Below are 144179 nucleotides of genomic sequence, written 5' to 3' on the forward strand. Positions count from 1 at the left end.
AAAAAGAGATTTATTAAGCAAAATATATGAGCTAATTTATAGGGAAAAATACTACTTTGTTTTACAGAATCTAAAGATTCACATTTCCCTGATATTTATATTCTCTGAAATCATGATATGTCACACAAATTATGCACTCCTAGTACACCCATGAACTAGGTACAGCAGTGTGCTTGGGTGTGTGTGTCCTACCTTCAGCTGACATTGATGGTGAAATCAAGAGAGGTCAACTTCAGAGTATTTCAGACTCAAAGATACAGGTAAACAATAGTACCCGGCAGTACTCTGATGGGGTGAGGCAGATGTGGGATGTAAATACCTGATGTTTGGGAACTAGTTGTTGAGGGACCCACTCTTCTCATCTGTTGCTTTGCACTTCAGCAGGGGCCTTCTACAGATGCAGTGTCTTAATCCTTAACCCTTAAAGGGGTCCAGTGGTAAGAATTTTAAATCTATGAGCAGATGCTCCTTGGATGCCAGGGAATCCTGGGGTGCAGTCTCTTAGTCTTTCTTTATATTCCTTTAATGTTCATTGCATATCAACTCCGTGTCTGTCCCTGAGGCTTGCTTGGCCTTTTGTGACATATACATTATCCTTGTTTAGAAATTTCCAGGCACCACATAATCAGGCTGTAGGCTTATGAATGGTAAGAAAAAAGAGCTTTGAGATATTATGCTAAAGATCAATAGCCCAGAATATCAGATATCTGCTCTCAGACTTTCATCAGAGCCTCCATTATCCCATTTGATGCTCTCTGCATGGGTGCTTCCAAAAGACATCTTCAAGGCAGGAGGAAGGTGGGAGGAAAGGAAAGAAAGAAGGTGGGCAGGCAGGCTACTTTGGCCTTCAATGGAAGATTCCAGGTAGGGCCGTACTGTGAGTCCTGGGCAGCTAGGGGCCAGTAGCGGCCCACAATCCACTCCTTCAGCCTCCCCTGCACATTTGTATGGCATACCATTTGCATACTCTAACGAGATGAGCTATAATTGGCCTTCATTGATTTTGTTTTCATTGAGCTAAAATAGAGTCAGAGCTTCTTAGGCTAGAAGAACTGATTGATTTGTGGTGGAATTCAGGACTATTCAGTTGAAGAAATAATTAATTATGTTCTTATTTAGTAATCATCAAGGTTTGGTGGGTTTCTTTGTAGCAGTGTGCCCAGCAGAATCAAACTTTGCCAAAACAGGAATTCTTTAAAACAGACACCATCGGCCAGCAAATGGCTCTCTCTCCTAATTATTTTTATGAAGCTGACATTGTGCCCTTCAGAAGGAGGTAGATAATACTTATTATTTTTAAAGGTGGCATCGTGCAGAACAGAGGCCATCTGTAACATACTTGTAGAGATAACACTGGCACTGTGTCTTCCGGTTCTTCATTTCTTCCTCACATGAACCCATGGCCTGCTAGTCTTGCTCCCTCTGCCCTTCTACATCTTTGAATCCATTTACTCATCTTTCAACATTTTGTGAAATTCTTCCTGAGTTAATTCAGGGTGAGTGAATGATGCTTCTCAACATTGTCTTTCATTTTGTGGAGCAGGGAGTTGGTCCAGGTTGGCCCTAACCCTAGGGCTTGAGGAAGGGAAATCTGCCTGCTCTGATGATGCTTGAGCGTAAGGTGGTTTAGTAGGCCACCCTCTGTAGGGAAGACCGCTTGGAATTTTGAACTGGTTATAGTCAAAATGTTTTGAACTGGTTTAGTTTCTTGACAATCTTTTCCTTTTAAGATTTCCCTGGTAACAATTGCTGATTTTGGATCTAACTTGTCACTATTGGAATGAGTTCAATTCACTAAACCAAGACTTTCCTTTGGGGAAGAGATAAAGATATATATATATATATATATATATATATATATTATAGATATAAGCAAATAACCATGTTTCACTCTAAAGATTTATTCTTGGATCAATGTGTGAGGCACTATGGTAAGGTTTGCAAAGGGGATGAAACACTAGCTGCTTGGGAAATCTTTGTAAAGTGGGCAGAACTATTTGTCAAGAGTCCATTTGTGAGATTTGAAACTGTGTAGACAATATAACCTACAGTTGACTGATAAACCCTCAAAATTCTCAAGTACTGGATTGGATTATGTGAATTTGCTTCCTCTACTTCTGCTCTACGCAAGCAGGGACTTTGTAAATGCCCAACCTAACACACATGTAAACAGTGTGCTTCTCTAAGGTATACAACAGAGTCAGTGTGGATTGCCATCAACATGTGGGGAAGTAAATACTTCCACCCAAGATTTTGACTATTTAGATTTGATAGTATATGAAAATCATATTTTTAATAACATAACCATTTTCTGAGAAGTGCGAGGATCAAAAACAAAGCTGATATGCTTTCCTCAGTTACTAGGACAAGTTTTGGAAAGAGTTCATATGTTTATACTAACTATGCACTGGCATCCATGAATTTGAGTTCATCTAGATGGTATGTTTTCTAATATCAAAGAATTTAAAAATTTAAAGAATTAATCTAACTTCAAGCGAAACCTAGCCATTTTCCATATATGGAGAAATATCAACAAAAAATTATAAAGGATGTTAATTTTTGCCTGTATCATTTGTCAATTCAGCTCAATACATGTGTACTGATACTGAATGTTTTCTGTATTTCAGGTATTGTAGTTATCATACTTGAAAGTGAGTTTTGACTCTTTAAAATAGTTCTTTCGCTTTAAGATGCAATGGAAGACTGCATTATTTTATTCTGAGTATTTGACTTAAAAGGGAGGTTATATAGGTAAGGTGACCAGATGCCCTGTTTTGATAGGACCAAACTAGGTGAGGGGACTACTTGTTTGTGGGTGTGCCTTAGATCCTATAACCCTTACACCCTGCAAGGCCAAGTTTGTCCCAAGATTTCAACCACATTCTAATTTAGTGATTTTTGCTAACACTTTGATAAGTAGATATTAGACTCTTTATTAGTTTCTTTTCCCTTGTTGTGACTAGATACATGATAGACATTAAAGAAGGAAGGATTTGTTTCTGTTCAGTTTGAGGGTTCAATCTGTCATGATAGTAGGGCATGGTGGAGTAAAAGATATTTACAGTGTTTGGAGGAAGTGACTGTGACTCCTCATGTGTTTGTGGAGCAGGAAGCAGGGGACAGGGACTGGAAGCAAGTCTGGGGCACAGCTCTTAAGTCGTTCCCACAAGAATCTACTTCCTCTACCTAGATTTTACTTCTAAAGAATCTCCAACCTTCCAAAACAGTGCCACCAACAGGTGTTAAGTGCCCAACTGTGTGCACTGTGGCAGACATTTTACATCCAAACCATAGCCGTAAGAGCCACAGTTGTTCCGTTAGGGTCAGGCAAAGAGTCTGATCAAGAATGAAGGCTGGGCTCTTTAAGAGCAAGTTCAATTCATATTTCTTAGAGTCTGTCACAGACAGACTCTGAATTCTGCCTGGAGTACCCTCCAGAATCACCACACTAACCTGGCAAGGTAAGCACCATTGAACTCATTTTGCTGCTGGGGTGAGCGGTGAGTTCACATAGGTCTTTTGGCTTGAATTCTGGTTCTATCGCTTCTCAGCTGTGTGACAGTGAAGGACTCTGTGGCATCTTTATTTCCCAGATCCTCAACTGGACGGCATTGTGACATCATGGAGTATTGGGGAAGAGGAGGTGAGAGAAGTGTGTAAAATGCTAGGTGGTTTTGACCTACGAAAGCACTAAGTAAATATGAGCTATTTTTGTCTATGATCAGATTGCTGTTTGCATAAGGAGTTTGATAACTCCATGACCCTGGGAAAAGTTGTTAGGATCTCTGGGCTGCTGCATCAAACTTAGAAAGCCTAGAGTATTGTGGAAAGCCAAAATAGTGTACCCATTATGAAATGAAATAATGATGCACCATATTAATTAAGCATATTTAGTGTATTAGTATATTTAGCATTTTAGTATAAAATTGTTCATTATGCAACCCTGTTACTAACTCAGTTTCCAGTTTTTCTTGAAATTCTATCAAAGTATCCTAGCAAAGTAGATAGATACTCAAGGGATAATTCAATTATTTCTGTCTTAAATTGTCCCAGCTTTCTTCTGTGAAGGTTTCACGGGATCAGGATCCCAGTCTTAGCTACTGACTTCTAATACGTTACACATTTTGACTAGGTAGTAGTCTCTGTTTCCATATCCAGTATAAACCACAACACAAGTTTCTCTTTTAAAATCAATGGAAGTAATGGTACCTGGGTAAATGTACCCGTCTTCTGACCAAACGGCAGAGCATTTGTCACCAACTTTCCACTGTTTCAAGGGAGTTGTAGCATTCTTCTTTTGTTTTTTAATCTTTTTTCATTCATTTATTTAGCTCATAAATAAAGTCATGCACAATTATGATACACAATACAGTATGTTCACAATGGCATGGCTAAATTAAACCAATTAACATGTTATATTACACATATTCATCATTTTTGTTTTGAGGACACTTAAAGTATACTACCTCACAACTTTTAAAATATAGCATATTGTTATCAACCATACTTATCATGCTCTCAGTAGACCTCAAGACTTCACAGAGTCCATGCCTCTTGTCCAACTGCAGTTTTATATCCTTAAACCAATCATTTCCCAATTGTTAAAAGACTCACATTGAAGCCTAATAGCCACAATTCTGCTCTCTGTTCCCATAAGTTTATCATTTCAAGGTTACACATAAAATTGAAATTGTGTGACATTTGTCTTCCAGTGTGTCACTTTTTTTTTTTTTGGCAAGCAAATAACTTTACTACTTACTAAAGATGAAATCAAATTTGCATGCACAGGTGAGCACTCTCTGAAACACCTTGGATTCATCACATATTTGAGTTTCAATTAGCATATATATATATATATATATATATATATATATATATATAGAGAGAGAGAGAGAGAGAGAGAACAATAATGGCAATATGTTATGCATCAATAGCAGCAACAACTTTTCCAGGTTCTGCAGTCATTTGAACAAAATTGTAGAGACATCCAGCACACTCCATTAAAAAACAAAAAACAAAAATCCAAAAAAACCAAAAACAAATAAAACAACAACAACAACAACAAAAAAGTGAAAAACAAAATCCCAGAAAACAGTGCAGTTCTGTTACTCTTGTGGTACTTGACACCATTTTTTTTTAAATTAGCTTCTCAGTCATCATCTGGGAGGACACCATTTTGAGCAACATTATTAAAAACAGCTTTGATAAAGCATGGTCACTACTATGTATCATAAAGCAGGTCCACATATGATTGAGTACATATCATGTTTGTCTTTTTGTGATTGGGTTAACTCGCTCAGAATGGTTTCTTCGAGTTCCATTCATTTTCCTGAAAATTTCAAGATTCCATTGTTTTTTTTTTCTGCTGAGTAGTACTCCACTGTGTAAATGTACCACATTTCTGGATCCATTCTTCAGTTGAGGGGCATCTAGGCTGCTTCCAGTTTCTGGCTATTACAAATAATGCTGCTATGAACATGGTTGAACATATGTCCTTGTTATATGAATGTGCTTCTTTTGGGTATATGCCTAGGAGTGGAATTGCTGGATCTTGTGGTAGACTCATTCCCATTTTCTTGAGGAGTCGCCATACTGATTTCCATAGTGGCTGTACAAGTTGGCACTTCCACCAGCAGTGGAGGAGTGTTCCTCTTTCTCCGCATTCTCTCCAGCATAAACTGTCATTGGTATTTTTGGTTTCTATTTGTGTCTTTTGGCTTATCTGAAGTTTCACAAATGTCACCATTCTTTAGAGCATACTTAAAGGAAGCCTCGGCTTTATTGTAAGCTTTGATCAATGCTGTATCATTCCAGATGTCAGAATCATCACTCTGGCCTGTGCCATGCCGGAACAGCACTGAATCCTCCTGTTCCGAGACCGCACCGCCGCTGCGCAGCGCCATGGCGAGCTACCATGGACCGTCCAGACACTTATTTACAATGATATTTTAAGGCACAGGGGTATAGATTGTCATTCCCATTTTAGAGACAAGAAAACTGGAGTCTCACTTCTAAAGTAATGTCAGGAAATAATTGGGAAAATCGCTTTCCTAACTATGACAATCTATGACACCATGCATGTAATATCAGGCAAGGGTGTTGATTTGGGGGTTTTGAGTCAATAGTTATTTAAAGGAGATATATTATTTAAATAAATTCTTACTATTATTTTATGTTACATTTTACAGATGAGTAATTGTGCTCCAAACTTGGACACTGTAGTGAAGTTCTATGCTGACCAAGGAGAATTAATGCAAACCTCAAAGGTTAAAGATGCAGTGTCTACTGGATGATGGTAGCACACACCTTTAATCCCAACACTTGAGGCAGGTGGATCTTTCTGAGTTCGAGGCCAGCTTGGTCTACATTGGGAGTTCCATAGGCTACACGGAAAAAACCTGTCTTAAAAAACTGAGAAAAAGAAAAGAAAAGAGAAGGTGCAGTGTCTACCAGGAAGACTTTCACTTCAAGTCCTGGCCACAGATTTGAAGGTCCTTAGCCTAAATGTACTTCTGACCAGTGTACTACAAATTCAGGAGTTCCCACAGCTTGTCCAGGGCAACTGACTTATAGTGACAGTTTCATTACGAAAGACACATGTTGGTGGGGTCTAGACGGTTTGGAATACACAGGCTTCCACACACTTTACATGTGAAGTCAGGCTAGACCTCCCTCCCCCCCCCAGCTCCTCAATGGTTTCACAGACTGGGAAGCTCACCCAAGCCTCAGTGACCTGATTTTTCCTAACTCATCCACCTCCTGCTGCTGGAGCTTAAACTCCAGGCCTCACATCTGCTAAGAAATAATCTCCTAAAAGTATGGTTGTCACAGCCCTCATTGTTCTTCTGTGGATTCCGCTATGAGCTGTAGTTTCTCTTCCCTTGCTGGATATAGTATGGAATCCCCAGGCTTCAGCTTTCTGGTCACACAATTGGCCTTTCTGTCTTACAATCAAGCCTTATCCTAGCACAAAGTCAGACGTGATGTAGATAAGCACCAGAAACTGCATGGATGTTCCCAATGATAGGAGAATTGCTGAGGTGTGGGAACATCCTCCTGTAAACCTGGGGCAAGAACGTTTTCTTTATTGTAGAACAATGCTTTAAATAGGACGAGGATCAATCAATGTGTAAGTGAAAGCACAATGAAGAACTGTGGGAATATGTTGAAGTTGATGGACTTTCCATAGAGTTTGACCCGGGCCTCCTCATATCCTTTCTTGAGTAATGAATATGGGGATCTCTGATCATGTGACATATTCCGAATCTGTTGATCCAAATCCAAACACTTACACGGGGCCCACGTGTCTTGTGGGACTGTTTGGGTGTTATGGATGTTTCTCCTGCATAGAATACCTTGCAATGAGCCACACTCATGCCAGGGGTGGGGCATTCACTTATGTAATAAGTACTTACTGAATGTCTATCATAGACTAGAAACCGTCACAGGCGTGGAAGGTACAAATGGGAATAAAACAAACAAAAGCCCTGCCTGGCCTTTTTGTAGCTTTCCTTCGGGTTGGGAGAGACAGACAATGAGCAAATAATCACGTATGGGTATGCAAGTCAGGTGGTGGAATGCACTTTGGAGAAAAGCAAATTGAACGCCCAGAAGCTGTCGCTGCTCCTCTGCAGGCCAGGCAGGGGAGGCTTGAGCAAGCAACGGGCTCTGGGGCAAAGTTTGTAATTTGTTGTTGCTGCTGCATGCCCTCTGGCTTAGGAAAAAAAAAATCTGTCCCTGAATGTTTAGCGAGTCTGCTTGGCCTTTTGATTCTGCAGTGATTAAATGCCAGCCTATTGGGAATTAGTTTTATTTTAATTCAAGGTTAAATGTAGAAAAGACCTCCTACTTCTTCCATCTATCAAAATTCAACTATGGATCTTCTAAGAGTGTCAGCTCCCCTTCGAAGCCCCCTCTGACCTCCCGCACACTAATTGCATTTCGCTCTTCCTTTGCCTGCTTAGCTTACAGGTGTTGTATCACGTTCCATTGTATTGCAGAAGGAATTACATGTGCATGGGTTCTGTTCTGCCAATGAAATGTGTGAGTTCCTTGGAGCCATGGCTCTTTTTCATGTCATTCTGAGTGTACCCATATCCTCCATCCCAAGGAACTGTAGAATGCTTGGGAGCAGCACCTGGTCAATTAGCTATTGATTGGGAGAGAGACACCTGCCTGCATGCTGAGCAACAAGGATATTTGATTTGCATTATGTAAGTTTCTTATCTAATTTCCACTGACTTCCCAGATGAATGAACTCTTCACCAAGCTCTTTAGGGCATTAGTTGTGACTGTTTCTTAGGAGAACATTCCAAAGTCAAGACTTCTTGATGCGATAACAAGTGAAAATATACTTATTGCTGCTTTTCTTATCACAAAGGAATTGTAGGGAACTGCAAATATAAATGACTATAATAAAAATAAAACTCAATTTCACTCATTCCAAAGGTATCTATTGAGCTGTTGTCCTCCTCCCTGGGTAGAAAGGAAACACCAAGGACAACAACAAATAGTATAGGCCAAGTCTTTTTTTTTTTTCTTTTTTTTCTTAGAAAGAAAATTATTTTACATGTCAATCCCAGGTCCCTCTCCCTCCTCTCCTCCCCTGCCCTGCCCCAACTAACGCCCTACCTATCCCTTACCCTTTCTGCTCCCCAGGGAGGGTGAGGCCTTCGGGTTAAGTCTTACATAGTGATACCAAATGAGTACTTATGGTTTATATAATAAATGAGTTATTATTTCCATAATTATTGATATAGTGCTAACATTTTGATATAAAGATACCATCTATTTTTTAAAAGTTTTGTTTTTGTAATTTAAAATTGTGTGTGTGTGTGTGCATGTGAGAACAGTATCCTTAGAGGCCAGATGTATTAGAACTACTGGAGCTGGAACTAAGGTAGTTGTGAGCTGCTGAGGAGTACTGGGAACTGAGCTCCAGTACTATGCAAGACCAGTTTTCATTCTGAACCACGGGCCATCTCTCTAGTCCCTATACTTTAGTCTTAAAGGCAGTATGATCACACAAACTTCCAAATAAGATAACGCCACAATACCGCTTTCTAGCTTGGCTTAGAAAAAGTAGCATATTATGAATATTTCTTTGGGTCTGGTAGTATTCTATAATATCATTTTTATTAGCCTACAATGCCTGGTTCTAATAATGGTTCAAATTTTCCAGCTGGGATACATTGATTATTAACTGAGAGCAAACTGCTGGCAGTGGGATTTTACTTCCGAAGGGTTTGCAAAAGCCACTCTCTCATGGGTATGGCTACACTGCCATCACATGCCACCCAAAGATGACCGAAGGGTCACGCTGATCAGTGTGCGAGAAGTGTAGCATCAGCAGATTTATTTGGTTTTCGTTTGGAAAAGAATTAACCTGGTCCATGTGTTTTTGCTGGCGAGTGTGTGGTCATTTCTTATGCATTGATCTCTAATGAGACCTGCTGCAGAGTAGATAATGAATGAAATTTGTAATCAGTGTTAGGCCGGAGAAAGCATTTTGCCAAGGTAGATGTCAGGACGGTTGGATGGTTTCAGCGCTTAAAGCTTAAAGTGAGGGGATGACTAATAGGTCCTATTCTTTATATTTATGTTAATTGATTCTTCAGTTTGGCCGGTATCTTGTCCTGCCGTCAGATGGAGAAAGGGCATTCAAGAAAAATCCTGGCCTGAGAATGTCAGGAACACAAGGAGAGAGCTAGGGCGAATGGTCCCAGTGTCACTAATGAGATTGTAGAGGGGAAGTGGTCCCTGGGCCCTGGGGAGAGAGTGTAAAGAGCAGCAGTCAGTCAAAGGCAACATTGCGTGGGCAGGAGACCAAAGAGCTGGAGCGCATGTGCACTGCAGCCTGCCTAGCTTTTGCAAGCGGGCATGAGGGGCTGTGTGGGGTCCTGTGCCCTCTCTGATAGTGCCAGTGTGACATGAGACTTATAAAGTGCCACACCGTAACGACTGCTTGTTAATATTAGGGCCTTGGTTCTAAGGAATTTCTGCTTTTCTTCCTAATGAGATGCGCTGCTCAGACAATCAACAGGCCTGGGAGGTGGCTGTGGTGTGGAGGGGACTGCTTGAAGATCCGGTGGGAAATAGTGCTAGAATGCTACCTGGAGTCTATCCTGGATTCCACTGCCTCCTAACCTCTGCTGGTTTGAGGGGTTGGAAGGCAAGGGCGGGCTTGGATGGCTCCTTTGGCTTTAGGGAATCTCCGAAGCTCTTGCCACCTTAACCAAAGCTTGCACAAGCTCAGTGAAGGCATGCCGCATTCTTTCCACACAGATGTGGGGAATAACAATGACTTTAACAGATTTAGTCTGCCATCTCTCCTATGAGCGCTTTTCCTGACTTTCACTAGAAAGAGTGGGTCTGAGAGTTGTACCATAACAGTACCACTCGCAGGTGACAGATTCTTCAGTCACTTTATCTTTATAGTGCCCCCCCCCACCCCACCCCAGAGTCTGGTGCAGCCCAGGCTGGCTTTCAGTTTGTTATGTAGCTGGGGATGACCTTAAACTCCTGATCCTCTTGTCTCTACCTCCTGAGTGATAGAATTTTAGCAACCCCACTCCCTGTTTATACACGGTAAGGGTGGAGCCCAGGGCTTCATGCATCCTAGGCAAGCACTACTGAGCCTTTATTATTATAGTGACCATCAAGACATGGCTTCAAATTCATAAAACCTGTGAGAGGAATCCTTTCCAATCCGGTTACTTTCCTCTCTATTCTTCTATTAATTTTCTTAACTTTGTACTCTACTTCATAAAATCATGAGCACTTTGCAATTTACTGAAGGAGTTGCTCTATAAAAGGTCACACGCTCTGATGACTTGCAGTGGTGTTGTATCTTCACCAGCCCTAGGAAAAAGTGTGTGTGTGTGTGTGTGTGTGTGTGTGTGTGTGTGTGTGTGTGTACATCCACAGGGGGTAGGGTAGAGGAAGAGAAATGATGAGGTGGTCTAGCTTCAAAGAGAACATTTGCAGATTTTTATCTGAAACACATTTTATTAAAATTGCAACAAACTTTATAAAATCAGATGTATGGTTCATTAAGGGAACATTACCTTACAATTATGATTAATTAGATTAAACTTATGAAAGTGTGTTATTTGTTCAAATCAAAAGGGTGGGGGAAGATGATGGATGATGAAAGAGTGTGATAAATGAAGAAAGCAGCTGAACTAAATTGAATGTGTATTCATCCGTTCTCACTTCATAACTAATGATAAATTGAGCATGTCACATTTAACAATACTCGTCTGGGCTTAAGCACACGGCTTCGGCTCCTGTTCTCGAAACCTTGTGATGGTTGAGACAACAGAACTGAGATTTTTGCTTCCTGTACTTTGCCTGCCTCTTACCTTGGAAAACACAATGGCTACTTACTCAATTAAGAGAATGTATAGAGCTGTTAATTCATTGTAAAATTGCCCTTCCTCAGATCATGCTCCAGGTATTTGAAATAGATTTATCTTAACTTAAAATGAACATCCCCATTTGTAGGCCTAATTATATGGCAGGGGTGGAAAGCTCCCAGAAGTGGAGAAACAGCTTTCTTTCTGATGCCATGTTTTCTTTGGCATTAGATGGGAAGAAATACTCCCCCAAACTCATTAGAGAGTCTGGGAAACGTGAAGGTGAGAGACGGATGCCAAGCAGGTTGCGTCAGCTTCCTGAAACCCCAGGCTTTCGAGGATTTAACCACATCATCATTTTGCAAGGATTATGAAGCTGGTGTTAGGGTCAAGGAGGAAGGCGGTGGGAAATAGTTCATCCAAACCGAAATTAGACAAATTTGCCACACAGACTCAGGACTGGCTTTGGGAAAAAGTCATTTTTTTTCTATAAATGCTCAGGAGCTATGTATGATATGGGATGTGATACATAGGCAGTGCTCACTGCCTTGGAATCCCCTGACCTTGGTTTGAGATCATGTGAAGTGACAGTTTCTGAAAAGATTGTACACTTTATTTCTCTGTGCTCCGAGTTCCCTGGAAAAGGTTTCTGTAGATTCACTTTGTATTGTGGTGAAGGATTTCTAGTCAGTTTTGATTTTTATCTGAACCTCATCATCTTCAACCTCTTCCTCAAGCTTGATTGGACTATTTCTAGCTTGATCTTCTCAGCAGTGGTGGAGTGTTGAAGGGACCGAGTCAGATACTTTTCAGAATACTACACACATGGGCTACACAGGAGAACAGACTTGTGGGTAAGAACTCTGCCGCCCCTTGAGGGAGCCAACATCCTGAAAGGTAGGAGTCAGGAGGGACAGTGGTCATTTAGGAGCTTCAAATGATGGTGCTGATGCAAACAGTTATTCAGTGGTCATTGTGCAGCTAGAAACAAGTTGTTTCTCAACTGTGGGTCTTCCACTTTTGGTTGTGAGCCTAGCCTTTAATGGCTGAGCCATCTCTCCAGTTCAGCTGTGGTTTTTGATGGGGTTGGGGAGGGCTGTGCCCACTAGGAGACATTTGCCACTGGCCAGAGGCCTTTTGTCCATCATAGTTTTGGATGAGTATTGTTTCTTGCACTATGGGTGAGGCCAGGATGTTGCCAGACTCACCACAGTGTGTAGATGTGATGTCACAAAAAGAAATTATCTGAAGTCCCCTGTTTCAACATGCCACTAGAGGTAAGGCTGAGAGTGTTACTTGACAATAAGGCATGTATTTAAAGAATGGAAATTGGTGAAGTCACTCGGTGATCAAGTGACAATGAAATTTAAGGTGATTTGCAAGGCTGATATATGTCAATATTTGAATCACATTCTTTTAAGAAATTTATTTATTTATTTAATGTGTATGCCTGGGTGTGTGCATTACAGGTGGTTGTGAGCTACCATTGGGTGTTGACAGCCAAACTCTGGTCTTTCCAGCCTCCTAATTATGTTCTTAAAGCAGCACAAGAAACATTCAGGTCAATACTATGCCAAGTGAACTCTAAAATCAACAACTTGACTCTTACTAAAACCTGAAGAAGAGTGCTATGTACACTGGATCAGTTTTGGATCCCAACCAAAGTGATTTTTTTTTGTTTTGTTTTGTTTTTCGAGACAGGCTTTCTCTGTGTAGCTTTGGAGCCTATCCTGGCACTCACTCTGGAGACCACGCTGGCTTCGAACTCACAGAGATCCACCTGCCTCTGCCTCCCAAGTGCTGGGATTAAAGGCGTGCGCCACTAACGCCCAGCCCAACCAAAGTGATTTAATTCCTGAAGTACCCAAATACTGTTGCCCTGCTTACATCTTTAGGAATTCATATGCTAAATTCCAGTGAGGTTCTTGAGGGAGTATTGTATCATTCCTTATATATGGAGAGATGTTGGGAGGGGAAACCTTGGTCTTGTGATTCAATGAGAAGGAGAAGCAGGGTTCAGCTTTCTTGAGACCATTGCTTGTTTATCCAGTCAGGCCACTTTTCTCTTCCCAGGACAAGCATTGCTCCCACTTGTGAGGATGGTGTCTCTATCAGAAACAAATTGTCTTTGGAAGGGGGCATCCAGAGGGTGAGGGAATTGGAGGAAAGTCATGCTATGCTAGACTATTCAAGAGGAGCTTAGAGCAGGAAGCTTCCTCACTTGTCTCAGTTTTGACGTGCAAAAACATTTCAGAGCTGAGACACTTCTTCTATAGGGTTCCAAGAGGGAAGAATATTTACTCACCTGTGGGAAGAGGGGTTCTGGTGACCATCCAGGCTAATGAACAAACTTTTAACAATACTCTTCTGGCAGTACTATGAATCAAGTAGGTTATTCGAGTCAGAGCAGAAGGTGATAACAAATGTGGAGATTTCCTGAGGGGTACAGAACACCCAGAGACTCCTCCTGCCATCCCCAGAGACACAGATCCTTTGACTCTTCAGGGTTAATTAATTTAAAAAGAGTAAATGAGGTCAATCACATTAACCACTTAAAGTGTACAATTTAGTGGCAGTAAGTACATTTTCGATGTTACATAACCACCACACAATGTCTTTCAAACTTTAATTTTTTCACCTGAAACAGAAACTAGACATTTAGACATAATTCCCAATCCTTATTCCTGGCTGCAGGTAGTCAGGATTATGCAATTTTACTGTGGATCTGCTGCTCTGGGTGTCTCCTACAAGGGGAATCAGACCATGGTTGCTGGTCTGATTACAGTTAGTTCACTTTGCATTTTGAGTGCCAGTGATGTCATGTGTGGAGGGTATTTGCTAATTATGAAAGAAATGAAAGTCATAGCAGGGGAAGAGAAGTAGCATGTTATCCTCAGGACTTAACATGTTAATTTTTTCTTGAGGACCAGTGAGATGTCCCTCAAGATGATGACATGGGGTGGATGCTCAGAACCCTCATGGTGGTAAAAGCAGACCAACTCCTACATGTGGTTCCCAGACCTCTGTGTGTACACTATGGCATCCTTACATATGCTATGGTTTGTACACACCCCTCACAAAGTACAAAGATAAGTGAGAAATGTTTTCTTGTGCCATATGTTAGTGGATGCTTGTAATTCTGGGGCAATTAGGTCAGGGCCAGCCTAGGCTATATGGGAGTTAGGGCCATACTGTGCTATGTGAAACCCTGTGTCAAACATCAAAACCACACCACAACAAAACGCTTCTTCCCTTAACTTAGTAATAATAACATAAAGCCTGGTATTTGAATACTGTTTCATATTTCTTCATTCAAAGAACCACGACATTGCACCCTGTTTGATATTTATTATTTTGGACAAATATGTCAGTCTATGCCAATATTTTAATTTTTCTAGTTTAATTGTACTTAGGAACATTTTAAACTTCTTATTTGATGGGATTGACACCATGTGAAGAACTGATTGGGAGGAATGACATGCCTGCTTCCTAATCATTTATCGATAAGGACTCTGTCTCCAAGAAGGAATTGGAGACGTACATCTTTTCAAGGTCCCATGGGAAATTAACAGCAGAGTCAGAATTAGAATTCATAGCCTGTGAGTGTCTGAGGCTCCACTGAGCTGAGCTGCCTTACAGCCACAAAGTTTTCTTTCCCATGTGCCTATTCCCAGTGACCTCTACTGGTGCCCGCCAAGCGTGAAGAAAAAGTAACCTTCCATGAATTCCCCCATGGGTGCAAACAGTGCAAATTGTTTTCTTTTGGGGTCAGAGCTTTGCCACCTGCCATTTCAGACGCGGTGGAAGGCTGAAATACATCATTTGAGGGGTTATGCACCATGTCACCCGTTACTGACTGGTCCCGACTTTTCCATCGGAAAGCAGTTCTCTCTTCTGTCTGGCATTGTCTCTAGGATCCCATCTACCTGCTAAGCTCCAGGTGGCTCAAGGAGGTTGGATGGGACATTCTGTTCCCATTTAGATGTAGATGGAGGGCAAGGTTAGGCATCAATTACACTAATGCCTTCCTCGTTGCCAACTTTATTTGTCCCTACCTCTACAACCCCCTCCCCTTTTCTGTGCTTGTGGTTTAACACAGCTTTGTTGCACTTCCCCTCTGATATTGTCTCATAAAACTCTCTGGCACTAATAGAATTGTCTAACTAGCTTCCCAGGTTATGTGCCACCCCCTCCCTTCCCAAAGCACACGGGTAGAAAAGCAGTTAAACTTGACTCTGTGACTTCCCTAGCCAAGTTCCGTCCTTTTATCACAGAAAGGCTTTCAAGTGTGCACTGTGGTGCATTTACCTTTTTCTTAATAAAACTTCCATCCCTCCTTCCTTGTCTGCTTGCCAAAGGAGGAGCACAGATGGGTCTGCCTGGAAGAATCAAATGAGACGGAGGAAGGGAAAACAGGGCAGGAAGAGTCAGTGGCTAATTTACTGGGACAACACATTCATTTCAGCTCAGAATCTTAAAACCACCCATGCTCCGGGAAAATAACTTTTAATGGCATAGTGACATTTCAGTGACAGTATTTGAGTCTTCTGAGGAACAGTCTGACTGTAGAGGAGGAGGAGAGGGTGGAAGAGTGGCTGAGCAGTGTTAGGGGATGCCGATTTCTTTGTTTGAATCTGTACATGTGCATTTCAGTTTTGAGATGACTTCAACACACCACATAGGTGTCTTGCCTCTCCTGTGTTTTTCTGACTCCCAAGAGGCATGCTGTGTCCTGTCTTTCCCAGGGCACACATGACTATTCTACACCTGTAGAATACACTACATGCTGTAGTCTCTAAGTCTTGATGGTTCTAAGACGGGATCTCTTTTCATCTTAGTGGTTCCCAGATTAGGCTCATTTTCATCTCTCTCTCTCTCTCTCTCTCTCTCTCTCTCTCTCTCTCTCTCTCTCTCTCTCTCTCTCTCTCTCTCACACACACACACACACACAGCATACCCAGAAACACAGATCCTCTATATTTACCCTTGTTGATTTTGACTCACTTGGTTTTGAGTTTACTACAAAATTTATTTGTGAGACAGTATCTCAGTATGGAGCCTAGACCACCCTCAAATTCAGAACCCTCCTGCTCAGCCTCCTGAGTGTTGAGGTCACAGGTGTGTTCTGCTCTGCTTGGTGAGGAGTGATATTTTAACAACACTTCTCATGGTTGGTCAAGTGATCTATTGTATCAAGAAATGCCTTTCTTACAGCATTATAGTTATTTGCTAATTGTGCTTCCCAATAGCAGTGTGTCTTTAGCTTGGTCTCTCATTCTCATTCTCAGGGTTTTTCATCTTGAAGAGGTTAGAAGCACAACTCCAGACTTCAAGGGAGACTGAGATAGCATTAAAACCTACTTATTTCTCTCAGCTATAGGCTAAAATTCAGACTTCTTGGTTTAACATTTAGGTCTTCTTTAGTTTAATTTCTGTCTCCATTGCCAGCTTCCCTATTCTTCTGTTATGGATACTACCATCTCTCCCCATTGAACTCCCTGGATCCTGTATGTCTACACAGGTGTGTCTTTTGCCAGGACCATCCATCTCCCTCTGTCTTCACCTGGAGGGGTGGGCCTACATACAACCTGTTGGGCTGGGCAGACTCTTGTTAGTTGTTCTATGGCTCTGGGGTACCTATTTCATGACACTAAGGTGACGCTGATCAGATTGTGTAGTTTCTTGTCTTTACTAGATTGCAAACTACTGGGTGTCAAAGGTTATTTCATGCCTTTTATTGTTGTCAAACATAACACATTATCTGGAAAACAATAGGTAAAGGAATTGTGTATAGCGTGAGTGGATGAAATAATATCCCATTTACAGTGTGGTCGATAAGAGCCTAGACTCTGCTCCCAGGCCAGGAATGGCTTTTTGTTTTACTGCTTATTAGTTGGATGGTTTTGGCCCAATTACATACTATAATTTCCTCATGGAGTGTACTGCTACTTGTAATTACTACTATTATTAGTGTTGTTGTTATTATTGTCAGTCTGGGGAAGGATACAAGGAATATCAGCAAAGATTTTGGATGGAAACAAGATTCATCTCTTTTCTGTCTTAGGCAAGTGATGCAACCATTATGTACAATGACTAAAACCCACCTGTTCACAGGTGTGTAGTAACAATGAGAAATAACAATACTCACCATTTGTTGTGTGCTTCTTGTGTACCAGGTATTTTTTCTAGAATGCTTTGCATGTGCCAGTTCATTTAATGGTGCAATTGTACCCTATTTTGAGGTAAAGATGATTACCATGCAAACTCTATAAATGAGTAATTTATCTGTAACACAACCTTTTTCATGTTACACAGGTCTACATAGAAAATTCCAGGATAGCCAGGGCTACGCAGAGAGACCCTGTCTCAAAAGCTCCACCCCCAAAAGAACGCAATCATAGTATGTGCCATGTGAGGATTGGCATCCCCTTCCACTGGTATAACTCTCTAAAGATCCCTATAGGTTGTATATGTCACTAGTCTATTCCTTTCTGTAGTTGAGTGCTATGTTCTTTATTATTCATCTCTGGGAGGATGTGTGGTGGTTTCTTCTTTCCAACTATTACAGATAAAACCATGTGGATATGTTTGTATAAGATTTTCTTATCTATGGGACAAATGATGAGTTGCTGGGCCATATGGCAATTGTATGCATAGGTTTTAAAAAATATCATTATTTGTTCTTTGATTATTTATTCTTTGAGAAATTAATAGGTATATTTTTGATAACATCCACCTCCTACTCCTTCCCTCCAACTCCAGCCAGACCCCTCCCAACAGACTCTCCTCCCAGCTTCATGACACGCCTTTTCCCCTCCCTCCCCCAAGTCTGGTCAGTGTTGCCCACATGCTCATAGGTGTGAGGCCACCTACTTTGGCTACACTCCAAAGAAAATGTCCTCCCCATGTAGGCCTTCAATTGAAATGGACACTTGTTTTTTTATTTTTATTATTTATTTTATTACTAATTTTGTAATTGGTGAAAGACAGCTGCTGGGATAAAGAGGAGAAGAGGGACAGCGTTGTCTCAACTGTTGACATCTGCAGCCTCCTTCTGCCTTCCATTGCAAATTCAGCTTGAAAGTCACAAGACATGGTGATTTTTGTAGAGATTCAGATCAAGGGGACATTCATAATACTGAGACTATGCTAAACAACTTCAGATTCTATGACTCTCAGGCTTGGCTTCATCCCTGCCATGCACCCCAAAACTGTTCCTCTGATGTCATCGATGTGCTTTACAGAGAGAAAGGAAAGACTAGAGTATCTGGTGGGCCTTGTGTTGCCTCTACTGGGTAATCTCGTTCTTATTAGTGTGGCTGGATTGTGATTCCTGTCAGAGCTCCTCCTGATTCTGGCTACTTCCAAGGACTTACGCTCTTGAGGCCTGGGTCTTACAAGCATGAGAACTTTACTTCCAGTTTTAACTTTAGGATGAGAAATTGTTTAAAAGTTTGAAACAACGGGCTAAAGAGATGGCTCAGCTGTCAAGAGCGCTGAGTTCAATTCCTAGCACCCATGTCTTGTGGCTCACAGCTGCCTGTAATTCCAGCTCCTTTTCAAGCTTCTGCAGGCATTATACTCATGTGCACAAACTCACACATATACATAGCTAAAAATAAAAACAAATTATACCAGCTGTGGTGGAACATGACTTTAATCCCAGCATTATGGAGGCAGAAGCAGGCAGAGCTCTGTGAATTTCAGGCCAGGCCAGTATAATGAGACCCCAAACAAAGCAAAAACGAAGGCAAAACCCAACAAATAAACAAACACCCCTGCTGAAATAAAATAAATAAATAAACAATTGAAACAAGCAAATGAATGTCACCGTGGCATGTCCTTTCGATGTCTGTTTATGAGCATTCTTGGTGATTTTTTTTTTTTAATTCATGTAGGTTGTGTTTGGCAAGCATTTCCTTGAAGGACCACATAGAAAATATTTTATATTTTTATGACACAAAATTTCTGTCACAGTGATTCATTTCTCCTGCTATAGGTGAAGTTACCTAAATAACTATGGTTTTGTGCTCATAAAGCTTTATTTATAAGACAAAGTAACAAACTTACAGACCATAGCTTGCAACCCTTCTGGCCTCCAAATGGTATGGATCCTTTTGGACAGATTATTCACTATTATTAAAACTTCAGATAGTGACATCTGTATTAACTTTTGACTTTTGTTTTCTGGTAGGAATGTGAGTGTTATTTATCTTTAGGAAGTGTTTTGTTTACCACCCTGGGTACTATTTCTGTTTTTAATATAGAAATAGTGTTCTAACACTTCCACATGGCTGTAGATACTTAGGCCTTTGAGTGTTTTTCATCCTGCTAGCTCTCAATCTTAGGTTAAATAAGTCATGTGTTAATGAGAAGTTGAGAGAACTTGTTGAAAACAATATTCTGATATCCTAGCATACAGCTCACTGCATTTCAGTAGTGCCTTCTCAGACCTCAAGGAAAAGGAACCAACTCTCTTTGATTAACATTTTGTCAGCATTTAGGAGTAACTGTAGATGTGTTTGACACACAGTGTGTTACAAGGTTGGAGTCCCTGGCAGCACTCGGTTCTTTCCATCTTCCTCTTATTTCCTCTTACCATCTCCTCTCATTCCCTCCTTCCCAAGGCACTTCCCCGTCTCCCTATTCCCAGATGCAAATTCTCTCATGAGCTCTAATGTCATGTTTCCTCTTTATAAAACTGTGAAGTTATGCATTCCTTCCCTCCTCCTATACCAGGAAATGGCTTTTTGAAATGAGCCCTTGGTTATTTACTTATATTTTATTTCTCTGTAACAATGAATGAGCTTCACCACACAAGCATCTGGAGCAGAACAAGATTTACCTGTTTAATTAACACAGCAGAGCTAGAAGTGGCTTTCTTCTTAGTTATTTTTTTTTCTCTTGTAAAATTTATTATGTGGTTCCGGTGTCACTTATGCAGTGACTCACTCAACCTCTTTTTCTTTTCAGCCATCTCATCTATATGCTTTACATTAATTATGTTAATTTAGTGAGATGAAGGAGCCTTCTCAATTTCTGTAATTCTTTCCTATGCATGTGTGAGTAATAAAAAGCATTCAATTCTTAAGTGAGTATATCTTTTCACATACAATATCAGAGCCACCCTACTCCATGCCCTCAAGGACAATTATTTAAAAATGATATTCTAGGAACAAGCAACTTCTAAAATGGTATTTTTGTGTTCTAGCAAGTTTGGAAGGCTTTAGTTGTATCTGCTTGCACGAATACCAACTGTCTACCAAGAACAGTGACAGTGCACATTATGGAAAAGATATTAATAATATTCCATGAATTTATTTACTACAGCAACTGTTTTCTGGACTCCTACTATGTGTTAAGTGTAGCATTAGGAATGGAAATTAAAGTTGAACCAGAGATAATGTTGGTACAATTTTTTATCAAATGTTCTGAACATAGAATTGGTTCATGAGAGAAGCCAACATGAGAAAACCCAACATAAAAATAGCATTGTCATCTTCAGTTAAGCTTATGTTTCTTAGATACTCTTTCCATGGCTTTTGGTTGTATGAGGGACAAAGAGAAGGAGGTGGGAGAGAAGGTAGCGGAGAAGGAGCAGGAGGAGGAGAGAGAAGGAGGGGGTCATGTGAACCTGTCGTTAACTGAAGGCCCATGTGTATGAGATTCATATAATACACGAATCTCCCTATGCTCCATGAGAAATTGAGAACTTGCTTTGCTTTCAGCAGATTTCTGTGGACATTTTCACATTGACTTTTCATTCTTTTTTTGTTCTGTCCAAACTTTCAGTATCATAAACATTTTATCTTCTACAGCATTTTGAAAATTTTAGCCAATTACAGATATGAAACTTGAATGGCTACCATAGGCTCATATATTTGAATGCTTAGTCATGGGGCAGGGTTCGGGGGGTGGAACTGTTTGAGAAGGATTAGAAGTAGTAGGATGATGGGAAATGTACTTCTGTGTATGTTCATCTTATTGATTGTTGAATAAAGTACTGTTTGGCCAATGAGGCAGCAAGTTAGAAGGGACTAGGAGTCAAGGAGGATTCTGGGAAATGTAGTAAAGAAGTGGTGATCCAGGCAAGAAGTGACATAGCAGGGAGACTCATATTTAAGCAAGGGCAAGCAGGAAGTGGTCCCTTTCCCCTTCGCTCTTTCTCCTGCTCTCTGCTCTGAGCCACCATGTGATCCCGGGGATGAGGACGCCAGTGGAAGGCATCCGATAAGTCTTATAGATTTATGATAATTAAGACTGAGATAGCAGATGAGAAATCCTAGTCATTGGCCAACCAGCATTTGTACCTAATATAAGTCTCTATGTATTATTTTGTCCATCCACGTGGCAGGCAGAATGCAAGTTGGTGTCGGAAAGATTTATCGTAACAGTTGGCGGTATGGGCTTGTTGGAGGTATGCCCCTGGGAGTGGGTTTTGAGGTTTCAAAAAGCCCATACCAGGCCCATTGTTTCTCTGTCTGCTCCCGAAGGATTAGGTCTTAGCTACTGCTCTAGTGCCACATGTGCCTCCATATTCCCAGCACAGTGTCCACTGTGCTAATAATGGATTAAGTCCCTGAAACTGTAAGGAAACTCACAATTAATTGTTTTCTTTCATAAGAGTTGCCTTGGTCATGGTGTCTCCTTAGAGAAACAGAACAGAGACTAAGACAACAGACTTTCTTGAACTTGTTTGATGTTTCTTCATGTGTTGATACTTTGGGCAGTTGAGTCATGTTGCTTTCATTGTTTTTCCACATCCGTTTTCTCCTTTAACTGATTCTATTCATTCTAAAAAAATCTGATTATTCCCCAGGTCTCTTAATTTTTCTACAATATTTATCCCTTCATGCCCCAGTTTTCATTGTAATTTTCTTCTGACCTCCTTCCTAGTCCATCAATTCCATCGTTAGTGTAGTCTACCATGCTTTTTAAACCCATCTATTAAGATCTTATTTTTGATTATTATAATTTTTCAGTTTTAAGATTTTCATTAGTTTTTTGTAGAGTTCAGAGATTTTTTGCTTACATTTAATGTAGTTTTTCAGCTTTCATATTTTTATTTTCTCCAATATACTTTCTATAGCTAAATTATAGTTGTTGTGTGATTATTAATGAATTGGGATACTCCATGCTTTCTGTTGTAATTTTTCAGTTATTTTTCCTCTAGTCCACACAAGTATGTTTGCAAATGTGGTAGTTTGAATGAGACATTTTCCCCATAGACTTGGACATCAGAACACTTGGTTTCCAGTTGGTGGTACAATTTGGGGAGGTTTGTGTGGCTTGGCAGCTGGAACTACGCCACTGGGGATAGGATTTGAGCGATTGAAGTCTCTCATCACTTCTAGTTCTCTATCTTTCTCTCCCTCTCTCTCCCCCCTCCATGTTTGCATTTAAAGATGTGAACTCATACTTTGCTGGTCCTGTCACAGTGCCTGAGTGCCTGCTGTGCTGTAAGACCACCTTACAGGAAGAAATTCTTTCTTCTGTATATTGCTTCTGGTCATGGTATTTTATTACAGCAACAGAAAAGCAACTGACAATATCTTTTATCAGAGTGGCTATACATTTTCTTCAGTGATCATCTAAATTATTGGAATGTAGACTGTGGTCTTGCAAGCATCACATTATTCTTCTGCATTGCTGATTTTGCATAAAGGCAGCCCTTCATGTGTCCAATCCAAAGCAAAATGATTCTTTTTCTAGTCAGGGTTTCTCAGTGTAGCTTTAGAGCCTGTCCTGGAGCTCACTCTGTATATCAGGCTGGCCTCAAACTCACAGAGATCCACCTGCCTCTGCCTCCTGAGTGCTGGGATTAAAGGTATGTGCCACCACTGCCTGGTGCAGGTTTATTTGTTTGTTTGTTTATTAAGGTCCTCCCCCTCTCAACATATCCAGGACTCTGTAGTCTCTATATCTCAAAAGACCAGCTTGCTCAACTTTTAAGCCTTTTGAATTTATCTTCTAGAGTGGATAAACATCCTGAGGATAAATGGCAGGCCCCAACTGCCTAGGCCATGCCCTCCGCTCATAGTTTCTGAGACCAGACAAGATTGGACACATTAAGGGTGGTGTGATCATAGACTACCTGAATCTTTTCTTTGAATCTCTGACTTAATCCTCATTCAGCAATTTTTCCTCTTTCCTCTTTTAGTTCTTCATAGTCTTCATCATTTTCTAGGACCCAAAGTGAATATCCGCAGTGTCAGCTGTTTTACACACACACACACACACACACACACACACACACACTGCATAACAAATAAGGCAAATATCTACTATCCAGGAAAAGAAATAGAAGTTTGGCCAACCTGTCCTATACCAAGGTGAATGACCCTCTGCTCTTGCCCAACCCCTGTTGAAAGACCCATTCATCCTGATCTCTCTGGGCCTGTGCCTGCTTGGAGTAGACCCGCCCTGGCCAGGGAGGAGCTCCCTGAGTCTGGAAACACCTAACTCTTCCTCCCTGCTCCACTGACCTGTCCCATACCGAGGTCACAAGAGGAGATAGAGAGACCCCACCTGTACCACTGAAAGAAGATATGGGAAGAAGACAGAATAAGAACTCACTCAACAACAGAAAGACCACCAGACACCACCAGAATCTAGGGACTCCACACCAGCAAGATCTGAAAAGCTTGACACAAAAGATGAAGAAGAGATGGACCTCAAAATTATCTCAGGAAGATGATAGAGACCTTTAAGGAGGAAACAAGAAAATCCCTTAAAGAAATAGAAGAAAAAGCAAGCAAAAAATTACATGAAATGGAGGAAAAGACAAACCAAAAAATTCAAGAACTAAACAAATCTCTTAAAGAATCTAAAGAAACCCAAGAAAAAACAACCAAACAAGTGAAGGAAGCACTCGAAACAGTTCAAGGCATGAAAACTGAAATAGACACAATAAAGAAAACACAGAATGAGGCGATGCTGGAAATGGAAAGGCTGGATAAATAATCAGGAACTAAAGATGTGAGTATAACTAATAGAATTCAAGAGATGGAAGAGAGAATCTCAGTTATTGAAGACTCGCTAGAGGATATACATTCATCGACGAAAGAAAATCTCAAGTCCAACAAATCCCTAACACAAAATATCCAGGAAATATGGGACACCGTGAAAAGGCTGAATCTAAGAATAATAGGTATAGAAGAAGGTGAAGAAACAATGCTCAAAGGTACAGAAAACATATTCAACAAAATCATAGAAGAAAACTTACCCAACCTACAGAAGGATATGCCTATGAAAGTACAAGAAGCTTACAGAACACCAAACATACTGGACCACAAAAAGAAGACCCCCACCCTAAAACATAATAATCAAAACACCAAATCTACAGAATAAACAGAAAATATTAAGAGCAGCAAAGGAAAAAGGCCAAGTAACATATAAAGGCAGACCTATCAGAATCACACCCGACTTCTCAATGGAAACTCTGAAAGCCAGAAGGTCTTGAATAGAGATCCTACAAGCACTAAGGGAGCATGGATGTCAACCCAGACTATTGTACCCAGCAAAACTTTCAATCACTATAGATGGAGAAAACAAGATATTCCATGACAAAAACAGATTTAAACAATACATATCCATAAATCCAGCACTACAGAAGGTTCTGGAATGAAAACTCCAACCCAACAAACATTACTACACTCACAAAAACATAAGAAATAGATAATCCAATTTTACCAAACACGAAAAGAAACAGGGGCGAAATCCACACACAATGACACCACCAACAATAAATCCAAAACAAACAAGAACCAACAATCAAAGGTCATTAATATCCCTAAATGTCAATGGTCTTAACTTACCCATAAAAAGATATAGGCTAACAGAATGGATACCAAGACAGAATCCATCCTTCTGCTGTTTACAAGAAACACACCTCAACTTTAAAGACAGGTGTTACTTCAGAGTAAAAGGTTGGGAAAAGATTTTCCAATCAAATGGGCCCAAGAAACAAGCTGGTGTAGCAATCCTGATAACTAATAAATTAGACTTCAAACTAAAATCAATCAAAAGAGATGAAGAAGGGCATTTCATACTCATCAGAGGAAAAGTCCATCAAGAAGAAGTCTCAATCCTGAACATCTATGCCCCAAATACTAAGGCAGCCATGTTTGTAAAAGAAACATTGCTAAAGCACAAACCACACATAAAACCACACACACTTATAGTAAGAGACTTCAACAGCCCCCTTTCACCACTAGACAGGACCACCAGACAGAAATTTAACAAAGAAACAAAGGATCTGAAAGAAGTTATGACCCAACTGGGTTTAACAGATATCTATAGAACATTCCATCCAAACACAAAAGAATATACCTTCTTCTCAGCACCACATGGAACCTTCTCTAAAATTGACCACATAGTTGGCAGCAAAGCAAACATCCACATCTACAAAAGAATTGAAATAACCCCCTGTATCTTATCAGATCACCATGCTTTAAAGCTAGAATTCAACAGCAATACAAATTGCAGAAAACCTACAAACTCATGGAAATTGAATAACACCCAATTGCACCATTCCAGGGTCGAGGAAGAAATAAAAAAGAAATTAAAGACTTCCTAGAATTTAATAAGAATGTAGACACAACATGCAGTGCTAAGATGAAAGTTTATAGCACTAAGTGCCCACATGAAGAAACTGGAGAATAGTCACACTAGAGAATTGACAGAACAACTGAAAGCTTTAGAGCAAAAAGAAGCAAACTCACCAAGGAGGAGTAGACACCAGGAAATAATCAAACTGAGGGCTGAAATCAATAAAGTAGAAACTAGGAAAACATTACAAAGAATCAATGAAACAAAGAGTTGGTTCTTTGAGAAGATCAACAAGATAGACAAACCTCTATCCAAACTAACCAAAAGGCAGAGAGAGAGAGAGAGAGAGAGAGAGAGAGAGAGAGAGAGAGAGAGAGAGCATGCTAATTTACAAAATCAGAAACGGAAAGGGGGATATAGTAACGGACACTGAAGAAATCCAGAGAATCTTCAGGTCATACTTGGAAAACCTGTACTCCACAAAATTCGAAAATCTAAAGAATAGATATCACTTACCAAAATTAAACCAAGAACACATAAGCAGTTTAAATCAACCTATAACCCCTAATGAAATAGAAGCAGTCATCAAAAGCCTCCCAACAAAAAAAAAAGCTCAGGGCCAGATGGCTTCACTGCAGAATTCCACCAGAAATTCAAACAAGAGCTAATACCAGTACTCCTCAAACTCTTCCCCACAATAGAAGCAGAAGGGACATTGCCAAACTCTTTTTATGAGGCTACAATCACTTTGATACCAAAGCCATACAAAGATACAACCAAGAAAGAGAACTACAGACCAATATCCCTCATGAACATCGATGCAAAAATACTCAATAAAATATTGGTGAATCGAATCTAAGAACACATCAGAAAAATAGTCCACCATGATCAAGTAGGCTTCATCCCAGGGATGCAAGGATGGTTCAACATATGAAAATCCATCAATGTAATCCACCACATAAACAAACTGAAAAAGAAAAACCAGAGGATCATCTCACTAGAAGCTGAAAAGGCCTTTGACAAAATCTAACATCCCTTCATGATAAAGATCTTGAAGAGAGCAGGAATAAAAGGAATATATCTAAACATGATAAAGGCAATATACACAAAACCAATAGCCAACATCAAAATAAATGGAGAGAAACTCAAAGCAATTCCTCTAAAATCAGGAACAAGACAAGGCTGTCCACTCTCTCCATACCTCTTCAATATTGTACTTGAAGTCCTAGCTAGAGCAATAAGACAAGAAAAGGGGATCAAAGGGATACAAATTGGAGAGGAAGAAGTCAAACTTTCATTATTTGCATATGATATGATAATCTACATTAGTGACCTAAAAAACTCTACCAGGGAACTCCTACAGCTGATAAACACCTTCAGCAAGGTAGCAGGATACAAAATTAACTCAAAAAAATCAGTAGCCCTACTATGTACAGATGATAAATCTAATGAGAAAGAAATCAGAGAAACATCACCCTTCACAATATCCATAAGCAACATAAAATATCTTGGGGTAACACTAACCAAAAAAGTGAAAGACCTGTACAGCAAGAACTTTGAGACTTTAAAGAAAGAAATTAAAGAAAATACCAGAAAATGGAAAGATCTCCCATGCTCTTGGATAGGTAGAATCAACATAGTAAAAATGGCAATGTTGCCAAAAGTAATCTACAGAGTCAACGCAATCCCCATCAAAATCCCAACACATTTCCTCACAGACCTTGAAAGAACAATACTCAACTTTATATGAAAAAAAAAAAAACCCCAGGATAGCCAAAACAACTCTGTACAATAAACGATCTTCTGGAGGCATCACCATCCCTGACTTCAAGCCCTATTATAAAGCCATAGTCCTGAAAACAGCTTGGTATTGGCACAAAAATAGAGAGACAGACCAATAGAATCAAATTGACAACCCTGATATTAACCCACACACCTACGAACACCTCATTTTTGACAAAGATGCTAAATCTATACAATGGAAAAAAAGATAGCATCTTCAACAAATGGTGCTGGCACAGCTGGATTCGGACATGCAGTAGATTCCAGATAGATCCATACCTGTCACCATGCACAAAACTTAAGTGCAAATGGATCAAAGATCTCAACATAAATCCAGCCACACTGACTCTTCTAGAAGAGAAAGTGGGAGATACCCTTGAACAAATTAGCACAAGAGACTGCTTCATGAACATTACACCAGTAGCACAGACACTGAGGTCTGCAATTAATAAATCGGACATCCTGAAACTGAGAAGCTTCTGCAAGGCAAAGGACACAGTCAGTAAGACAAAACGACCGCCCATAGAATGGGAAAAGATCTTCACCGACCTCACATCTGACAGAGGGCTGATTTCCAAAATATACAATGAACTTAAGAAGCTAGGCACCAAAACACCAATCAAAGAAATTAAAAAGTGGGGTGCAGAACTAAGTAGAAAATTCTCAACAGATGAATATGAAATGGCTGAAAGACACTTAAGAAAGTGCTCAAAATCCTTGGCCATCAGAGAAATGCAACTCAAAATAACTCTGAGATAACCACCTCACACCTGTCAGAATGGCTAAAATCAAAAACGCCAATGACAATCTATGCTGGAGAGGATATGGAGAAAAAGGAACACTCCTCCATTGCTGGTGGGAGTGCAAACTTGTAAGACCACTCTGGAAATCAGTCTGGCAGATGCTCAGAAAAATGGGAATCAGTCTACCTCAAGATTCAGCCATTCTTCTCTTGGGTATATAATCAAATAATGCACTTTCATACAACAAGGACATATGCTCAACCATGTTCACAGCAGTGTTGTTTGTAATAGTCAGAACCTGGAAGCAACCTAGATGTCCCTCAACTGAAGAATGGATTGAGAAAAATGTAGTACATTTATACAATGGAGTACTACTCAGCAGAAAAAAGCAATGGAATCTTGAAATTCACAGGCAAATGGATGGAACTAGAAGAAACCATCCTGAGTGAGGTAACCCAGTTACAAAAAGACAAACATGGTATGTACTCTCTCATATATGAATTTTAGACATAGAGCAAAGGATTATCAGCCTATAATCCTCTTCACCAAAGAAACTAGGAAACATGAAGGACTCTAAGGGATAAAGGAATGAACCCCAGGAATGGGAAGAGGCAGGAACTCTTGTGCTAATTGGGAGCATGAGGGTAGGGGAGAGGGAGCTGCCAGATTGAGAGCAGGAGAAGAGGAGTGGAGGAGAAGAAATGGAGAAGCAGAAATATTGAGTTGGGGGACTAATATTGAGTCTGGCACTAGGGAGATCTCCAGAGACCTACAAGGATGACACGAACTGACAATCCAGGCAATGGTGGTGAGTATAACCTAAATGCCCTTCCCCTAAAATGAGATGGATGACTACTTTTTATGCCATCCTAGAGCCCTCATCCAGTGGCTGGATGGAAGCAGAGGCAGACACCCACAGATATACACTGAACTGAACTCTGGAACCCAGTTGCAGAGAGGTAGGAATGAAGATCAAAGGGGTGGGTACCAGGCTGGTGAAACCCACAGAAACAGCTGGCCTGAACAAGGGGGAGCACATCGACCCCAGATGCTGTCTGGAAGGCCAGTACAGGACTGATCCAGAGCCCTGAACGTGGATGTCAATGAGGAGGCCTCTGCACTCCAGGGGGCCCCTGGTAGTGGATTCATATTTTTCCCTGGTGTAAGAAGGGACTTTGAGAGCCCATCCATGTGAAGGGAGGCACTCTTGCCCAGGCCCATCCCAGGATGATGTGGTGGACTTTGCGGAGCCCTGGTTGAGTGGCCTACCCTGCCTGGGGAGTGGAGGGTGGATGGGGTGGGGGATCGGTCGGGGGTGGGGGAGCAGGGATGGGGATGAGGGGAGGGAGAGGGATCGACATGTGAAACAAGGTTGTTCCCAATTTGAACTAAAAAAAAAAAAAAGAAATAGAAGTTCACCAGCCACCTCAAACCTAAGAGTTTTTATTTACTTTAGTGAATACTTACTTCTTTTAATAATGTTTAAATATATATTAATACATTAATATGCACATATATTCATTTTTAACCAGTATAATTGTTCAATGTAAGTATGTCAGTATTTTTCTTTCAGTGGAGGTAGACCAGAAAGCTCTCCCTCAGGCCTATGGAGTCATGCTATAGCTCTGCTCTGAAGCACTGTCATCATAACTACCCCCTTAGCCTCAAACAATCACCATCCTAATTTTATTATGATTGTTCATTGTACTCCTTATAGTTTTGTCATTCTAGCATGCCTTACAAGTCCTACAGTTTAGCTTGCATTCAAAGTTTTTGTTATGAGTTTAGCTAAGCTTGTTGTCACACACATGTAATTTCAGCATCAGGGAATTGAGATAAAAGGATCATGAATTTGAGCTACTTGGTAAAAAATCCTGTCTCAAAACTACAAAACAACCCCCAAATTTCTGTCAGGAAATTTCAATTTCTTTTTATTTATTCTTCTTTTATCTTGTTATTTTTAAAACTTAATATTAAATCATTAGAGCAAGTGTGAGTGCCATGACCTCTGCTTTTCCATTGCCTGGCTCTGCTATTGTTTGGTGACCCCTGTTTTCTGTGTTTTCTGCAAGTGTCAACTTTATCCTAAGCTTCATAATGCCACAGCTATTCCCTTGACAACAACATGGATGGTATAGTGTTATTAGAAGGCACATCAGTGACATCAGGTGCTTCTTGTGTTATTTGGAGTCACTGGAATGCATTCTATTCAGTTTCATGGAAACACTCCTCTGGTTACCCTGGCATTCTAAAGGTCATTAGTAGGTCTTCAGGAAGGACTAACAAGAAAACTGCTCTCTCTACACTTAACATTAACGTTTTGTCATTCTTGTGTATTCTTGGGAATCAGCTTGATGTATATACAATATTTAGTTTGCATTTTTAATTCCTTTGCATTAAAAAGTTAGTCTATTTATTATGATGATGATACATGTGTGATCTTTGTATGTATGTGTCTATGCGCACTTTATGACCTGTGTATCTGTTACTGTGTGCACTGTATGTTCTATACATATTTGTGTACTCTAATCTCCAGGTCTAGCTTCCTACTCAATCTGTTTGCAGTTTCTTAAGTATGCCAAGTAATTACAGTCTCCCATTTCTTCATTAGCTTTTGTCCTACTTCCAGAAATATCTGATTTCAAGTCCATACATCTCTAATGTCTTTCTGGGCTCAGTTTCCATGTTACTGCTCCAGGTTGCTGATTATCTATCTTTGCATCTCACCCCCACTGTTCTCTGTATTGAGGCCTGTTATAACACTTATTCTCCCCATGTAGTGGTTAGTAAGTACTTTGAGATCCATGTCTTTAAATTAAAAGCACTTTAAGTTTCTGTGAGCCCCTATGAGCCCTAGTTAGTTGATTCTGTGGTCTTCTTGTGCTGTTCTTGGCCCCCTGGCTCCCACAATCCTTCCTCCCCCTCTTCTACAGGATTCCCCCAGGTCTGTCTAATGTTTGGCTGTGGGTCTCTGCATCTGTTTCCATCAGTTGCTGAATGAAGCCTCTCTGATGACCATTGGGCCAGGCAAGGATCTATGAGTAGAGCAGAATATCATTAGGAACCATTTCATTGATTTCTTTTCCTTTGCCAGTCATGTTTGGTTCTATCCTAGGTCTCTGGGCTGTCCAGTCTCTGTCCAGCCCCTTTAGGCAGTGTCAGATGGGCTCTATCTATCTATCTATCTATCTATCTATCTATCTATCTATCTATCTATCTATCATCTATTTCTTCATTATCATATACCTATCATTTGTGGCTAAAACATAAAAATTTGAAGGTTTCAGATACTGCATTATGGTTTCTATCCTTAATATTTTCAATATGCAATTAAAATATATCTTACTCTATTGTATTATGACTGGAAAGACAAATCAAGTTTATGATGATGTTGGTATCTACTTAGAAGTTCTAAAGAATATTAGGTTCAAGTTATGTAACAGGCTTTTTCTTTTTGGGCCACCAACCAGCTCCCAAATCATGACATGGAGATTTACTATTAGTTATGAATGCTCGGCCTAGCTCAGGCTCATTTCTGGCTAGCTCTTTTAACCTAAATTAACCTGTTTCTCTATATCTACATTTTACCTTGGGGCTTTTTGCTTTTTTTACTTTTTGTATGTGTTACTTTCACTGCTTCTTGTGTCTGTCTGTCTAGAAGCTGTCTGGTTTCATGTTCCTCATTCTCTTTTTCTCCTCTCCTTCTCCCCTTTGTCTATTCTGTCTGCATGCCACATATTCTTTTTCTGCCTAGCTATTGGCCATTAAGCTCTTTATTAGACTAACCTGGTACCTAAAGCAGGCAAAGTGAAACAGATGCAACATATCTTTACACAATTAAACATGCATCCTTACCATTGTTGAGCAAATTCAGCACAAAGAAATGCAACACACCTTTTTACAGTTAAAGTAATATTCCACAGCACAAACAAATATAACACATCTTTACATATTATCTTTACATATATAAAATAATATTCTACAACAGGTTCGAATTATAAAAAATGACCATTGATGAATTAGTGTCAAAAATATATTCAGTATTGTATAATGATCCTTGATGAGGCTCTCCATATACTTTTATGATACGATAAATTCAAAACTCAGAATGACAGTAATGATCACTAACTAGATAAATTATATCACATAATCACAAGTTAGAATGCAGAGCCTTTCAAAATGTGATATACATAGGGAATGATTAAATCAGAAGTTATCTGCAGCAAAAAAGAAGCTTTTTTGTTGTTATATTTAAATTCTTGATTGTTTCTCACTTGTCACTGGGGTTCCCACTGAGGGAGTTCACAGTGAACAGTTTGAGACTATATGGTTAAACTGCTCAGGAGAATAGAACAAATTTATACATTAAAATTCCTGGAAATATGCAAGCTTTCCTTGAACTTCATGGGGAGGCGATGTTTTCTGTGAATCACCTTGATTTCCCAGTGAGATTTAGTGAGGGAATTACATCCATCTGGAGCTTGATCACAACTATGAGCCAACGCATTTCCTCTCAGGACACTTCCTCTTTTCTTTGAATAGGGCCAAAGGCATGGTAGACTGGTTGTTTCTCAGAAACTCATTTAAATTGATATGCTAGTTCTGCTTCAGGTTAACATGGAAAAAGACCAGCTTTGTGTAAATGCAAATTAGCATATAATTTGAATAGTGCTCATTTTGATACATTCATCCAAAATATGCAGATTATAAACAAAATTGGAAAATCGAAAGACTAGTCAATTTTTTTTTTGTGGGTGGAAAACAAAACAAAATTGTGATTCTATTCCATTTGTTGGTCATAATAAAATCAACAAGCAAACAAATTCTTTTACTAAGACTCGGTTACTTCCCTGAACATTTCATTGTGCTCCAGGAACTGGGGCCTGGACCTGCCTCACTGATATATTAATCTCCTAAATGTCTGATAATTTTATATTTGGGAACCTAGTTTTCTAGGATCTTAGGTATCTGTCAGGACAGAGCATCAAGTACATTTTAATAGGTATCTAGATGGCTTCATTAAGAACTTTTAGATATTTATAAATATGTGAGAGTTTCCATCTGTAATTTTTGTTCTGGGTACCGAAAATGTTATACATAGCCTAATCATGTGTGCCAATATAACAGCAATATAGTATGATGTAATTTTAAATGAAGGATCTGTGACATACAATATAAAAGAATTTCCAAGAAGACTTAGTAGTACAGGATAGTGAATTCATCCATGATTTAGAACTTCTATTAGTTATTATTGAATAAAATTAATATGAATTACTGGGCAACAGTAACAAATATTTATCTCACAAGAATCCTGGAAGAGATTGGCTACCAGGTTTCTTATGGTGGTCACAATCAAAGTGTTGGTGAGGGTGGTAGCCATACTGGGCTTGACTGGGCCAAATCATCTGCTTCCAATTTCACTTACACAGTTGGTAGTTGCATCAGCTTTTTCCTAGACTGCCTGGAGCCCCTCATGAGGGAACAGCTGGCTTTATCTAGCAAATGGCACCATACACAGAGGAAGCAAGAGCACCTAAGGTAGAAGTGAAAAATGTTAATAACGTCATCTCAAGAGTAGTATTCTACCATTTTGCTGTATTCTATTGCTATTCTAGGATGGTTGTCTGGAGACTTCCAGTAGAGAAGACGACTACACCAAAGTGAGAGGACCAGACACATGCCACTGAACTCCAGCTTGGAGGCTGCCTTTCATAGACCTCCTTACAGAATGCCTCCAACCCAATACCCTTAGGTTCTTGAATATATACAGTTCTATCTCATCACAAGCCCTCTGCATTCATCACCTCTGCCTTTCTATTGATTTTTGCTTGGCTCACCCAGTATAGACCTAAATTTAAATGTTACCACTGTATGGAGAATTTCACTGATCACTCAACATACAGCAATTATACATTCATTTTTTATGATATCACATTATTTTAAGTGAGGGGTTCACCACACAGACACATGTGGAATGAGGACATCTTAGTAGTTATGTGACCTCGAGGGAAAGGTAAAGATTTCTAGATGTCAATATCTTTATTCTGTGCTAATGATCCCCCACGTCTCCTGCACCCGTGGCTACACTGGTGCATGTGAGAACCAAGTAAGAGAATACCTTTTTAGACAGTAGTTGCAGAAATTTTTATTGTTGGCTGATTTATTTTTTTCCTTTTCTTTTTGGGGTAGAATAATTTTTTCTCCTAATTTGTTTTCAAGTTCCCCTTTTCCACCTACATTGTAAGGTTGCTTTCTTCATTTTTAATTCATCCACTCACAAGAGCAACGTTTACTGCTCTGCATATATCTTAGAGAATTTAGTTTGAATTTCGGTTATTATTTAATATGTGAAAAGTACTCAGATGGGAATGAGTTTAGGAATTTAAAAAAATTAAATTTTTGTACCTTGACTAATGCAGCATTCCCTTGAACATGGAAGAGCACATATGTTTTCTAGAAACTTGTATATAAAGGAACACACACACAGGAGTCAAATCACACTTTTAATAATGCCCCATTGGTGTTCTGGTCATGTTTGAGCCATTCCAAGTCTAATCAGTAAAAGCCTCTTGTGTCGATAATTGCCTTCCTTTGGAATCATTGTAGGTATCTGTTATGCCATACATTACCCACATACAAAGCAGCATATGGTTATTGAACACATAAAAACAGACTTCTGGAGAATGTTTCCTTTAGGTACCTTAAAATATTTTTGTACAGAATATTATGTGGACTGCTTCCTCACCCTTCCATTCCCAGTGTAGAGGAAGGAATCTGCTTTCCCTTTCTTCAAAGGCACGAATGATCACACTGTAAGATGCTGGAGAGAGAGCTCCCAACTGACTGGCTAAGAAGGAAGAGCAATTATTGGAGCAGTAGGTTGGGGTTTCTTAAAAGTTGAGAAAACACTGTTTTTCTCTCAGAAAAAGAAAAATTAAGGTTTCTAACAGAGGAAGCACATAATGGATTAAAAACCTGTATTGATTCAAACTGATTGGTTTCTTCTTTGAATTGCCTAGATTCTTCCCAGTTTGTGTTAGACTAAGAAGAGAGACCATCAGAGGCATATTTAAGCTGCTACCTTATCTGAATCAAGTCACTTAAGTAGTTATACTTTAGAATATTTTTAATTTAATTAGTTTATTTTGCTTTATGTTTATGAATGTTTGTGTGCCTGTTACATCTTCTGGAACTGGAGTTATAGATGGTTGTGAGCCATCATGTGGGTGCTGGGATTTGTACGTGTGTCTTCTGTAAGAATTGCAAGTGCTCTTAACTACACCTGTCAGAATGGCTAAAATCAAAAACACCAATGACAATCTATGCTGGAGAGGATATGGAGAAAAAGGAACACTCCTCCATTGCTGGTGGGAGTGCAAACTTGTAAGACCACTCTGGAAATCAGTATGGTGGTTGCTCAGGAAAATGGGAATCAGTCTGCCTCAAGATCCAGCAATTCCTCTCTTGGGCATATACCCAAATAATGCACATTTATACAACATGGACATATGTTCAACCATGTTCATAGCAGCATTGTTTGTAATAGTCAGAACCTGGAAGCAACCTAGATGCCCCTCAACTGAAGGATGGATAGAGAAAATGTGGTACATTTATACAATGGAGTACTACTCAGCAGAAAAAAGCAATGAAAACTTGAAATTTGCAGGCAAATGGATGGAACTAGAAGAAACCATCCTGAGTGAGGTAACCCAGTCTCAAAAAGACAAACATGGTATGTACTCACTCAAATATGAATTTTAGACATAGAGCAAAGGATTACCAGCCTATAATCCTCTTCACCAAAGAAACTAGGAAACAAGGACTCTAAGGGAAAAATGCATGGACCCCAGGAATGGGAAGGGGCAGGAACTCCTGAGCTAATTGGGAGCATGAGTGTAGGGGAGAGGGAGCTGCCAGAATGAGAGGAGGAAAAGAGGAAAAGAGAGGAGGAAATAGAGGAGCAGAAATATTGAGTTGGGGGAAGAATAAAGAAGAGCAGGATGAGAGATACCATATTAGAGGGAGCCATTATACATCCAAGGAGAGATCTGACACTAGGGAGATTTCCAGAGATCTACAAGGATGACACCAACTGACAATCTAGGCAATGGTGGAGAGAATAGCCTAAATGCCCTTCCTCTATAATGAGACTGATGACTACTTTATATACCATCCTAGAGCCCTCATCCAGTGGCTGATGGAAGCAGAGGCAGACACCCACAGCTATACACTGAACTGAACCTTGGAACCCAGTTGCAGAGAGGGAGACATGAAGATCAAGGGGTTTGGGACCAGGCTGGTGAGTCCCACAGAAACAGCTGACCTGAACAAAGGGGAGCACATGGATCCCAGATTGCTGTCTGGGAGGCCATCATGGGACCAATCCAGACCCCTGAAAGTAGATGTCAACGAGCCTCGGCACTCTATGGGGCCTCTGGTAGTGGATCAGTATTTTTCTCTGGTGTAAGAAGGGACTTCAAGAACCCATCCCACATGAAGGGATGCTCTCTTGGCCTGGATACATGGGGGAGGGCCTAGGCCTTTCCCAGGATTATGTTTTGGATATTGGGGAGCCCCTGTGGAGGGCCCTACCCTCCATGGGGAGTGGAGGGGGAGAAGGGAGGGGGGTGGTTGTGAGTTCGGGGGGAGGGAGGAGAGGGAGAAGGGATTTACATGTGAAATTATAATTTTGTAAAATTAAATAAAAAACAGAAAAAACTTATGAGAACTTGTACTATTTGTCATAGTATTTAAACCTCTAAATAATTGTCAACAAAACAAAAATGCACTATGGATTTTCACAAGAATTATGCATTGAACATAGAGCAAAGGACTACCAGCCTCTACAATCCACACAACCAGAAAAACTAGGAATAAAGGAGGACCCCCAGAGAGAAAAACATGGTCCCTAAAGAAGGGGAAAGGGACAAGAAGCCCTGAGCAAATTGGGAGCATGGGGGGAGAGGAGTGGGAGGTAGGAAAAAAATACTTTTTGGGTGCAGTGCTGGAATTTCCCTTTGCCACTGACCTCTGAGCAGCTGTTAACCACCTGCTTTCTCTATTGGAACCTTTGATATGTGCTGGAAGGAAGGAAAGGCTGTGTCTGGTTTCACTGAAATCAATGCACCCCTTATTTGAAATAATAGAAAACCCCTTTATTTTTCAACCTGTGCATTCATCTATGGAATTGCATCTCCTTAGGGAAATGCTTGAAAATGGGATTTGTGTGGCCTTCTCTCCCATTTGGCTCTTTCTTCTCCCATCTCTCCTTTTCCCATCCTTGTCCAGGTATCTATTAGTTGTCTCTTCTAATAACACAGCTCTGGCTGCAGCTGAGTGTGCTTTTAAAGTAGGAGCTTTACTTCAGGCATATCGCTAGGTCACTTTCCGAGTTACATTTTATGGGACTGATTAAACTTTAGCACTATAACTGTTGACTTTACAGGCCAGGGAAGAGACTTAGAGTGTTACATTCTGGGTAATTCGTGCTTCACAATCTTGAAAAACATTAAATAGAGATAAGAGTTTAATGTGCTTGATAGAACTCGTCATTCATTTTTGAGGTCTCTATATTTGTAAGACCTCAATATTTAAAATGAAAGAATATCTTTCACACTAAATGAAGTTCAGTTACAGCAAATAGTGGGTTTTTAGCTACGGGGGTGACAATGAAGATTTAAATGGTCTCCAGTGTGCTGAGTTTCACTATTTGCCTTTACCCCTTTTTGTTTCTGGAGAATGAAGGATTTGCTCTTGGAATTTTCAAGGTTTGAGAAATGCATAGCTGCTATTATTATTATTATTATTATTATTATTATTATTATTATTATTATTATTACTAGAGAAGCACCCTTTGGCTGAAATATGGCAGCAGTATGAACTCAGCTTATTCCCCACCCCCCATTTAATTTGGGAGTTGGAAATACAGATCATCAACTTTATCTATATTGCCAAACTAGGGAGGCATCTTCCCAGCTTGTCTATCACCTTTCCTTGATGTGGCTCATAACTAGCAGGAACAGAAAGAAAATAAATGTGAGATGGGGAAAATGTTACCATGGATTCACAGGCTCACACTCTGCTGGTTAGCTAGGTGGGCATTCTGTCCCCTTCGCTCTGTGGTTCTGGATTGGGCTTAGGGTGGAATGATGAAGGGAGAGTCAGTGGGCAGGCTGGGTAGCAGCGGGCTGCATTTGGAAGGGCATGTATGCTATGGCTACCCTTACCAGAGGTCTTGCACAGGTGGCTCACTCTCTTAGCCAAGGGGCATCAGCTGAGTCTACAGTTGACCTAGCACTGGGTGGGTCAACAGCTTATGCTTTTCCAAATCTCACATGTATACATTCATATGGGGATTTAGAGTAGAGTCCATTGTTATGTAGTCTTGGCAGATTGTTTTCAAATGCATACTAAGGGTAGGAAAATACAGATTGGTGTGAAGGCATAAGGTGAAAGAAATGGTGCACAAATAGGAGCAAGCTACTAGTAGTTTCTGTTTGTTTGATAATTACCTGTGTATGTGTGTATATACAAATGCATACACATATCCATATGCATGTATACAAGTTTAGAGGTATATACACATACATGTGAACATATGTAAATGGATGCATGGATGTAATAATAAATGCACAGATAGGGCTACACATACAGAAAGACATGTGTGTAGATACAGAGAACAAAGATTCCCGGAAAGAGCCACACTTTACACCAAATCCTCTGCAAGGCTGACTAGGAGTTCAATGATGGTGAGGAGATTGGGATGTTGCAGGTCTAGAGCCTAATTACAATTTATCTTAGACTATTTTTGGCCTGTTAGTGGCCATTCCTTTCCCCTCTACTTTGTGTCTGGCCTGACATTCTTGTGACTAGCAAGCCAGATATTTTGCAATGTGTTAAATTAATAGACCACCAACGAAAGCCTAAGCATGTTGGTCAGATAGCATCTGAGGCATCTAAGAGATCCCTGCTTTGCTTAAACTAACTGGATGTTTCTACCAATGTATCTAAGAAGTGCCTTGATCGATGACTTCCTTTGTTCTGTTGCTATAAAACTTCCTGAAACAGTTACCATGTTGGAACTTGGAGTATGGAATTGCCTTGAATTGTTATCCAGGATAAACAGTCTCTTATCCCCTTTGAGGTAAGAGGTGTGTTTGTGTGTCAATGGAATATACAATACATAATACATACACATATGGTATATTCCTAACACTATACATTTCCCCTTTGTATCCATGCAGGGTTATTCCAGATAATACAACTTGCAGATGATCAAACTCCTATGGTAGCCCTCCAGGTTTACACTGGAACTTGCAGATATGAATCTCTCTCTCTCTCTCTCTCTCTCTCTCTCTCTCTCTCTCTCTCTCTCATCTGCAGTTACTATCAGAATATCTTATGCTTATACTTGGTCCCATGACCTTTGAATGTCCTCTTACTTCCTGAAGGGCATGGCACAGGCCTGGCATTGATAAGCCATCTCCTTACGGCCTTGTCTCTGGTCCTCTGCCTTCTCTTCCTTCTTCCCTAACATTCCAGTCTTCCTCCCCTTGCCCCACTTGTCCTATCCACCTGTTATGGCCTAAGGCAAATGAAAAATTAGTTGCTTGTTTCCCAGTGGCTGGAGACCCAAGAAATGAATTCATACAGATGTAAATATATATGCAGATTGTTCTGAACCAAGACCCTTACACTCCGATGTACTTGCAAATTTCCTAAATACTGTTATGATAATACCAGGTGATTTATTTTAGGGACGGGTACATCTGAAGGGTGCAGCACATTGTGATTTGCAAACCATTTAACTTGCTAGGATCAGATTGTTCTGCTTCATCTGCAGAGTTCGCCCACAGGAATTTAATATAAAGGCTTTTATTCACGTTGTTTGAGTGTTGTGCTTTCCCGAGATCTGATGGATGAGTTTGAAATGTGTGTGGGGGAGGGGAGAAGGAAATTAGCCCCATGGCATCTTCTCATGAAAAGCAACCCCTCACCCTCCATTTCCCACAAATCTGCCGTGAAGAGTCAAGGAGTCCTACAGAATGACAGCACATAGGAGACTTTATTACTCAGAGGCAAGTTGAATCGGCACGGGCACAGGGAACAATGGAGGAGAATATTGTCTCTCCCGCTCCTGTGTCTCACCTTGAAACCTAATTGGAGAAGTAACTAAGTGCCCAGCACCCTTGCTGTATAAGGAATCCCAGTTCATTCCTGCCCTCCTTCCTGAAGCATCCCTGCATGGCGGGACAAGGTTGGCTTCCCAGCTTTTTACTACTTTGCATGGTATTAAGAGAGTTGTTTTTACTCTTTGTGTGCAAAATGAGTTGGGCAAAGAACCTGATTTGTGAGGTCCTTGCTACACTTGTCTTCGATATATAGGCTCTTTTTATCCTGAATTAGGATTTCTCTTTCCTTATGATGGCTTTTTAATTTAACATTCAAAATTACATTTATTTATTGTATGTGTGTCCACACATGCAATGGACAGCTTTTGGGAGTTGGTTCTCTCCTTCCACCATATAGGTTTCTGGAGTCAAACTCAGGTTGTCTGGCTTGGCAATAAGTGTACTCACTGTTGTCATTTCCGGGTTTCCATGGCCACATGTGGCTGTCAACATTCAGGCAAAATGCTCAGTCATCCCAGGTGTTAGTGTGTCTGGGGTTGGCTGCTCATGTGCCATCAGCATTCCAGCAAAATGCTTTATCAGTCCCAGGGTCTTATGTGCATGCACATGCGCATGCGGAATGTGGCCACGTAATCCATGCCTATATGTGGCGTGGCTTCGTAAAACCCCATACACATGAGTTAATTGACCTTTAAATGCAGACACACCAGACCTACCTTCTCTCTGCGGTGTTTGTTCTAGATAGGTCTGCCTAAATCCCCTCTCCCTACTCTTTACCAATAAAACTCTTAAAGTGGGTTTTGTTGCATATGCTGTTGTCAGTACTCGCGCACAGTAAATAGCACCCACTGGCCCCTGTTTTGTTTGTTAAAAATAGGATCTTATATGTAGCCCAGACTGGTGTTTATTTATTTATTTATTTTAGACAGGGTCTCATTTTGCAGGCCTGGCTGCCTAGAACTAGCTAGCTCTATAGACCAGACTGCTCTGGAATTCACCGTGCTTGCTGTCTGTTCTATCTGCCTCGGCTTCTAGAGTACTGGAATCAAAAGTATGTGCCACTGTGTGCAGTCAAGGCTGGCCTTGAACTCGTAAGTTTATTCCAGTGACTAGTTTGTTTCTTGTCTTATGTTTTTAATTTATTTTTATTTGTTTATCATTTTATTTTAAAATTTTAAATTTTTTACATTTAAAATTTCATTATTTAATTTAACTAAATATCTATTGAGATTCTATAATATGTTAAGCACTGGAATATATAAATGCTGGGCAGTACACTTAAAAAAAACCGCCTTTCAAAACAAAGGAGGAGTCCAGAGGCTCTTTCAGTAGTAGAGCATATACTTAGCCTGCACAAGGCCTGAAATTAGATTCCCAGTAAGATGGAAACCTCCGTGGAGACGAAGTCCACAGAGGAACATATATTAAACTCCCAGGCTACATAGCCAACATCAGGAAGGACAGTCCAGCAGCTGGGTCAGCATTTTAAGCTGGAATCCTAAAGGTCTCCTGACCCCACATGTTATCAGCATCTGTGGTGATCAGCACCTGTGAAGTCACTGTTTCTTTACTTTCTGAAATGATTGGAATTAAGAAGTAATTGCTTATTATTTTAAAATTACTGTATTTTCATAGAGTGTCTACACTCCGATAGTGATTGATTTTGGACAGTGTTCCATTCTTACTCTGGTACCTCAAACAGTAGTATAGCAGAGAAAAATGACACCACAACCCTACTATCTTCTCATTCATCTTTAGTATTGAAAACACATCCATTGAAAAATTGAGAGTAGTTAAAAAATCCAACTAATGATTTAACTCCAGAAGCACAAATCCCAACACAAAACCACCAAAAACATGAAAAATTAAGGCAGCACAACTCCTTACCCCTAAATTACTAAGTCCACAGTAATGGCTTCCAATAAGAATGAATTATATGATCTTAGCCAATCTGACAGGTGTAAGATGGAATCTCAGAGTCATTTTGATTTGCGTTTCCCTGATGGCTAAGGATGTTGAGCATTTCCTTAAGTGTTTCTCGGCTTTTTGAGATTCTTCTGTTGAGAACTCTCTTTTTAGATTTGCACTCCATTTTTAATTGGATTATTTGGTTTGTTGATATCTAGTTTCTTGAGTTCTTTATATAATTTGGAAATCAGCCCCTGTTGGATGTGAGGTTGGTGAAAGTCTTTTCCATTCTGTAGGCTGCTGTTCTGTCCTATTGATGGTGTCCTTTGCTCTACAGAAACTTTTCAATTTCATGAGGTCCCGTTTGTTAATTGTCAGTCTTAGTGCCTGTGCTATTGGTGTTCTGTTCATGAAGTTGTCTCTTGTGTTAATGCATTTGAGATTATTTCCCACTTCCTCTTGTATCAGGTTCAGTGTATCTGGATTTATGTTGAAGTCTTTGAGTTTTGTGTTGAGTGTAGGAGCAAGAGGGGTCAAGGACACCATGGGAAGTCTCACTCAATCAACTATCCTGGGCTCATAGGGTCTCACAGAGACTGAACTGACAACCAGGGAGCCTGCGTGGGACTGACCTAGGCACTCTGCATATATGTTATAGCTGTGTAGCTTGGTCCTCTTGTGGGACTTCCAACAGTGGGAATAGGGACTGTCTTCAACTCTTATTGGCTTTTGGGACCCCACTTCTCCTACTGGGTCACTTTGCCAGCCTCAATACATGAGGGGGTGCTTAGTCCTACTGCAAATTGATATGGCATGTTTTATTGATACTCATAGGAGGCTTGCCCTTTCCTGGATGGAGATGGAAGAAGAGGGGATTGGAGGGTTGGATGGGGGAATAGGGGAGAAGGACTGGGAGGGGAGGATGGGGGGGCTGTGGCTGGGATGTAAAATAAATAGATGAATAATAAAAAGAATGTATTATATGAAATCTAAGACAAAGAATTCTGAAGAACAATTTTAAGCATGTGAATTAACCAAAGTGGCACAAATGCATTGCTGCAGGACTCCAAGAGAATACAAACAGCCAAACAAAATAGGGAAATCAATACAGGATATGAAAGTGAAAATCAATAAAGAGATAAAAGTCCTGAAAAAAATTAAATACTGGAATTGGAACTAAAATAAGTCAAACAAAAATCTCTGTGGAAAAGTATCTCTAATAGAACAGACCAAGAAGACTGAATGTCAGGGCTTGAAGATAAAGTAGGCAGCTAAAAGGACAAGTGAAACCCACTCTGACCCTGAACACAGAGCCAATGGAAAAAACATACCCTGGACCTGAACCCAAATCTAGTGAAAGAAACATACCCTGGCCCTGAAGCTAGAGCCAAAAGCCTTAAAAAAAGGTCATTGGAAGAAACACACCTTGGCTCTGAAACCAGAGCCAAATCTGCTCTTGACCAACTGAACATGAAACCAACTAATTCCTGAGCAGGAAAACCAACCAATCCCTCAGAACGAAATCTAGCCAATTTGAGCTTGTCTAAGTTCAAGGGGATGGAAACCTAACCAGCCCCCGAAAATCTCCCTGGAAAATCCCCTAAGAAACCTTATATAAGCTCCCTGCCTGTTCAGTTGGCAGCTGTCCTTCTCTACTCTGGCAGAGGCAGCCAATCTTCTGGATTCCTCCTTCCTAAATAAATTTCGTGAAGAGTTTTTGGTGAAGACCTTTCTCCCTGGTGGAGTGGAATCTCTGCTGGGAAACTCCGTGTGTGTGTGTGTGTGTGTGTGTGTGTGTGTGTGTGTGTGTGTGTGTGTGTGTGTGTGTGTGTGTGTGTGTGTGTGTGTGTGTGTGTGTGTGTGTGTGTGTGTGTGTGTGTGTGTGTGTGTGTGTGTGTGTGTGTGTGTGTGTGTGTGTGTGTGTGTGTGTGTGTGTGTGTGTGTGTGTGTGTGTGTGTGTGTGTGTGTGTGTGTGTGTGTGTGTGTGTGTGTGTGTGTGTGTGTGTGTGTGTGTGTGTGTGTGTGTGTGTGTGTGTGTGTGTGTTGGGGGGCAGAAGTAACAACTTTTCCTGGGGAACAGATTGCTACATTTCTGCAGGGTTTTCCTACTTTGCAGAGTGAAGCAGAAGAAGTAAAAACTTGGGCCAGAGCTGAGAAAAAAGGGACACCTTTGCTGGGAACTTCCTTAGGGGAGTAGAACAGAGCTCTGCTGCAACAGCTCTCTCTTGGAGAGTAGCAGGATTGTCACAACCTTCAGGTAGACCATCCCCCACCAGATCCCAGCTTCAGGTATAGCCTGACATCCTGACAAGTCAGGATACCTTTTTCCTCACTACTGTAGGTATCCAGGATTCCTTTCTTTCACAGCTGTGGGTATAGCTCGACTTCCCCTCAAGTCAGAACACCTTTTCCTCCAGAGCTGTAACACTTGCAGGTATAGTCTGACTTCCTGACAAGTCAGGATACCTTTCCACCCAGAGCTGTAACACTTGCAAAGTGGATACAACAAAGATAAATTACTAAGAAAGTATGAATATGGCATTTAAGATCTATGGGACTCTATGAAAACACCAAATCCAAATTCATGGTTATAGACAAGATGGAGAATTTTATTCTAAAGGCACAGAAAATATTTTCAACACAATTAAGTAGAAAACTTCTCAAATGTAGAGAAAGATGCCCATTCAGGTACAGGAGGTATTTACAACACTAAATAGATAGTACCAGAGAAGAGCCTTACCACACCACTCTATAGTTCAAAGATGAATACATTGAAAGCTGCAAGTAACATTTAAAGGTCGTCCCATCAAAATTACAGCAGATTGCTTAACAAAAACTTTAAAAGCCAGGAAGAGTTGGAGTGATGTTACTTTAAGATCTGACAACAATTGCTGACTCAGACAACAATTCCCAGGAAAAACTGTCAGAATTGAAGGAGAAGAAGAATCTTCCATGATAAAAAGTCTAAAGGGATTTATGACCAACAAACTGGCTTCCTAGGAGAGACTTGAAGGAATCCTTTGCACGGGGGAGAATGATGACACATCTACAAGGTCACAGGAGAATACCACCCAGAATAGCAAGAGACAAACAAGGAATAGGAAAACAAACACCACAAAACCAACATTATTGCAGGAATTAGCACACACCTTTGAAGAATAACTGCATGCTAATGGTCTCTGTTGCCTAGTCAAAAGATGCAGACTATTAGACTGGAGTACATAAACAAGGTCTGTCTATTTTGTCACCCATCAACGACAGACACAACTTTAGAGTGAAAGGAATGAAAACGGGTGTTCCAAGCAAATGACACCAGGAAACAAGCAGGTCTCACTGTTCTCCTATTTGAGAAAATAGACTTCAAATCACATTTAGTCAGAAGATTTGAAGAAATTTACTTTATCACTATTAAAGGACTAGTTCATCAAGAGGACATCGTCACTTTAAGCATATATACACCTAACACTGGTGCATCCGATTTCATAAAACAAACACTAGTAGATGTAAGGACACCTAGATTTCAACACAACAATGCTAAGTGACTTCATTATTTCACTTCCCCCAATAGGCAGGATCCTGATATAAAACAAGCTGAGATATATCTCAGTTAAATTGCATCAAAGATCAAATGGACATAACAGATATCTAGAGAACATCCCACTCAAACACTGAAGAATACACAGCTTTTTGACACAGCTTTTTGAAACTTTCTTTCAAATAGATCATATGAGAGGACACAAAGCAAGCCTGACTAAATATAGGAAAATAGAAATAACTTCTTGTATTTTCCTTGATCACAATTGTGTAATCCCAGAAACAAACAAGAACAGTATACATAAACTCTTGGAGATTGAGCAGGTACACTATTGTATGATGATGGATCACTGAAGAAATAATAAAAAGTAAAATTAAGAATTCCATGAATCAAATGAAAATGAAAATACAATGTACCTAAATCCATGGGAAACAAGAAAGAGACATTAATAGCCACAACTGCCTACAGTGAAATATCAGAGTACTCTCAAACAGCTTAATAGTGCACCTTATAGCCTTGGAAAAACAAGCAGAAGCCAAACTACAAATCAGTAAATGGGAAGAAAAAACTGAGAACAGGACAGAAATTAATGAAATGGAAACAAAAAAGGAACAAGGAATCAATGAAGCTAACAATTGAGTATTTGAATATCTAATGAGATTAATGAATTCTTAGCCAAACCAATGAAAGAAAGCCCTAAATTAATAAAATTAGGGATTCTGTAACATATGCCAATGAGATTCAGAAAATCATAAGGGTATACTTTAAAGATTTATATTCCACTTAATCCAGAAATCCAAAACAAATGAATTTCCAGAGTGACCTACCAAAATCAAACTAGTATATAAAAACAATTTAAACAGATCTATACCAAGAAATGAGACTGAAGCAGTGATTTGGGAAAAAAAGCCCTCATAATTAAAAAAAGTCTAGGCCCGGATGGATTCACTGGTGAATTTTACTGAATCTTCAGAATTAACATCAATGCTTCTCAAAGTAGCCTATAAAGAAGAAATGCAAGGAATGCTACCAAATGGTTTGATGAAGCCAGTATTACCCTTATACCAAAAACAGATAAAGGTGCACCAAAAAAATTATCCACTCACCTTGCTGTTTAACATAGATGCAAATATTCTTAAAACTTGGAAACTGAATTCAAGAAGACATTAACAACAATCAAACACCTTGATCAAGTTGGTTTTCTTCTAAACATGCAGGATTGACTTAAATATGTAAATCAGTAAATGTAATGTGCCACATAAACAGACTCAAGGACAGAAATCACATATTCATCTCAAGAGATGTGGTAAAACCTTTCGACAAAATCCAAAATTCTTTCATGATAAAAGGCTGGATAGACTAGGGGTGGACTGGATGCATCCCAGCACACACACACACACACACACACACACACACACACACACACACACACACACACACACAAAAGCTATGAGCAACACTCCTTCATGATGAAAGCCTAGAGAAACCAGGAGTGGAGGAAGTATGTCTCAACACAATGAAAGTTATGTACAGCAAACCTATAGCCAACACCATATTAAAAGGGAGAAACCTCAAAGTGTTTCCACTAAAGTCAGTGTTGAGTGTCTGCTCTCCTCTTATTATTCGATGTAGTACTTAAAGTCATAGCTATAGCAATAAGACAAGAAAAGGAAACAAAAGGGAGAAACCAAACTATCCTTATTTGCAGATGACACAATTCTATGTTTAAAAGAACCCCAAAGACTCCGCAAAAAAACTCTTGGATATGAGAAATAATTTCAGCAAATGACAAGATAAAAATTAACATACAAAAATCAGTGGCCCTCCTAGATAATAATAATGAACATTCTGGGAAAATAATAAGGGAAACAATTTCATTCATAATTGCCAATAAACCAAAAAAAAATACTCTTGAAATCTAACCAAAGAAGTGGGAGACCTCTATGATGACAACTTTAGAGTACTAAACAATGACATTGAAGAAGATACTAGAGGATGGAAAGACATCTCAAGTTCATGGATTAGAAGAATAAATGCAGTGAAAATGGCTGTTGGATCAAGGACACTCTACACATTCAATGCAATCATCATCAAATTTCCTATGCTTCGTTTCACAGAAATAGAAAAAACAATCTTAAAATTTATATGGGTGCACAGATGATCCTTGCTATCCAAAATAATCCTCAACAAAATGAATAATGCTGGAGTATCATATATTTGGGCCATAGCAACAACAACAACAACAACAACAACAACAACAACAACAACAACACCAGCAATAACAGGAGTAGCATCAGCAGCATAGTACTGGCACAAATCAATCAAATGGAATTGAGGATTTAGATACAAACTCACATAGTTGTAACCTGTGATTTTTGATGCCTCCTCAACAAATGGCATTGGGAAAATTAGATATCCATATGTAGGAGAATAAAAGTTAATCTCCACTTTTGACCCTGTACAAAACCCAACTCCAACTGGATCAAAGACATTAATGAAGGACTTGAAATTCTGATCCAGTTAGAGAATAAGCAGGGAAAATACATTAAATACAACCATAGTCTCATCCTGCAAGGGACTCTGGGTGCTCAGCAAATAATGCCAACAATTAACAAATGATGCAGAATGAAATAAAAAGCCCCTGAAGAGGAAATGGTTAATTGAATGAAGAGACAGACTCTAGAGTAGAAGAAAATTTTTGCTAGCCGTGCATCTGACAGATATTACCTGCAGTGTGCAAAGATTAAAAAATGAACGAGTAAGACATCAAACAGCCCAATCCATAAATGAGCTAATGGAATAAACAGACAGTTCTCAAGAGAGGAAATACAGGCCTGACAAGATGGCTCAGTAGATAAAGGTGCTGTTTGCTAAGACTGACAACTTCAGTTCATGATGGAAGGGGAGAGCTAACCCTGCAAGTTGTCCTCTGACCTCCACACTAGACAGCGACAGGCCTATCCACACAGTACACTGATGAATGGTCTCGCTCAGCTTTGAAGTTTGTCAGTCCTCTAGAACAAGTCACAGAGACCTGGAAACCTTCAAGCCTCCAGATAAGTGTGGAGTTCCCATATCCTGCTGGCCCATTAAGTTACCAGCTAGGGACTGGCTGGCAGGTCCTGTAGGTTTGCTCTGGGTGTGACAGGAACTTGGCAGAGGTCTCTCTAGTAAGATTGGAGTACAATCTGCTAGTTTCAGACACTTGACTCCTTGGTTGCTGGATCATCGGGCACTTATTTCCTCATTGCTCTTAACTGGCTTAATTCTAGTTGTTCATATCCAGTTCTGACAGTCATTGGAGGCTCTTTGTCGAAGAAGTAGACATTTGGAGGCTCACTTGTGACTGTTGCTTCTTGTGCCCCCTTTACTCCAGTACAGTGAATCCAAGGGTATATGAGAGATGGTTTCTTTCATTTTGGTTACTGGGAGGAAACCAGAGGGGACCTTAAGGGACTGGCAACAGAGAAGCACACTTTTTAGTGTTTTTCCTTTTTAATCACATCTCTGTGGTTGGAAGCCTTAAAGATAGCCATGGGCTCAGATTCTCATGCTGAAAAAGTTTCAGAAAAGTCTGCATAGGGTCACTGGCTTCCATGTCCCTGTCATAAGTCCAGGTTTCACAACAGAGTTTTCTCTTAGTTTTCTAGAATGAGACCCCAAGGGATATCGTGGGAGATAGCTTAGGACCCTGCAGTGCAGCTGGTCAGCCTGGGATACAGAGCCTTCCTTTCTTCATTACATTTCCTATAGTAGTCAGGGAGTGCATGCAGGTTATTTCCAAAGCAATGTTGTTTTGGATTACTAGTTTTGTTAGTGGTTATTTTTCTTTCTCTTTTTGAAACAGGGTTTCACTATGTAATTCTGGCTGGCCTGGAACTCATATGTAGACCAAGCTGGTCTCACAGAGATATGCCTATCTTTGCCTATCAAGTGCTGGGATTAAAAGGTATGTGCTACTCTGCCTGGCCTGTTTTTTGAGACAAGGTCTCAGTTAGCTCAGGCTGGTCTTGAACTCTCTTTGTAGCCAAGCATGACTTGAACTTCCAACCCATCTGCTTCTACAGTGCTGAAATGGTAGGCACATGCCACCATACTGGTTCATGTGACACTGAGGATTGAACCCAGGACTTTGTGCATACTAAGGCAAGCACTCAACTAGCAGGCATACCAGGCATTTAATTTTAAATTCAGTTGTTTTTTTTAAAATAGTTTTGAGGGGTAGTTCTACAGCTCAATGATAGAGTACTTCTTTGGTATTTGAGACCCTACGGACCATATATACTCACAAAATAAAAGTTTTGAAATTTGCCTTTCTTGGTACCCAACTATTTTGCCATTTAATCAATTGTTTGCCTTTACTTTCATTTTTTAAAAGCAGATAATGGATCATTAAATTGAAGTTGTCTTGTGTGGTGCAGTTTATTGAATGTGGAATTGCATTTATTTATGGTTCTGCATTGACCATCAGTCTGAAGCCAGCTCTCAATTCACATAAAGAGTATGAGGCTGGCAGCCCTGGGCATTAACACATCTTCTCAGTGTAGACCAACAACAGCAGGAGAGAAAGACTTCTTTCCCAGATCAGTCTTGAGAAACAGATTCTCGTCCAGGCACTTGAGCACACCGGCATCCTGGGAGACCCTTCTGTTACTAATTAATACTGTGCAGCCAACTGTGGATCCTGCACATTGTAGCTGCTTCAGCCCACATGTCTTCATCTTCACTACAAAGACTGGGGCACTTTAGGAAATGGTCTGGAGAAGTGGGGAATGGAGCAGACCTCTGGCCCCTCCCACTGCCCAGTGGCATACTCCTGAACAGGGGACAGGTCTAGCTCATTAGACAAGAAGCATATTTTCATTTTTCCAGTGTTCAGGAATATTGACATATATTCTAGGGTTCAACATAAAATACTTCTTGATTCCATTTTTTTCATTTCATTTCAAATATTGAAGCTTGCTCTCACCTGGTGTTTGCGAATTGTTCTTTTCTTTGATATCTTAGAATTCTGTTAGTGATTATGGGACTGCTGCAGTGACCTTTTCAAATTGTGGCGTGACCATCTTGGGTCCCTAAATGTGAATTTGTGCAGAACTTCCGGCCATTTTCTTTCTTAGGTTTTTATTGCTGTTAAGTCACATCCATGTCCTACTCTCTTGAAAAGTCCTGTTGTCAATGGAGAACTCTCTAACAAAGTGGCACTGACTAGTACAAAATGAAGCTGACTAATACAAAATGGCACTAACTAGTACAAAGGAGATGACTAGTACAAAGAGGGATAACCAGTACAAAGGGGGATGACTAGTACAAAATGGCACTGACTAGTAAGTTGCACTGACTAGTAAGTACTACCTCCACCTCACCCCTACTCTCAGAACATTACTTGGCAACAAGCTGGACCTGATGCTCTGTTCCCGTGGCAGTAAAAAAGAAGCATGTTTTTTTTTCTGTAGAGTCCTTCCTACTTCTCAATCCAATCCACTTTGGATTTTATCTTTCAAAACAGTATTCCAACCTGGTATGGTGGTACATGTCTATAATTTCAGAATTTGGGAGGGTGAGGTAGGAGGATTCCAAATGCAAGGTAAGGCCCATTTTCAAAGCAACAAACAATAAAAATGGAACAATGTTCCAGTATTCTTTCAGCTTTGTGCATGTAGAAAAAGACCGTCTAGGTTTTGTGACTTATGTCTTTTGTTGTAATTTTAAAAAACGCACCTCAAGAGAGAAAGATACCATGCAACAGTGTTCAAGTGGATTTTTTTTTAATTATTAGGGTAAAAGGACTGTAAACAAACAAACAAACAAACAAAAAACAGGAGGGGGTAGACCAGTCTCTGATGGGGTTGTCCTTTTGCGTATGTTTATGTTATTGGTTGATGCATAAAACACTTTTGGCCAATAGGGCAGCGAGATAGGTGGGGCTAGGAGATGAGGAGGATTCTGAGAAATACAGGCAGGATCCGTCACCATGTAGGTTGCTGGAGGAGTAACGCCATGCTGGGCATAACCAGGTAATCCACAGCCGTGTGGCAATATATAGATTGATAGAAATGGTTAATAATTAAGACAGAGCTAGCCAATAGGAAGTAAGCCAACAGCTAACAGTTTTATAATTAATATAGCATCCATGTGCTTCTTTGGGGTAAGGTGGCTGCAGAACTGGGTAGGAAATTCCCTAACAAAATGGCGCAGGCAACATGGTTGGCATGAACTTCTACTTAAAACCTGACAAAAAGCTTAAATGGGGGTTTTAGAAACAAAAGAACAGAGACAAGCATGGCTTCTTGGTAGCAGCATTTTTCTTGGGTGGGCGCTGTTTTGCTAGAGATAAGCGGAGACTCACACAGCTCCTTTAAGAGCAGTTTCATGATCCAGCAAAAACTGCCCCACAGCTTTTAGCCATGCTGGTTAGCTGATAAAAGACTCGCATGGCCAGAAAAAGATAAAAATTTAAGTAAAGGCAGATTCAGATGAAGTAAAACCCCTAAAGGGGTTGCAGTGTGTTTAAAAATATACATAGGCTTGGGAGACAAAAGAAAAAGGATAAATGGTTAAAAAAGAAATAGAGAGTTGGGCAGTGGTGGCAAATGCATTTAATCCCAGCACTTGGGAGGCAGAGGCAAGTAAATCTCTGTGATTTCAAGGCTAGCCTGATGCACAGAGTGAATTCCGAGACAGGCAAAAGTAAACAGAGAAATCCTGTCTCATAAAAGTAAAATATAAAAGTAAAAAATAGTTATAATAAATAAATAAGCCACATGAAGATGGAAAACACACAGAGAGTCTGGATACTGTATACTATTGTGTCATCTTTGAAGTTTTTGATTGCTGAGGAAGGAGCTACAACTTCTAAAAGATATTTGTTATAAATGCTGCTGGATTAATCCAACTTATATATTTTGAAAATGCTTTGACTTCTAGATTTAAGTATAAGGACATGTTACTTTGGAAAAGAGATGTTATTTGTGTTTTCACAGAAAATGAAAAGTGGCGTATTCCTTCTAGACTAATATGGTTTTATGAAGCAAGACCCTCTGAAGCATGGCCAGGTGATCCAACATTGAAAACAGCTGAGACAATGCAGCCTTGCAGACTACTACAACAAGGACTTGATCAGGTTTCTGTGTTTTCTAAGGATCCCCATGGTATTTCAGATTCCCCCAAATAGCAGTAAACAGTCTAGAGAGAATGATGCCCAAAATCCCAAATATTTATTAATGTTTTAATTTAATTGGGGTTGGTTATAAATGGTTAATGATCACAACCGATCTCTTTCTAAAGGAAAAAGGAGATTATGATATAGAAATGAATACTTTGTACTGGAATGGATTTTCATTTATTGATACAAATTTAAGGTCAATTTTGTGATATGTATATTTCCCCTCTTGTTTAGGTATTGTGTTTATATAGCTCATTTAAAAATGTAATGTATAATTAAGTACAGATTATAGATAGTTACATATAATACTCAATAGTTAGGTTATTTAGGTTTTCTAGATATACAGAGATATAATTGAGATGGATATTCTTCAAACCTTTCAAAGACCTCAGAATATGGCATTTAAAATGATTTAGGGTTTTTCATGACTGTGAGACACAACTGCTCCTGGCAACACCAGTTACTTCAGAGAGGAATTATGGGCATCGAAGAAACTGGTTATGGAGTTTGCTTTCAATATGGCAAGACTAGCCATTTGGGCAACAAACTGCTTTTGTCTGGATAGTTTGACTGTATGCTATATGAACTGGACATGCGGGACCCACAGGAAAGTGACTGCTGAAACAAGATGGGACATTGTTGCAGGGTTCCTGCTTCATGGAGGAATCTGCCAGTTATTCTGCAGGACACAGAAAAATGACTGACAAACTGCCCAATCAGGTGGAAGTTTAAAATTTTTTGCTTCATTGAGAAGTCTGTCAGACACATTGTGGCCTATGAGCTGAAGATGGATGCTCCAATTTACAGAAGAACTTTGGATGACTGTCCAGGCAGCGAGATGTCTCTGTCAATTCTAGAGTTTATATACTATCTTCTGGTCTTTGATGGAGTTGAAGACAGATAGTTAAGGTTATAGTTTTCCTTAGTTAGGATAAAAGATAAGTTACATATAAGACTTTAGACTTACAAAGATAGAATAGATGATAGAAAATCTTACTAAATGTTAATGGACTAAATATTATAACTATAGTTCTTGATAACAGCTTTGTTATATATAATTTGACTATGTTAAAGTTAAAACCTTTCTTTTTGTTTAGACAGAAAAGAGGAAATGATGGGGTTGTCCTTCTGTATATGTTTATCTTATTGGTTGGTGAATAAAACACTGTTGGCCAATAGGGTAGCAAGATAGATGGGACTAGGAGATGAGGAGGATTCTGTGAAATGTAGGAAGAGTCAGTTACCATGTAGGCTGCCGGAGGAGTAACACCATGGTGGGCATAACCAGGTAAGCCACAGCCTCGTGGCAACACATAGATTGATAGAAATGGGTTAATAATTAAGATAGAGCTAGCCAATAAGAAGTGAGTCAATGGCCAACAGTATTATAACTAATATAGCTTCCAAGTGTTTATTTGGGGCTCTGAGGTGGCTGTGGAACTGGGAGGGAATTCCAAAATAAGTCTCTCCTGTGCCCCAAATTTCCTCTGAAGTCCATGAACTGTTCTTCTTAATTATTGTACACACACACACACACACACCCACACACACACACACACACACACACACAGAGAGAGAGAGAGAGAGAGAGAGAGAGAGAGAGAGAGAGAGAGAGAGAGAGAGAGAGAGCCTGTTGAATCCACTTAGTGTTGCTTGTATGTTTAGGGCTGACCATTTGGGATTGGATAATCTATTATGGGAGTTATTCCTGGAGAAGACTGATTCTTACTTTCTCAACAATCTTGGAGGTCTTCATCTAGGGATAGGGTCCTGTGAGAGGTCCCCCATTCATGTTAGCATGGTGTCATTGTTCAGGCCTTGTTTAGGTGGCTGTAGTTTTTAGATTTCATGGGCATGACTTCTGTGTCATATATAGAAGACACTGTCTTGCAGCAGACATCCTAAGCATCTAGCTTATGGTCTTTCTACCATCTCTTCAGTGATGTTCCCTGAGCCTTGGCTGTAGAGGTTCTGTTGTAGATGTGTCAGTTGGGGATGGGTACCATATGCAAAGTACATTCATTCTCTGCATTTTGACCATTAATGGATCTCTGAAATGATTTCTGTATGATGCAAAAGGAAGGTTCTTTGATGAGAGTTAAGAGCTATACTTATCTGTGTGTATAAGAACAGGTAGTTAGAATGTAGTAAGAAATTATACTTTTGGAAAAATGTCATAGTAGGTTCTCCTCAAGGGTCCATGACCTCATCAATCACAGGGAGTTGTCTAGGCATGAAGTTCCTTCTATTGAGTAGGTCCTAAGCCTAATTAGATGGCTGTTGGCTTCCTCCAAGATATAAATGCTGCTACTGCATCACTGGGGATATCTTGTCATGCTGGTCATTGTTGTGTTCTATAGGTATCACAGCTGGATAAGATTGCTCTTCTCCCTTGGACACTTGTACCACATCTTCAGACACTGTGGTGGTCCAAATAGGAATGGTTCCCATAGACATATGTGTTTTAATGTTTGGCCCATAGGGAGTGGCACTATTAGAATTATGGCCTTGATGGAGTAGGTGTGGTCTTGCTGGAAGAAGGATGTCACTGTGGAGGTGGGCTTTGAGGTTTCATTATGCTGAAGCTACGCCCAGCATAGGACACAGTTTCCTTTCTCGGCCTGCAAATTAAGATGTAGAACTCTCAGCTCCTTCTCCAGCACCATGTCTGCCTATACACCACTGTGATGATAATGACTAAACCTCTGAAACTATAAATCACCAAATTAAATGTTTTGCTTTGTAAGAGTTGCCATGGTCACGGTGTCTCTTCACAGCAATAGAACACCAAACTAAGGCAGATACTATGAGAGCTAGTCTTCAGAGAAGTTTCCAAGTCTGTTTCTGCTCAGTTGCTCCAAGTCTTGTACCTGCAATGTGTGATATCTTCAGCAATAGGGTCTTACCTTTAAGTTCTGGGAGGCAACAAAGGGCAGTAGTAGCCTACAGTGTTTGGGGAATCACTTGGACTCTCCTGAGTATGACCAGCTTTCAGCTGAAAGTCTAGTATAGGCCTGGAACCTTCTTTCCTGGAGCTTCTGTTTGCATACCTCAACAAGGGCTGAAGAGACTATGCACTATGGGAAGATATGATGGGGCTTTAATGTAAATATGCAGATGTCTTTGCATCTGAACAGAATGTAAATGCTCAGCTATCTGTCTTTATGGAGTTGTGTATATGTAATTTATTGTATATAATACATGACTAATATAAAATTTTAAGTTATTTATAAAAATATTTGAAAATTTTGTTATAAATTCTATCTTTCTACACACACACACACACACACACACACACACACACACACAGCCTATCTGTTGCTGTGATAAAACGCCAACACCAAGGGCAACTTAAGGAAGAACTTGTTGTGGTTCTTGGTTCCAGAAGGTTAGAGTCCATAAGGGTGGAGACAGCCTCTGAATGTGGGTGCCAGCAAGGAGTCCAAGACAGTCTATGGGACCTCTAACAGTGGAGCCAGTTTTTAACCCTAGAGCCCAAATGGACTTTGGAAGCCCATTCCCTATGGAGGGATACTATTGAAGCCCAGATACAGCAAGGAGGGCCTAGGCTCTCCCCCAAACGATATGACAGACTTTGAAGTTCCCTGGTGGAGGGCCTCACTATCCCTGGGGAGGAGTTTGGGCATGGGTTGGGAGTGTTGGTAGGGAATATGGGAGAGTGGGAGGGCGAGGGAATGGGGGCAATGGCTATGCAAATATGAGTAGTAATTAAAGAATTTAAATTAAAAAGGGTGGAGCCAACATGGCAGAAGGTAGCAGGCATGGTAATGTCAGGCACGTGAAACCTAAGCCTCCTCAAACAAACAGGCCACCACCTGCGGACCAATTGTTCAAATGCTCAGAATATGGGGGACAATTTCCATTCAAACAACTATGCTTACACTTGATTAAGCATATGTGTTGCTAGAATTTCTTTCCAGCCTGGTCCTGCAACTGCCTTGCCCCAAATAAACACACAAAGACTTATATTAATTTATAAACTGTTGACTGATGGCTAGGTTTTTATTTTTTTGGCTAGCTCTGTCTTAATTATTAACCCATTTCTGTTAATCTAAGTATTTCCACATGGTCTTATCTTACTGGAGAAGGGTCTGGTCCTGTTACTCCTTCCTCTTCTACATGGTGTCTCTCCCTGGTGGCCTCTTTCTCCTTCCTCTCCAGCCTTCTCCTGATTTGATAGCCCCACCAATCCTTCCTGCCTGGCTACTGGCCAAACAGTGTTTTATTCATCAACCAATAAGAGAAACATATATACAGAAGGACATCCCCCATCACACACATTTACTGAAAAGCAGTATAGGCATTCTTTCATAAAAGGTCACCATGTCTCTAAAATATGGTATAAAAATACATTCTTTAAAATCAGAAAACCAAAGGGAGAAGGGTCATTTAAGGTGTCAGAGAACTTTGCTGTGATGGGTCCTTGCGCTGAGGATCTGTGCTCTCTTGGAGAGGCCTGTCAGGTCAGGACTCACCCCATGACGATCTGTGGCAGATCTGCACAAAGCATCCCGTGGTTTGAGATTCACTGACACAGCAACTTGAACTTGCCCTTTGACCTTTGTGAAATTCAACTTCTGGCTTGCAGTGTAACCAGTGTTTCATTGACTGTGAAATTAGGAGAATCTCCAATGAGCTAAAAATGATTAGCTTTCATTTTTGGATGAAAACATGCCAAGGACAAACACTGATTCTGAGAGATCCCTTATACAGGGCTCACACCTCATAAAACCTTGGTTACAGGCAGATCATTGGAACATTAGCTGTATCTCTTAGCCAAAATCTTACCTTCTACCTCATTACTCCTTAGCCTGTCTTGGGAACATTCTAAGTCAATTTATTCATGACCTCAAATCATAATGTTTTGAGAAGTAATGACACCATTGCTAATGCCTCAAATGGCAAGTATTTAAGTGCCTAGTTTTTGGTAAACTGTATTAAACTGATGTCTTTGTTCTGATCTTCCCAGCTGAGCTATGTTTTTTTTTTATGCAACTTTAGCTCCTTGTTCGTGATTTTACTAGATCACTCATCACTGTGTTTCTGTTATTTGACTATATAATTTCCTCTTGGACTATAAATTGCCCCAAAGCAGGATCTCTGTCTTTATGTTCATTTGCAGCGTGTGGCGTGGGACTTGGGACATATTGTGAAAGTAAATGTTGGCTAATTACATGACAATTAAAAAAATGTCAGTATTAGAAGAGTGGATGAGTTAAATGTGCAGGTGTGAGTGTGGGTATGACATTTGTATTTTATTTGCAAATTACTAAATTTGGAGAGCTCACTGTGTATAATAAAGGCTTGAATACATCCACTGACCTCATGGCTCCTTTCTTGTCTTTGTTTTTACTCAGTTTAAATATCCATGACTCTGAGTCTGCAACCTATCATTCTATTTGCGACACACACACACACACACACACACACACACACACACACACACATATATATATATATATATATATATATATATAATATATTGTGGCTTTTTTGAGGCAGTGTCTCATGGATCCCAGGTTAACCTTGAACTTCTGACCCATTTTTCTCAATAGGTCTGATTGCCAGGGCAGGTATCAAACTAATCTGCTTCTCTAAGTTGTGATCCAAAGTACAGGTGACTCGCTTTTGAAAGGGAGCCCCAAGTCCCCTGCCATAAAGCTGAGTGACTGCCGCCTCCTTCCCACCCCCCGGGGGAGTTTCACCCCACAAGACAAAAGTTTAAACAATTGTTTTAGAGAAGCAAAATGCCTACTGCATTGCCTTGCATCGTTGGTGCCTCCCCCACCCCCAAAGCAAGGAATTATATTGTTTGTGTGAAATAACTTCTTTCTGTAGTTGTTCAGTTTGATCGGAGGATTTTTGATTATGAATAAGTAAGAGCCACAGTCCAGTAATCCTGGCGACCTCGGAAGGTAGTAGCACATTTAATGTTCACTTCCCCTGTGCTTTGTAACAACCTGTCCCTCCTGTCTTCCACCATGACCATGCCCCACCCTGGAGGCAATCGTGGTATTGCAAGCTTCAGAAGTTAGCATTAAAATGAATACTTTTTAATTTCTGTGGATGAGATGGGGCTCGGGGCTCTGGGACAATGCTGATGGATGATGTTTTAATGCAGCTGAAATGTTATTTTTACTGAACCAGGGAAAACTATAAATTTTGCTTCATTGCCACTGATGGCTCTATGCATAAAACTATGGTGGCGCCCATCGGCCGTGAATAATCACCTCGGCACGGCAGATGTTACTTTGTGGGCAGGGGTGGGGGGGAAGCAATTCTTATGCCGAAGAATTGTGGAAAGATTAATTGTCTACAGCTGTTTCATGGCCCACAGCAATCTTGATACATTTATGATAAGTTTAAGAGCCCACAAGAGGCAACTCCTATTCCCTGTCGTGAGAAGCGGGCGGGGGAAGGAGCTGGGGGCTTTATTTTGACACCTGGATTCATAGAAGCTGCCAGCTCCATTAGAGCCTCCATAGAAATCTGGCAGTCGGCAGTTCTGAAATGATTGTGAGTGAGGTAAGATGCAGGAATTATCCATAAGTAGATAAAGAAAAGGAGACGGAGAAGAATTATTCAAATTTGTGCAAATGAATTGCTTCCATTTTTCCTCCCTCTGCCAAGTGGAAATTGAACGTGACCCACTCTGACCTTTCTCTATTAAGTGCTGCAAATTGCAGTAAATGCACCGTTCTGAGCGCCCTAATGGGACAGAGCCCCAGCAATGCCTCATTAATAAGGGGAGTTTGACCTTGCTGGTCAGCCCTTCATTCGATATTGAAAAGAAATAATAAGAAGAAGAGATGACCCACTGTAAATTTTGAACAATACGTTTGATTTAGTTTGCATATACTCCCGGCCAGGCGGTTTTTGCGACCTTTTCCCTCTCCCAGTTTCCCTTCAGCCACAGGCTAGGAGTTCTGGGAGTGTACCTTTAGGTACCAATCGAAAATGAGATTGTTTTCCCTGGGCAGTGAATGGCAGGTGGGGTGGAAAGGACAGTGACCTCTCCCCTCTTCTTTAGGCCACACCCACCAAGGCTGCAGGTCTTTACTTCCCTTCTCTTCCTCTCTTTTCCTTCCTCCCCACCCACCCTCCTGTTTTCGTTTTAAATAAAAGGACCTCTTAGTTTTGAAGTGTGTTGTGTACGTGTGTGTAGGAGTATGTGTGTGTGTAGGCGTGTATGTGTATGCATGTATGTGTGTAGGTATATGCGTGTACATGTATGTGTATGTGTGTGTATGTGTGTATGTATGCGTAGGTGTGTGTATATATATGTGTGTGTATGTGTGTATGTATGTGTAGGTGTGTGTGTGTGTGTGTGTGTGTGTGTGTGTGTGTGTGTTGGGTAGCTTCTCTGAGTTTTACTGTGCCTTTGTGCAGATCTGGATGAACTAGTTTCTCTTCTTCTGATGAAAGAAAATCTAGAACAACGGATAGAGCATGCTGCTTGTTTGGAAACAAAGGACTTCATTTTGTTAATCATGGGAAACAGAATCAATGTGGAAGTGGGATTCAGAACACCCAGACCGTTATATAAAAATTTATCTGTTTATTCATGTGTACGGGCATCTTACCTGCATGTACATTTACCACGGGACTATAGTTTTAGACAGTTGTGACCTGCCATGTGAGTGCTTGGGATTGAACTCAGGACCTCTGAAAGAGTAGTGAGTTCTCCTAACCACTGAGCTATCTCTCCAGCATCTGGACTTTTATATAAAAAGGCAGATAAGCCTTGTATGCTTCAGACTTAGTTCTTTAGGCTTCTCCTTCAATGTAATGCTCAAGGTACCTCTGCCTCTGTTCACAGAATTTTGTAGGAAGGTGTATGAGCAAGGCTGACACAGGTCCTTTAATTAGTTTAAACAATGAGTCCTAAGGCACAGACAAGTTAGGACTCAAAGCAGGAAGTTCCAGAGGAGACATTGAAAGTCAAAAGGATCTTAGAGCTTACCTTTCCCCTAGCTGATACATGAATCTTTTCTACAGCGTTGATTGTGAAGGTGGTGAATCACCTTGGAATTGGAGTTCTTTATTGAAAACTGGTCTGTACAAGTCTTTCGTCGATATTATTAAAAGTAAATACTGGGACTTTTTTTCCTCTGGCTACGTTATGAGGTCTAATTGAATGGAACTTTTGAATCTACGAGATGGCTGAAAAGGACTTCACTACTCTGCTTTGGAGTGAAGTGTTTGGCTTGTGTGGTTGTGTGTGCCAAGAATCAGAAACACAGAAGTCACTGTGAAAATAATTTGAATAATTTGGCATAGTGTTGAAAGTTACCCCAAGTCAGTGCTCCCTTCATTATATAGGCTTGTAGCCTTGGCAATAGTATGGGTTGTTTGGGGGTTCCTGTGGGACACTTGGCCAAAAAGTCAATTAGATGTAACCCAATACTAGTACTGGCAGCTTCATTTGGTGACAAGAGATGTCCATTTGGGGCTCTGTATCCCCTATTATTTTGTGTTTTCATTTAGATCACCTTCATATATATGCATATGTTTTAGGAAGCTTCTGCTGTATTAGGTTTCCCTATTATCCCTTTAATGGCCCTTAATTTTAGCTGTCCCTCCCCATATCCCTCCCTCATCCCTTTCTCCCCAACTCTTCTTGATCCTCTCATTCCAGCCCCCATCCATCCATAACTATTTATTCTTTTTCTCTTTCTCAATGAGATCACCCCCCCCTCCCCGAGTCCCTTACTCTACACCTTACCTCTGTGGTTTTATGGATGGTAGCCTGGTTATCATTGATTTAGCAGCTAATATCCACATCTATGTGTATACATGCCATATTTGTATTTCTGGATTGGGGATCCCTCACTCAGGATGTTTTTCTAGTTCCATCCATTTACCTGTGAATTTCATGATTTTATTTTTTTAATGATGGAGTAATACTCCACTGTGTAAGTGTACCATATTTTCTTTATCCATTCTTTTGCTGAGGGATATATGGGTTGTTTTCAGCTCTTGGCTGTTATGAATAGAGCATCAATGAACTTTGTTGGACACATTTCTCTGTGGTAGGATGAAGCATCCTTTGGGTACATGCCCAATAATGGTATAGCTGGATCTTAAGGTAGATCGGTTCTCATCTTCCTGAGGAACTACCATACTGATTTCCATAGTGACTATATACATTTACACTCCCAGCAGCAGTGGAGGAGTATTCCTCTTATTCCACATTATCACCAGCATAAGCTGTCACTTGTCTTACTGATTTTAGCCATTTTTAGGAGTATAAGATGAAATCTCAAAGTAGTTTTAATTTGTATTTCCCAGATAATTAAGGATGCTGAGCATTTAAGTGTTTCTTAGCCATTTGAGATTCCACTATTGAGAATTCTCTGTTTAAATAGATCTGTACCCCATTTTAAAGATGGGTTGGTTTCTTGATATCTAGTTTTTTGAGTTCTTTATGTGTATTGGATATTAGCCCTCTATTGGATGTGTAGTTGGTAAAAATCTTTTCCTATCTGTAGGCTGCCACTTTGTTCAAAGGATGGCAACCTTTGTTGTACAGAAGTTTCTCAGTTTCATGAGGTACCCCTTATTAATTGTTGATCTTAGTGCCTGCACAATTGGTGTTCTGTTCAGTAAATAGTCTTCTGTGCCAATGCATTCAAGGCTATTTCCCACTTTCTTTTCTATCAGGTGCAGTATATTTGAATTTATGTTGAGGTCTTTGATCCGCTTGGACTTGAGTAGGGTGAATATAATTGGCTCCCATAAGCTCACAGGGAGTGGCACTATTAGGAAGTGTGGCATTATTGGAGGAGTTACTCTGGGGGTGGGCTTTGGGGTCTCCTTTTCTCAAGTTATACTCAGTGTGACACCCAGAGTCCTTTCTGTTGCCTGAGGACCAAGATGTAGAACACTTAGCTACTTCTCCAGCACCATGTCTTCTTGCATGCTGTTTTGCTTCCTGCCATGATGATAATGGACTAAACCTCTGAACTGTAAGTGAGCCACACCAATCAAATGTCTTCCTTTATAAGAGTAGCTATGGGCATCTAACTAAGACAGTATGTGTCTCTTTGCATTCTTCTACATGCTGACATCCAATTAGACCAGCATCATTTGATAAAGATGTTTTCTTCAATTGTATAAGTTTGACTTCTTTGTCAAAAATCAGGTTTGTGGATTTATGTCTGGGTCTTTGATTTAATTATGTTGACCCCTTGTCTGTATTTATGCCATTACCATGTGGTTTTTATTACTACAGCTCTGTCGTAGAGCTTGAAATCAGGGAAGGCAATACCTCCAGAAGTTCTTTTATTGTACAGGATTGTTTTAGCTATCTTTTTATATGAAGTTGAGTATTGTTCTTTCTTTTTTTTTAAAGGTAATAATTCTTTTTTTTAAAGATTCATTTATTTAATGTGCACTGGTGTTTTGCCTGTGTGTACTTTGTCTGAGGGTGTTGAATCCCCTGGAACTGGAGCTACTGACAGTTGTGACCTGCCATGTGGGTGCTGGGAAGGGCCCCCAGGTCCTTTGGAAGGGTATCCAGTGCTCTTAATTGCTGAGTCATCTCGCCAGCCCCAAGTATTGTTCTTTCAAAGTCTGTAAGAATTGGGTTAGGATTATGATGGGGATTGTGTTGAATTTGTAGATTGCTTTTGGCAAGATTACCATTTTTACTGTGTTAACCCTTCCCGTCCATGCGCATGGGAGATCTTTCCATTTTCTGATAAGTTCTCCAATTTCATTCTTCAAAGTTCTTGTTATACAAGTCTTCCACTTACTTGGTTAGAGTTACACCAAGATACGATATATCATTTGTGGCTATTTTGAGGGGTGTTGTTTCCCTGATTTCTTTCTCTGCCCATTTCTCATCTGTATATAGGAGAGCTACCAATCTTTTTAGTTAATATTGTATCCTGTCACATTACTGAGTGTTTATCAGCTATAGGAGTTCCCTGGTAGAAATTTTGGTGTATACTATTGTATCATTTGTGAGGAGCAATACTTTGACTTCTTCCTTTACAGTTTGTATCCCCTTGATCTCCTTTATTTGTCTTGCCCTAGCAATAACTTTAAGTATTATATTGAATAGATATGAAGAAAGTGGACAGCCTTGTCTTGTTCCTGATTTTAGTGGAATTGCTTTGAGTTTCTCTTCATTTAATTTTATGTTGGCTATCGGCTTGCTGTATATTGCTTTTTATTATGTTTAGGTATGTCCCTTGTATCCCTGATCTCTTCAAGACCTTTACCAGAAAGGGTTGTTGGCTTTTGTCAAAGGCTTTTTCAGCATCTAATGAGATGATCATGTGGCTATTTTCCTTTCTGTTTGTATATATGGTGGATTACATTGACAGATTTTCATATGTTGAACCATCCCTGAATCTCTGGGATGAAGCCTACATGATTATGGTGGATAATCTTTTTGATGTGTTCTTGGATTTGATTTTCAGGTATTTTATCAAGTATTTTTGCATCTATGTTCATGAGGGAAAATGGTCTGTAATTCTCTTTCTTTGTTGAATTTTTGTGTGGTTTGGGGACCAGGGTGACTGTGGCTTCATGAAATGAATTTGGAAACATTCCTTGTGTTTCTATTTTGTGGAATAATTTGAGGAGTATTGGTATTAGCTCTTTCTTGAAATTCTGGTAGAATTCTGTGCTGAAACTATCTGGCCCTGGGTTTTTGTTGTTTGGGAGACTTTTATTGACATGCCTCTATTTCCTTAAGGGCTATAGGTCTATTTAAATTGTTTATCTGGTCTTGATTTAACTTTGGTAAGTGGTATATATCAAGAAATTTGTACATTTCTTTTAGATTTTCCAATTTTGTGGAGTACAGGTTTTTGAAGTATGACCTAATGATTCTTTGGATTTCTTCAGTATCTGTTGTTATGTCCCTTTTTGTTTCTGATTTTGCTAATTTGGGTATTCTCTCTTTGCCTTTTGGTTAGTTTGAATAAGGGTTTGTCTATTTGTTGATTCTTTTCAAAGAACCAACTCTTTGTTTCATTGATTCTTTGTATTGCTCTCTTTGTTTCTATTTTATTGATTTTAGCCTGAGTCTGATTATTTCCTCCCATCTACTCTTCTTGGTTGTGTTTGCTTTATTTTATTCTAGAACTGCTCAGTTGCTAATATGAGATCTTTCTAATTTCTTTATGAAGGCACTTAGTGCTATGAACTTTCCTTTTAGCACTGCTTTCTTTGTGTCCCATAAGTTTGGGTATGTTGTACACTCATTTTCATTGAATTCTGGAAAGTCTTTAATTTCTTTCTTGACCCAGTGGTCTTTCAGTAGAGAGTTCTTCAATTTTCATAAGTTTGTAGGTTTTCTGTTTTTATTATTATTATTACTATTATTTTCATCAAGCTTGCTTCACATGTCAATCCCTTCTCCCTCTCCCTCTCCTTCCCCCACCACTCCCCCTTCTGCTCCCCAGGGAGGGTAGGGCCCTTCATGGGGGCTCCCCACATTCCACCACATCATCCTGGGAAGGGCCTAGGCCCTCCCCAATGTTTCCAGGCCAAGAGAGCATCCCTTTATGTGGGATGGGCTCTCAAAGTCCCTTCTTACACCAGGGAAAAATACTGATCCACTACCAGGGGCCCCATGGAGTCCCGAGGCTTCCTCATTGACATCCACATTCAGGGGTCTGGATCAGTCCCATGTTGGCCTCCCAAACAGCAGACTGGGGTCCATGTGCTCAGCCTTGTTTAGGCCAGCTGTTTCTGTGGGATTCACCAGCCTAGGCCCAACCCCTTTGATCTTTATGTCTCCTTCTCTGCAACTGGGTTCCAGAGTTCAGTTCATTGTATAATGGTGGGTGTCTGCCTCTGCTTCCATCAGCCGCTGGATGAAGGCTCTAGGATGGCAAATAAAGTAGTCATCAGTCTCATTATAGGGGAAGGGCATTTAGGGTAGCCTGTCCACCACTGCCTAGATTGTCAGTTGGTGTCATCCTTGTAGATCTCTGGAAATCTCCCTAGTGCCAGATCTCTCCTTGGACCTATACTGGCTCCCTCTGTTATGGTATCTCTCATCCTGCTCTTCTCTATTCTTCCCCCAACTCAACCTTTCTGCTCCTCCATTTCCTCCTCTCCCCCCTCTTCTCCTTCTCACATTCTGCCAGCTCCCTCTCCCCTACCCTCATGCTCCCAATTAGCTCAGGAGATCCTGCCCCTTCCCATTCTCCAGGGTCCATGCATTTTTCTCTTAGAGTCCTTCTTGTTTCCTAGTTCCTTTGGTGAAGAAGATTGTAGTCTGGTAATCCTTTGTTCTATGTCTAAAATTCATATATGAGTGAGTACATATCATGTTTGTCTTTTTGTGACTGGGTTACCCTCACTCGGGATGGTTTCTTCTAGTTCCATCCATTTGCCTTAGAATTTCAAGATTCCATTGCTTTTTTTCTGCTGAGTAGTACTCCATTGTGTAAATGTACCACATTTTCTCTATCCATTCTTCAGTTGAGGGGCATCTAGGTTGCTTCTAGGTTCTGGCTATTACAACCAACACTGCTATGAACATGGTTGAACAGATGTCCTTGTTGTATAAATGTGCATTATTTGGGGATATGCCCAAGAGAGGAATTGCTGGATCTTGAGGCAGACTGATTCCCATTTTCCTGAGCAACTGCCATACTGATTCCCAAAGTGGTCTTATAAGTTTGCATTTTCTGTTGTTGAAATCCAGTTTTAAACTGTGGTGGTCTAGTTAGATGCAGGGGTTATTTCAGTTCTCTTGTATTTGTTGAAACTTGTTTTGTGACCAAATATGTGGTAAATTTTGGAGATGGTTCCATGTTATGAGCACCCTTTCCCACCAGTCTGGTCCCACAACTATGTTAGCCCCAAATGAACACTCAGGGACTTATATTAATTATAATACTGTTGGATGATGACTAGGGCTTCCTATTTGGCTATCTCTGTCTTAATTATTAATCCGTTTCTATTAATCTATGTATTTTCATGTGGTCTTATCTTACTGGGGAAAGGTCCAGACCTCTTACCCCTTTGTGGTCTCACATGGTGTTTGACTCTGAGTACGTTTCCCAGAATTCTCCTTATCTCCTAGACCTGCCTATCTTGCTGCCTCATTGGCCAACAATGTTTTATTCATCAACAAATAAGAGAAACAGATGTACAGAAGACATCCCCATCAGTTCCATGAAGAACAGAAGGCACAGTCTGTGTTTGGGTGAGAAATGTTCTGTAGACATCTATTAGGTCCATTTGAGTCATAATGTCTGTTAGTTCTAGTATTTCTCTGTTTAGTTTCTGTAGACTCAGTTGGATATGTGGTGATATCTTGCTTGTACAAATAAAGTCTGTCTGAGGGTCAGAGAATGGATCTTACCACTAGCTAACCATAGAGGTCTGGAGGTCTGTATAGACAGACAGGAAGTTTCTGCCTGGATGACTTGTCCATTGGTGAGAGGAGGTTGTTGAAGTCTCCTACTATTAATGTGTAGGGTTCATTGTGTGATTTAAATTGTGGTAGTGTTTCTTTTACAAACTTGGGTGTTCTTGTGTCTGGAGCATTGATGTTAAGAGTTGAAATGTCATCTAGGTGGACTTTTTTCTTTGATGATTATCTAGTGTCCTTTCCTATCTCTTCTGATTATTTTTTGTTTGAAGCCCATTTTGTCAGATATTAAAATGGCTATACTGGTTTGCTTCTTAGGTCCATTTGCTTAGAATATCTTTTTCCAACCTTTAACCCTGAGGTGATGTTTATTCTTGTTAATGTGTGTTTCTTGAATTCAGAAGGAGGATCCTGTTTCCACATCTATTCTGTTAGTTTGTGTCTTTTTATTGGGGAATTGAGACCACTGATATCAAGAGTTATCGATGAGCAGTATCTGTTGATTCTTCTTATTTTATTCTTGTGGTGTGCTTCTTTTTCTCCCTGTTTTGATTTGCTTGTCTGGGAGTATTTTCCCCTGTATTTACTTAACTTTTTTAGGTTGGAGTTTACCTTCTAACACCCTCTGCAAGGCTTTGCTTGTAGGTAGGTATTGCTTAAATTTGGTTTTACCTTGGAATGTCTTTCTCCATCAATTGTGATTGAAAATTTTGCTGGATATGGTAGTCTGTGCTGACATCAGTGGTCTTTTAGAGTCTGCAGTACATCTCTTTAGGTTCTTCTGGCTCTTAGAGTCTCCACTGAGAAGTCAGGTGTAATTCTAATAGATCTACCTTATATGTTACTTGGTCTTTTTCCCTTGCAGCTTTTAATATTCTTTCTTTGTTCTGTACATTTAGTGTTTTGATAATTGTGTGCCAAGGGGAATTTCTTTTCTGGTCCACTCTATTTGGTGTTCTGCTTGTTTCTTGTTCCTTGATAGGCACTTTCTTCTTTAGGTTAGGGAAATTTTCATCTATGATTTTGTTGAAAATATTTTCTGTACCTCTGACCTGGGTTTCTTCTCTTACCTCTAATCCTGTTGTTTTTAGTTTTGGTCTTTTCATAGTGTCCTAGATTTTTCTGGATATTTTATATTTGGAATTATTATATATATATTTTTTACCTAGGTGTCCATTTCTTCTATCTTGTGTTCAATGCCTGAGATTCTCTGTTTCATCTTTTGTATTTTGCTGGTGAGGCTTGTCTCTGAGGTTCCTGTTTAAGTTCCTAAACTTTGCATTTCCAGATTTTCTTCAGTTTGGGTTTTCTTTCTTTCTTTCTTTTTTTAAAAGATTTTATTTATTTATTATGTATACATCATTCTGCTTCCATGTATATCTGCACACCACAAGAGGGCACCAGACCTCATAGCAAATGGTTGTGAGCCACCATGTGGTTTCTGGGAATTGAACTCAGGACCTCTAGAAGAGCAGTTAGTGCTCTTAACATCTGAGCCATCTCTCCAGCCCTGTTTAGGTTTTGTTTATTGATTTTTTCCACTTTCAGGTCTTGAACTGTTTTGTTCATTTCCCCTCACTGACTGTTTGTGTTTCATAGATTTTTTAAAAAAGAGATTTAGTAATTTCCTCTTTAGTAACCTTTATCATGTTCATAAAGACTATGTTAAGGTCCTTGTCTTGTTCTTCAGCTACATTGTATTGCTCAGGGACTACTGTAATAGGGTTGCTGGGCTCTAGTGGGGACATATTGTCCTGGTTATTATTGACTGCATTTTTACAGTCTAGGCATCTGGGTTCGGGAAGATTGTAATTCTAGGTGCTGATATCTGGTCTTCTTGTTGTTGAGCTGGTGTTTTCTTCCTTGCTTTCTGTTGTTCTTTCTAGTTCTTAGGAAAGCTTGGTGGTTATGTATTGCCTAGTAGAGAAGGCTTATAAGATCCTGCTAGTTGTGGCCACTGGGGGGGAAGTCTGGGTGCGATGTGTTTCTAGGTATTAGAAGCTGATGGTTAAGGATGGGGATGGGCTAGAAGTGTGTGTGTGGGGAGCTAGGTGTCCCAATGCGGGTGGAAAGCAGGGTGTTCCATCAGAATCTACTTAGTTCCCCAGGAATGGGAGCAGAGAATGAGTAGAGGCCACAGCAGGTGGCCTGTACTCTCTGTAGCTTGCTACAGAGAGCTGGAAATGAGACTTGAGGATTGTATGTGGAGGAGAGGAGGGAGAATGAGGGTCTGAAACCAGCTACCTCTCATTGGTTTATTTATTTATTTGTGTGTGTGTGTGTGTGTGTGTGTGTGTGTGTGTGTGTGTGCATGCACATGTGTATACACACTTGTGCAAACGTGTATCTGTGAGGACATGTGAATGCCATGGTGTAGGTAGAAAACTTGTCGGAATCAGTCCTCTCAGGCTATCATGTGGATTCCAGGTACTGAGCTCACATTGCCAGGCTTGGCAACAAGCATTCTTATCTATTAGCCCGTCTTGCTGGCTCAGGGTTCCAATTTTGGTAAGTGCTGTGCTCTACTTCAAAAATCCATTTCGTGTCCCAAGCCTCTGATAAGTTTGTTTATTTCCCAAATAAAATAAATGCCAATTAATAAACCTGATGGCATAATTACATTGATGAGCCACCTTCTTCCTACTGTTCTTTGCCTCCTCCCTCTCTTCCTCCTCCTCCTCTTTCTCCTCCTCTTCCTCTTTCTTCTCTTCTTCATCTTTCTCCTTTTCTTCCTCCTCCTTCTCTTCTTTCTCTTCCTCCTTCTGTACTTACCCATCTCTGGCAAGCTTGTGTTCTTATTTTTTTCTTTAAAACATTCAGCAGTCTCTATACAATGGGAACACGAGAAATCGTCTTACCCTTGTTCCTGTCTGGCTTTTTATTTCCCACCATTCATCGAGGCTGTCTTACATCCTTGGTGCCACATCTACTTCATTGGTTCTATTTGCATTCTATTTAGAGACGATGTCTTTACTGGACAATAATCATTTTGAAACCCAGTTCTTAAAAGTAAGATTGATTTTTAAGGAGAACATTTTAGTAACCTATTCTTTTGAACCGAGGCTCAACTCTGTTGGTCACAGTAGCTACCTAGGTTGTGTGGGATGAGGTCATCCTAATAGGAAAAAGAGCTCAAAGCAAAGGAATGCTGGCATGTTTTCCCCTTTGGAAGCAGGAAACTATTTCTGCATTAGGCTTGAAATGTCACACTTGTTATTTGCTGACTGGGAGGAAAATACACTCCTGGACGAAGGAAATTAAAGAAGCTGAGATTCGTGAAGCAATAGTGAGATGAAAAGTTGGTTGGTGGTTGCCTAGGGGTCTGGGAAAATGGGACAACTATTAGAGGAAAGAGTGATTGTGGTGATAGCTGCACATCTCCGTGAAATCTATAAAAATCAATTGAATTGTATGCTTAATAATGTCCTAAAATAATGTCAGTAGTGAAAACAGCAATGGGTAAGGAACTTGTAAGTGAACATTGGGCATAAAGGGCAGTGCATGAGATATTCACAGTATGGTTTTGCCAATAAATGTGGGAACTAGTGGGTAATGTCTGAGACATGTGCAGTGCGACTTCCCCAACAACTTTCCTGTAGATTTGGAATCTTGTTTATTTTATGCAAATTTATATGTAGTTTCCCCAGATCATATCTAATGTGTATTTCTAGATGCTTACGGGGAAAACCCAGAACTTAAAATAATGATAAAAAAAACAGTTAAAATGGAGTAAGACATATGACATACCTAGGGATAAAAGATGTGCTAAACCAATACACGGACAATGATATATTATTCTGAGAGAAATTAAAGAAGACACAACTAAATGGAAATATATACTCTGATTATGAGTTGGAAGACTATATTAGCATATTAATTGTGCCCAGATCAATCCATGTATTTAACACAATCCCAACAGGCATACTGTAGAAATTGACAAGTCAATTTGGAAATCCATATGGAAATGAAAAGAAAGTAGACTAGATAAAATACCTTGCAAAAGAACAAGGTTGGAGGGATTATCCTAAATCATCCGCAGTCTTATTGTAAAGCTATATTAATCAAGAAAATGTGGCATTGGTGTAATGACAGACATATCGATTAATGGAATCAAATGGAGAGTTTAGAAATTGACTCACACATATGTGGCAATTGATACTGTTTCTAAGTTCTAAAGGCAACATAGTGAAGGAGGGATCATTTTCTTAACAAATGGTGCTAAAATGGTTAGATACATACATGCTAAACAATAGATCTGGAGATATATACCTTACAACATTAACTAGAATTAGATAAAAATGAACTATAGTCATAAATATAAAACTCAGAACTTTAAAAACTACAGAATGATAATAGAAAGTCATTGTGGTCATGGGTTAGAAATACAATTTTTATTTGTTTTTTGAGACAGGGTTTCTCTGTAGTTTTGGAGGCTGTCTTGGAACTCACCCAGTAGACTAGGCTGGCCTTGAATTCACAGATTTGCCTGTTTCTGCCTCCCGAATACTGGAGTTTAAGGTGTGTGCCACCAACACCCAGTCTAGAAATTTAATATTTTAAGCAACATTAAGACCATGATATATGAAAGAACAAAACTAATGTTATATTATGATAAAATGGTATTAATAGAGAATAGAAAGACAACAAAGGCTAGAAGAAAATATTTGCAAATTGGACATCTGATAAAGATTTGTATCCAGAATATATAAAGAATGTTTGGAATTTATTACCAACACCACTACTGGTTAACTTCGTGAAAATTAGGCAAACTGTTTGAACAAACTCTTTCCCACAGAAGCCATGAGCACCTGGGAGATGCTCAGTGCCACTCAACATCAGGGAAATGCAAACTTGAATCCAGCAGCACCTCTACATACATGTTTAAAGTATCTGAACAGAAAACCTGCAGTGTCAATGGTTGGTTGGAATCTGGAGTGACTCATCATTTTCCAGTGGAAATACAAGATGTTACAACTGCTCTGGTGGAGTTGGCAATTTCTTTAAGAGTTAAATGTCTAATTACAGGATGTTCCCACTCTGTGTTCTTAATAGAACCAATCTATAGAGACTCATGTGCAAGTCTGTGTCAGCTTTAATTGTCACAACCTCAAACAAGAAACAGCTAAAATGCTCAGTGGCATGTGACTGGCATAAGAAGCAATGGAATATTGCTTGGCAATAAAAAAGAATGAGCCGGGCATTGGTGGCGCACGCCTTTAATCCCAGCACCTGGGAGATAGAGGCAGGTAGATCTCTGTGAGTTCAAGGCCAGCCTGGTCTCCAGAGTGAGTGCCAGGATAGGCTCCAAAGCTAGACAGAGAAACCCTGTCTCGACACACACACACAAAACTAATGAATTCATAACAATTTGGTTGAAAATTTGAAGGTCCTCTATTGAAGGAAAGAATCTAGTACAAACAAAAAACAAACAAACAAAAAAACTACACATGGTGTGATTAATTTAATATAAATACTGAAAACATGTACATGATTTTGTGATGGGACCACAAAGGTTTATTTATGTCAAAACTTAACAAGATGTTAATTATTATATATTATCAATAAATGTGTGGTTTGAATGCATGTAGTTTGTTGTATGCCTTCAATAAAATCACTAAATAAATCACTTCAATAAATCATTAAAATATCTCTACCGCATATTTAAGCAGTCTCTGTACATGACTGGACCTCTAGATGAGTGGCTCTATTCTGTGTTTTCCCTGAGGTAACACAAGTTCAGTTCTAGTAGTCCATATGATCTTCTGTAGGCAGCACAGTAGTATCATGGCTTATTTCTATTTTAGTCCAACCTATATGATGTTGTTACATTCTGAAGAAAAATAAAGATGGTCACACTTTGTCAGGTTACCATTTCTTACAGAATTAAACACAGATTTCTCAGTTTGGCATTGAAAGTAAGCCACAATTTGATGGCTTTCTGCTTTTCCCTGTTCAATAGACACAGAGATGGAGAGCAGTGGGCCCGGAGGACATCATATTGATCCAAAGATTATTCTCAAACTTAAACCTTGATGGAATTTAGCTTGCTTGGGTTTGGAATCTATGGGACCCCTGATTCCTTCTCTTCAAATCCTGTCTTTGACAACAGAAGGTCTGCCCTCAATGTGGGCAACATCCAGTGACTGGGTGTCAGGGGGAAATAAGCATCATTGTATGTGGGGGGTCTTGCTCTTTCTGCTTCATAGCTGTTGTGCCTCTCTCCTGCTCTAGGCTTTTAAAACTCCAGGTCCTTGGCTTTTACACTTGAACAAGGTCAGCTCTCCCTTCTCTTGTCTCAGCTCATAGACTTTTAACCTCACCCCCGAGAGTCACAGTGTTTTTTTGCCTAGTTCTATTGGCTTTGACCTTGTAGTGAGCTATGCTACTGAGTTTTTCTGGTTCTCTAGCTTCCACACATCCTGGTGAAACTTCTCCAATCCTCAAACCAAGTCAACACCCTAATGGATTCTTATTTCTGTCTTTCAGAATCTATTGATCCGAAAGTGGTGGTTTGAGTGGTTTGAATGGTTTGAATGAGAATGGTTGGTATTTGAACACTTGGTCCCCAGTTAGTGGTGCTGTTTGGGGGAGATTTAAGAGGTGACCTCACTCCAGAAAATATGTCATGGGAGGCAGACTTTTAGATGCAAATCACTTGGCCATTTCCAGATGGGTCTCTCCCCTTTGTGCTTGCCATTCAAGATTTGAGTTCTTGGCTTCTTGTTCCTTCCACCATGCCTGCTGCTTGCTGCAAACTTGTACTCTGCCATCATGGATTTTTGTCCTGAAACAATAAGCCAAATACACTCTATGTTCTTTAAGTTGCCTTTGTTTTATCACACCAACAGAAAGTAAGTAATATAAATTCCACCTAGTAAGCTGCTTATTAAGACTATGCATTTACTTGAGTGTATAGCTGCACACTTAATATTATACCCTCATCTTCTTTGTAGCCACCTGTGGCCAAATAAATTAGTTATGACTGTTATGTTTTTATTTAAAAAGAGGAAAAGAGAAAGCTTCGGGATGAGACATGTTGACTAGTTTATTATATGGCCGGGCAGAGTAGGGAGACTAAGAAGAGGAACAGGGGTAATGGCTGACTGCCATGGCTGGTCACTGTTATTCTTTTGTTTAAAAAGAAGAAAAGAGAAATATTGAGACAGACATATTGACTATAAGTTTATTATAAGGCCCGGTAGAATGGGGAGACTAAGAAGAGGAACAGGGTAATGGCTGACCGCCATGGCCGGTCGCCATAGAGAGACAGAGCGGGGAAACAGAGAGAGGGGACAGAGAGCAGGAACAGGGGGAGAGAGAGAGAGAGAGGGCAGGGGCCTATCTTTTAAAGGGGTCCTCTGCACCTGCGTACAGACTTCTTTCCCATGGAACCTTGGGCTGACCAGGGTATTGCCTGAGTGGATTCCACCAGGTAACAGGGGCAGGCCAGCATAATGCCTGAACCTTTCATTCCCACCTCTACTTATTATTAAAAAAAGGTGGGTGTTTAGACATGGCATGTTAAGGAATAAGGGCGTCGACTTCTTAAGACTGCTTCCTGCTGACATGGGGGGCGTTGACCATCTTTGGGGGACCCGAGAAGGTTGGGGTGCTGCCACGTCCTGGGGAAGCTGGTTGTTTCATTGTAGTCCAGGCTGTATGCAACTCCCTGGCGCCTCTTAGACCTGGCAAGATGTTGACAGAGCAGAAGACAAGGTTGAGATTAGAAAAAAAAATTTTCTTAGGTCCTGTCACTTGAGGGGAAGATTGTAAGATGAGGGAGGGGTTCCCGAGGTGTCCCAAGATGAGTGAAGGGAATTTGGGACCAGGGAAAGATTGAATATTACCTGGAGTGAATCTGACCTGTTTGGATCTGATTCAGCTCCCTGGAACTTACAAGAATCCTTAGAGTTTGTGGAAACATAAGTATTAGACACATTAGTAGCATATTCATGTTAGAAGCAACTTGGCTAAAAGCATTACCATTTTAAAACAGACAGATTTTTTTTTGTCAATGAAAAGTATCATAATCTTGACCTTGTAGTTATGATCATATAGTGGTATTGTTGAACTTTACTATGAACAGTAGCATGAGAAATAGAGAAATCAGGAACATATTTTATCCTTTTTTAATGTCTTAACTCATTTTATCATCATTTAAGCCTTTTTATCCTCAGGCCTTCATACATCTTAGACTTTCCTATATTCACATAGATAAACCTTAAAATACCTGTTACTGGAATCTGTTTTGCTTTAAGCTGGCAAGACTATCAGTCGTCAAAAGCATCAGAGTTCTTGAGAAGGATAAGATTTTACCTGAATCAATGATTAAAGAATAACAGAGACTTGCCAGCAGGCTGCATGGACAGCCATCCCCAAGGTCCTCCATCCATAGTAGCGGGCTGCAGGACACCTGCCTTCTTGCTGATAACTTGCGACCTGTGGATTAGAGACTTTGGGAAGACTCGCCTACCGTTGGCCCAAGCAACGCCGGGAAAGTCGATTCCGTTGTCCTCTTGTCCATGGTCTGGAATACTTTGTACCAGTTGAGGTGAAGGGCAGGGTTGCTCAGTGACCAGCGTTGTCACTGAGATGAAGTTTCTTCAGTGCCCAGTCTTCTCGGAGGAAATGGGGTGGGGCCAGCAGCTGGCCTATCTCTCTGTTACAAAAAGCTTTTTAACAAAACATTTTAAATGCCATATTCTCTAGATCTCTGAGCATTTGAGGGCTGTCTGTTTAGTATCTTAGCAGTTAAGTTTGCCTTTAGTTAGAGAAAAAATACCTTTTTTGTAATAAAAGCTGTACCTTTGTAAACGGCTTACAGGATAAACTGAGTGGTATAAATATTTTGTTAATTTGAATAGACTTTAAATGTTTATCATCATTTAAAGATATATAGCAATTTAGAAATATGAGACTTAATAGTTTAATTTAAGTTGTATATAGAGCTAGATAAGTATAAAGTTAAATTACAGGTACAGAGATAAGCAGGACTGGATAACAGTAAAGGGGGAGTCAGATTGTAATCTCTGATCCGTACATTGTAGCAAACAGACAGGAGATTTAAAGAGACAGAGTAAACAGAGGGTCCTGGAAAGGCACAGTATTTAGTAAACAAGCCATGAACAACAGAGCCAGTGAAAGAAGAAATCATAGACAAAAAATAAAATAAAAAGCAAAAAGATCTGGCAGAAATAAAAAATCCGGCAGACAGGTTTGCTGGATAGGCCGCTGGAGCTGGGCGTGCCTACAGGTAGGTCACATGACCAAAACGGCGGCAACCGTAAACCGCTTTTGTCTTTTTACCTGCTTGTTGGATGAAACCAGAAAGGTTCCTCTATGCATTTCCCATGGGTGAGGCAGGTGGGGAACCGGCAAAAAGCTCCTCTACGGATGCACGTCTGCCCGTGGGAGTTGCCAGGGGCCTGGCCCCGAAGGGGACACAGCTGTCCCGAAACTGAAAAAGGACCCAGCAGTCCGAACTGAAAAAAGCAAAAAAGCACCGCTCCTGGAGCGGGATCCCATGCCTGACCTTTAGGAAATGCACCCAACAAGTGAAAGAAATAAAAAGCAAGATGTCAGGTGGCAGTGCTTGAAGTGAGTGGGTAGGCCTAAGCTAGGTCACATGGTTATGACCAAGATGGCGGCCCCCAGGGTAGCACACGTGGTTGAGGTGGCGACCCCCGTAAGCACATTTTCAATTGCCAGAAAAGTTTTAAACCTCATTCATGTGGAAAAATGAAAACCAGCAGACAAACAAAACTCTCAGAGCATCTCAAGCAGACATTGCCAACCAAGAAGAAACAGTCAGAGAAAGAACAAACAGAACAATGAGGGACATTCCCAGGTGAAAGAAAGTTCCCACTGGGAGGCAGAACTCCGCTCATTTACCTATTTGCTGCCAGTAACCGAAAGATCCCGTAAAAGTGTATTTCCCGTGGGCAAGGCCGAAAAATGCATAGATTGCCCTGTCTGAGAGCACCCGGCCCGAAACTGAAAAATGGACCCAGATTGAACAGCGCTGGGTCTGCCCCATAGGAACGGTTTGGGTTTCTTACCGGATTGTAGCGAATAGGCAGATCAGTGAGTTCCAGAAATACTTAGTTGGAAAAGCCGCAAGTTGAGTTCCGGCATCTTAGGCTGTTGCAGGCAGGAGGGAGTGCCAGGAAAAGCGGAGATGGAAGTGGATTGTAAGGTTACCCTTGCCTAACATGCACCCGCCAGCAGGTCGCAGAAGGTATAAGGGCAGAGCCTTTCCACGTCCGGGCGCCAAATGTTATTCTTTTGTTTAAAAAGAAGAAAAGAGAAATATTGAGATGGACATATTGACTATAAGTTTATTATAAGGCAGAATGGGTAGACTAAGAAGAGGAACAGGGTAATGGCTGACCGCCATGGCCGGTCGCCATAGAGACAGAGCGGGGAAACAGAGAGAGGGGACAGAGAGCAGGAACAGGGGGAGAGAGAGAGAGAGAGGGCAGGGGCCTATCTTTTAAAGGGGTCCTCTGCACCTGCGTACAGACTTCTTTCCCATGGAACCTTGGGCTGACCAGGGTATTGCCTGAGTGAATTCCACCAGGTAACAGGGGCAGGCCAGCATAATGCCTGAACCTTTCAGTCACCATAGAGAGACAGAAAGAACACGTAGGTGAGAGAGAGCCAAGAAGAAACAGAGAGAGTAGAGAAGCAGCATAAAGAGAGGAAGCAGATAGAGAGTAGAGAGGAAGCAGAGAGTGAAGCAGAAAAGTTGGAGCTTTTAAAGGGAAGACTGCCTATGCACACTGAGGTTCCACTCATGCCCAGAGTCCTCAGCAGGCCATAATGCATGGCGGGTGACACGGCGAAAACTTAGCAAATTTTCCTGTGCATGCCCCGACTGTTGTCAGGGGGTGGGGTCTGTCTCTTAAGGAGGTAGAGCCGATCAGCTTCAAAGCCTGAACCTTTCAATGACTAATGCAGGAGCAGTGATTGATGGAGTATCTATAGCATGAACTTAAAGAACATAATAAAATTTGCTGATAGGAGGGTTTTGCCTCCCGATGGTTGGATTGTGAATATCCGTCTCCTGAGGTTTTATAGTGAAAGATATTCATCTCATTTCAGAGTTTAAAATAGTTGAGTTCCAGAAAGGCAAACATTGTATATACTCTCTTCATTGTTTATTCTAATTTCAAGTCTTTAGATTTGTGTGTTTAATTTGGATACTTCTAGATGCCAGGAAAGTAAGAAAGGGCCAGAGGAGGCGGAGTAGAGGGAAAAAAATTAAGGGGGAGGGGTGTAGAAAACAGGGGGAAGGAAGGGGCAAAAGAGAGTAATTGGGGATTTAAATGGGGGGATAGAAGGTAAAGCAGAAAAGCAGTAGGGGAGGTATAACTAATACTAAGGATGTTTGAAGAAGTCATATGGAAATATACTCTTTTATAAGCATCCATATATTATATTTATCTATCTATCTATCTATATATCTTTCTATCCATCATCATCTATCAGGTTTAATTGGATTTACCCTTATATAGGCAGATAATGTTCCTCCCAGAATCCATAGTTTATTAAACAAAAAAAAACCTAGGGTCAGATGTGATATTTCCCTTTGAGTTGTTCTTTAGAAGTTCCCAGATACTCCATAAAGTAATACAGAGTATTGGCACTGCTTTTGGAAGATCCTATTGCTAAAGACACCATATACTTAGGCCACAGAGAAATCAAGTTAGTACTGTTCTATTGCCTAGCTATCATAGACTGGAAAATGCTACGCAGGCTGCCAGGTGATAAAGTTATCAACACTCTTTCTTACCAATATGTAAAGTATGTGAACTATATTAATGACTGGTATGACAAAATATGCCTATGGCTGATAAAGTGGCACAGATGTTATGGGGGTAAGCAGCCACTGTCTAATTAGATTTAAGATAGTCTCCTCAAAAGGAAACCCATTCCTTGTATGATAGGCTTCAGGTAGGTGGACCTACTACTATTATCCTGAAGGAACATAGTATCAAAGAACCCTCTAAATTGTAATTTGTATTTCTATACCTGAAATACATTTTTTTTAACTCACAACTGGTCAAAGTACAGAAGTAAGTGTCTATAGAATGCTCAGCTCTAAATGGCTATCTGTTTTACACTCCCTCACTTAAGGCTCAGGGAACATCTTGGAAGAGGCTGTACACAGACTGCTAAAAGTCTGAGGATGGTTAGGTGTAGGTGAAGTTTTCTTTCCCAACTGCCAGACCCAAGTAACCACACAGAGGCTATTACTATACAAATGCTTGGCTGTTAGCTCAGGCTTATTACTAACTAGCTCTTACAACTTAAATTAACCCATTGTTATTGGTCTATGCATTGCCACACAGCTTTATCTTTTCTCCAGCATGTCTTGCTCCCTGTGTCTCCAGGCGACTCCACTGACTCTGCCCTTCTTCCTCCTAGCATTCTCAGTTTGGATGTCCTGCCTTTATCTTCTGCTTGTCTACTGGCCAGTCAGTTCTTTATTAACCAATGAGAGTAATATACATATTCACAGTATACAGAAGGATTATTCCACAATACAAAGGAGTGTTACAAAGCAGTGACCTTCCAGATCTGGCAGGATGGACGCACTCATGAACTCATAGCAGACATGGTTGTCTGCACAATCAATATTTCAGCATGGAAAGAGCAGTGAGGAGCATTGACATTTGAAGGATCCAGGGGAGGAGTGGTCAGGTTTTTCAAGGGTGTGGTCCCTGATAGATAGTTCACATTCCAATGGATGACCCTATACCTACGCATAAATGGATAGCACTAGACATGGTATGTTGTAAAAAAAGAGGACATGAATTGTTGGGGAACATGAGGAAGAGAGGTCAGGGATGATTTTAAGGGTAATGAGGGGTGGACATGATCAAGATACACTGTGTACATGTATGGAAAACTTAAAGAATAAATAAATGCATGAAAGGTTATACATACACATGTGAGTATATTTACATATTTATGCTACATGTAACAATAATAATTAATGAAGGCATCATGAATTTGGGAGAAGAGAGGAGTTGGTGGGGAGGAGGTATGAGAGTGATGTAGAGGTATTGCTTATATATGAAATTATGAAAGATGAAATTTATGAAAAGAGGTCTCTGATGCTAATGGGATTATTATTATATCAGCTCTAGCTGAATTTTTTTGTGAGAAAGAAATGCAATTTTGTCTTATACAGGCCATTGTGATTTCTAGTTCTTTTGTTACAACACAAATACAAGCACAGTATAAGAAAACAAGCATCTATATATACACATTAGCACACACACACACACACACACACACACACACACACACACACACACACACACAGAGGCCTCTTCAGTTATTGAATGCATTAAATCATTCTAATTGGAACAGAAAACCTCTTTAGATGGGAATGTCTTAGATTAAAAATGTCAGCATTATTTCAACTTGTATATTTTTGTTTCTATAATCAACATTGTCTCTTAGCAACCGCAATGAAGCTTCCCATTAGTTAAATGTAGATTGACGAGCAGGGAGACTGAGATTACCTAGGCATAATTCAATCAGGCTTTCTGATGAGATCATAAACTGTACTAAGAGAATATCTTGCAGCAGTAAATTCTCAAGTGCCTGATAGAAGCTTGAAATTTGTACTTGTTTCTGAGTTAAGTGTAATTTTTAGATTGACTGTAAAAAGAGTACTTTAAGTCAGGGGCTAAATGGAAATAATAAAATAAAACCAACAGCTCCACAGTTAATCCTTTATACCTGAGAACACATTCCTAAGGTATTTCATTGTGAATTTAACAACATTGGATATACTATGAGTTTTTCACTGGATTCACTGAACTTTTTATATCAACCTCTGTGATTTCATAGTTGACAAGGCTGATATTTAATTACAGAGACGTCCAAGAATGTGTACCAAGGAAGGGGTGTTGGGGATGGACTAGGACTAATAAGCAGTGGAGAAAGGGGGAAGAGAAATGATCTGCAATATTAGTGCTTCATTTATCAAATGTTTATTAGATGCCTGCTATAGTTCAGGTACTATTCTAGGTGCTGAGGGTGTAGAGACTAATGGTATTTAATTTCTGCCCTTAAAATGTTTATGATTCTTAGCAGAGAAATGAGTCAACTGGTTATAAAATGAAATAAAGCTTAAAAGTTTTAATTACTATTTCCAGAGACAATTCTATGCTCCATCTGTGAAAGTACTCCATAATCCACTGATTGTTTCAGGGCTAGGCAGTAATCTGGTCACTAGAGACTCTCCCTTCCTCCCTCTCCCCTCCCTCATTCTCTCTCTTCCTCCTCTCTTTTCCTCTCTTCCCTGTACCTCTCTCTTGTCTCCTTCTCTCCCTCTTTCCCTCCCCCGCTCTCCCCTTCCACCCTGGCCCTTCAGATGGAGCTGTTCACATTCAGGAAGGGTCTTCCCACCCTAAGTGACCTAATCTAGACCATCTGCCACTGATAATTCCAGATGTTTATCTCCTAGGCGACTCTAGATCTTGCCAAAGTGATAACTAGTTAATACTATCACTCACACCTAACACACACACACACACACACACACACACACACACACACACACACAGAGAAGAGAGAGAGAGAGAGAGAGAGAGAGAGAGAGAGAGAGAGAGAGAGAGAGAGAGAGAGAGAGAGAGATGCTTTACTTTTGGGCTCATATGAAATCATATTTTAGGCCATATACAAAGTCTGCCCTAACATTTATCTTTTTGCATCCTCATACACTCATACCTACCACATTCAAGTATGACCAAGCATTTCTCAAGATGAAAGTTGACTCAGTCAAGTGGCTTGAGGACATTTGGGGAAGAGAGAGAAGGTCTTGTAAGGTAGCTTTACACTGCAACGCCTTCTGCATATCTCTCTGGAAGGACCTGCTGAGCCCTGTTATCGGACTTTTATATTTGTCACCTACCCCACAGTCCCTGCACTCACCAGCCAGTTCTGGATTTTCTTTGGATCTGTCTTACTTAAAGTGATTGTCTCTGCCCTGGCATTTTAACTTGCATTCCTGCATCCATCACTCCACCCACTAGATAAGGGTGTTTCATATTAAAGTTCACCAGAGAAAATGGTAATCACTATGTTTTGGAGTTACTTATAAAAGCTGACCCCCAAAGAAAATGCAGCTTCATGTAGAAATGATTTTAGTTGTGTGTGTGTGTGTGTGTGTGTGTGTGTTATTTTCAGGAATAAAAAGACATGTTCCAGTTTGGGAGCTGACCTTTTCTGGGTTTCTATCACCAAATCTGTGTTACCATGAAGATTGCATGAATATGTATTTGTACTGTAAGTTATTTGGCTGGAAGCATACTTTACTGGTCATATTGGACTTCAGAAGTAGGAGGGTAGCAGACCAAGAAGATATCATTGTGTATGTTTAGCCACTGGCTAGAATTTGCATGAACAAATGAGCAATTAGTGCTACCCTGTCGTCTGTGTTTCCAGAATCGAGGATTGGGAGGAAGTTCTTTATGGAGCACTGGGAATGCCAAATGGCACTGGGTGTTAGTGACTCTGTTTTTAGAGTCAGATTCTCCTTCTTACTTGAAATGATTATGAATATCTTTCAAAATCTGAAAGAAAAAGAGAGTATGCATGTGTGTGTAAATTCAGACTCAGAGCAGTGGTCTGCAGTTCAGTTTTCCTGGGACAAATCATTCTTACTCTTTCTCCGAAGGCAGTTTGTCCTGTTTTTATTTTATGTTGCTTGTGTTTTAAGTGTGTCTTTGTTATGCCTCTAAAGCTCGCAGGCTGCTAGGCAGCATATAAATAACCTTTACTGTTATTATCATTAGATGTAGCATTCAGTCTGTTTTGACGTCATTAATAAACCATTTCAGCAATGTTGTTGCAATGTATAATATTAGCAGAAGGCTCCCTGGGGATACATAGAAGAGGGAGTTTAATATTCTGCTTGTTTCTTAGTCTCCCTCTTCGTGGGCGGAGATGTTAGGGTTTGTTTGTTGTTCAGCTGGGAAAAAAATCGTATCTGTGGTATCAAAAAACAGCCTAAACATGTGGCTGTAATTTACAGAAACGCCTTTGTCTTAGCAGTTTTGCTAAATCAGGAGACCATAAATTAGCTCAGTTAATCTGCTCTTGATTTTTTAAATTCAGTTTTAGATGGCTTGAAACTGAACAAATATACAAAACAGTTGCCATGGTCCTTTACATTAGAGGCAGCTTCTCAGGAGCATGGTCAAAGTAGCTTGGTAAGAAGCAGTTTACAACCTAAGTGGATCCTCTACTCAGACACCCAGTTGAGAATATAGCTTTTGAGAAGAAACAATCTGTACTCCATCTGGGTAATTTTTTAAAAATCATAATATATCATGGATGCCTTAATGAAATTAAGACTGTATTTTAAAATAGGACCGAAGTAAGAGTATATAGCAAAGCCTAGATCTATTGACATTTTCAGAAGGTTGGAGGCAATACATAGGAATGGATAAGCAGTTGCTTGCTGCTGTGAGATCTGGCCCTGAAGAATTTCAGAGAAATATTTGAATCTCAAGAATCTCCTTAGATTTGTAAACTAACCACCTGGATGCTGAACATGTTGCTGCTGAATGCTAGGGCTTGTGGAACTTCAATAATTTTATATTCTTCATTATGGTAATCAGTTTGAGGCTTTGAGAGAGAGTAAGGCTGTGAGAGAGAGTGAGGCTGTGAGAGAGTGAGACTGTGTGAGAAAGTGAGGCTGTGAGAGAGAGTGAGGCTGTGAGAGAGACAGTGAGGCTGTGAGAGAGAGTAAGGCTGTGAGAGAGAGTGAGGCTGAGAGAGTGAGGCTGTGAGAGAGACAGTGAGGCTGTGAGAGAGTGAGGCTGTGAGAGAGAGTGAGGCTGTGAGAGAGAGTGAGGCTGAGAGAGTGAGGCTGTGAGAGAGTGAGGCTGTGTGAGAGAGTGAGGCTGTGTGAGAGAGTGAGGCTGAGAGAGAGACAGTGAGGCTGTGAGAGTGAGTGAGGTTGAGAGAGAGAGTGAGGCTGAGAGAGTGAGGCTGTGAGAGAGACAGTGAGGCTGTGAGAGAGAGTGAGGTTGTGTGAGAGAGTGAGGCTGAGAGAGAGATTGTGAGAGAGTGAGGCTGTGAGAAAGAGTGAGGCTGTGAGAGAGGGGTTATGTGAGAGTAAGGTTGTGAGAGAGACACTATGAGAGAGGATGAGAGAGAGGCTGTCTGAGAGAGAGGCTGTGAGACGGAAGCTGTGGAGTGGAGCTGGAGTTGCAGAGACGATCCTAGAAATATTAATGTCAGGGACATTAAATAGTCTAAGAAAATGTGCAGATGGGAATTGGACCCAGCTAATGAGAAGCCATTTGAGCTGTAGACAGCAAGGTGGCATGAATCAGAACTCCCCAAGCCATTCAGGGACCATGCCTCACTATCAAGTGCCCCTAGATATCAGATGTGGGTTACACAAGTCAGTATTGTAGGTCTTTCTTGGGTTTGGTTCATTCTTCTTATTTTTTAAATTTCTCTGTGTTGAGCAGGAATAGAAACTGTATGTTGTAATGCTAGTATTTTGGTTTGTGTGGTGGCTTACTCTTTTCTATTAAAAGACTTTGGACTTGAGTTTTTCAGGCTTCTGGAATGGCTTGGGAATCCTCAGAGATGGACTAAATGCACTTTTCAGGTGAAGATGGACTTAAGCCTTTTTGAGCCACGGATAAAACGTTATATCATTTGAATATGGAGTGTTGCTAAAATCCTCATGTGCCAAAAGCTGGCCTGGTAGTCTCTGGAGTTGCTGGGAGGCAGTGGCCTCTCAATGGATTTTTTTTGAATGTTGATTAAGAGGGTAGGCTTGGGGGAAGAAAGTTAGAACACTGGACACTCCCTTGAAGATGACACTGCAACTATGACCTTTTCCTTTTCTTTTTGCTTCTTGGATACCATGAAGTTTGCAAGTCTTTCCCCTGAAAAGCATCCCCACCATGGTCTGCTGCCTTGCCACAGGCATAAAGCCTAAGACCGAAACCTCTGTAGCCATAAATGAAAATAAACAGTCTTTCTTCTTTACAAGTTAACCTATCTAGGTACTGTGTCACAGAAATGGAAAGCTGGCCAACAGACCTAGGCTCAGTCACATTGTGGTCCAAAGTTCTAAGGACAGAGAGAGAAAGGACAAGCCCATTGCACAAATCATTATAAAATTTCTCTTGGTAGCATTTGTTGATGTCCCGTTGACTTAGTGAAGGCAAAACAGATGTAGGAGGCCAGAGTTAGAAAGAGGCACTTGAAGCCGTATGGTGGAGGATCCAGGGCAAGGAACAAGGATAGATTTGAAATAGTTTTACAATCTATTATTGTAACAGGTGTCTTTGAGTAGCTAGAAGTTGGTGCTGACATAGTTTATTGATCGCTGTAGCAATCTTTGGGAAAATCACACCATCTGTCTAGAAAGGCACCATGGTATCCCTGTTGCCATGCCTTGGTCTGCCATCAGGCACTCTAATGCTAGGAATCTCAATTAAATGCCAACTTAAAATTTAAGTTTCCTGGGTCATGGTCTTTTATCATAGCAATAGAAAGTAACTAAGTCAAGAGCACAGGTGACAGCTCCCTAGAGTTAGACACTGGATGACTCTCATCATGACAGGTGCACTGGATACTGGATGACTCTCATCATGGCAGGAACACTGTATACTGGATGGCTGTCATCATGACAGTTATGCTGGATGGCTCTCTACATGGCAGGCACACTGGATTCCCTGTGCTGCTTCTCATGGGACCTTTGAGGAGTTCATCAGAGTTTCTGCACTGGGACCTCTGACTGCAGCTTCCAGAACCTCCGTTGGCCTGCTTCTCTGTTGAAACTACACACTCTGTAGGATGGTCTTTTTGGTAAGTGCAGCCCTCTGCCTGGAAGCCCCTTCCTTCTTACTCTTGGCCACAATTTAATGAAGCCATCATCTTTCCAACTATCTCTTTGAGAGTTAGGATCCAGTATTTAAGTCTACAAAATTTCTGGGGTCACTTGTTAAGTTTTTGTTGCATCTCTCTCCTGTGAGGTAGGAAATAGACATGATGCATCTCAAGGAAAATATATTATCAGCATCCTCCCTTTCCAACATCTGTATAAGAATCCTCTCTTACGTTCTCAGTACTTTTGTGAATTCCTTGTCTTTTCTCCTGTAGCTTAAAAGTGGGAACATGGATGGGTAAGCATGGCATTCATGTTCTCCACATACAAAGCTACAAAATTTAACTCCTTTTCAAATGTAGGAAACCTGATAGTTCTTGCATTATTACTATTATTTTGTTCTTGATTCTTGTTGGAAGAAAAGAAAAGTATTCAAGGAGCCATAGTTGCTTCATCTGAGACAGAGCTTAGATGCCATCTTGACTGACCTGAATCCTTTCCAGAATTCATGTGCTAAGGGTCTATCTAGAAATAGGGATGTATTTGGAGACAAGGCTTTAAGTTAACTGATAGGATTGTAATACACACACACACACACACACACACACACACACACACACACACACACACACACACTGTTTGAATGAGAATGGCCTCCATAGGCTTATATATTTGAATGCTTAGTCACCATGGAGTGTAAATCTTTGATATGATTAGAGGGATTAGGAGGTGTGGCCTTGTTGAGATAGGTGTGGCCTTTTAGAGGAAGTATGTCATTGGGTGGGCTTTGAGGCTTCACAAGCCCATGCTAGGCCCTGCTGCTTTTTCTCTTGGTCTGTGGATTAGGATGTAGCTCTCAGCTCCTGCTTCTGTCCCCTGCATGCTGCCATGCTACCCACCATGATGATAATGGACTAAACCACTGAAACTATAAGCAAGACCCTAATTAAATGCTGTCTTTTTGATTTGCTTTGGTCATAGTGTCTCTTCACAGCATTAGAACAGCCAGTAAGATGTGTACACACACACACACACACACACACACACACACACACACACACACTCACTCATGTGTATTATTATGGAGAAGGATAGAACAATATAAACATCCCAGGTCCCCCAACCCCCCTCACAAAGTGTATATAAGAATGCAGGTACTAAATAGGATGATCACCAGCAGGTCAAGGGTAGAGTTTTGACCAGAGTCTGAATCTTGCCAATCTTTGAAACTGAGACTTTAAAGTTTCCGTGAAGTCACCTGTCTGTGCTGTTGTGTTCTGGAAGCCCCAGGTGGCCAATATGGATGTCTTCACCTTTAAAATCTAAGTCAAATTCTGAAGCTGGTCACACAGCATGTTTAGAAGCTCACCTCATGTCCTCAATGGAATTTCAGCCCAAGGAAGCCCTTCATGACTGCTGAGGCTACTAGCCTGCCTTCAGGCGTCTTCTCCACTGGGGAAATCAGCCACAGCACTCACAGTGTTAATGTTATCTCAAGAAGCTGACAAGCTCCATTCCCTGCTTCTCATTTTGTCAGTGTTCTAGGGCTTGGCTATCTCATGTACTGATTTCCTCATCCATGACATCAATAGTATAGCAATTTCCTGTAAACTATGGTTTGATCATACTGAAATATATTAACTGTGGTGAGCGGTGAAATTGCCAGTGCTGTTATTGTGTGGGCCAGACTTTAGGAAGAAACAGTGACAAGCCCTGGGAGATTAGGTTTACACTGTGGAATCCATGATCTCCCCTGAACCTAGAGAAATGGCATTGGTTTGGAAGGAAGAAGTTGAGGATCAAGAGCAGAGTTGTTTTAAAGTCAGCTCAGTTCTATTTTCTGTCTCATAGAATCTCCTGTACATCCATTGTGACAGGGTTTGCAAATGACAAAAACAGAAAACTAAATTTCTTTGGATTTAAAAGATACCTTTTCTCTCTCTCAATTCTTAAAGCATTGCCTGTTGATATCAACTGTTGGCAGTTGAAGTTTTTATTTTTTAATTTTTATTTTAGAAACACTCTTATTTATGAATCCATCCCCCCATTCCCTTGCTCTCCCATTCCTCCATGCTCCCCACAAACCTCCCCAACCCACTCCCCACCCCCTTTCCAGGAATAATGAGGCCCTCCCAGGGAAACCATCAAATTCATCATATTATTTAGGGGAGGGTCCAGGTCTTGCTTCCTGTATCTGGGCTGCAATAGATTCCCTCCATAAGGAATGGACTCCCAAAGTCCATTTGTGCTCTAGGGATAAACACTGGTTCCACTGTTAGAGGCACCTAGCTGGCATCCACATTCAGAGGCCTTGATTTGGTCCAATGCTGTTTCCCCAGCTTTATGACTAGGGTCTCTGTGCTCTCACTAGGTCAGGTCAACTATTTCTGCGGGTTTCTTCAGCACAGTCTTGGCTCCTTTGCTCATCCCTCCTCCCTCTCTGCAACTAGATTCCAGGAGTACAGCTCAGTGTTTAGCTGTGGGTGCCTGTCTCTGCTTCGATCAGCTACTGGATGAAGGCTCTAGAAATGATAACCAAGGTTGTCATCAATCTCATTATAGGGGAAGGGCATCAATGGCATCTTCACCACCACTGCTTGGATTCTTAGTTGGGTTCATCCCTGTGGCTCCCCTAACATTTACCCTGTGCCAGACCTCTCTCCATACCTGTACTGTCTCCCTCTATCAAGGCATCTCCTTTCTTGCCCTCCTCTATTCCTCACCTGTCTCAGTCCTCTTGTTCTCCTCCCAGAATGGCTAAAATCAATAATACCAATGACAGTCTATGCTGGAGAGAATGTGAAGAAAGAGGAACACTCCTCCATTGCTGGTGGGAGTGCAAAATGGGAATCAGTCTACCTCAAGAACCAACAATTCCTCTCTTGGGCATATGCCCAAAGAATACACATGCATACAATAAGGACATATGTTCAACTATATTCATAGCAGCATTATTTTTAATAGCCCAATTTGCTCAGGGGTACTTGTCCCTCTTCCCTTCTTTGAGGGACCATGCAATCTTCTCTTGGGGTCCTCCTTGTTTCCTAGATCCTCTGGCAGTGTGGATTGTAGGCTGGTAAACCTTTGCACTATGTCTAAAATCCATATATGAGTGAGTACATACCATGTTTGTCTTTTTGTGACTGGGTTACTTCCTCAGGATGGTTTCTTCTAGTTCCATCCATTTGCCTTAGAATTTCAAGATTCCATTGTTTTTTTTTTCTGCTGAGTAGTACTCCATTGTGTAAATGTACCACATTATCTCTATCCATTCTTCAGTTGAGGGGCATCTAGGTTGCTTTCAGTTTCTGGCTATAACAAACAATGTTGCTATGAACATAGTTGAACATATTTCCAACTCAAAGGTGCAGAAAACATATGTCCTTATTGTATGAATGTGCATTCTTTGGGTATATGCCCAAGAGAGGAATGGCTGGATCTTGAGGTAGACTGATTCTCATTTTCCTGAGAAACTGCCATACTTATTTCCAAAGTGGTCATATAAGTTTGCATTCCCACCAGCAATGGAGGAGTGTTCCTCTTTCTTCACATCTTCTCCAAAATAGACTGTCATTGCTGTTTTTTGATTTTAGCCATTCTGGCTGGTGTAAGATGGTATCTCAGAGTTGTTTTGAGTTGCATTTCCCTGATGGCTAAGGATGTTGAGCACTTTCTTACGTGTCTTTCATCCATTTTAGATCCCTCTGTTGAGAATTCTCTATTTAGTTTTGCACCCCACTTTTTAATTGCATTGTTTGGTGTTTTGGTGGCTAGCATCTTGAGTTCATTGTATATTTTAGTGATCAGCCCTCTGTCAGATGTGGGGTTGGTGAATATCTTTTCTCATTCTGTGGGTTGCCATTTTGTCTTATTGACTGTGTCCTTTGCCTTACAGAAGCTTCTCAGTTTCAGGAGGTCCCAGTTATTAATTGTTGATCTCAATGTCTGTGCTACTGTGTTATGTTCAGGAAGTGGTCTCCTGTACCAATTTATTCAAGGGTACCTCCCATTTTCTCTTGTAAGTAAATCAGTGTGGCTGGATTTATGTTGAGGTCTTTGATCCATTTGGACTTAAGTTTTGTGCATGCCAGTAGTTATGGATCTGTCTGCAATCTTTTACATGTCCAAATCCAGTTATTCCAGCACTATTTGTTGAAGATGCTTTCTTTTTTCCATTGTATAACTTTAGATTCTTTGTCAAAATCAGGTGTTCATAGGTGTGTGGGTTAATATCAGGGTTTTCAATTTGATTCCATTGGTCTACTTGTCTACTTTTGTGCCAATACCAAGCTATCTTCAGGACTACAGCTCTATAATAGAGCTTGAAGTCAGGGATGGTGATGCCTATGCAAGTTCCTTTATTGCACAGGGTTGTTTTGGCTGTACTGGATCTTTTGTTTTTCCCATATTCTTTCAAAGTCTGTGAAGAATTGTGTTGGGATTTTGATGGGGATTGCATTGAATCTGTAGGTTGCTTTTGGCAAGATTGCCATTTTTACTATGTTGATCCTACCTATCCAAGAGCATGGAAGATCTTCCCATTTTCTGGTATCTTCTTTAATTTCTTTTTTTAAAAACAAAGTTCTTACTATACAGGTCTTTCACGTGTTTGGTTAGCGTTACCCCAAGATATTTTATGTTGTTTGTGGCTATTGTAAGGGTGATGTTTCTCTGATTTCTTTCTCAGCATGTTTATCATCTATATATATTAGGGCTACTGATTTTTTGAGTTAATTTTGTATTCTGCCACTTTGCTGAAGGTGCTTATCAGCTGTAGGAGTTCCCTGGTAGAGTTTTTCAGGTCACTTATGCAAACTATCATATTATCTGCAAATAGTGAAAGTTTGACTTCTTCCTTTTCATTTTTTATCCCATTGATCTCCTTTTGTTGTCTTATTGATTTAGCTAGAACTTCAAGTACAATATTAAAGAGATATGGAGAGAGTGGGCAGCATTGTCTTGCTCCTGATTTTAGAGGAATTGTGTTGAGTTTCTCTCCATGTAGTTTGATGTTGGCTGTTGGCTTGCTGTATATTGCTTTTATTATGTTTAGGTATGTTCCTTTTATTCCTGATTTCTCCAAGACCTTTATCATGAAGGGGTGTTAGATTTTGTCAAAGGCTTTTTCAGCATCTAGTAAGATGATCATGTAGTTTTTCTTTCTCAGTCTGTTTATATGGTGGATAACATTGATGGATTTTCATATGTTGAACCATCCCTGCATCCATGGGATGAAGCCTACTTTATTATAGTGGATGATTTTTCTGATGTGTTCTTGGATTTGATTTGTCAGTATTTTGTTAAGTACTTTTGCATCAATGTTCATGAGGGATATTGGTCTGTAGTTCTCTTTTTCAGTTGTGTCTTTGTGTGGCTTGGGCACCAAGGTAATTGTAGCCTCATAAAACAAGTTTGGCAGTTCCCTTCTGCTTCTATTGTGTGGAATAATTTGAGGAGTACTGGTGTTAGCTCTTCTTTGAATTTATGGTAGAATTCTGCACTGAAACCCTCTGGCCCTGGGCTTTTATTGGTGGGGAATCTTTTGATGACGCGTCTTTTTCATTAGGGTTTATAGGTCTATTAAAATTGCTTATCTGTTCTTGATTTAATTTTGGTAAGTGATATCTATCCAGAAAACTGTCCATTTCCTTTAGATTTTCAAATTTCATGGAGTATAGGTTTTCAAACTCTTCAAAATATAAGCTATCAACTTGAATTTTAAATTTGAAATATAAGGAGCATGCATTTGTCATCTGCATTATCAGAAGGTTTCTCTTAAAATTACTACTATTATTTTATGTTTGGGTGTTTTGTATAAATGTATGCCTGTACACCACATGTGTGCCTGATGCCTGTTGAGTTTAAAAGAGGGAATCAGATCACCTGAAACTGAAGTTACAGATGGTCACAAACCACCGAGTGAGTGCTGGGAATCAAATGAGGCACCCTGGAAGAGTAGCCAGGGCTTCTGATGATAATCATTTCCATTTTCCAAATAATCTTATGGAACACAGGCAGCTTACCTTGAGGATTAAAGATCATGGAGTTTCTTTTCTTCTAATTCTTTTGAGATTTACTTGTCTTTATTTTAAGCATATGGGTGTTTTGCCTGCATGCAGTATGTGTACTACACACATGAATTGCCCCCAGATGCCAGAAAAAGGCATCTGGTTCCTTGGAACTAGAGTTACAGATGGTTGTGAGCTGCCAGGTGGGTGCTGGGAATGGAACTCAGGTCCTCTGGAAAAGCAGTCAGTGTTCATAACTACTAACCATCTTTCCAGCCCATCTCTGAAAGTTTCAGACTGAATTCCGAAGGAAAACCAGTTAAACTGCTGAACACAGAATCCCCTCCACATTAAGAAATGAATGGAGTAATATTAACTAAATTAGTACTAATTCAAAGCAGGTGATGCAGTGTTAACTAAGTTATTCCCACTTCAAAGCAGGTTCTTCTGCAGTGTTGTTGGGAGCCAAAGATCTCAGGGCTTGGCATGAGATCCTAGGCTATTCTTGGCTGGCCACATAGTTATATATGAACCTTTACATAGCAGCACTTTAGAACCTCAGCTCAAGAAAAGAAACAACCCAGTCTTCCACCCACAGCCTGGGTCACCTAGGCAACCCTCCCTGGACCTCTTACTCATGAACTCTTTACCCTGCCAAACATTCTCTTTGTGTCTTCCTAATATCCTGCCTACACTAACTCCTGGTGCATAAACAACCCATTCTGCCCCTCCCCATATCCTGCTCTACTGATTATATAAGATAGCCTGAGAAAAATAAAGTTTGCCACTTGATCAGAATCCTGTCTTGTGGTCATTCTTCCTGCGTCTCTTGTCCCCATTCCCTATCCCTGTCTCTCTTGCCCCAGGTTGACGCCCTGTGGGTCAGGACACAATGTTAACTAAGTTAGTCCTACTTCAAAGTAGGTACTGGTTTGTTGACCCAATCAATCAACGGATGGGTGATTGTTAGTCTTTTAAAAATTATTTTGCTGGGTGTTGGTGGCACACGCCTCTAATCCCAGCACTTGGGAGGCAGAGGCAGGTGAATCTCTGTGAGTTTGAGGATAGGCTCCAAAATTACACAGAGAAACCCTGTCTCAAAAAACCAAAAAAGTATATTTCTTTGTATTTTGCTCGTGCTGGGGATCACACCCAGGGCCAGGCACGTGCTTACTAAGGGCTTTGCTATATCTCTCCATTCCTGCATAGTTGTTGTTGATGATGGCTTTCTCTCTTGCAACTCATCTCTGTTTTATTCCTTCTATGGAATGTTATGTGAAATGTAAAAACTCATTCTACTTCATACTTAGCCCAAGGGCCAGACAAACCATGGAGGAAGAACAATCCTGCTTTGATATACATTACCAATTAATATGAATTGATTTTGAGTGCATTTGGTACATGTATTTCTGTACACACAGGATTTAATCTCATAGATGTACAAGTGGAGACTATTTCCTTGAAATTACTCTCTTAAATAGTTCCAAGTAATGCTTGTGTCCTGCTGAAAAAAAAAAACTGCAAAAAGCTCTGGCATCCAAGTCCCAATTTACATATTACTTTACCCAGCCAGTCCCAAAGGCTTCAACTCAAAGAATGGAAAATAAAATTAAACGAATGAATTAGTGTATCTTACTGCAGTTGTAGTCAAACCCAATAGTGAGGACATTACATACAAAGTACATAACAGATTTAGAAAGAAATTCAATCTAATCACATCTTGGATTAGAAGAGACAGGAGTCTAGATCAACAGCACCAGAAATGGCTGTCAGCCCTTAGCTGGAGGTGTGTGGGAGGGGCGAGGAGCGCTGGTCTACCTGATGGCAGCAGATCTGGGTAAACCCTGCAGTGTGGGTCCAAAGCTGCAGACACTCAGGTGGAACCTCCATTTTTTTTCATCAGGGCTTTGCTTTTTTGGTTTGTTGTCCTCTCAGCCACTGGATTTCTGAAAATTAAAATTTTCTTTAAAAATAAGAGTATTTTACTTCTGCATTTGTCTGTGTGAATATGTGCATATGTGTTTGAAGGTGTGCATGGGGCCATCAGGGTGATGGAACCCTGAAGCTGGATAAAACCATTTGTGATTCACCTAATGTGGGCACTGGAAGCACCTCAGAAAGAGCAATGAGCAATGAGCAATGAGCAATGAGCCCTCTTAACTGTTTAGCCATCTCTTCAGGTTCCAAATCCTAGAATTTTGAAGCTGATACTAGTTATTAATTTTATACAACATTCTTGAGCTGGGAACTACCTTGAGTGATTGACGTCTCTGTGTATCTCTCCACCACTTCTCAGCCATTTTAAGCTTCCCTTCACCTTAGCTACAGACCTCTGTCTGAGCATAATCCACACGGGCTTCTACACAAGAAGTTCTCACCCTGTGGGTCACAACCCTTTTGGGGTCAGATATCAGATATCCTTCATATCAGGAATCTACATTACCATTCATAGCACTAACAAAATTACAGTTATGAGGTAGCAATGAGAATTTTATGGTTGGGGTCACTACAACACTAGGAACTATATCAAAGGGTAGTAGCATGAGGAGGATTAAGAACCACCGACACAGACACTTTTGAATGATTTTGACTCAGCATGGTCTGAAAATCTCTTTTTCACTGTACGTTTTACGAACTCAAAATATTGTTCAAGAATTTCATTTTCGAACTGACATGTACTAAGTTTAAATTACATACCAAATTTCTTACGATTGAAACAAGAATGTAAAAACTTCATTGGTAATTTTTATGTAAATTGAACTCTGGAAGGGTGTTATTTTGAATATAAATTATGTTCCTGAAATAATAATAATTACTTGCAGTACTACAGACTGAAAGCAGGGCCACCAGCATGGCAGCAAGTGCTCTGCCACTGAGCTCTTTCCAGGCCCTGGATTTGTTTTTATCTGTTTATTTTTACTTTCTAAACACAGCTACTGGAAAATTCAAAATGAGGGACTAGTGAGAGGGATCAGTAGGTGAAGTGATTGCTGTCAAGTGATTGCACGAGGACCTAAGTTCAAATCCCCAGCTCCTATATACAAATTAAAAGCCCTCTGAGCTAGTAGTGTTAAAAAATAGGTTTCCATTTATAAATACCTTTTGCATGTGGTCCAAGATTTAGTCCTGAAATAAGAGTCCTCTAAATGTCTGGGTGAACACACAGCCTCCACCGTAGGAGAATAATAGAAACATATGTATCTTGTAAAACTCCCCAGTATCATTTGTTTTCCAAGGTCCTAGCTAAAAATGGTCCATGATAGGATTTCACTAGCTGTTTCTATGAGCTGTGCTGTGTTCAGGGTTCAAAAGTAAAGGTAGAGAAGAGAGAAACGTGGTTGGAGGTGCTTGGTGACATAAAAGGGATGCATGAAAGTAGCTCATCAAAGTCCACTTTTGGCAGCCACCTGTTGAGCATGGAGGGAAGATGAATCACCAGTTTAGGCCCATGACAGTTTCTCTGAAATGAGAAGAAAAAAAAAGGCCCCAGTAAATGCATGCAGCCTGTTCCCATCATCCCTTTAATAACCTGTAATATTGTAGCAGGATATTTTTGTCACACTGAATCTGATTGATGGTCTTGGCTATAAGACATTACAAGTGTAGAGTAAATTGACCGAACACCTAAACATACAAATTATTAAAAGGAGGGGGAGCAGCACTTGGCCTCCTGGGGAAAGCAGGCAGGCTTTAGTTAAGACGCTCCTGTTTCCAAGTGCAATCTATAGTCTATTGACTTGTGCCAGTGTCTTTTTAGATGTGTGAGGAAATTGTCATACATTGCAAATGAGGGGCTGTTTTGACGGCGGAATCTCAGCGAGTACCAGGGAGGAATGATATCAGCTGTCTGGTCTGTTCAGGTTAAATGAAGTTGCATTGTTGCCTATGGGCAGGCATTCATTTTCCTTTCTTCCCTGGCTGGTCTGTGCCTACAATTACTCTGATTAGGAGGAGTAGCAATGCATTTCTGACACCTATTGTATTGACAATGTGCGGAATTTTCCACTCAAGTGGCACCAGTCATTACTTAGCTGCACATATATTGTGACAGGGAAGATCCACGCCTGCCAGTCAAGTCTATCAATGACAAAGAGGGCTTAGACCCTGGCCACATACCTCTGAATTAAAGCAGTCAAAGTCAGCTCAAGTGGAATATGATAAAACTCTTAGGTGTGACTCTCCTAGCCTTCCCCAACAATTTCTGGACTGGGTTTGTTTATCTTTTTCTCCTCATAACCTTCTTTTGTTTTTAAGATTGCTATGGTTACTTAGACATTTTATTTCTTCATGCAACCAACACTTACCTCTTCTCCTGCTTTAGGCCAAGAAGACTGAGCAGTATAAATGATGAAGTCCTTCTTGGTTGGAGCTGAGTGATTCTAGATTGGGGTGGGGCCCTAAAGGGACTCTCAGAGAGAGGAGTATTTAAACAAATCTTTGCATTGCCTACATGTAGGAGCCACACAGATGTGCACTACAAAGGTTCAAAGGTAAACCAACATGGTCCCTTGACCTCAAGCTGTTTTCTGCCCAGAACTAATGTTAAAATATCAACAAAAAAAATTCTGGTTCTGGACAAATGTGCTAAGTAAGCTCACAGCCCTGAGATGCAAGAGAAACTTGTTATACTTCCCCCTTCTCAATTCACGGCAAATCCCTGAGGATTACTGCTGCGGTATTTCTCCTTGGGAACCATTCCCGAAGAGAGTGCCATCTCCCTGACTCTTGAGGCCACTTTCTTGCTTCACTCAAGTGGCACTCAAGGTAGATGCTGCCCCTAGCCTATCTCTTCCACTACCGGAACAATCCCAGAATCCTTGGCATCCTAGGGCATTCACCTCTGTCTGCCTTTACTTTTGCTTTCTTGCTCACGGCTAAGCAACAAAGGCATTGGATGGACACAGATGATTCGGTCACGTGGAGTCTGTCATGGAGTCCAGGAGCCATCCAAGACCAATCAGCAATCAGGAAAGGTAAGATGATGCCATAAGCAGGCCAGGGCTTTTGTATCATGCACTCTGTAGTTGGGAAAATATACCTTTTCAATGACAAATGACAGCTTAGACCCTAGTCATATACCTCTTCTCAGTGACAACAGAGGCAAAGGTATGTGTTATATGGACACATAAAATTTCCCTTTCCTCTGTCGTAGTCTCTTTTAACATCTGGAATAGAAGTCAGTCATGAAAAAGGCCTTTTGCCTGGATCCTCATGATTATTTTTTGACTCTTAGGAAGGATTGGGAGTTCAGATTTTTTTCTGTTCCACTTCTCACCCTTTCATTCTTAATGACTGTGGAGTGAAGAGCTCAGAGCCTCCTTCTGTCCTGGTGTGTTTATCCATATCACACGCCTTTCAACAACCGTCATTCACTTTGCATTTCTCTCCATTCAGCAGACCTTTCCAGCCTATGTCTTACAAGAATTCTTTATTTTCTTCCAGTGGTTTATATTTCAAAATACTGGTCCTTGAGGAAAGCACAAGTGTTTTGTGTGTATTGATACATAGGCTTGTGCATTTTTCTCCAGAAAATGGGAGCGTTCTGCTTTAAGAGATCACAAATGCAGATTCATTGGACAAGCTAATTGAAAGAATGATTCAATTACAAAATCATTTTTTTTTGCTTTCTAAGAGTTAAATCAAAATTGCTTGACTAGCCTTTTAAATTAAATATAATTACATTTATGTTTACAATCACATATCATATAAAATACAACATAATACAATCATTATATAATTGCATAATACATTCATATGTAATGCTATATATTAATATATATGATTTTCTTAATTACTTTTGATCAGACCTATAATAAAATGAATTACCTCTTTATATACTTTGAAAAATAGTAATAACACAGCAATAGTCAACATTTTGGCTTTTGAAGCCATCGGTGTACAGCTCATAAGTATTTATTAGGAGATAGCTTCTTTAAAAAAATCTTTAAAATAAGACTCAAAGGTGGCGGCCCTCATTTATTAAGCTGAGCTTCAGGACAAATGATGCCCTAGGGAATGGAGCCTAGTTTAGATTCAGTTTCAGAAAACATTTTTTTGGAGATGTGTCAAATTATGGGAGAAGTTTCTGGCTTAATCTTTCAAAAGAGAGTGTGCTTCCTCACAGCCCCAATCACTTCTTCTCCTACCTTAATTTACTAAAGATGAGTAACTCTCTATCAACCACCTATATGTCTTGTGAGTCATATTGATCTCAGACATGTGATGCAGTCCTTGGCTAAGATAAAATTGGTTTAATGGTCCTGTTTTCCCCCTCCCAATATTTCCAAGGATACTTAAGCATGCAGGCGATACCACAAGCCCCCTTCCCCATCAGGAGAGCTCGTCTAGGAAGCTTACAGTGAAGGACAAGTCTTCCACAGTATCATCAATACCTCGAAGGTTCTGGGCTAATGTTGTGACTTTCTGTTCTTGTTGGTAATAAGTTCAGATGTAGACATTTGTGTGGGACATTCTCTGTTGGCACACTCTTATTCTCCTGCCTGTTCCATGGAACAATTTTCAAGAGAATGACAACATTTCTGGCTGTAGCTCTTTCACTTATGTTAAAGTTATTATTCTTGCTTGTTAATCACATGCATTTTTCTCATTTTTTATTCTGTTAAAAAAGTAAAGATTTCTCCAAACCTAAAAAACGTTTGCATTCTTTTTTTTTTTGAGATTTATTTATTTATTTATTTTGTTTTTTTCGAGACAGGGTGAGATTTACTTATTTTTTTGGTGTGTGTGTGTGTGTTTGTGTGTGTGTGTGTGTGTATGTCTGTAAATTTAGGAGTACCATGTATGTGCAGGTGCTTTTGAGGTCTTGGTTGATGTGGGTGCTGGGAGCTGAACATAGGTCCTCTGGAAGAGCAGCAAGCTCTCTGAACTGCTGAACCATCCATCTCTCCAGCTCCAACATCTGTACTTTTGAGTGGAAAACACTGACTGACATTTGTTCCAAATCAATTTCTTTAATAATATAAGTATTGGGGCTGAAGAAATAGTTCAGTGGCTGAGAGTACATCTACTCTTGCAGCAGCCCCTACTCCCTTTCCCAGCAGCCACACTGGATGGCTCACAACCACCCGTAAGTCTAGTTCCAGGAGATCTGATGCTCTCTTCCGGCCACTGAGGGTACCTGCACTCATATGCACATACCCATTTCCCCCAGGCACATAATTAAAGCTGAAAAACTAAAGTTTGAGTATCTTATGTTTTGTTTTAAAAGGACTACCAATAACGAGCTATAGTGAGTTATTATATGCATAGTGCATTATAATATGCTATCTCACTTAGTCTTCCAAGCACCTCCTGGGGTCAGGTGGGAAGTCTCACTGGCCACATTTTCTAGTGCAGTCTAAGAGGAATATTACACACTTAGGTCAAGGCCAGACCTCCAGTGATGGCCCACCTCAGTTCTGCCTCCTACACTGATGCTCCTTTTACTGAATGCACTGACTTTTAGGGGTGTCTTTGTCTGGTGGGTGTGTAGACTCTGTTAGTTCTCTGGTGTTGGAATAGCAAGCAAATTGCTTTCCTGGTTCTCCCTATTTGTTGTAAGATTTCTAATCATAGAAAAGCAACAGTAAACCTTTTCTAAGCTTGTGGTATTGTAAAAAGTGACTGTCACACAATCAAGAGACCAGTTGAACTTGAACTTATAATTCCATTTGGGAATATTCTTCTTTAATTTTTTAAAGAATGTATATAAGTGTTTCCCTTCCTGTATGCCTATGTACCGTGAACATGCCTGGTGCATGCCGAGGGCAGATGAGGGCACTGGATTCCGTGGAACTGGACTACAAACTATTGTTTAGCCACTGGTTCTGGGAATCAAACACTGGTCCTGTGGAAGAGCAGCCAGTGCTCTTAACAGCTGAGCCTTCTCTTCAGCCCTCAGAATAATCTTAACTCAGATATTGAAGCTCCCATTTCTGTTTCCTAAGTAATTGTACAGAAAGCTATTTACCTCTCAATGACTGAGGATCATGGAGTTCGGGGCTTCTTATTTATTTATTTTTGAGACAGGGTCACACTGTGCAGCTTTGGCCAGCCTGTAACCCACAATATAGACCAGGATAGACCCAAACTCATAAAAATCCTCCTGCCTCTGCCTTTTAAGTGCTGAGATTAAAGTTGAGTATCGCCTTCCCAAGCACTGATAGCAGAGGCCTGTGCCACCATGCCCGGCACTTCTGTCTCACTCCTGACAATGATCTTACATCTTTTGGCCTATCTGGCATTACTTTTTCCTCTTACTGTCTAGATAGCAGAGGATGATGAGATGCTATGGGGATAGTATTTGGTACTTGAATGTGGCTTTAAGACATAGGGAGGGGACCTGGTTAAGGTCATATGAAGGACAATTTGGAAATGACAGAATGGTGGAAGACGTTTGTAAATATTATTGGGGACTCTGGGGTATAAGCTTGGATATTTTGATTTTTTGTTTAAATAATAATTTCCTTTGGATTCTTCTCTAGGGTACTGTTAAATTCCTTTGTTTGTTAGTAGGTTGGGTACCCTAGAATGTTTAGAAGTACCAAATGTCAGGCATCCCTATCTGTTGGTGTTGGGTAAAACTGACAGACATATTTTTGTATTATGGTGTGTAGTTATATTTCTACCCATCAAAATTCTGATAAAGGAGCTTCAACAAGCATGGTTGGAAATTAGAACCTGTTGATAGAGAGGATTTTGTTTTGGGACAGGGTTTCAGTTTGTATTCTAGCTATATTGCTCAGGCCAGCCTCAAATCCACAGACTCTTCTTGTGTCCCCTTCTCAAGTGTCGGATTCTAGGCATGCACTCTGAAGCTGAATAAAAGACATTTGATGCTGCTTCTTCCTATTAAAGATTCTTCCCATCTTATCACTTCCCTAAAAGGCAGATGTTCACCATTTGAAAATGATAGGGTTCCTCTAGCAGCTTCTGTAAAGTAGATGCATGGGCAGCAGCTAATTAACATAAATTCTTAAGCAGCTAAACAAATGGCTTAGATGCACACAACACGGATAATCTTCGGGATCAGGGGAGAATGCAGGGAAAATAGCTCCAAAAGAAAACTTAGAGGGAAACATTCCTCTGTGTTAGCTGCCTCTGGGAAGCGGGGAGCAGCTGTCAGGTCCCTTTATCACCACTGGGTGTCACTCCAGGCAGCCTTCTAGTCAAGGTTAAACTATAGTTAAGGGGATGCCCAGCTGAAGACACCAACGGGAAATAATGGAAGGAACAAAAAGTGTCTCTCTCAACACGCATTAGGAGTTTGAATGAGAGGGAAGAAAGCACAATGAATGGAATGAAGCTAGAGATCTAAAGAATTGCAGCTGGAGCTTTTCAACATAGGGGCCACCGCACTAGCTCACAGAAGCAAGACCACAGAAAGAGAGGGAAAGCCCAGCTGGATTGCTAGGGGCGCTGTACGAATGTTTTGAAGGATTTTGATCCATGTGGCCTAACTACATCCTTGGAATAACATACCCCGTTACAGTAAAGGTCATGCACCTTTTACTCTGTGTCTCTCAGTGACTGTAGCATACCCTGTAGGATGGCCCTAGAGAAAAATCGTGCGCTTACCACAGTCGGCACTGGTTCTCGGCTTGGGCTCCAACGTCACACTGCCTTGGAGACCTATTTGACATCCTTTGCCTTATAAATCATTATATTTGATTTACTTAAATATCTAGATCTCTTTGTCTCATCTCTCCATGATGTAGTTTGAACTCTGGGGCCAGGAGGGTAGACTGGGGCCAGTGGGATGAAGAAACAGAACAGGGAGATAAGAAGTTAGGAGCTGAGACCTCTGTTGCTTCGATCACACCTCCATCTGCGGAAGGGCAGGGCTCTCAGCACAATTCCCTCCCGTAGCCTACAAGATCCCCTCTTTTCTCACCACAGCACCAGTATTGGTTCCCAGTAGTTTAATGCATTATTTTTTCCCTGATGCGTAGAGAAAGTCACTATTTTTCTCATGAAAAACTGCCTTCCTGAAGGATATAAATACAAACCAAGCAAGAGTGCTTATCCTCATTATAAAACCAATGCCCGGAGTTTCTGAAGATCTCAGAAATAATTGGAAAAAAAAATCCTTGTGCTTTCCTACTTCACCAAGTTACATCAGATTTTTCACCTTTCCTTCATTTGTATGTTATTGTGTTCTCACTCAATTGCATTGAGTTAATTCACTATTTTTTACTGTTAGACGAAGTTTTCCTGTCTCACAAGTGGATTGCTATGAGCAATGGTTACAAAACTTGGTGCTTTTATTTATTTTTCATTATAATTATGTATACAGGTGACTTGCCTGCATGTATGTCTGTGCACTGTGTGTGTGACCTGCCTTTGGAGGCAGGATCCTCTGGAACCAGAGTTACAGATGGTTGTGAACCTCCATGTGGGTGCTGGGAGTCAAACCAGAGTCCCCTGGAAGATCAGCTAATGCTCTTAGCCTTTGAGCCACCTCTCCAACCTCTAAACTTAGTGATTTTAAGTGACATTACAGCATGTGATATCACAGTTTCCGTGGGCTGGGGGCTTGAGTGCAGTTATCTTGGGCCTGGCTCAAGCTTCTGAGGAACCTTCTGGGGTGGGGTCATCTCATTACTCTTCCTGGTATGGTAGTCTATCTACAGAGCAGCTTACAACATGGAGGCTGGCTTTCCTCCCAGCAAATGAGCCAACCACAGAATGGCAGAATGCACCAGGAGAGAAGCCAAGTCTTGGTAACTTCCCGTGAAAGGTGTTGTGTTACCCTTCCTACGCTCTGTTCAGGGAGAAGGCCTATACTCAAAAGGAGGCAGTCACACAAGCCTGCAATGGCTGTAGACCATCTTGGAATTAGTTGTCTATGACAGGAGATGGGGAGCCTGGGAGCTTTTGAATACGATTACCATTGCGCTCATGCTATTGGAATTTAGTCTCCACCTTTTTGTAATACAAGCAATTGATGTGAAGAATATTTTCTTGTTGAACAGATTATCGAGATTGTTACAAAATCCACTGAAGATTTTATGAGGGTACATAGCACTTTGAAAGGCATCTCAGATGGCTTCCTAACAGGACAATGTTTACAATTGCCAGGGTTTGGCCTGTATTTCCTTACTTAGTTTCTAGGAAAAGGTTGTGTAACTTGATACTAAATGGCACTCCATTTCCTCCCTCTGGTTCCTTGCAGGACCAACAGCATACATTCTTAGGAAACTTGTAAAAAGCTGCACACTTGTGTCTGAGACAACAGAAATAACAGGCTGGGTTGTGATATGGAGGAGGTGAAGATGAGAAAAACAATTAAGTATCAAACTGGGAGGGGTTACTTGCTGAAAAGTGAGGGTAAAATGTAGTAGTCTTAAAACGTACTTCAGTGTCCTTTCAACTTCTTAGTTATATTTTTCTGGGACCTACACAGAATCTTCTCTTGCTCATTTTTCCCCTTGTCAGCCCTTTGCTGACATGAAGACCGATGTCGATTTTAAGCTACAGGTGAAGAGACAACTCTTGGCCTCCTGTGTCTAGTGGACAGAAGGAACTGATCAGTTCGCTGGTCAAACACAGGAAGAGCCACACGATCCTAGATTTCTAGGTTGTCATTTGTCTCACTCAGGAATGCTCTGGCTATGTGGAATGGAAAATTCAGTGCTGTCTGTTCTAACAGAGTCATTTAGTCCATGTAAAAAGGAGCCTGGGATAGTTTGGCTTCTGCTGTGGGTCTGGCTGCCCTCCAACATCATCAGGGACCCCAGTTTTTCCACCTTTCTGCCCTCCAGTTTTGATAAGTATGTTGGGCTCTGTGCTTGTCGCTTGGCCATAAGAAGGTTACCACAGCTCCGGGCATGATGTCTAGATCTAAAATTTGAAAAGAGAAATGGTAGCGAAGAAGCTTTCCTCTTGTCCTTTGCAGTCATGACAGCAGTCAGTCCGTTAAAGAGCCACTAAATTTGTGTTTACTTGCAGCTGCTGGAATAGTGTCACACAATGACCACCAGCTGGAAGAGTGAGAAAGCAAGTATTTCATTTGATCCCCCACTGCTGTCAAGGATGGAATAGGAGAAAGGCCTTGTAGCTGTTGATCCAGCCAAGAGTGTCCGTCATAATGTTCTGAGCACAAAATCTAATAGAAACATTGCTTCACATGATGGGAGTTTTGTAACAGTGCAGATAAAATATTACCCAATAAACTTGGTCCAATACAGTATCCTATGGTAACAATACTCAGAATTCTAAACTGTTGACATAAAATGTTCCTTTAGAAAAATTGCTTAAGTTGGAACTATCTGTAGTACAACTTCTAAGTCTATTTTAATTGATTTTTAAGGCGCTGGCAAATAAACACAGGCTATCAGACATGATAGGAAAGTGATGTACCACTGTGGTAACCCCCAGCTCTTAGTTGTTTTTTTTTTTTTATTTGAATTAGAAACAATATTGTTTTACATGACAATCCCAGTTCCCTTCTCCCTCCCGTCCTCCCCTACCTAAAACTCTACCTATCACATATCCTTTCTCCTCACCCTGGATGGTGAGGCCTTCCATAGGGTGTCATCAGAGTCTATCATATTCTTTAGGATAGGGCCTAGGCCCACCCCTGTGTATCTTGGCTCAGGAAGTACTTCTCTATGTGGAATGGGCACCCAAAGTCCACACCTATGCTAGGGATAAGTATTGAACTTCTACAGGAGGTCCCGTAGATTTCCGAGGTTTTCTCAATGTAATCCATGTTCCTGTGGACTGGATCAGTCCCATGCTGGTATCCCAGCTATCAGTCTGGGGAGCAAGAGTTCACCGATGTTCAGGTCAGTTGTTTCTGTGGGTTTCACCAGCCTGGTCTGAACCCCTTTGTTCTTCAGTCGTCCTTCTCTGCATCTAGATTCCAGTTCAGTTCAGTGATAAGTTGGGGGGGGGTCGGCTTCTACTTCCACCAGCTGCTAGATGAGGGCTATCGGGTGGCATATAAGTCAGTCATCAATCTCATTATTAGGGGAGTGCATTTAAGGTAGCCTCGCCTCTGTTGCTTGGATTGTTAGCTGGTATCATCTTTGTAGATCTCCAGACATTTCCCTAGTGCCTGATTTCTCTGTAAACCTAAAATGTCTCCCTCTATTATGGTATCTCCATTTTTGTTATCTTCTATTCTTCCCCTGACTCAACGTTTCTGCTCACTCAAGTCCTCTGCGTCCCTCCTCTTCTTCTCTTCTCATTCTCCTAGCTCTTCCCATGCTCTCAATTTGCTCAGGGGATCTCGACCCTTTCTCCTTCTCCAGGGGACCATGTATGTCTCTCGTAGGGTCTTCCTTGTTTACTAGTTTCTCTGGCAGTGTGGATTGTAGGCTGATAATCCTTTACTCTATATCTAAAATCCACATATAAGTGAGTAAATATCATGTTTGTCTTTTTGTGATTGGGTTACCTTGCTCAGAATGGTTTCTTCTAGTTCCATCCATTTTCCTGCAAATTTCAAGATTCCATTGTTTTTTTCTGCCAAGTAGTACTCCATTGTGTAAATGTACCACAATTTCTCTATCCATTCTTCGGTTGAGGGGTATCTAGGCTGCTTCCAGTTTCTGGCTATTACAAATAGTACTGCTATGAACATCGTTGAACAGATGTCCTTGTTATATGAATGTGCTTCTTTTGGGTATATGCCTAAGAGTGGAATTGCCGGATCTTGTGGTAGACTGATTCCCATTTTCTTGAGAAGTCACCATACTAATTTCCAAAGTGGTTGTACAAGTTGGTACTCCCACCAGCAGTGGAGGAGTGTTCCCTTTTCTCCACATCCTCTCCAGCATAAACTGACATTGGTGTTTTTGATTTTGGCCATTCTGACAGGAGTAAGATGGTATCTCAGAGTTGTTTTGATTTGCATTTCCCTGATGGCTAAGGATGTTGAACACTTTCTTATGTGTCTTTCAGCCATTTTAGATTCCTCTATTGAGAATTGTCTATTTAGTTCTGTAACCCACTTTTTAATTGGATTATTTGGTGTTTTGGAGACTAGCTTCTTGAGTTCTTTGTATATTTTGGAGATCAGCCCTCTATCAGATGTGGGGTTGGTGAATATCTTTTCCCAGTCTGTGGGCTGCCGTTTTGTCTTGCTGACTGTGGCCTTTGCCTTACAGAAGCTTCTCAGTTTCAGGAGGTCCCATTTATCAATTGTTGATCTCAGTGCTGTGCTACTGGTATGATGTTCAGGAAGTGGTCTCCTGTACCAATTAATTCAAGGGTATTTCCCACTTTGTCTTCTAATAGGGTTAGTGTGGCTGGATTTATGTTGAGGTCTTTGATCCATTTTGACTTAAGTTTTGTGCATGGCGACAGGCTTGGGTCTACCTGCAGCCTTCTACATGTCTGCATCCAGTTATGCCAGCGCCATTTGTTGAAGATGTTTTCTTTGTTCCATCGTAAAAATTTGGATTGTTTGTCAAAAATCAGGTGGTTGGATTTTGTCAAAGGCTATTTTGGCATCTAGTGAGATGATCATATGTTTTTTTTTCCCTTAGTCTGTTTATATGGTGGATTACATTGATGGATTTTCGTACGTTGAACCATCCTTGCATCCCTGGGATGAAGCCTACTTGATCATGGTGGATGATTTCTCTGATGTGTTCTTGGATTCAATTTACCAGTATTTTATTGAGTATTTTTGCATCAATGTTCATGAGGGATATTGATCTGTAGTTCTCTTTCTTAGTTGTGTCTTTGTGTGGCTTGAAGTCTCATAAAAAGAGTTTGGCAATGACCCTTCTGCTTCTATTGTGTGAAATACTTTGAGGAGAATTGGTATTAACTGTTCCTTGAATTTCTGGTAGAATTCTGCACTGAAGCCATCTGGCTCTGGGCTTTTTTTTGGTTGGGAGACTTCTGATGACTGCTTCTATTTCATTTGGGGTTATAGGTCTATTTACGTTGCTTATCTGTTCTTGATTTAATTTTGGTAAGTGAAATCTGTCCAGAAAACTGTCCATTTTCTTTAGATTTTCGAATTTTGAGGAATATAGGTTTTCGAAGTATGACCTGATGATTCTCTGGATTTCCTCTGTGTCTGTTGTTATGTCCCCCTTTTCATTCCTGATTTTATTAATTTGCATGTCTACTCTCTGCTGTTTGATAAATTTGGATAAAGGTTTGTCTATCTTGTTGATTTTCTTGAAGAACCAACTCTTGGTTATATTAATTCTTTGTATTGTTCTCCTAGTTTCCATTTTATTGATTTCAGCCCTCAATTTGGTTATTTCCTGGCATCTGGTCTTCCAGGGTGTATTGGCTTTTTTGTGTTCTAAAGCTTTCAGTTGTGTTGTTAATTCTCTAGTGTGATTATTCTCCTGTTTCTTCATGTGGGCACTTAACGCTATGAACTTTCCTCTTAGCACTGCTTTCAAAGTGTCCCATATGTTTGCATATGTTGTGTCTGCATTCTCATTGAATTCTAGGAAATGTTTACTTTCTTCCTTGACCCAGGAATTGTGCAATTGGGTGTTACTAAATTTCCACGAGTTTGTAGGTTTTCTGTAATTCGTGTTGTTGTTGAATTCTAACTTTAAAGCATGGTGGTCTGATAAGATACAGGGTGTTTTTTCAATTTTTTTTTGTACCTGTTGAGGTTTGCTATGTTGCCAAGTATGTGGTTGATTTTAGAGAAGGTTCCATGTGGTGCTGAGAAGAATGTAAATTGTTTTGTATTTGGATAGAATGTTCTATAGATATCTGTTAAGTCTAATTGCACCATAACTTCTATTAGTTCCTTTGTTTCTTTGTTAAGTTTCTGTCTGGTGTTCCTTTCCAGTGGTGAGAGTGGGGTGTTGAAGTCTCCCACTATAAGCGTGTGCAGTTTTATGTGTGATTTGAGTTTTATTTTATTTATTTTATTTATTTATTTATTTTCGAGACAGGGTTTCTCTGTGTAGCTTTGGAGCCTATCCTGGCACTCGCTCTAGAGACCAGGCTGGCCTCGAACTCACAGAGATCCGCCTGCCTCTGCCTCCCGAGTTCTGGGATTAAAGGCATGTGCCACCAATGCCCGGGCGTGATTTGAGTTTTAGTAATGTGTCTTTTACAAACGTGGATGCCTTTGTATTTGGGGCATGAATGTTCAGAATTGAGACTTCATCCTGATGGATTTCTCCAGTGATGAGTAGGAAATGACCTCCTTCATCTCTTTTGATTGATTGTAGTTCAAAGTCCAAGTTGTTGAATATTAGGATTGCTAACCCTGCTTGTTTCTTGGGTCCATTTGATTGGAAAATCTTTTCCCAAACTTTAATTCTTAGGTACCGTCTGTCTTTGAAGTTGAGGTATGTTTCTTGTATGCAGCAGAAGGATGGATCTGTCTGATCTATTCTGCTAATCTTTATCTTTTTATAGGTGAGTTAAAACCATTAATGTTGATGTATTAATGACCATTGATTGTTCATTCTTGTTTGTTTTTGATTTGGTGATGGTGGCGAAATTATGTGTGGGATTCTATCCCTTTTTTCTTTTGGCTGTTGGTAAAGTGTGATTATTTATTGCCTGTATTTTTCTGATTGTAGTTAACTTCCCTGGGTTGCAGTTTTCCTTCCAGAACTTTCTGTAGGGCTGGATTGGTAGATATTTATTGTTTGAATCTGGTTTTGTCATGGAATATCTTGTTTTCTCCATCTATAATGATTGAAAGCTTTGCTGGGTATAGTAGTCTGGGCTGGCATCTATGGTCTCTTAGTGTAGGTATCCAGGACCTTCTGGCTTTCAGAGTTTCCATGGAAAAGTCAGGTGTAATTCTGATAGGTTTGCCTTTATAAGTTACTTGACCTTTTTCCTTTGCTGCTCTTAATATTTTCTCTTTGTTCTGTATGTTTGTTGTTTTGATTATTATGTGTCAAGGAGACCTTTTTTTTTTGGTTTAGTCTATTTGGTATTCTGTAGGCTTCTTGTATTTTCATTGGCATGTCTTTCTTTAGGTTGAGAAAGTTTTCTTCTATGATTTTGTTGAATATGTTTTCTGCTCCTTTGAGTTGGATTTCTTCACCTTCTTCTATACCCATTATTCTTAGGTTTGGTCTTTTCACAGTATCCCATATTTCCTGGATATTTTGTGATAGGGATTTGTTGGACTTAATATTTTCTTTGGTTGATGAGTCTATTTCTCCTAGTGTATCTTCAACTCTCGAGTTTCTCTCTTCCATCTCTTGTATTCTGTTGGTTATGCTTATGTCTGTAGTTCCTGATCGTTTATCCAGCTTTTCTATTTCCAGCATTCCCTCAGATTGTGCTTTCTTTATTGTCTCTACTTCAGTTTTTAGGTCTTGAACTGTTTCCTTGAGAGATTTGTTGATATCTTGTATTTTTTGGTTTGTTTTTTCTTCCATTTCTTTAAGGGATTTTCTCATGTCCTCTTTGAGGTCCTCTATCATTTTCATGAAGATGTTTTTAAGGTCATTCTCTTTGGTTCATATGCATTTGTGATGTTCAGGTCTTGCTGGTGTTTGGTTCCTAGTCTCCAGTGGTGTCATATTGAGCTTTCTGTTGTTGAATTTGCTTTTACATTGTCCTCTTCTCATCCTTTCTTCTGGTGGATGTAGCAGGAGTCTCTTCCTCTTCTGGTGGGTATGGGACCAAGGTTCCCTTCTGGCAGATGCAAACAGATCCAATACTCTGATTTCTGTCCTCTCCTTGTGGATGGAGTTGGCAGTGTTACTGGGACTTCAGCAGTGTCTGGGTGTGTTGGGTCTCTCCCACTGTGGAGTTCAGATCCGGTGAGCAGATCCCTGGTGTCCGAAGTCTCTGAGCAGGGCCACGAACCAGAACCAGAAATAGCCCCTGGCCTACCTGGGCTGATTGATGGAGGTGGAACTGCCACTGGGGCCTCGGTAGTGTCTGGGTATGTTGGGTCTCTCCAGCTCTTAGTTCTTAAAGATGAAAATAAAACCATTTTCTAAACATTTTTAATGATTCATTAAATTTGTCTATTATTGTATTGGAATATGCACAGTGAAGAAGTTTTCTGAAGGAATATATACATTTTATATTAATTTTCTGTTAGAGTGCAATATAATTAATGGCATATGGAAAATATTTCAATCCCATGGTAGAGAAACTTTTCTTTCATTCTGTATTAGACAATTTATTCATAAATAAATGGATTCAGGGAATGAATGAAATATTATTTGAACTGGGGAATAGTCATTTTTGATAACAGTTTTGCATATGTAATTAAAAAGTGTGTGTATGGCTGCCCATGGAGGACAGAAATGGTTTCTGGATCTCTTGAAGCTGGAGTTACAGGTGTTTGTGAGCTGCCTGACTTGGGTGTTGGAAACCAAACTCAAGACCTCTGGAAGAGGAGTAAGTGCTCTTAACTGCTGAGCCATCTCTCTAGCCCTACATGTATTTATAAATGCAATTAGTTCTTATAATGTAGTTCTCAGAAAGAAAACAAAACACAATTACAAGAGTAGATAAGCATTAAAAAAATCCAGATGGTGCCATGGGTTTCTTCTATAGTGAAGTACCTGATGCCTAAATAAGACTCACACGGAAGAGAAGAGTATCACTTTAAATCCTAGAGCTGTCCTTGGGATGGCATGACTTCCTGTTGGGCAATTTAGTCACTGTTACCATGAATGAGACCTTGTGCTTGGGAGGAGAGGTTAACTTTAGGATCTCTATTAATAAAACTGAGTAAACATTTATTATTATATATCCCAATTTTCTATAGAGGTTTTGAAAGCTGTGACATATTAGCCTTTACTTTTTTTCTTTAACCTATCATGAACAAGAAATGAAGATCTGAATACTATTCCGTTGACAAAAATTAAATTAAACATAAACATCTAAGTGTTACAATGTCTCCTAAAATTAAATCTTTAATGGTCCCCAGTAAACATTTTAAGAAGTATGTCTATTGGTTCTTGAGCCTGTGAATGTACCATGACATATGGAAGACTTTGTTTATACAGTAGAAGTTTGTTCTGCCTGTTCTTAGTGCCTATGCTGGGCTACCCAGCACCCACTGTCACTGTTTATTCTCAGCAAAGAGTTAAATAAGTCAGGATTAGGAGCTGAGAGATAGGTGTCTGGTTAAGCAAACACAGGGTGCCATATTCGCTCTTAGAAGGAGGTGAGGGGAAGCTTACTGGAGGATATTGTCCTTGAGAAGAGTCATGGAGAAAAATAACAACTGGAGATGTGTTGTCATGGGAGCTGTTGACAAGATTTCTTTAGGAAGCACAACCCTGATTAGGTTTGGTGACAGGGCAGCAATGGCTCTTATTTCTGCAGGCATCCACAGTGAAACATTTAGTCATCTTTGCATAGCTAATTTTCTCTGATATTATCTATGTGTGTTTACTTGTTTTAAATTTCCAAGCCACTGTGCTTTCTTTGGATTTGATACATAGTAGATATTTTCAATGATTTTTGTTACCCCTTACATCCATTCCCAGAACATCAGTCTCTTTGCTTTACTCTGGAAAAGGAAGCTCATGAGGTATGCCTATGTTTGGACTATCAGAGCGTCTCTCTCCTGTCCTCTAACCCTATCTCTTCAGAAATGTGGTTTCAGATTCTTAGCTATCCCAACCTTTCTCTCCATTTGACATTCATTCTACTTCATAAATAAACTTCCCAGCACCAGTAAGAATCTTTTCAAAGAGAAAGACTTTACCCACGACTAAGGGTTTATTATGAGTCAAGGTTTTCCTCTTCTGCACTCCAAATTTAAGCTCAGCTGAATAGAATAAGAAGACTTTCTAACGGCGACTTATATAACAGTTGCTTTGCCTGTATCATTGATGGATTAAGTTTTTATTCTATTATTTAGTTAGAAATCTTTTGATTATTTTGTTAATTTGAAGTCAGATCTCAGGACATAAATACACATGTTCTCCTTAGTTAATACAGCATTCCCAGTAAGGTCATCAGACATAAAAGGAACTCAAGACAGGTACAGATCTAGCTCCTTTGCCATGTACCCAAGACCTTAGCCATCTCAACTTCTGTTGATGTTTCAAAGACACAAGTGAGGATACATTAGCCCTAAAAAACCGAGAGGTCTTTGTGTTATAAAATTAGAATCTCAAAATATAACATAAAACAGCTCATAGTGGGTGATCGATGTGTTTAGAAATCATTAGAAATACTGTATGATACAAGTTATATTACATAGTCATGGTGACAAAATCAACCTGATCCCATCACCAAACAACATATAGATCAATGCACTAGAGTACAGGACCCAGAAAGAGACCCCCCACAGCTGCAATATGTGATTCTTGACATGTATGTCAAAATATACATTGTAGAAAAGACAAATAGTGCTGGGGAAACTGCAGATTCACATACTGAATGACACTAATCTTTGTCTCTCACACTGTACACAAACCATCTCCAAATGGTCAACGACCTTTATGTAAGACTTGGAAAGTGTTAGTGGAAAAGTGGGGAAAACACTTTGGGATAGAGGCACAGGCAAAGACTTTTCTAACAGGATTCCAGTTGTTTAAGAAACAATGCAAAAAGAGACAAATTGGGTTTCAGGGAATTGAAAAGCCTTGTATGGCAAAGGAAAACAGTTAATTGAGCAAAGAGACAGCCTATAGAAAGAGAGAAAATCTTTACTAGCTATGTATCTGACAAAGGATTAATATCTAGAATAGACTATGAACTCAAAGAGCTTGACAAAAAGAAATCAAATAACTCAATCAATAAATATGTTGATGAAATAAACAGACAGTTCTCAGAAGATGAAGCACAAATGGCCAACAAACATGAAAAAAAGGTTCAATGTCACTGACCATAAAGGAAAAGAAAATTAAAACTACACTGCAATTTTATCATTATCCCAGTCAGAATAAGAGTCATTAAGAAAACAAATAACAAGTTTGTGGGGTCATATGGAAACCCACTATAGTAGAAACTTCTTAAAATATAAACACATATGAAAGAAATTTAAATGAAATCACCAAATAACAGGAAGACAAAGCCCCAGTTAGACCTCTCTCACTACCAAGCAAAACTTGCAGGGCCAGGAATGGGTTACATCTGATTGAGTTTCTGGCCAAAGGGGCTCAATGGAAACCTCCAAACCACTCAGGCTATTGCCGAAGTTGCTTTCCATAAATTGCTGGTAAGGCCATGTTGCTGAAGACAACACTTATATATCTTATTGAACACAAAAAAGTTGAGTTGATGCCTGATTAGAACCTTCATCCCTAATGACTAGTTAGTTTTCATGGTGGAAAGTATTCTACACACTACCAGAGAAGAAAGGCAAACACCAACCCAGCTATGAACCTTTCGATCTACAGTGGTGACCAGTCTGCTTGGTGCAATAATGGCACAAAAGCTATGGAACTAAACCAACCACTATCTGATTAGATTTAAGGCACATTCCATGAATTGGAACTCATACTGCTTGGGTGACCAAGAACCTGAGATTAGATATACCAGGTTCCTAGGGGAAAACCATATACTATTTTTTCTGCTAAAGGGACATGGTAATAAAATGACTCCTAATGACATTCTGCTATATCCAAAGATCAATGTCTCATTCATCCATCACCAGAGAGGTTTCATCCTGCAGGAGATGGGAACTGAGACCCACAACTGGATAACATGCAAAGAATGAGGGATCTTGGAACATTTAGCCTAAATGGGATGTCTTTCTCTAACCCCTCCCTTCAGGGCTCAGAGATCTATGTGGAAGATGAAGTAGAAAGCTTGTAAGAGCCAGTGGGGATGGAAGACAAAGGAAAAGCCCAGATTCAAAAGGACTGATGCACATGTGTACTCACCAAGACTGGGGCGGGCAGCATGCACAAGGCCTGCACAGGTACAAGCCAGAGGGGGTCCCAGCACTGAGAGGGGAAGTGGACACAAGTCTCCATCCCTAACCCAGAAGCTATCTCCAATTGACAACTGCCCACAAAGAAAAACAGTATTTTTTTTCCCAATGGGATCTCACTGGGTATACAAAACATACTTAAGCCTTAAGGGAAGCCTCATGTCCATCATAAGACAGCCAACACAAAATGAACTCAATAGTATTTTTTTGGAAATGTTTTGTCTTATAATTCTTTGTTTAGACTTTGCTTACTTGTCCTTTGCTTATCTATTTTGGTTTCTGATTTTCTGTTTCTATGGATTTTTTGTGTGTGTTTCTCATGGTTTTTCCTCCCCCTCATGTTTGTCTGCTTACTTTTATTAAACTCTGGTTTGTTTTATTATTGGCTTGTTTATATGAGAGAGAGAGAGAGAGAGAGAGAGAGAGAGAGAGAGAGAGAGAGAGGAGTTGGAATGGGTGGGTAGGTGGGGAGTATTGGGGAGGAGATGAGGGAGGGGAAACTGGGATCAGAACACACCATATAAAATATTTTCAAAAAAGAAAATAAATAACACTAAATGTTAGCAAGAATAGAAACAAAAGGGAGCCCTTATACATTGTAAGCTTTCTGAGCCTCTGTAGAAATTAGGATGGAGGTTTCTCAAGAAATTTAAAATAGGTCTATCATACTGTAGCTATACCACTCTTGGTATTTACCCCCAAATTCCAAGTCAAATATCACAATACTTGCATATCAATGTTTATTGTAGCACCATGCAGGAAGCTAAGTCATGGAGCTAACACAGGCATTTAGTGAAGGATGAAGAAAATATATATATGAAACGTTCAGCCATACAGAATAAAGTTACGTTGTCTGTTGGAAAATGAATGTAATTGGAGATATCATTAAATGAGTTGAGCCAATCTGAGAAAGACAAATATTGTGCTTTCACTTGTGGCTAATAGATCTTACATAGATAAAATAATGTCTGTATATTTGGTATGAAAGCAGAAGTCACACTGCCTAGGGGAACAAAGAACTAATTACAGAGTGGAGAGGGTAGGGTAGCAGGGGAGCATATGCTCAACATACAATGCATAGTTGTATGAAAATACCCTTAAGTAACCAAGCACCATGTGCAATGAACAATGCACAATGAAAAATTAAAATAATAACAAAGAGAAAATACTGGATACTTTTGGAAGTGACACCAAGGCCCCAAATAGTGGTCCTAGAGTCAACAAATTCACAAAGATGCTGTTAGCTCTTGGAAGAAACAATTAAAAATGACTCATGTCCAAGCCTTCAAATTAGACATTATTTAAAGTTGTTGGATGAGCATGGGGATGGCAGAGGAATCGTAAAACATTCTCAGCAAGTGCCCTCAGCCTTGCAGTGTCAGAATGAGAGCAGGAGAGGAAGGAGAGAGACATGAAAACATTATCTATGGCTAAATATATTAAAATGCTTATTTGAAATACAAACATGGAGAAAAGGAAACACAAGGAAGCATATTTTGAATAAGCTATGCTCAGGCTATCTGACAAGTCGAACTGAGATCCATGGGGAATTTCTGTTCCCAGAGAATTGCATCTGAAGCATTGCATGTTATTTCGGGTAAACCTCGACCAGCTTAGTAAGAGTTGACTGGAATTGTCTGTCACATGACAAATGGAAATGATTTGCTTTTTCTGGGGCATCCAGAGGAGCCTCGAAGAAGGTCCAGAAGAGAACACCAAGTTTTCTTACTCATGAGCCTGTGTGAATGAAGCCAAGCTCAGGGTAAGAGCTTTCAATCAGATTTCAGTTGGTCAGGCCCGGAAACCACTTTTTCTTGGGCCTTGTGATTTCATATCTTTGAAATTGCTGGGATATCATGCTATCTGTGTTGTAACCCTGGTACCCATGATTCAGTAATGTAAGGAAAGCATTGCATATATGCACCCGTCTCCATAATAATAATGCACACATTCATGCTTGCAAGGCACTCAGAACTTTTCAGGTTCACATTCAGGGTTTGGAAACATGCACCATTTGGTATCCACTTTAGAACATTCAGGGTCTCAAGAGTGGAGGCACATTTTCAACAGTCTTACAAAGCATTTCCAGTTAGGTGTGGTTTGATGTTTACTTGGGATGCTGAGGCAGGAAGATTATGAGTTCAAGGCCAGCCAAGGCCACCCAGTGAGACCTTGTCTTAAAAAAAAAAATAGACCCAAACAAACCATGTTTTCTCAAGCCATACAAGGCCACATACTGTGCTTGTATACCAGAGATATGCATATTTCTCAGCTGTCAGAGTTTTGAACAAATATGTTTCTGAGCGGAGTGTCTAATATTAGTTATCTGCAACACGCTTCCCCAGATTGGGAAAAAACCAGCATGTTGGTTGCATATTGCATTTCATGCTTCATGTACCATGGTGTTTTAGTGGTAGAGAGACCCCTAGAAACTTGTGGCTGTTAGCATGTTATTCCAGCTGGAGTCAAATGCTGGGGAAAGGAGGTCTCTTTTCTCCTCTGGGGATGGATGAAAGAGTGGCTTCAGGACAGCATTGGGGATAGTTGCTGTTTTTCTCCAGGTGTTTGATCCGACTGACGGCCCCTGTCTGAACTTCCTAGTCATTTGCCATTTCATTAGCTGCCAGGTTTTCAATTTCTGCCTCTTGGAAGTTACACCGCTTTGAACAAGTCCCCACAGTAATTGAATTTGCCACAGAAATAGAACACTGGAAAATTTCATTTTCTTCTTCCCTGCTTGAAGGCAAGCAAGCAGGCAGGGCACACACACATTCCTGCCGGGCTGCTCTGCTTTGCTTTCCTGGCTCTGCTGGCTTCCCTTCCCCCCACACATTCAATAATGTTCGCTCCTACCATCCGGTTCCCAAAGCAGGTAGACGGTCACACACACAAAAAGGCCTGCTTTCAAATCGTCTCAGAGTGCATCAGGCTGTCACTTTGTAATTTTCTTCTAAATGCCTTCCACAAATAATGGTTTTCAAAATGAGCATTAACAGGCTTGATTACATGAAATTGTCCTTTTAATTTACACCAGGATTCTATTGATCACACAAGTGCAGATTAAAGTGTTCAATGAAGCCCGTGATGAGGTATTAACCAGCTAAGGGTCCTCCAGGGGCCGCCAGGGAGGCCAGGAATATGCTAGGAGTGTACAGTTATTTCCCCATAATGAAGTGGCACTATGCGAAGGCATGAATCGCTGGCAGGAAGAATAGATCCGAGATGATGAGCTCTTCAAAGTCATTTCTCCCTCACTCATTCAGCCTCATGCCCAGATCCTCCTACGGTTCTTCTGCATTACCTGTCATGAAATGCCAGGATTTACTTAGCCAGCTGATGCAATTTTTATGACCTTATTGCTTTTTCACCATGGTAATAGTTTTGAATCAATTTATCAATCCAGCGGTGCCATCAGACATATTGCCCTGAAGATCAAGTCCAGGTCATTCCATCAATTCACTGCGGTTTACGAAGATAGAGAAAAAAGCCAGGCCGTGACGGCTATCAACTTCAAATAGCTTAGTAAACATGCCTTGCCTGCTTTAACCGCTTCCCTTCTGACTCTAGACCCTTGGACTGCTAGGTAGGACCACCCAAATCAGCTCTGTGGATTCTGGGTTTCAGGAGACCCCAAGAGAGCAAGATGTACCTCTCAGCAGTTCCTGGGTGGTGGCTGGCATTGATCTTGGAAGTGTGGCTTGGTCCAGCACACAAAGTTGTTAGTGACATGCTACCCAAATTCCAGGGCATTTGTCTCACCAACTGGACAAGTTGAGAAAGAGGAGTGAGAGGTTCTCCCTTCGTAATAGGTTTTGAAGCAGACTTGGGAATCACAATCCAATCCATCTTCCCTCTATGGGAGATGCTGGTCAGTAGTAATGGTTTCAAAAGATGAAAAACCTGTAAGTCATTTTTCATGGGATGAGGTGTCACAGGGGGCAGGGCACAAAGAAAGAATAGCACACTTGTTGGAAGAAATGATCTCTGAGGAAGAGAATGAACATTTCCTGCCCAAAGAAGACTGAGAAGGGGGGCAAGAAGTGACCCTTTGGCCACTGGGTTAGATTACTGATGTTTGCATGGATAAAACACTAGGTGTCTCTTGGGAATTTAGTTCTGTTATTTTATCAGTGGCATTCAGAGAAACTGGGTTATTTGTATATTCCTTGTATGCATATATTATGTCAAAACTTGAAATCCTATATCCAGAATTCTGGAAATAAATTATTTGCCAAAGATACTGATGGTGAATTTTTACAGTATTTAAAATGTATTGTTTTTGAGGCTTTAATAGAGATTAAATGAATGCATTCAGCCTTGTGCTTTGCTGGGAGGCCGGTTTACTCAGAATTTAAAATGGGATTTGTCAGATCCCAAGCTCATGTCGATTCTATAAAAATTTAATGATCTACTTCCAGGTCTAGCAGCATTTAGGATTTATTTACAGTCTTTATTATAAAATTTGTCCAAAATATACACATTCCCCAAAGACGTCTGAGCTCAGCGGTAGAAATATAAATGTACCAAAGTGAAATATAGCAGATGATAAAAATCTCTTTGCTAGGCATGTTTCCTCCTTTTTCCACACTCCCATTTCACTCTGCTCCTTTCTTTGGTAAATGTTAAAGGAAGCAAGACCTTTCTGTTCCCATGTACCACGCTAGGGGAGGCTGTTGCCAAGGATGCATATTGCTTATGTAGTCTTCATCCCATTCTTCTCAATATTCAGTAAAGTGAGAGCTGGAAACCAGGAACAATGAAATCAAGGCTGTGTGGGAGGAGTGCTGGTGGTGACATCAGGCCTTGTGTGGGAGGTGTGACGTCAGGCTTGTGTGGGAGGAGGGCTGGTGGTCATCTGCGGCAGTTATTTCCAGACGTTTGGAGATGCTTGGTTGTCTATTTCCTCCTAATTACAAAATTCAAATAAATATTCTCCTCCTCAGCCCCTACCTAAATGTCTTGTCACAATTCTTTGATGAGCTGGAGAGATGGCTCAGTAGTTAAGAGTGGTTCATGCAGCCACCAATGGTTCCCTGCTGTGGTCTTCCCCAGTATGACTGACAGGGCGGAGACTTCCATGACAGGGCAAAGGCTTCCATGACAGGGCAAAGGCTTCCGTGGGCCTTACTCTCAATTGGTTTTATAATCAAGAGCCCGGCGTGGCAGGCACAGGATGTTAGAACAGAGCTGCTACCCAGCTTACTCTATTTTTCCAGAGGACAGAATCCAGAGGCCAAGCAACCTGGTCATGCTATATGCCAGTACTGGTAAGCCTGAATAAAACCAGAATTCAGGTATCTTGACTCCATTATTCCACGGTTCTTTCAACAGCAGCATGCTGGAAGAAGGGAAGTGCCTACTTTTATCAATAGTGTTTGTCCATCTTTGAATGACTTGGGAACCTGGGCAAATCGTAAGAGGTCCTGAGTAAGGGAGGTTGTGTAGGTGCGGAACTTTGAGATTAGTGATCACTTTCTATTTTTGAGGCTTCTCTAGATCTTCCATCATGGAAACATAGAACATTAGCAGCTGCAAAACTCCCAGAAACACAGAAAATGTGTCTTATTCAATCTTCCTTTCCAGTTATGCCCATCCAGTTCCCCGAAGGCTAAATCTGTTACACTGTTTCAAACCTCAGCCTGATCAAATTTCTCCCAGAGGGAGAAATCATGTCCTTCCAGGTCCTCACAAAATGGAAAGTCAGTGGATCCTAGCTTTTTCCTACTGCTCTGTTCCTCTCTTGGATATAGTGAAGCTTCAAATTCTCTGTTTAACCAAAGAAATAAGCCCCTCCTCCTCAGTCTTCCTGAACTTCTCAGCAATCCCCAGCAAGATAATTTCCCCCAGCTCTCTCACTGGACTGTGAGTAAGGGCCCATTCCATCTGATGGGTGATGGAATAAGAAAGAGAAGGCCCAGGTCAACCTGTGAGCTTGCTGTTGATGAGCAAGGACTTTCTCTGGGAAGATCTGTCAATCTGTGGCTACCAGTCATCAGGTTTTTGTTTGGTCCATAGACTTTGACTATGCTGTGGTCCCCTGAGGCAAAGGATTGCTGTCATTTCTGGAGTTTCTTCATGAGGAAATCAGGGCCTCCAGGCTTTGGACATTAGCCTGAATTTGGTCTTTGCTAGCACTGTTGGGGAGAATGTCCTCTTTCTCCTGCGTCTTACTTTTCCTCACCGTCTCCTCTGTGGGGGCTTTCTTGGTTGTATATATGGGACATGGCAAGCCAGGATTGTGGCTGGAAAGTCAACTGGAAATGGAAGAGTAGAGGGGAAATTGCAAGAGAGGCCATCTGCACTGTTATTTCAATGAATATCAGCCAAATCCTATGGCGTTTTTATTTTATTTTATTTTATTTTATTTTGCATGGTCTCATGTAGCTTACCACATTAGCTACTTTTATCATTGTCATGACAAAATACCTGACAAAAGTAACCTAAGCATCCTTTGGGTTTGAGGATATAGTCCATCATGTTAGGGGAGCCATGATGGCAGGAGTGTGCGTCAGCTGGCTACAGCATCTGTGGTCGGGAACGGCTTTAGTCAAGAAGCAGAGAATGATGGTGTTCAGCTCGCTTTCTCCTTCTTATTCAGTCCAGGATCCCATCCCGTGGAACGGTACCACTCACACTCACAAAGGCTCTTCTTGCTTCAGTTAACCCAACCTAGAAACCCCCTTACAGATATACCTAGAGGTTTGTGTTCTAGGTAATTTCAGATCTTGTCAAGTTGGCAATCAACATTCACCATCATACTCATATTGGTGTTGAATTTTCTAAGTGGCTAAGGATGGTTTTCACTCCTAATCATCATTCCCTCACTCCTGGGTGCAGAGATTAAAGATGTGTGCACCAGGCCTTCCCATTCACTTATGAACTGTTTGGTCCCATTGGGGCCAGGTTGGGGAACCCTACTCTATGAATGCAGATATAAGTACATGCCACTTCTGACCCCAGCTGGAAACATACCTGATGGGGGATGTCCTTTTGTATGCTGTGAATATGTTTCTTTTATTGGTTGATGAATAAAGCTGTTTTAGCCAATGGACAGGCAAGATTTAGCCAGGTGGGAAATTCAAACAGTAATAGAGAAAGGTCATAGATGGAGTAAGAGAGATGCCATAAAGCTGCCAAGAAAGCAAGAGACTCAGACATCACCAGTAAGCCAAGACCATGTGGAGATACACAGATTAATTGAAACGGGTTAATAATTAAGAGAGAGCTAGCCAATAAGAAACCTGAGCCATAGGCCAAACAGTTTATAATATAAGCCTCTGTGTGTTTATTTGTGACTAAATGGCTGCAGGACCTGGTGACACAGAAACTTCCCTTAACACATACCAGTTTCTCCACATTGGGACCACATCCTCTTTCCTTCTCAACAACTAGCAGGAATGGTTTCTTCCTTCCTCCCTCTCTGAGTTTCTTAGCTGCCCAACATTGTGCATGCCAGGTATGGGGACACTGAATACTGTGTTCAGTGACTGTGACCACCACTGAGCACACTCTGGGCATGGAGGCAAGGCTGAGATCAATGCAGGCTGAGGTGGTTAGGGATGACCTTTTGGGGGCTGTGTAAGTCAGTTGGCTCCTGAGGCACTAAGGCAAGGAATGCAGGACTCTGTGCTGTTTGGGCCTCTCACCTTAGACAGAGGATTCCTGCAGAAATAGCCCTGGGAGGCACTTGAAATCGCTTGGGGAGATGTCATGCTTGTCTTGAGGTAGAAAAGCCATTATTAAAAGATTCAAAGGAATAATTAGCAAACTGTCCAGTAAACATCTGGCACTAAAAGAATTCTGAAAAGAATTTAATTTTCAGATTATTTAACTGTTAAAAATCCTAGAAGAATTACATGCTCAAATTTAGTGTTTGCCGTACACATGCATACACACAGCAGGCATGACCCTGTATTCTTATGTTTGGCCAATTTTATTCCTATCTAGAATAAAATAGTGTTGTTTCATTTGTATTCTGAGACAATATAACATAAAAAGCTAATATAATAATTAAAGCTAATATAAAAATTGATGCCCATTGGAATGTCTTATAAACCCGGGCTTTTCCCAAATAAAGTGGAATAAATAAATTTGGATGCTGAATTTGATGAGGCCACACCTGTCTCTTGACTCCAATTTAAGGTTTTTGTAAAATTTCCTCCCTGATCTACATAGAATTTTCTATTTTTTAAAGTATGTTTGGGTAGGAGCCATCTATCAAAGGGCAAAGTGAAATCATGATGCTGCAAAGTGTTGAAAGCCATGGGTCACTGTCATCTCATCTACTCAGTTTTAAAGAATGGAGTCGGGGATATTCCATTTTAAGGATCTATTTGTGTAGTACTTTTAAACAGTGAAATTATACATTGATGTTTTTCAGGAGAATGAAGGGCAATACAATGAAAAACAGAATATGTGTTGACAATTAACTAATTAACATACAGGGGACATGAAGGTCTGAACAAAAAATCATGGCAGTAACTATAAAGAACGTGGAGGCGAAAAATTATTTAAAAACTGTGACTGGAAATTCATGGTGTTTAACAGGAATGTCAAGAGATTAAAGAAGAAAGGACAGGAATTGGAGATGCTCAGATTCAAAAAAATATTTTTGGAACAGGAAGAAAGTATTGGGAAGAATCTTGATTGAAAAGATGACGACAGACTTAGTTTTGTGTTAATCAATTTTCTGTTACTGCAACAATGGATTTGGGATCAGGGACTTACAGAGAAAGTAAGTTCGCTTAGAGTTTTGGATGCCCAGTGTCCAGATGACCTCATTTGCTTGGTCTCCATGATGACCTCCTTGGCTGTAACACAACAACTGACAGCAAGATGGGAGGAGCACATTCAAGGCCTCATGTGATGAAGGCTTATAACCACAGGTATGTGGATGATGGAGATAAGAAGACTGAAATGTTTACCTGAGCTAGAGGCCAGCTTGAATAACACAAACAAACAAACAAACAAGTAAAAACAAAACGAAAGCCCAATAAATGGCTGGAGATACATTTCAGAGGTACAGCATTTGCAACCCCCCCTCTTGTATACTCATATCCCTCTACAGAGACAGAGAGACAGAGACCAACAGACATACATACAGAGAGACAGAGACAGATAGACCACACACACACACACACACACACACACACACACACACACACACACATGCACGTGTGCGACATGAAGAGAACCCATGAGGAGAAAGGAAGATACTGAGCAAGGAGGGCTGATCTTGATCTTATTTCACAGCTACCTCTGTTTTTCTTTTTGTTTTTTAGTATCACACTATTTTTGTAATTTTGTTTTAGTAGCCTTCTCCTGTAGGGAAAACCAAAACAGGTCACTTTGGTTCCAACATGAGTACCTTTTGAGGACAGTACACTGAGTGTCTTAGCCAGCCCCTAACTCCTACAGACTCCAACACGCTGCTACCCTAGGGACTAAACTTCCAACATGAAGCACTGGTGGATACATTCAAGATATATGTGGCTCAGGCAGATCTTAAACAGGTTTTAGTAGCAAAAATTGCTGCATAGGAGATTTATCTAATTGGGGCTATGTGCCACACAGATGTAGACACATGACAAATCTTCAGAGTGTGAATTTGGAAGCAGTGATGACAGAGGGGACAGAGGCAGTGGTGCTTCGACTGAGAGAACATCAGAAGAGAAAGAGAAGTGCATCAGATGTATGAGAGTCAGAGAAGGAGGGCAGGAACAATACGGGGCAGAGCAGAACAAACTGAACCACACAGGCCAAGCAGGACCTGAGTCTGCAGAGCTTCGTTTGGTGTCATGGACAGAATGACTTCACGGTCAAGCCCTCATCAGTGCCTGCCTTCTCCCTCCATACAGCTTGTATGACTGTTGCCAACCTTGATCTTCCTTGGTTTCCCGGGATGTGAGGGCCATCTCGAGAAGACTAATTTACATGAGGATACACGGTTAAGCTCTAAATGTCCCTCATGCCTTGAAGCAGGCAGCTCACACCTTGAAGCCAGTCCCGAGGTTTGCTTGCAACATGGTTTCCTCCACTTTGCACACTTCCAGATCACACCAGCTCACAGCCTACATTAGTAAGCATAGAGCAGCACGCCTAACTCTAACCTTAGCCTTCACTTAGAGGGGGATGTTAAGTCAGTGTGGTGTCCTTGGTCCATTTTGCTGTTTCTGACATTCTAGAAAAAGCATCTCTATAGATCTGGCGCTCTTAGCTTCCATGTTTTAAATCTGTGCATTTGTTCATTATGGATCAAGTAGTGTGTTAGATTCTGGTTGCCACTGTGACAAAACACGAAAGAAGCAGCTTATGGAAGGTCAGCATATGAGAAAGTCTAGCTCATCATGGTAGAGAAGGCATGATGGTGGTCATACTGCCACAGCAGGTGGGGGATGGGGCCTGATCACATTTGGGTGGGAAGCAGAGAACTCCTCTGGAAGTGAGCTGGCATATAAACCTGAGGCTCCACTCCTATTGACCCACACTCACTTATATCTCACATCCTAAGGATCCCACAATCTCCCCACATAGTGCAAATGTCTGTGGGAAGCAAGTGTTCACATGAGCCTGTGGGGGACATTCATCACTCAAACTATAGCAGGATATATATTTAAATCTCTAAGCCATATACATCCCCTGATAACGGTAAAAGGAATGGAGGCTGTTAGGAGAAATAAAGATGAAAAACAAATAGAGAGAAATAAGGAGAGAACACAGGCCTGAGGAAGGTTTAAAAAAATCTGGCATCTCCTGACAGGAGACCCAGCTGATCTTTCCAGGTTCTTCTGAGCATTGTCCCCCTTAAAACATCTCAGAACAGCATGATACCTAAATGCTTACAACCCAACACCAGGCTTCAAAAATAGATGATGGACAAGATGGGCAAGTGTGCCAGCAGGAGCACTGCAATAGACATTAAACAATAGAGTCGATGTAGCTCTTGTAGAAACACACTATTTGTAGAGAGAAACCTCAAACTTGAGGGGCATATATGAATCTGAAAATAGCACATTGGCATAGCTTTTCTTCTGAGTCTGTGGGGGCTTCTTTCTGGTTTCAGGTACCAGCATGCGAGATGTTCAAGTCCCCTGTGTACAACGGCAGTGAGTTTGCATATCACATATGCACATCACCCTAAATTCTTCATCTCTGGGTTCCTTATACTATGGAAAGCAATGTAAGTTCTTCATAAACAGTTGATATACTGTGTTGTTTTTGGGATAACAGCAAGAAAAAAAGTTGTATTTTATTTGAATAGTGTCTTATATGCAGTGTCTTGTGACCACACCCCCTATTGCTTTGTCTGATCCTTATGTCATGCCCATAGAACCCCTGCTTCTTCCCCTTCTACTCTCATATAATTTTTGTTTGTTTGATGTGGGTCTTGTGCAGACATTTTTTTTTTAAAAAAGTATTTTCGAGTTTCAGTAGGTTGAATCTGCAGATGTGGCTACAGAGGCTAACTCTACTTACCATGTGTTAGATAGCATGATACACTTTGCATGGAAATAGGTTTGTGGACTCATCACTATTCCTACTCTTCTATGGCAGGAAGCTTGAAGCCTATAGCGTTAGTTGACATGTTCATAGGCAGACACATTGAGTAGATAAGAAGTGGCACTCACTTGGCCTTGATCTTGAAGTGTATAACTTCAGCTCCTCTGCTTAAAAATCTCTAGGGGGAATTAGAAAAACACAAAAGCTGGCATTGAAAGACCCTTCTAGGACCCAATTTCAACCAGCCATGAGTCTCTGCCTTACCCATCTGCAGAAAGTAAACTTTTTCTTGGATCTGCATCCCTTTCACTGTGGTGAGAGCAGAAGTAATAGATTTTCCAGTCACGACACTGGCAGTTTGGCTGGAGGATGTGAATGGTCCTTCCTGGACTACAAGCTTAACAGCTGTTCACATTTACACAGTAGGTTAAAATTTATATTTAAAAAATAATGGGTCATAAAGAAAGAATAAGGAACAATGACAACTGCACAAAAAGGATAATTGTATTCATGAAAAATGAACTGGTAAGTGATACATTATTTTTTTTAAAGCAAGGCATGTTGCTGCATTAAAAAATGGTGTCTTTAATTAATTTTGTCTAGCATTAAAAGAGTAAGGTCACCCACACCAAAAACTGTTGAATAAAGCAAAAATGTGTGAAAGATATACTTTCTAGTGTTACTCATAATGAAGAAGGGTTATCTACTGGTCAATACTCTACCATTATTTCTCAGTTAGAGGCGTTATAGTTGAAACTAGACAATAGTTCTCACAATCTAATACAATTGTCACATAAAATATACTTTATTGGAGAGAAAGTATCCAATCATAAACCACGGTTGTTTTAAGAGAGCTAAAGCATTACTTCAACAAGGAATTTTTAATTGTAGTCAGTTGGCCACTCACTGAAACTACCACTGCTTGTTGATTTTACCTAGAAACACACAGGAATGTGAGCATTGCTTTAGTTGATGAAAGACCTTCATAGATATTCCAGGTCTAACAAACACCCCATTTATCAGATGAGGAAATTAAGGTGCCCAAGGACAGAAAAGGTAAGAAGATTTACATACAGGTCATTAACGCAGGTCCTCTGCCATCATGTCCTTAATCCCCCTACAGCAGTTTCTTTCTAGAAACATCTGTGAAACCCTTTCTAATGAATTATAAATAGGCACATTGTGTAAGTTAAAGCTGGGTATAAATTTGAGGTATATAGGAGGTAACCTTGCTCTGAGCTCTCTTTGGAGTTAAGAAAGGTTAGTGATGTAAACCGAGGCTAAGAATCCATGTGTCCATAGAGGAATGCTTCCTGAGCCAAGACACACGGGAGTGGGCCTAGGCCTTATCCCAAAGGATACGATAGACTCTGATGACACCCTATGGAAGGCATCACCATCCGGGGGAGCAGAAAGTATATGTGATAGGTAGGGTTTTAGTTGAGGGAGGTGGTAGGGGAGGGCGGGAGGGGAGAAGGGAACTGTGATTGTCATGTAACAATCTTGTTTCTAATTCAAATAAAAAAATCTGGGGAAAAAAAGAATGCATGTGTCCATGAACTAATAGTTGTTAAGAAGTTTAGGAGAGAGAATGAATGCCAAATGCATGTAGCAAGACACGTAGGACTTCTGGTAGTTTCTTTGGTGGCTGGAGCCTGGCTGTCTACCAAGCTCTGGGCTTTATAAGGAATGTAGCATCCCTTGAGCAAGGTGGCTCTTGGAGGAGTTGACGAGCATCAGAGAACATTTCTGGTAAATCCATCGTTTCTTTTTTATTCAGACTTCAAAAATGCCTTGGATGCCCCAGGATTAATTTAGTGCTCCTCATAGGTGGCTACCTTGGACTGTTGGCCAATGGTTTGCACTTTGGCCAAGTATCAGATTTGACAGAGAGTTTTTGTTGTTCTCAAAATGAGACTGGTTAGCCAACTATTGCTTCTTGCAGGCTTGCGAGTTTTCTGGGACACAGACAACATTTTTGTCCTTAAGGAGATGAGACAGAAGAAGGCAAAACTAACATAGGAAATTATCAGATGATGCTGAAGCAAAGTACTAGGCAGTGAGTCCAATGTCATGAGAGTATAGGAAAGAGACAATATCTAAACCAGCATTAGAATGTGGGAGAGGCTGTGGACAGCATTCTTGTAATTGTTCAGGCCACTAGTCCTTGTGCTGCACTTAATAAACCTGCTGTCCAGACAAATAGAGTGTAGCTAGACTCTCCCAAAGCAGAATAAGGGTGAGGTGGAAGAGGAACAGAATTCCATGGAAATAAGAGCAGAATTCTGCAACCTGGAATGGATACTGTGCACGAAAGGGACAGTGATGAGCAGGCTTAGAGGATGTGTTTGGGAAGGGTAAGGACAGAGATCAACCAGGTCAGAAGCAACCCTCAGACCACAAGGGAAACTTGTGTGATTTGAAGGAAGATTGATCACAGATGTCTTGTTGGGGAGTGGACACAGTTGAGGAGAATGATCCCGACAGGGTGTTGATGATGTCCATTTGGCATTGGGCATGGAGGTCGTGCTGAATTGCACAAGCATGTTTGGCATGATGAAAGTGGGAGACAAGGCTGTCTCAAGAATCCAGGTGCAAGGAAGCTAGTTATAGTAAGGGAGTGGGCAACAGAGCCGAAGGGATGCTTGCTAGAGGCAAGTAAGAGAGCCAGAGAAAGAGATTGGAGAAGAAAGATGGAAGTTGTTAGAGGAAGAAAAAATAGAAATCAAAGCACTAAGATTCTTGGAGGATGGGGCCATAATTGATGTAGAAAACAGTCCTATGTCAACTTTTAGAAGGCGTCTAACACCAATTTGCTGGAAATGCCTTCTAGAATGTTCTAACCACTTCATGTTGATCGAGTACTCAACATAATGAGAGCTTTAAAATCTCCCCATTCCTATTTCTCTTTTGGACTTTATCGTAAAATAGAAAATCAAGAACTTCATTGTATTCTTCATAACACCCAGTGCTTGACATAGAACCTGGTACATGGTAAGAATTGAATGAATGAATGAATGAATGAATGAATGAATGAATGAGCTAGGAAAGGATAACAGTCAGGTAACAGACAAAGGGATCCCTATAAAAAAGTGGTTCCCAACCTTCCTAATGCTGCGACCCTTTAATACAGTTCCTCACATTGTGTTGACCCCCAACCACAAAATTATTTTCATTGCTACTTCAGAACTATAATTTTGCTACTGTTATCAATCGATATGTAAATGTATGAAGGCAGGATATCTGATATGTGACCCCCAAAGGGGTCATGACCCATAGGTTGAGAACCACTACTCTAGAAAGTTAATAGGACCTAAACCTCATGCAACATGTAAGTCTTGGGGATGAAGTCAAATATTTCCTGTCATAGATGAACAAACAGAATCATAGCCAATGCTTTTCAGCAGTCCTGAAAGGTGGTAATTAGGGCCCTGCTCACACACCGAATGAAAAGAACAGCTTCCTACATTTTTGGACCAGTTACATATGCATGTTGTTATAAATGTTTCCTGTGTGGAGCCCTTGTTAACTGTTGCCAGGAATGTCTAGTGGCAAATGGATCAAGCCCATTTATATTTATTTAAACATAGCTGTCATGGATTCTAACACCTCCATTTTCCCTCCTTGAGAGCAATATTTTTTAGTCTTCCTTCTCTTCTTCTGATTTCGGGATTCAGCGACTATGGTACTCTCTTCTAGATAAACTCTGGGTCGATAATGTCTTCACTTAAGGGCAGACATATTACTTCTGGTCTGGTTTTAGGCAGTAAATAATCAGAAAAACTAGATGTTTTTTATGGATCCATTAATTTTTAATATATTCTAATGCTTTGTTAACTTTCTGTTGATGTATGTTAAGCTTATATTTATTTTTTGATTATGTCTTATGTGTTGATTGAATACTTGTTTTTCAGTATCACGTTTTACATACTTAATCATATTATGTACAGATGCAATGATTTTGAATCTTACCTCTATTATCCAGCATCCTACACATCTTCTGTAACCCCCAGCTCTGCATGTTTGATAACTTGATGTGCACAACACAAACAGCTCTGTACCCATACACTAATAATAAAAATATTAACTATGAAATGCCTGTGAATAGCCTATTTTTAAGGAATGCTTCTGAATAATTTAGTGGATAAACTGATGGGTATCAGAGGTCTTCCTCTAGCTGACTATGTTGAACTCATCAATGTTTTTAGGATACTGTAGCTCCAGCAGAAGTAAACAGTATTCCTCTACAGACCTTGGACAGACAGCATGAAATGCTTTATCCAGAGCAGTTGTTTCACCAGAATAATCTTTTTTTTGTAGCAGATCATCTAAGAAAAATTGATTTCAAGAGATAGAAAAAATGTAGTGTGAGGAACCAAAAAATGTAAGGGAGAACCATATTAGATTCTCTGAAGATGGCTGTAGAAATGGCTCAGCGGTCAAGCACACTGGCTAATATTCCAGAGGATCTAGCAGCCACATAGTGTCTCAATTCCCAGCAGCCACATAGTGTCTCACAACCTCTGTAATCCCATCCAAGAGATCCAAAACCTTCTTCTGGCTCCCGAGCACAAGAAATGTGTGTGGCTCACAGATATACATGCAGGCTAAACACCCACACACATAAAATAAAAATAAATCTTCAAAAAATTTTTCTGAAGAAATCCAACCCTTATTAATAACTTTAATGAATTACAGATAAGAGCGTCGTAAGTAATTCTGATGCAAGGTCAGAATTCAAACTCCACTGAACATCTATGAGCTAGAAATGACAGCAAGACACAGTCAACAGGTTTCCTGAGGTCTCTTTGCCAGTGAAAACAGCAATCACACTTTCCTTACCATGTAGCAAGATTCTTGTTTCTCACAGTTCCTCAGATATGTGTCAGAGAGTCCACACATTTCGAACCTTCTTCTCTGTTCCCCTATTTGTCATGATCATCAGCTATCTTCTCCCTGTATTTATTCTTTCATGTCTACCAATATTTCTCTTTCACCTAGAAGATAAGAGAAAATAAAAAATGAGCATCTCTGTTTTCTCTTTGTCTGTGTCAACACTATCACATTGATCCAAAAAATCCTATCTATGTCTGTCTGTCTATCTATCTATCTATCTATCTATCTATCTATCTATCTATCTATCTACCTATCTATCATCTATCTTCATCAATCAATCAATGTATCAATCATGTATGTATGTATGTATGTATGTATGTATGTATGTATGTATGTATGTATGACCTATCTATCTTTTGGTTTTCTGAGACAGGGTTTCTCTGTGTAGATTGGCTGTCTTGGAACTTGCTCTGTTGATGACCAGGTTAGCCTCAAACTTAGAGAAATCATCCTGCCTCTGCTCCTGCAAGTGCTGGGATAAAATGGGTGTACCACCACCACTTGGCTTTTTTTCTCTTTCTAAAAATGCTATATCTGCAGATTTAATACTACCAGAATGTAGTTAAGAACTTGCTCATACTCATCTTCCACTGTAGCATCATGCTGCAGGCCCTGTTCATGAAGAATAGGAATGAGAATACAGCAGCCAAATTAAAAACTTGGGGAAAATTGCTTAAATAGCTTCTGTGGCCACAGAAGTACCCAGTAAGTAATTTATATATTTTACAGCTATCAAACATAGTCTTGCCTCCACTTAAAGTCTGAAGTCATCAATGTGGTTTGCAATGCCTTTTGGGGTCTGGCCCCCTTCTTCCGTCAACCTAATTCCATTCTTGCATCCTTTCCTTTCCACCCATTCTCTTCGAATGCTTTTCCCAGGGCCTGAATAATTCTTTCTTACCATTCAGATATCAACTTACATGTCGTTTTTTTTTTTCTGTGGTGACTATGTTGATGTCACACCTGGGTAGTTTTTCCTTGTGCACCCATAGCACTATTAATAATCTGTCTCATGCCTTTTTCTCTCAGTGGAACATTGGGGCTATGTCATCCTCTCCAGCGTTCCAAAGCACCCAGCATAATGCTTCACACTAGTCTCAGTAATATACACATCGAATGAATATAGAAGACAAAAAGATTCTCCCTCCATCTCCATCCTTCTGATAAACTGCAGCTTTGGATGTCAGCAGGTTAGAGCCAGGAAATCTGTGGATAAAACAGCTCTCCAAACATCCTCAATGAGAAATACAAGCCGATGGTTTTAGCTTTCCAGCTGCTGATAATACAAGGAGCAGGAAATATATACTACACCCCCCCCACTGCATGTATCTGTGTCTGTCTCTATCTCTCTGTCGTGTGTGTGTGTGTGTGTGTGTGTGTGTGTGTGTGTGTGTGTGTGTGGTTGGGCAGTGTGAAGACTTTCAGAAAACAACTTTGCTATTTGTAAACCAAAGGAACAAGATTCGGAAGTGAAGGAGGAGGAATGAATACAGAGTGGAGCAGTATGCCTTTAATAGTGATTTTTGGGGAGATAATGACACTGTGGAAAAGGATGATGATTCATCAGGGACTTAAACGACTAATCTCTTTCCTCACAAGATTATTCGGACTCAGAGCTATTCCACACATTAAACTTGGAAATCTGCTCACTGCAGCTCTTTGATTTTTTTTTTTTGCTTCATTTATGTGACTTTCCTTCTGCCTTATTCATGAACTAATGTGTGTAGTTACCTTTCATAAGGGAATTGTGGCTTTATCCATTGCAGAAACAAACAGCATTTGGATATAGTTTAGAATACGGCTGCACGGTATTTTCCAAAATATGCAGTATCCAGGATCCTTTGCTTCTACCTCCCGAGGCCTGGAATTATGGATGTGTGCCACCACACCTGACAGAGATTGTCTGTAAGCCAAATTCACCTTAGATTCTTCTTTTTCCATTGAATTTTATTTTACTAAATAAGAGTTAGTATATGTGTAATCTGTAGCCAAAGTATTATCCATCAAAGAGAAAAATCATAGGATGAGTGAGATATGACCCTCAAACCCAAGTAGAATCTATCTCATAGAAAAGATGTTAATAATAAAGCAAAATCTCAAGCTCAGTTGGGTTCATTTACAATAGACTGATGAAACAATGGCAGTCTGGATGGCAGATGGACATAGCTTTTAAGAGAGGGAATGTTCCTTTTTTTTCTGATTTGGATTTTTGAGACAGGGCTTCTTGGCTATCTTGAAACGCACTTTGTAGACCAGGCTGGCTTTGAATTCATAGATATTTGTCTGCCTCTGCCTCTGCTGGGATTAAAGGCATGCATCACCACACCTGGCTTTTATTTTATTATTATTAATTTTAAAATTTATTCTTCTCTCATACAGTACATGCCAACTGCAGCCTCCCCTCCCTCCACTACTCCCAGTTTGTCCCCCCCCCATCCCATCTGGCCCAGATCTACTCTTCTACTTTCTCTTCAGAAATGAGTGGCCTCCTAGGGATATCAACCCAACACAGCACAATGAGATGCAATAAGACGAGGCACAAACCTTCCTGTCAATCACCTTAGATTCTAACAACAAATACCAGCTCATCTCCACTTAGGCCCTCACAGGAACTCCCACTGCCTCTTCCTACAGCCTCAGGCAACATGAACTCAGGCTCTCTAGGACTGGCCTCCCAACAACCTCTGAGGCCCCAGAATCCAGCCCAGGGATAGACACACAGCCAATGAAGCTTGAGCAGTGCTTGCAGCACAGTGGGCTCCTGATGGGATCCTTCTGGTGTCTTCACAACAGGGCCCCTCTTAACTTCTACCTTGTTTAGTAAAACTTGAGTAAAGTGCAAGGAACATTTCTAATCAGTACTTTTCTTTGTTATTTTGGGATATGCCCAAATACTACCAACCAGTGAGGTAGACAACAAACATTGTGCTCTCAAGGTTCTGGATGCTGCAAAACCCAAGGTCAAAGCACAGGTCGGATTCACTCTGTGGTCAGGAGTGCTTCCTGATCCATAGCTGACTGACTTTTTCTATACCCTTACATGAAAGGAAGCGTGCTGTGTCTGCTGTCTTATATAGACACATGCCGTTCCTGAGCACTTTGCTTTAATGATGTCATCTAACCCTAACTACCAACCAAACACTCTACCTCTTCACACTGCAGTATCAGTTAGTAAGGCTTCAACATCTGAATTGCAGAGCTTTTTGTTCCTAACAAAGATCTTACTCCATTTACTCCTTTCATTGTTGGAAATTGGCAGATCTAAAATCAGGCTTCATCTGGGGAGCATCTTGGTGCTGTGTCATTCCATGGTGTGAAGAACAAATTCATGTTTAGACCAACCTTTCCTAGAGTTAAACAACTTGCCTGGCATGATGGCATTAATACATTGGCTCCAGAGCCCATATGGCCTAATCACCTCCTATTAGGTCCCTACCTCCTAACACTTCTGTACTGGAGACAATGTTTGCAGCATTGGGAAACATACTCATATAGCAACACCACAGCCTCTTCCTCAGTCCTTTGTTCCCTTTTCATGCATATCTGTGTTCAATGTACTTAGACTCATCCCTGTAGAGAGTCAAGGTTTTTTAAATAGTTACACAGATTATGGAACAGTATCTTCTGAGTCTTAATGCAATTTTCTGAGGTGTAATTAATATTCTAAATTAGTGTCTGGAACAGTTATGTGCAGGTTGAGGAGAGGAGACCATCGAAATCTTGGATGGTACAAGGATTTATGAGTGTCCAGGACATGGGGAGTTTATTATGGCGGCTAGATCTGAGGTAGACGCTTTCGGAAGCAAGGTTTCTGGCCAAAAGCTACATCACACACCCTGGCAAACACACTTCCTTATTTTGCCTCATGGTTCTTCAGGCCAAATGAATCCAAATTAATTGCACTTTTATTGATCTTATTCTTTTGGCTCAGCAGGCTCGTCAGAAAGGGATCACTTTTATTTTTATCTTCATTTTGAGATGTACCTCAAGGCCACTTGGAAAAATAAAAGGCTCCAGGTTAGTGGCATTCAAGATCTCCTTTCTGAAGTCTTGAGTAGTAAACAGGGATTTAGAGAGAGTCGGTGGCCAGGCAAAGATGTGTTCTCATGGCTTTTTCTGCCCCCTCCCCAAGACATCACAGAATGATGGGCTTACAATCAGCTGCTTATTGTGAGTGTTACCACTAAAGCATGTCTGGTTGTGTTTTGATAATCTCTGATAGCTCTATAAAGTATTGGATATTTGCCTGTAAATGTCATTGTTAAATATTCTGGTGCACTTTTCCTCTGAGAGTATGTGACTGGATTGGGTGTCTCAGAAAACTGGATTATTGTCCCACATTGCTGAAACATTGTCTATTTTCTTCCCCTTTCCTTTACCAGAAAGAGTAGGTGAAGAACCATTGGCAGTAAGAGTTTTAAAACACAATGTGGTGCCCAGTTGGGTCTACAAGTGAGTTTCAGGGTAGCCAAGATTTCTCTGCCTAGGCATGCGAGCTAGAAGTAGGTAAGGTAGGAGGAGAGCACTGGGGAGGACCTCGGGTATGGTGAGGAGGATGGGTGATGAAATAGACTGTAAAGCAAAGAAGGTTCAAGAACAGAGAGGCAGAGAAAGCTCTCTGCTGTAACAAGACAAAAGCAGCCTCAGTGTGGAACAAAGAGGGAGGATGCGCCAGAGGAAGATGGAGAGGGAATGAATTAGGATGTCAATACAAGAATACAAAGCATCAAAAGTGGCTGGTCTCATGCCTGCTCCCCTTGTTAGTCTTGGTTCTAAAGAAACCAAGTGATGGGGGATGTCCTTCTGTATATATGTTTCTCGTATTGGTTAATGAATAAAACACTGTTTGGCCAATGAAGCAGGAATATAGGTGGGACTAAGAGACAAGGAGAATTCTGGGAAAGGTAGGCAGAGAGGGCCTACCTGCACAGTTGCCATGTGAGCCGCCAAATGAGTTAGAGGTCTGGACCCTTCTCTAGTAAGACCAGGTGGAAATACTTAGAGTAATATAAATGGGTTAATAATTAAGACAGAGCTAGTCTATAAGAAGCCCTAGTCACTGGCCAACAGTTTTATTATTAATATAAGTCTTTATGTGTTTATTTGGGGCTGAAGCAGTTGTGGGACCAGGCTGGCAGGGCAGAAACTTTCATTAACAACCAAGTCTGAACACCATTGTCAGCATGATGTGCAGCACAGTGCAGGGGCCAGCAAAGGCACTTCAAATAGTGCCGACTGCATCTAACTGCCCAGGTTGCCTTGGGTTGGGATCCTCAGGAGCAGGGACTGAAGTGAGGGTTTATGACTGTCAGGAAAAATTTCCAGGGGAAAGCACCTGAAAACTGGGAGGTAGGAATGAGAAGGGAAGAAGTTTGAACCAGAAAGTGGCAGCAAGCAAGCTTCTTTACAGGGCCATTCCTCAGGGACCTCCAAAGTGACACAAACCATCCAATTAGGAGCAAGGGCACTGAATGTTTATGCTTTTGCACTTGTGGTTCCTACCCTGGGATGAATTGCCCCCCCAGGGGACATTCAACAATGTGTAAAGACTTTTTTTTTTTTGGTTGCATGTTGGGAAAATGGGGTATGGGTACCCACTGGGAGGTCAGGGTTACAGACAAACATTGCACAATTTCTATAATGCACATGCCTGCACCCAATTCCCCCAGTAAGTGTGGCACCAGCATAAAAAACTATGATTTTGAGAACCCCTAGTATTCATCATCAGTTATTGAGTCGGGGCTGCTCTCAGGGTCATCTAAGATCCCCAAAGCTATCCTGGTAGTTTCATTCTGGCTGTTGGGGCATGAGTGCTTGAGCACAGAATTTACAGGAATCCAAGCGAGCATGGGTGAGCATGGACAGAGAGTGGCACAGAGTCCTGGCCATTCATCAGTGCATTTGGTTTAGATAATATATCTGTCTTTTCCAATCTTACAGCCTCCAGTATCTTGACAGTTATCTGGGTTGTTAACTATAGAAACTGTGAGAACTTTTTTGAGCTATTTCATTCTGATAAAAAAAAGAGTAATCGTATCACTGGTTGGATGTGTGTGTGTGTGTGTGATACGATATGTTTGAAAATGCCAAGCAAGTACTCTATCACCGAACTACACTCCCAATCCTTTGGGCACAAAACATGAGCCACCTCCCTCATTTCCAAGGGGAAGTGTTTTTGACAGTTTCTTTCTGACTTAAACAATGAGCCTTGCTTCTACTCATCTTTTGTCCTGAGGCCTGACTGCTGTCTCCTGGATGTATTCTAAATTGAAAGCAGTTTTCTAAGGCCATTTAAATTTCTAATGAAAAGTCACTCAAGGCCACAGTACAGAATAAATACATTGTTATTGATCATGCAATAAGGTATTAAGCTAATTTAATGAGGCTTCACCCTGAAATGGACTTAGTTACCCGTCTTGTCATTTCTCAGCTACCACGGAGCTTGCTGGTTTCCCATGTCCCAGCAGCAGTCATCTCTGGTGTGACTTTCCTTCTTCCACACCTGGATGTTCCAGAATGCCCCATCCTGTTCAAGCTATTCTGCCTGTCGGCAAAGTACAGTGACAGAGTAAGGATTCATTGCTCTTGAAATGACCCTGTCTACAATATCCACTTTTTATCTCCTTAATCAGCAAAGTGGTACTCTGAGGACTGGCAGGTTCACTGCCTGGAGGCACATTTATTACCAGGACACAAGCTGAATAATCGTGTATTTACTAACTTCAATTTAACCTCACAAGGAGGCTGTCTCTCACGACAAGGTGAGCAGTAGGACCAAATTGCTCCTCTGCCTGTAGCTAGCTCATCAATAACCATTTGTTCACATCCCAAACCACTCTTTCCACTGTCCTGTCCTCTGGGTCAGTTGATAATGCTTTATTGAACAGGTTTGCCACCAAGAGAAAAGGCTGGCTTGCTCTGGTCAGAGCTCTATGCCTTAGGCGGAGATACCACCAAGAACGGTTAGTACAGAGGTGAAGGGTGCTCGTTTTCTTCTTTACACAGGAGATGGCAAGCGGCACGCCTCAAGTCCTATTCCATTTGCCACCATAGACTATGTGCTAAAAATTTAAAGTGGAAATGTAATAAGAATATAGAAAAGGCCGGTGGCCCTTGAGGTGGAAAGTCTTGTGGAACTGATACAAGCAGCGTATAGGTGGCTGAGCGGCGACACTGCTTTCAGTGAAAGGAAGGTTAATTTAGGAGTCTACTAATACAGCATCAGGGAAAACTCTCCCAGTGAGATGAAGTGAGCCTGTTAGAGGGATAAGGAAAGTGTGTGCTCTTTGATGTGGAAGGGGTCTAGCATATATTAAGAGTTAAGACAGCTTTGAAAAGTGAGCTGGAGCTGTCTTGATAAAATGGTATCTACTACATATTCTTTGTGGCAAAGAGTACATTGAAATTGAAAATTTATAGTGTTCTACCTTGTCCTGGATCTATAAATGCGTTATCTTGAGCTCTCTATATGTGTGTATGTATAGCATCACCACAAATATAAAAATTTCTGTAAAATTCGACAGTAAACATTCATGCAGTTAGAACTGTAGATATGATGGCTGGTTATATTATGTCATTGTCATTTTGGTGGGGTTCCTGTAAGTTAAACCTAGAGTTTTGTGAGTGATCAGAAACTGAGATACTTTCCTGGTCTCTCTTTTATTATTTATCTTGGGATGGGGTTTTGTTAAGTTGCCCAGGCAGGCTTTGCTCTTGTGGCTCTCCTGCCTCAGCCTTCGGAGTAGCTGGGTTCACAGGCCTGTGCCACCAAGCTTGGCTAGTCTATCGTATTTTTATAAGTAGACACATAACTACATGCATAGTACCTAAATGACTTATGCTTGCAAAAGCAACTATAATTGCTTTTTGGATAATCAAGTGTCAAATTAACTGTGCACACTGATTTTTTATTGAGATTTTGTTGATTATAAAAATGTACAAAGAAGATGGATATAGGAACTTAATAAACATGCCAAATTCTGTTATCTCATTCCTCTAAGTCCAGCATCATGGCTCATGCCTTTAATCCAGCATTTGGGAAGCAGAGGAAAGGAGGATCTCTGTGAGTTTGAGTCTAGCTTGGTCTACGGAGCAAGTTCTAGGCCAGCCAGGGTGACAAAGATAAGACTCTCTCTCAAACACCACCACCACTACTGCTACCACCACCACCACCATCACCAATAGTTGCAAGAGTTCTAATAGGTTTTAATAATAAAACCCACATTCAGATAAAGGGGTAAATGCTCAAAGATCAGAGAGAAGCAAAGGAGCAAGCCACAGTCACACCTTACCTCACCAACTTTCCAGATGAAAAGAAAGCAAGCTCCTATATCCTCTCACCTTATATACCTCTCTCCACCCAGCCCATCTCACTTCCTGTCTGTCTCTACAGACCTCCAGACCTCTATGGTTAACTAGTGGTTAGCTCCACCTTCTGATCTTCAGGCAAGCTTTATTTGTTAAAGTACAAACAAGATATCACCACAAACAACAACAACAATGACAACCTCAAAACAAGGGCTGGAGAGATGGATCAGTGGTTAAGAGCACTGGCTGCTCTTCTAGAGGACCTGAGTTCAATTCCCAGAACCTACATGGTGGCTCACAGATATCTCTAAGGGTATCCCTGTCGAACCTGATGCCCTCTAAAAATCAAAACAATAATCTAATAACCTAATCATATTAAAGAAGAAGGGAAAGGAAGCCCAGGGAGGCTGCGCATGAGTGTCTTAGGGTTTTATTGCTGTGAAGAGACACTATGGCCATGGCAACTCTCTCTCTCTCTCTCTCTCTCTCTCTCTCTCTCTCTCTCTCTCTCCCACTGGTTTTACAAGACAGAGTTTCTGTGTACAGCCTTGGGTCTCCTGGAACTCACTTTGCAGACCAGGCTGCCCCTAGAACTGACAAAGATCTGCTTGCCTCTGCATTCCAATTGCTGAGATTAAAGGCATGCACCACCACTGCCCAGCAACTTTTATAAAGGAAAAGATTCAATTGGAGCTGGCTTACAGTTCAGAAGTTTAGTCCATTATCATTATGGCAGAAATCATGGTGGCATGCAGATAGATATGGTGCTGGAGGTAGGTGCAGCAGATAGGTAGCTGGGAGTTCTACATCTGGATCTATAGGCAGCAGGAAGAGACTGCCATACTGAGTGTGCCTTGAGTATCTGAGACCTCAAAGCCCACCCCCTGTGACACACTCCTCAAACAAGGTCACACCTGTTCTAACAAGGCCATACCTTCTAATAGTGCCACTCCCTATGGGCCTATGGGGGTCATTTTCTTTCTAATCATAACAATGATGAAATGATAACAATAACTGCTAGCTGTTATCCAGGGTTTACCATGAGCTAGGTAGACATTCTTCTAAGTGCTCAGTTTCACAGCACTGAAGCTACTACTGTGGAGCAAACTGAGGCACAGTGATAGAATCTTATTGAACCTATTAGCAGAGCCAGGCCTGGTTTAAGTTTCGGGGGTGGTGGTGGAAATCATTTCATGATTTCATAATCAAAAGTAAAATCAACATCTTGGTGTATGCTGTCTTAACTAAAGTGGGTACTAAGATATGGGAAAGACCAGATGGAAGGTGTAACTATCTATAAGGATGAGAACATTCTAAAGGAAAACTTGTGTTCTTTTTTTGGTTCTGAGACTATTGAGGCAATGGTCCCCAAGATAGAAGAAGGAAAAGCCTGGGGTCCTGGTGCCAGCAGAAGGAGGATTTTGTTTCCTAGAAAGAGATTTTATGCAGTTCTGGCAGATCTTCAGTCCATCTGGCAGGAGAGACTGTGGCTGAGACAGTGGTGATGGTTGGGACCATGCTGTAACAAGGACTGCCTGGTTATATATATCTGTTGTGGGAATTCATTCAGCCAGTAGCTTTTTGGGGTCTGGTTCTTTTGGGTGTGGTCTGAGGTGTTATGTATGGACTGATAAGCAGAGAGGAGAAGTGTGCTACTCTCTCTTTGATAGTGGTCAGAGATCTGATCACAGCTTCCAGCACCCCTGGACAGAAAACCATGGCAGCTCTCTACCTTATTAACATTTGTGAGTGTTCTCCAAATAAATATTTGATATCCCTTTGTTTCAGGCTCTCATGGGCTCTCTTACCATTTGTTCACACTTATCTCTTCTCTTCAATTTAAATCTCACGTCAGGACCCTAAACATGGACTTGGGGGATCACCTGACCTCTTTGTTCCTATTCCCAACATGGCCCCATTGAGTATCTCTCCTTTCTCTACTTTTCACTTGTCCCTTTAATTGGCCTATTCATCTGGATGAGTCTGGCATATTAGAAATGCCATGGCTAGAGTTCTGGCCAGAACAACTTTGATAGCAAAGGAGAGGTCACTGCAAAACTTCCTGATTGGTCCATCAGAAGACCAAACAGAGTGGAGGTCTAGATAGGAAATTGGAAAGTCCAAGTACAATGTATCATCTGGGAAAGATGGCACAATCCTATAATGCTAGCACCCAGTGGGCATGGTGGTATGATTGATCCTAGCACTTGGGAGGTATGGTGGTGTGATCCTAGAACTCAGGAGGCATGGTGATGGAATCCTAGCACCCAGGAAGCTTGGAGGTGTGATCCTAGTACTCAGGAGGTATGGTGGTGTGATCCTAGCATGCAGGAGGCATGGTGGTGTGATCCTAGCACTCAGGAGGCTGAGGAAGGAAGATTGCAAGTTCCAGGCCAGTCTGAGCTACAGAACGAGAAGCCTGCCATTCTTTTACCCGTCTGGTTGAAGCATAATCTTCAGCAGCACAGAAGTTGATTGAAATTCAGAAAGACTGGGACAAGCCTTCCAGTAGTAGCTGAGCAGGAGCTTTCTGTCATCAGCCCTAATCAATATTCTTCTTGTCAGCAGCAACCCAGATGGGCAGCAGCATTTTTTTCCTTCTTCTATGAATTCAGGTCAGCATCAAAGTCCTAAATCATGCATAAAAGCCTGTAGCCATCTCTCCAGGGGTACATGCTCAACCCGATGCACCGATCTATGCCTAGAAGAGAGGAGAGGAGCTCCTGGACCGGGAGTCTTACTATTTCTTTTCTGAAAAGGCTTTCATAGCCTCCTACTGTGAACATAATTTCTGTAACTCTAACACTTGTGGGGGTGGACTACACGAAACACCATTTTTCTCCACACTTCTGTTTTCTAAGCCACTGGGAAGATATAATAAAAACCCGTGGGTGGGTCTATGAACTGAACTGAAAAGAACTTTGAGTTTTTCTCACACTAACTATGCGATGGTCTATGCCATCAAAGGACAACCATACTGGCATTTATTTTGTACTCCAACCAATGTGGTATAAGACTATTTTGGGAGGATTATGTGAATGGAATTTGGTGAAGCAGAGTAAAAAGTTCAGTGAAACAGACAAAAACCACTCTGCCATTCCATAGTATCCATTTCTAATTTGGTGTCTAATGTGGTCTGATTGCTTCCCTCTTCCTCTGAACTTCCTTTGTTGGAGCCTTGACTCTGATGTGGTGGTATTTGGAGAAGGGATGTCATTCAGTGTAGATGACTTCATGAGGGTAGGGCCATCATGAAGAGATGCATATCCTACAGAAAGAGACATCAGAGCCATTACCTTCCCTTTTATCTCCATTTGTATATGCCAGGGGAAGGCCATAAGAGGAACCCTTGAGAGCACCCTCTCCTAACCTATCCCCTACCTGTACTTTGTTCTTGGGCTTATTTTCTCCAGAAAGGTGAGAAATAGATTCTTGTTTCTTCTATACAAACATTTTTTACAAAGGTACAAATGGTACCTTGACCATTTGGCCATATTTTTGCCTACTGAACTTTTTACCAGTACTCCTTTTTTGTTTGTTTTTGAGACAAGGTTTCTCTGTGTAGCTTTGGAGCCTGTCCTGGTACTCGATCTGTAGACCAGGGTGACCTTGAACTCACAGAGATCCACCTGCCTCTACCTCCTGAGTGCTGGGACTAAAGGCGTGCGCCAACAAGGCCCAGCACTAATACTCTTCTTTATGATTAGTCACAAAGGGTTTCTTTTTCTGATAAAACAATGCAAAAACCAGTACCATGTTGGTAATATTGGTATGACTGAACATCAGCGACCCAGTGATATTTATTGCCAACCCTGACTCCCATTACATGTCTTTTCCACTTGTGAAGGGCTGAAATCAAATTACCTGAAATCTCCCCTTAATTTTTTTTTTTTTTGGTGCTCATTGGCATATGTTGTAGCTTTCCTCAGCTTGTGTAGAAGACAGTGGCTTATTTATAGTAAAAACTGAATAAAATGTAAAAGCTGTGGAGGGTGCTTTTTTGTTCACTATGTCTAGAGTGCTAAGGTAACTGTCATGGCTGAAAGGTCAGAAGAGGCCATCATGCAGCCAATGACAGAAAGCAGGCTATGGGTGAACTTAATGGTGAAGCTGAGTAAGTGATGTGTGGCTGCTCTAATATCTACAGAACAGGGCAGAAGACTAAAATGGCCCAAAGAAAACTTGCCTGAAAATGTTTAATTTGGATACAATTTATAATTTTGAGCTGTTATTTTTATGACAGACGTTGTCTAAGTGCTTTTTATTTTCAGAGTGATTTTTACTCTCTTAATCACTCATGAAATTGATACCATTGCCATATTCTTGTGTAGATTAGAAGAAGAATGAATGACCATGAAGCTAAAGGACTTGGCTAGCTTTGCATTGTTAATGTGACTTGAGCCAAAGCTAGCTCTAAAGTTCACCATTCTAATCACCACATGGCATTCTCAACATAATATTAATGGGAAATGTAATTTATGGAATCTTTGGCTATAATAGAATCATATAGTAGATTTACTATATCACCACATAAATTCAATTTCGTTATTCTATGAACTCATAGTTCAATAAACCAACTCTTGCATATTTTAAACAATGTAGACCCTATTGGAAAGACCTGATGATGTAGGAAATTCCTCTCCACTTCTGCTCCCCAAACACTGCATTAGTCACCAGAAAGTTCTACTCAGTATCATCCTCCATTTGGAAAATTCAGATTTCTGGGTTAATTTCTCAATGCTTCAGGTTCAGCTTCAATTACCCATGAGGCATTGCAGGTCTCACGGATTAAATATGAAAACATTCCAGCAAGGTTGAATAGTGATTTTAAGTTAAAAATAGCATTTGAGCTTAGAGTGCTACCATCAATATTTCAGTTCTTTGCTCCATGTCTTCCTTTCCATCATAGCGAAATCTCTGTGATTGGAATCAACCATAGATATCTCAAGGAGTCCAGGAAATCAAGGCCTTTAGATGACAAATGTAGACATGTATCTCAGAAAACGAATAACAAATCATTTCAAGGAAAGACTAGGAATATATGTCAGAGCTTGCCAGGTTTTTGTCTTTGGTGGGTCACAGTGTATTGACAGTCTGAAGGAAGTAAAATACAGAATGTGATGGCACGAAGCAGAGAAGAAGAAAAAATAATAAAGACCTGCTACCAACAATGAGGAAACAACCAAACATTGAGATGTAAAATTAGATGGGCTCATAATTCTTTGATAGTTTAGAGCAATGT

This window comes from Cricetulus griseus, assembly GCF_003668045.3.
Source record: "Cricetulus griseus strain 17A/GY chromosome 1 unlocalized genomic scaffold, alternate assembly CriGri-PICRH-1.0 chr1_1, whole genome shotgun sequence".
In the NCBI taxonomy this organism is placed as follows: domain Eukaryota; kingdom Metazoa; phylum Chordata; class Mammalia; order Rodentia; family Cricetidae; genus Cricetulus; species Cricetulus griseus.